Below are 144,179 nucleotides of genomic sequence, written 5' to 3'. Positions count from 1 at the left end.
GAGAAGAAAGTTTACATACTATTGGTACATCCTTGGTATTTGAAAAATACACCAATCATGGCAATATATAGTGAATTGGGAAAATTACCTCTTGACTCTTTTATTAAGAAACAAGTGATAAAACATGCCAATCGTATTGCAAATTCCACAAATACTCTACTTTGAGAAGCATACTATTTCAATAAAATTATTAAAAGTAAATGGTTTAAAAAACTTGATTCAATATTAAAATATATAAACCATTCTTATCCTTTAAATGAAACAAATATTATCTCATTATCAAAATAAAAAACAATTTATGAGAAATTGAAAGAAGAGTTACAACTGAGTGGAAAAATGAAATAAAGAAAAAATCAAATTCTAAAAATAAAACATAAAACAAGAAAACTACTTAAAGAATATGAAAAGCTGTGAACTTTGCAAATCCTTAACAAAATTTAGACTTTGCAACTACTGTCTGAAAATTGAAACAGGCCGGCATACAGGATTGGATTGGATTGGAGTCTGCAATATGTCAACTGATATGTGCGATAATGACCATGTTGAAGATGAACAACATTTTGTCTTAAATTTTTCTGTACTTTTCTTGAAATTAATGCAAGAATGTTGGTATGTCACATTTCCACATCAGTTGATAACCCTCCTTCTTACAAGAGGTGTTTTCGAATCTACCCAATCTAATGGATTAGTCTACATTAAACATTAATGGTGAGCACTCCTGGTTATGATATGGGTATCCATTATTATGTTTTCAAATTATGAATGAAAAATCATTCTCGAATTTGTTTCCATGGCAACTATGTGTAAATCTAAACCTGCTCAATCAATTGGTCCTTAGCAGTAAGAAACTCTTCCTGAGAATGAGAATAAGTGTTTGAGTTATAATTTTAAAAACATTCCCAAAAATGATGTTACCATGGCAACCAGATCTCTCTCTCAACACTCAGTTAAACCATAGATCTTAGAAAACAGGGACATGCTACTGTGGGTATCCCTTTCAACCACCCTTAGTTATAATCCTCTACCAAATTAACACCTTAGATAAACTGACAATAAAGCTATGTCAACACCACTGTTACATCCTCGCCTGTTCCATATAAGCCAAACATGGCTGCCAGGGAGTAGCTACACATAATGAGCCAACTTTGTGGTTAAAATATAATCATAAAAATTACATTTGATTAAAACTGAATAGCCAAGTCCATTCTATTGATACTAGTGAAAATAAAAACAGTTTTTATTCCACTATGAAAACAGGAAAGGGAAACAAAAATGGACAGTTTTCTCTACAAGAAAACAAAACTGCCCAAACGTGAACAATGACATGTCAACATTTGTGTAATTATAACAAATGGATTTTTCATCATAGTTATAACCGATATAGCATAGTGCACCCGTTATACACTGACAAATGTGAATATTGGCACAGCATAACATATAAAAAAAGCGTAGAAAGGTAACAACTAAAACTGTACACGTCCCTGTTTTTCTAAGGTCTATGGTTAAACAAACGTATGCAGCCAGAAAACATAATCCCTTTGGCAGAGGTAATTATGTTACATCCCTTAATTCTTCAACTTACTGACACATGAACCTTTGTAGTTTGCCATCAACCACTGAGCAAGGTCATTTCGGTCACATTTATCGAGTTGCTTTTGAAGATCTGCAACTTTCTGTCCCGGTGTCATATCAGCATTGTTTCGGTTCCAGAAGAGAAGTATTTGAAAAATTTGTTCCTCAGTATCGTTAGGATTATCCAGGATTATTTTTGCCATCTTTTCCTGTGTTATCATCAGAAAGCATGCAAGTTTCTTGAATTCCATTCCGATTTGAGCAGCCAACTTCCTTAAAGCTGGTTCTGAAAGGCATTCTATGTATAGAAGAAAAGACAAGAGCTTGTGGTTATTGATTGAAACAATCCAGATTCAAGGTTGTGATGATGAATGTGGTTGCAAGTCATCTCTGTCATGATATGTTGTTGCATGGTATCAAAATCATGTACAACAACTCGTGGTTTAATTGGTGTTGTATAACCTTCCCTGTCATACACCAGAACAGCTATGACAGGTAAATATAGTTATATCAAATGTCCGCACATGTAACACTATACTATAACTTCCAGTCATTGATGTCATTCAAAATTCTTACATGCATCATGGGAACATGGTGCGTTTCGTGTCCCGTAATGACTAATCAGCCGTGTTTCTGTCATGCTGGACCAATTAAATATATACTTTCTATATATATATTATGACGATAATCGTATATGAGGTATGAACAGAGAGACGTAACATTATAGATGAAACTATCTGGCATGGCGTGTAAACATACCTTCAACTATTCTGTCACCTTTGCTCATATTTGCTCTCCTTTTCACCTACAACCAGATTGAAATGTAATTACATTTAACATGTAGTTTATAAAAATATTCCCTAAATATACATATATTGTGGTGAAATTTGGTAGCAGGCAAAAATAACTATATACTTACAATGCATTACAGTTTATAGAACTTTGAAAAAAACTCAACGTGGTTTATTGACTTAATTATTACCGAAAGTGCAAACTATCTGAAAATGTATTCAATCCTGTCATTGATCTGATTTGCACAATTATTTCGAGATAACAATATAATAATAATATAACAAAATCCAAATTATTACGAAAGTGACACAAACGTATAACAGCCATGTATATATATATAGAGGATGGTGCAGTTAAAATACAAGAACATTTGAATTACCTCTTCTTTACGTAGCTCAGTTTCTAATTTATCCTCGTCATCAGATACAGGCGTTCGGACACAACTGTAATCAACTTGTCTGAAACAGGACAAAAACGGTTGATGAAAAATATAAATCTCGAAGGAAAACTAAAGAAATTTTTCAAAACTTTTGAAGCTGTATGGCCACAATTATGTACATAATCAATCCATACAATCAGCCAAATTTCAAACACCTGACATCAGTTCTTGGATGGTTTCCAGGAGGTATCTCTAAATTTAGACTGTGTTGTTTTTGTCCCTTTTTTATTTTTGGAAGCTGTAAATTTACTTCTGGATTCTGATATTGAGTATTTGTACATGAGTAATTACGGATGATACTAAAATCTTCGAAAGAAAATCTTCATGTTTCAGTTTATTTCTAACTATTACATACCTAAACAGGCTACACTGGTCAACCTTGAAATTAACTGGTTCTAACGAGTATGCATCTTCTTCACTAAGGGATGCTATCACTTTCCACATCGAGTTGTCCACCTTTTCCATTAGATGTAAAGTAGTTGCTTCTCCCTTGTTGAATTCTTTGGTTATGGGCGGCCTTGGTAATTTTAAATTGAATTTCAATTGTTTTTTTGGTCGTGGAGAAAATGTCATACGTAAGAAGATGGACATTGCTTTTTGCAGAAGCTCAGGTGTGTTGTTGGTATCAGGAAATATTGTCTGGTACAAAAAGAAAACATTTTATGTCAGTCTCTACTGTGGTGCACCCAGTTGCCCAAATGCGTCAGTGTGATGTCATCAGTCGCCACTGAGAGCGTCACAGTGATGTCATCAGTCTCTACTGAGTGCGTCACAGTGCTGTCACCAGTCTCTACTGAGTGCGTCACAGTGATGTCACCAGTCGTTACTGAGTGCGTCACAGTGATGTCACCAGTTTCTACTGAATGCGTCACAGTGATGTCACCAGTCAATACTGAGTGTGTCACAGTGATGTCATCAGATGCTACTGAGTGCGTCGCCAGTTTCATGTGAGTGCGTCACCATGATATCACCAGTCACCAGAATGTGTCACCAAGATGTCTATATTGTGTGTAATGTTATCAGTTTATACTGAGTGCATCACCATAATGTCATTAGTCTTCACTTTGTGGGGCACAGTAATATCACCAATTGCCACTGAGTGCATCACCGTGATGTCATCAGAGTTTACTTAGTACGTCACTGTGATGACATAAGTATTTACTGAGTGCGTCACCATGTCACAGACTCATGATGAGTGCGGCGAGAAAAAGTATTGACCCTCCTAAATTGCCTGGATTTGAAAATAATGACCAATTGAATTATATGTTTTGTATCATGTGATTTCACATGCAAAAAACAACGTATGTGTACACTGAATATTTAGTCAATAATTGGTGAGTATATCTACCTATGTGTGGCCACTTGGCCGGTGCCTGGCGATTTACCTTTGACATTAAAGTACTGATATTGTTTTGTATTGGTCGAGCATAGTGAAAACAAATGTATGTATCTTGAGGAATGTGATGTTTGGTGTAGACTCCTCTATAGAAAATTGAGGCCATTTTTGCATAGGTTTGAAATTTCATATATACTTACAGATGCATGAACTTTTGTTCTCTCAGACAATGTGTCTACTGGAAAGCTGACTTTAATTGTACCTATTCCTGGTAGATTAATAATTCCTCCTTCTTCATCAACTGTCAATGATGCTTCCCTGTTTCTGTGAACCACTGCATACACAGACATCGGGTTTATCTGCCCAAGACGAATTTCTGCAAACATTTTGCCCTGTGTGAATAATAAATAAAGTCACTACAAGCAAGGAATACATTCAATTAAACGTGCAGCAAACAATGTAAATAAAGACAGGCATGGTTGTTTGATTGAAATAAAGAGTTTAAACAACCTTACATGGGATGGATAACTGATGCATATTTCATGTTTTTTCTCCACCATTATTTCTGAAACAATTTTTGAATTTATGCTACTACAACAAAAGTGACAGGAGTATACAAGTGGTGTAAAATGCGATAGAGATTTCACGCGAGGTCTTCACAAAATCAGATGATAACAATACATTTCTAAGAATACTAATGCAAATTAGTAATTCTGTGGCAGAAGTGGTTAGTGTTCATCTACCCAATCAAACCTGTGATGCTACTGATTAAAACCCATTTGATTGATGCACTCACGTAGCTTATACCATCTCACTCTATTTCAAAGTTATATATCTGTCATGAATTTGTTTTCGCGTATCTGTTGGTCGACTTGATTAACTGATTATTAGCGAATTGCTGTGTTATGTCTGTCATCGTGTAGGCCTATTTGAAGTTTTGGACGGAACTTGGCTCAGTGATTTGGAACTAATTACCAGATAACCACCGCTTTTTAGACTACCCATTCTGACAGTTTATATTCATAGTTATTAATGTAGTGAATGATTAATCAAAAGATATGACGTATTCAGTACTTAGTGTGATTGGCTTTATGATTGAAGGTTACGCCCTAGAGTCTTTTTACTGCTTTGTAATTGGTTAGAGTTGTGAAAATGAATAAAGAGAGTTTGAGTTGGTCTTGAAGAGCACAGCACGATAGACGCAGTAGAGAGAGAGTGCAGACGCAGTCGAGAGTCCAGTCCAGGGGCGAGCCTTGAGGCAGTCCAGTCTTGGGCGAGTTTTGGTTCAGCCTTGTGAGAGTCTTGGGGACTTTTCCCCAGGGCGCTGTGTCTTATAGAGTGCTCCAAAAGATCGACTAAGACGAGAGCTGAAACGTATTTCGTTGTGTGTGCCTTATTTGACTGTAAAGTTAAAGTGACTTTCCCGATCCCGTACCTCAAGGGGACGAGATAGAGAGACGAGACGAGTTTCCCCCCTGGCAAGTGTGGATAACCCCGAGAGAAAGAGAATTTTACCCCTGATATATCTTATAAATTCTTGTTGGTACAAATGTATGTGAACATATATATATATTTAAAACACTAACCTGTATAAACGTTTGCTAATTGTAATTTTAAGAACCACAATGAATTGTAATTACAATGAATTGAACTTACGGGAAGAATATCATACTGCCTTGATGAAGAACAAATTGGTAAAATACTCCATCTTTTTGTTAACTCGTTGAACTCCTTTACTATAATTTCGCCAAGGTCATTGTTCCAATTACAAACATATCTGATACCAAGTAAACCAAATAAAGTTAATTGTTCCACACTAGAACCACTAGAACATCTTATTCCCACCAGTTTACTGACCAAGCGTTCATTTTCTGTATGTAGTGTGTGATATAGCTCATCCCTTTTTGGTTCATGATCTTCTATACAGTTCTGAAACCTCTCTGCATCTTTGCCAGGAATTCGCAGTACACAGCGTGGGTATTCTTTATTGGGAAGGCTGAACAATAAAAAAAAGTAATCAGAAGAATATTTAGCGTGATTGTTAAAAAGATTATAATATTTAGTGACAGCATTGAGTATTGTGGATGTCAGCCACGGTAGCATACTGCTTTATAATAAGTGACCATACATATAACTGAGACAGTATTTACACAGACCATCCAGATTCTATATATTGTAAACATGATCACAATTTTACAATAAGTATACCAAAGTTGAAATAATAACACAGAATAGGATATCCAAACTCACCGAATAATATTTCATTATTATTTCTGCCAAAAATGTTTTTTTTTTAGTCCTAAAGACTAGTCATTCTCTACAACACACTTTTTCAATACTAGTAGTTTGGACAAGATATGCATGTGTACGTTAAGGCCTGGCATACCGAATATGCTGGATTCTATTATATAACAATAACTTACCAAATGTATTGCCATTTCCTGCAATCTACATCATACATTTTATTCTTTGCTTCTTCGCACTGCCTCACCAACTGGATTGCCTCACTGTTTGCTTGTTTCATAGATTGTATTACCGTATTCGCTACAATCTGCTTCATGCCACATTTAATTGACTTTATGCCATTAAGTTGTATCGATGCTTTCTTTACAACACATAAAGCTGCTTCTGCAGATTCTTCTAGTTCTTTGCTTTTCCAATCACCACTTGATTTTAGAATACTGCTTGCCTCAGTGTCGATACTGTCAGATATTCTCAATAGTTCTGATTTAATTTCTGAAAAGTTCAATGATATCTCATTAAATATAGCTCTGTTGGGATCGGCGATGACAGTCTTCTCCAGATAGGTATCAATGTCTCCTGCTTGTGCCTTCAGTGTTTCTGCATGTTCCTGGCAATTTCGTGTAAGTTGTGATAAGTTATCACAATGTGCCACAGTTTTTTTATTTTGTTCAAATGTTTTTTGAGCCAATCGTATGGATTTCACTAATACTTCATCAGATGAATTCAGTACGCTGATACATTGCTCGACACGTTCGGATTTACTTTGCAAAGTCTCTACCATTGGTGTTATGTCTTGGTGGTGTCTGCGTGTTTCCTGTGTTGCTAAATCAACATCGTTCATAATAGCTTTGGCCATCTCAAGAATTTCAACGTTAGAATTATGTGACGCATTTGCACTGCTCAAGGCGTGCTGGACATTTGATCTATCACATTCCAATGTTGCCTGTCCTAATTTAGTAAGACTGTTTTTCAATCCCCCCAAGTTCTGTACCATAGTGTTCAATGCGAGATTAGTATTGTCGACCGATACACTGAGATCCCGAGATTTTTTTCTCAAGACTATCTTTTGGCAATGTGCTTCATCATGTTCGAGTAAATGATTTACTTGCTTTATCTTTGCAGATAGTTCCTCTGAAAGTGTTTGTATCTTCTTCACATTTTTTCCTAATTTTACGGAAGATGTAGTAACTGTGGTCCTCAATGGTGCAATATGCTCCTGTTCATACATGCTGTACTTTTTAATTTGATCATTTGCCAATTGTTGGCCATCTTTCGCTTCTGTTAATCCTAAGTTTACATTTGCAATAAGAGCTTTCGCTTCTGCAACAAGTGATGTAGTCGTTTCATATAGTCTATCGGTTTTGTTTACAGCTGCACCAACATTAGATGATATGTCATTAGTTATATTTGTCATAGCATCTGCTGATATCTTAACATTTGCTGCAACTGCAAATGCTGATTGGATCAATTCAGCGAGTTTCTTTGAACTTTCATGTAACTTTTCAAGCGGTGATTGCTTCTCACTCGGCTTATATAACATGAAGCGATGTTTCCGGACCACTTTTTTCTTAGCCTTATCTGCAAATGAAATATACTAGAGTTTTATAACATAAACCAGAAACCATGGTTTCATGGTCGACTTGATAATATTGTTTTTTACTAATAGTTGCCTAATAATAAATAATGTATTAACAATACTCGGTACAATATATACATTGTGGAAACTATTTTACTGAAATATTGTAATGTATCATCAATACTTCTATTCTGTTGAAAATTATTTTCTAGTGAAGTAATACTAGTACTTTGTAGGTCATCACAACTATACAACTCACCATCAACGTTTTCTTCTCTCTCTAGTCTCACTGCGGTACTATCAATAGCTTCACTCATTTCCTCTGCCAAGTGTTCAAGTGCCCCTGCCATTACACTACATATTGCCCGGGTAGTCTGGATGAGAGGCATTGAATTATTCACGATGGCCTGTAATTTATTGAGGGCTTCTGAAGCATCAGTGTCATTTTTAATATCTCGAAAACGATCCACCAGTCTGTTTATCTCAATTCGACATCTGATGTTGTTTGGTTGATCCAGGTTTTCATAATATTCACACACTTCTGCCATTTTCACTGAGCTGAAGTGAAATGAAAAATAAATAAAAATTACAGTACGACGACATGAGTAATCTTTAAATGACGGGTAAATTTTCATAGGTATGTATGATATGATGATATGCCAGTTACCAACTTTCGCGCACAGTTTCTGCTCCATCATCACTCATTATATGTTGAAGATGCTCGACCCTTTGCTTCATCGGTGCTATTTTTTTTTTAAATTGACGATCCATATTTGTTGACCACGTCTGTCAATCAATATTAGCAAATGGGCAACACCTTATTCACTCTCACCGTAAGAGTAGCAGACTATCCTAGAATGTGTGCCACGTGACCGAGGCGGCAACTTAAAACACTGATTTGTGACATTCTCAATTTATAACGTGTATTTCAGTCTATACCTACACAAAGCACAATTGTGCATGACAGGTAATTGATGTTTAAATACTAAACTTATAACATGCAATACGAGACACACTCTACTCACCTGAAAGTTAGACAGAACTGACTTATAAAACTAAACTTATAACATGCAATACGAGACACACTCTACTCACCTGAAAGTTAGACAGAACTGACTTATAAAACTAAACTTATAACATGCAATACGAGACACACTCTACTCACCTGAAAGTTAGACAGATATCACGGGGGAATTCTTCTCTTCTGGCCTTGGGGTTGGGGTTCTCCAACACATGTCAGGGAGGAATATCGTCTGGTCTCTATATCTCGTCTGCTTGAGGTACGGGACCGGGAAAGTCACTTAATCTCTACAGTCAAATAGACACACACAACGAAATATGTATCAACTCTCGTCTTTGGTCAGTCGAGTACTCTATAGACACAGTGCCCTGGGGAAAAGTTCCCAAGACTATCTCAAGGCTGACCCAAGACTGTGTCTCTCGTGGTGTCTCGCCAAGACCAACTAAAACTCCTTTATTCACTTTCAAAACCTTAACCAATTACAAAGAAGTTTAAAGTCTATAAGGCGCGGACCGTCAATCATACGGCCAATCACACTAAGTACTGGACACGTCATATCTACTGATCAATCGTTCACTATATTACTAACTGCGAATACCAACTGTCAGAAATAGTAGTCCGGATAGTGACGGTTACATCGTAATTAGTTCCAAATCACTGAGTCAAGTTCCGTCCAGGACCTCGCATGAGCCTAAATGATGACAGATATAACACAGACATTCACTAATAATCAGCTAAATAGGTCGACCAACAGATACGCGAAAACAAATTCATGACACAGAACTGACTTATAAAACTAAACTTATAACATGCAATACGAGACACACTCTACTCACTTGGAAGTTAGACAGCACTGATTTATAAAACTAAACTTATAGCATGCAATACGAGACACACTCTACTCACCTGAAAGTTAGACAGCACTGATTTATAAAACTAAATTTATAACATGCAATACGAGACACACTCTACTCACTTGAAAGTTAGACAGCACTGATTTATAAAACTAAACTTATAACATGCAATACGAGACACACTCTACTCACTTGAAAGTTAGACAGAACTGATTTATAAAACTAAATTTATAACATACAATACGAGACACACTCTACTCACCTGAAAGTCAGACAGAATTGATGTTTAAACTTTCGTTGAAACGTTAACAGCAGCCCAAAGGCACCGATTGTTATAGTATCTATACAAACAATAGCAACATTGTTGGCAACGAACACAGAAGTACGCGGAACAAAAAGGGAATTCCCCTACACAGTCCGCTTTTACTATTCATTATACTATATATGAATATTCACCGAGTAACGAAATTTTATTAGGTAATTATAAACCTCATTATTAATTTGTCAATTGTCAACCAATTTAATTCAAGGGTTAACTTTGTATTAGCTTTGTGTTGTCAAGCGGGCGACTTCTTACTCTCAGTGCCATATCGTTTCTGACACAAAAACGAAAAATATTGCCAGCTATATGGATGACTGATTTGCTTCCAGTTAAACGGCACACTCTCGTAAAAATGGTTTGATCCATCCCGATGTAATGACGCGATGATTTTGAGACGTGCATAGCATGATACTGAAGGGTACTTTAAAAACACGTTTAGGGGGATTTACATGTTTTATTTTACAATCCAAACATGTTTATCTCTTACTATATGTTCATCAGCATTTCGAGGATATCGTGGCAACTTCAGGTACACCCATTTCGCTGTACCACTTTTTCAGAAATCATAGTAGCATGCCTGCTATGTATGTCCATGTGTAAACACTAAACATCATATCCACAGTCCGTGTAAACACTAAACATCATATCCACAGTCCGTGTAAACATTAAACATCATATCCACAGTCAGTGTAAACACTAAACATCATATCCACAGTCCGTGTAAATACTAAACATCATATCCACAGTCCGTGTAAATACTAAACATCGTATCCACAGTCCATGTAAACACTAAACATCATATCCACAGTCCGTTTAAACACTAAACATATCCACAGTCTGTGTAAACACTAAACATATCCACAGTCAGTGTAAATACTAAACATCATATCCACAGTCCGTTTAAACACTAAACATATCCACAGTCAGTGTAAATACTAAACATCATATTTACAGTCCGTTTAAAAACTAAACATCATATCCATAGTCCGTGTAAATACTAAACATCATATCCACAGTCAGTGTAAACACTAAACATCATATCCACAGTCCGTGTAAATACTAAACATCATATCCACAGTCAGTGTAAACATTAAACATCATATCTACAGTCTGTGTAAATACTAAACATCATATCCACAGTCCGTGTAAATACTAAACATCATATCCACAGTCCGTGTAAATACTAAACATCATATCCACAGTCCGTGTAAACACTACACATCATATCCACAGTCCGTGTAAATACTAAACATCATATCCACAGTCCGTGTAAATACTAAACATCATATCTACAGTCTGTGTAAATACTAAACATCATATCCACAGTCCGTTTAAACACTAAACATATCCACACTCTGTGTAAACACTAAACATCATATCCACAGTCCGTGTAAATACTAAACATCATATCCACAGTCCGTGTAAACACTAAACATATCCACGGTCTGTGTAACACTAAACATATCCACAGTCCGTGTAAACACTAAACATATCCACGGTCTGTGTACACACTAAAGATATCCACGGTCTGTGTAAACACTAAACATCATATCCACAGTCAGTGTAAATACTAAACATCATATCCACAGTCCGTGTAAATACTAAACATCATATCCACAGTCTGTGTAAACACTAAACATCATATCCACAGTCTGTGTAAACACTAAACATCATATCCACAGTCCGTTTAAACACTAAACATATCCACAGTCTGTGTAAACACTAAACATCATATCCACAGTCTGTGTAAACACTAAACATCATATCCACAGTCCGTTAAACACTAAACATATCCACGGTCTGTGTAAACACTAAACATATCCACAGTCTGTGTAAACACTAAACATATCCACAGTCCGTGTAAACATTAAACATATCCACGGTCTGTGTAAACACTAAACATATCCACGGTCTGTGTAAACACTAAACATCATATCCACAGTCAGTGTAAACACTAAACATCATATCCACAGTCTGTGTAAACACTAAACATCATATCCACAGTCCGTTTAAACACTAAACATTATATCCACAGTCCGTGTAAACACTAAACATCATATCCACAGTCCGTGTAAACACTAAACATCATATCCACAGTCAGTGTAAACACTAAACATCATATCCACAGTCCGTGTAAATACTAAACATCATATCCACAGTCCGTGTAAATACTAAACATCATATCCACAGTCCGTGTAAATACTAAACATCATATCCACAGTCCGTGTAAACACTACACATCATATCCACAGTCCGTGTAAATACTAAACATCATATCCACAGTCCGTGTAAATACTAAACATCATATCTACAGTCTGTGTAAATACTAAACATCATATCCACAGTCCGTTTAAACACTAAACATATCCACAGTCTGTGTAAACACTAAACATCATATCCACAGTCCGTGTAAATACTAAACATCATATCCACAGTCCGTGTAAACACTAAACATATCCACGGTCTGTGTAACACTAAACATATCCACAGTCCGTGTAAACACTAAACATATCCACGGTCTGTGTACACACTAAAGATATCCACGGTCTGTGTAAACACTAAACATCATATCCACAGTCAGTGTAAATACTAAACATCATATCCACAGTCCGTGTAAATACTAAACATCATATCCACAGTCTGTGTAAACACTAAACATCATATCCACAGTCTGTGTAAACACTAAACATCATATCCACAGTCCGTTTAAACACTAAACATATCCACAGTCTGTGTAAACACTAAACATCATATCCACAGTCTGTGTAAACACTAAACATCATATCCACAGTCCGTTAAACACTAAACATATCCACGGTCTGTGTAAACACTAAACATATCCACAGTCTGTGTAAACACTAAACATATCCACAGTCCGTGTAAACATTAAACATATCCACGGTCTGTGTAAACACTAAACATATCCACGGTCTGTGTAAACACTAAACATCATATCCACAGTCAGTGTAAACACTAAACATCATATCCACAGTCTGTGTAAACACTAAACATCATATCCACAGTCCGTTTAAACACTAAACATTATATCCACAGTCCGTGTAAACACTAAACATCATATCCACAGTCCGTGTAAACACTAAACATCATATCCACAGTCAGTGTAAACACTAAACATCATATCCACAGTCCGTGTAAATACTAAACATCATATCCACAGTCCGTGTAAATACTAAACATCATATCCACAGTCCGTGTAAATATTAAACATCATATTCACAGTCCGTGTAAATACTAAACATCATATCCACAGTCCATGTAAACACTAAACATCATATTCACAGTCCGTGTAAATACTAAACATCATATTCACAGTCTGTGTAAATACTAAACATCATATCCACAGTCAGTGTAAATACTAAACATCATATTCACAGTCCGTGTAAATACTAAACATCATATCCGCAGTCAGTGTAAATACTAAACATCATATTCACAGTCCATGTAAACACTAAACATCATATCCACAGTCAGTGTAAATACTAAACATCGTATCCACAGTCCATGTAAACACTAAACATCATATCCACAGTCAGTGTAAATACTGAACATCATATCCACAGTCTGTGTAAACACTAAACATCATATCCACCCATTTCGCTGTACCACTTTTTCAGAAATCATAGTAGCATGCCTGCTATGTATGTCCACGTGTAAACACTAAACATCATATCCACAGTCCGTGTAAACACTAAACATCATATCCACAGTCCGTGTAAACACTAAACATCATATCCACAGTCTGTGTAAACACTAAACATCATATCCACAGTCCGTTTAAACACTAAACATTATATCCACAGTCCGTGTAAACACTAAACATCATATCCACAGTCCGTGTAAACACTAAACATCATATCCACAGTCAGTGTAAACACTAAACATCATATCCACAGTCAGTGTAAACACTAAACATCATATCCACAGTCTGTGTAAACACTAAACATCATATCCACAGTCCGTTTAAACACTAAACACATCCACGGTCTGTGTAAACACTAAACATCATATCCACAGTCCGTGTAAATATTAAACATCATATCCACAGTCCGTTTAAACACTAAACATATCCACAGTCTGTGTAAACACTAAACATCATATCCACAGTCTGTGTAAACACTAAACATCATATCCACAGTCCGTTTAAACACTAAACATATCCACAGTCTGTGTAAACACTAAACATATCCACAGTCAGTGTAAATACTAAACATCATATCCACAGTCCGTTTAAACACTAAACATATCCACAGTCAGTGTAAATACTAAACATCATATTTACAGTCCGTTTAAAAACTTTAAACTGTATTCTTTACGAATGAGTAGCCAATGCAAATCATAAAGTGTAGATGTAATGTGGTCAGATTTACAATTGACGAGTCTGGCTGCTGTATTTTGTACAGATAGGAGTTTGTCTAGCTAAAACTGAGGGCATCCATAAAGTATAATATTACAGTAGTCTAATCTCGATTTCACAAATGCATTGACTAATTTCATCGTAGCCGCTTTATCCAATCCAATCAGATGTTAAACATTTGGGAATAGGTTCGTTAAAAATAATGATAATAATGCGAAAATGAAAGTTAAGGAATTGTTTGGCCAGAGTATCAGAATATGAAAAAATGAAAAACTAGTTGATCGAATTGCATCCAATGTATGTATTCCTATGTCAAGGGGATTTCTAAGCTCCACTTTTATTGATACTGCTCGCATTCTCCGTGTTTTCAAATTGTCACTGTCACAACCCTCATAATCACTACTGCATGTAAATCCAATGTAGTTTGGCAACATAAATGACGACTATATTATTATAATTACTCCCCACTGGTATCTTCATTTATCCCTTTATAAGTTTATTTAAATTTCCTTCAATGTATCAAGTACAGAATTGGCAAATATAGCTGTGCCACATATATATTTACAGTTCTTTTGATTTCATAAAGACTGTGTGTACTGAATGCTAATCTCGCTGTATGTGGTATTATTGGAGGGGCGTCGCGATTCACGGTATTTTTTTCAACATCTTCCGTGTACAATGGCTAAAATTCTTACTGAGCTGGAACTCGCAAAACATTAAGTGGCGAACGTCGTTGCTTGCCGTGGCGACAAAATAAGGAGCATATCTGTGCTAGATACTTAATTATCCAGATTTCGTGTATCTTGTTCAAATATTGTATATTCAGACTTCGATCTCAGTCGCACTAAATACCATCCCAACAGTGTCTGCTATACGATACGTTGCTTATGGCAACTCATGACCTTGGGCTCTTGCAACAGTGTAACACTTCGTCTCATAAAACTCAGCTGTCATATAGATAATATGGTCTAAAAAGTCATAATGTACATGTAAATTATTTTACGACCGACTTATTTTTGTACGATTTCTAGGCTAAACCTCGGCTCTGGTTGAGATTTTTTTAACAGCCTGAGGGCTGCAATGCATTATGGGATGCAAGTCAAATTTTGATACAATAGCACAGTACAACATGAATAACTGATAATGTCTAGGTATTCAGAATATTATTATTGTTCAAGCGTTTGAATGAGTCAATGGTTTAGTCAGTAGGACATCTCTAATATCAGTAGGTCCATGATATCATTAGGTTGTCGTGATGTTGGCGCTAGATTCTGCACTTAAAACCTCTGCAATAAGTCACGTTCTCTAACAACGAAGCGGTGTCGTAGCAATGTCGTATGAACAAATAGACAATGTTTTCTTGATTATAGCAAATTACTAAAGAAAACAGTCATTTTTAGTGACATTGTCGGCACGTGAATGGCGTTCATTGCACCAGTTTGCATGAAAAACACGCTGGTACTAGAGGGCGCAAGGTTGTATTGTGAACTGTGATACGAATGCATATAGATAAAGAAATCGATATCACTCGTCAGATTATTAATCGAGTTCGACACCTTTAATTGTTCACGTAATTGGAGTAATAAAAACGTGTTTCCACCCACCACCCGCTTTTTTCTGCATATTCTAGATACGATAACATATAACTGCTAAGATACTTGGTTGATCAAATTGGAATTGAATTCAAAAATGGTCAGTTACTTGGACATCAGTAAAACGATTGTGATCGGCAACAGTGGTAGCACAGAAGATCAGATTTTCAAGATTTTAAAATCGTTGGCAAATTGTAAGCATGGAAATGACGCGGAGATGATAAAGTTGCCGAATTAAAAGTATCATTAATTAAATCTGGCAGGAGGAATCTCGCAGAATGGGTTTCCGGATCCGTTTTTAAGTAACCCAGACCTGAATTGAATCTAAAACATCCGACTGATTAGTAATATACTAGTATGTCTTATGTTCATGCGTAAGTAATGTTACGTGTACAGTTTTGAAATTTTACTACAAATCAAACTTAATTATGAAATTGTTTGGTTAATGTATATAAGATATAAATTATTACAGTGAAAAACACAAAGTAATCGAAAATAGGTCATTAGTGTGGAAGATTGATGAGTTGAATTAGTCGCCTTTTCTCACAAATATTACTGATGTTATTGGTATTCATATCGGATATATTTAGTTATATTTTGCTTGAACATTAAAATAAATAAATGAAATGTATTGTGTCTACAATAAATATTGTTTTGAGAATTGCGTCCTCTTATGAAGCAGATTAAATAAAGTGCTAAAAATAAATTTGTTTCTCGCAAGAAAACATAAAACTGTTTCTCGCAAGAAATAATAATAATAATAATAATAATAATATTAACTTTATTTAATTAAGCGCAACAATTCCAACATATGAAGATCAAAGGCGCTGAAACAATAAACAATCAGTCAAATATTAAAAGCACATTTAAATAAGTGCGTTTTCAGTCTGGATATAAAAATGTCTACTGGAGGACTAGAACGAGCAGACACAGGTAATTCATTAAAAAGTTTAAGACCTAAAGTTTCAAAAGCACGGTCTTTGTATAACACCTTGGACTTTTTACTACTCATTTGACGAGTTTTAATAAGAAACTTCTATTCAGATCTTAAACTACGACTCGGTACATAAAATTCGATTAATTCACATAGATAATTTGGGGCAAAACCATACAAAGATTTACACACTAGTAAAAGTAATTTGAAATTGATTCTTTGTACAACTGGTAACCAATGAAGTTTAATAAAAATGTAATGTGGTCATATTTTCGAGCACGAGTGACAAGGCGTGCTGCTGCATTTTGTACATGAATAAGAGGTTTTATCTTAGTTACAGGGAGACCAGACAATAATGTATTACAGCTGTCTAAGCGAGGAGATATGAAAGCATGTACCAACTTTTCAGTATCAGATTGGGATAATGATTTACGAATACGATTAATATTTCTTAGATGGGAATATCCAGATCTACAAATAGTAGAAATATAACATATTTCTGTACTGACCATATATAATCACTTTCGTTGTTTTTTACGACCAAATGTGCGTCCTGTCACCAGTATAAAATACTATTCCAATTTGAAAATATGGCAAACATCATACTTGTAAATTTGTAATATGAAAACAAAATATGCAATCCAACACCATTTGTCAATAAATAATCAATGAACACAATGTGAAAGATTCACTGGAAAATTAAATGTGGAAACAATAATCATTTATTCAGAGCTGCTTGTAGATTTTTACTCACACATTCAAACCGAACAATGTTTTGTGTCGATTCTGTTGTCATTTTGTGTGCGTTGTACTTTCACTATGTAAGTACAACCTTGCAAATCAAGCTGGGGTTTCAAAAGAGTTCGTTGTATCCAAAATCGTTTTGCTGTAAATATCCCACTTCTCAAGAACTGCATCTACTCTTCCATTGCAGTGTGAGGCAAATATACGTTACCAGTTAGTGAGATGACAACATTGGGATGTGACGTCAGCCAACATCAGTCATTATATTATATAAAAAAGTACATCTTGACTCTTATTTTTAAATTACTGTATTTTGAATTTTATCTTACAAGAAATGTACTCATGGACATTCTTATTCATAATAATATAATTCATATAATTCATGCCACAACTGTTTGTGTACGCACTAATTGATAGAAAAGGCATAGAATTGCAATTGTAGAATTTCCCATCTATTGCCATTCAATGTAGACACTTTTTTATGTGTTGAATTGTTGATCAATTCTGTGTCCAATGACGCAGCTTGCAACGAAACAAATATATGTATATATAGTGCACCTATCAAGAGGTGAGAGGTCAACTAATTACTATTCATACGAGTTAATTAGTTTATCTTCCGTTACGAAGGTTGTCGTTACTTAGCTGTTGTCGTACCCTCAGTCACATCAGATCGCTTATAACTTAATCTTCCCGACACCTCGTATATCCAAAGTACAGCTTCGACATGACTAGCACAGTAGTTGAAAGTTTTGTGGATGCAAAGATCGAAGAATACAAAGTGGTCGTGTTCTCCAAGTCGTACTGTCCTCGCAGCAGAATGACAAAAGCAATACTGAGTAAATACGAAATAACAATGGAAGTGATAGAAATTGATGTTCGAGTCGACGGTGAAGAAATTCAATTCTCCACACTATAACTGGTGCATGATCGGTAAGTACTGCACTTTACAAAAAAACGGTCTGTCTCGAATTTGAAGTCTTTTAATAGTAATCAATAGTTTTTAATAACTTTTCTTTATAATTTGTGAAGAAAATCAATTAAAACATTTTAAAACTCGAGATAATGAAGTAATACATCTAGAACTATATTTTGTGAATGGGGTTCGGACCTTTTTGTAAAGGTTCGGTACTAAGCTTACCATACGCTAATACATTTGCAATAGAACGTGTTCTCACATGAGAACTGCGCGTCCACATCGAGCCACATAAGTAGTATTCATTAACATTTTCCAATAATTCATGACAACCATGGAAACACATCTTTTATTTTAACTACACATTATATATGTTGACTTTTTTTTAGTTATGATGAGACCTTTTCTACTATATAATATTAAATGTCCCAATTTCATTAAATGTCTCTCCGTGTTTTATATGAATTGTGCTTTTCTTTAATATGGGTAGGAAGGAATTTGCAATATAAATGTGTCTGCTTGTCACTAATGAATATGGCCACCGATATTGAACATACAACATGGCGAATGGATGATTTTTTTATTTGGGTTTTGTGAATAACAGCAGCTGCATTACATTAATACAAATTGCAATAGTCAAGAAATCTGAAATCTGATTTTTTTATATTTAAATTGTAATACATTGTTTTACTGTGAAGATATAGTTCCCAAAACAATACTTATAACAGACATAACATTTGCTCCCGGCACAACCAACCCGTTTTCTTCATCTTCATGAATATTTATAAATTTCAAAATTCAAACTGAAATGAAAGGTTTCTATTGGTTGGTTGAGTAACATTTGAACGTTTTCAAAGACGACACTGCACACTGTGCTTGTCGATTCGCTGGTTGAATTCAACTGGCATTGTTAATAAATATTTATGAAGATAAAGGGAACGGGTTTGTTGTGTGTTAATATCACATATTTGTCGTGTCTGCTAGAATTGCACCATAATATAATGAGAACACATTTTATATCCTTTCTCACAGGTTTAACTCTGTAGATTAACGTTATGCCGTTTGTATTTTGTTTTTCCTCTAGTGTTTTATTTATAGACTTTTAACTTAGTCACATTTTGTCTGAATCGTTTGAATAACAAATCCAACATGATTCCTCAATGATAAGTTTGATCAATACAATTTTTCGAACGTGGGTGTCACTGTGTTTGAAGTGGAAACCCAAGAGTTTTCACGCGAGAACACGTTCCATCGCCCAAGTATTGGCATATGGCAAATTACTCTATTGTTATTTGTTGTATTTACATGCACATTAATGTATTATCTTGAGTTTTTTCTCATAATAACAAAGATTTTTCATATTGAATGGACCGTGCTTTACTTTTCCCCTTAGAGTCCTGCATTAACTTCATAATTCACACACATTGATTATGTTTATCTAAAAAAATAACTCCGCGATCTCATTTTCAACAAATGACCTTGTTCAGTAATAAGCAACCTATTCACAAAATGAAAAACAACATATTCTCAAAATATGTGCGTGTTTTCGCATTTTTCGTGACCATGAGTTAACTAGTATTCTCTAATTAAAAGAGAATTAATTAGCAATAGAATAAATACAATAATTATCTACAATGACCACTCGCATTCGAGTGTACTGTAGATCATTTAATATTTCATTCCTATTAAAAAATGTCACAATTGTTGTTTGCAGGTACCTCGTGTGTTCTTTAATGGTGAATGTATCGGAGGAGAATCTGAAGTAACTTATTACGAAAGACAAGGGACATTCGAACAAAAGCTGAAAGACGCAGGAGCTTTGTAGTTTACAATAGAATCTTGGAGTTATTTCAAACATGTCGATTTAAAGAAAACCATATTTGTTTTGGCGTGTTTTAAGTACTCCATATGATACTGTAATGTGTTAACATAAGTAACATAAGTATGCACATGCTTCTAATGTATTACCCTGTCTATTATAAACACCCTTCTTACACTGCATTGCATTGTTATGATTAAAGACTTATCTGAACTCGTGAGATACGCTAGTCATTCTTCATATATTAGACGAGTAGATCTTGCCTTCAAAGAAAAGTATTAGTAAATCTAGTCAAGATTTTCAATTCAATTGATATATCAATGTGATTATAATAAGATTGGAATATCGAACCTTATTCTCAAATTGCCAACAAGTTCGTTGAGAGCCAGGAGACTTATTTGTGTACTCAAATAGTGTTATATTCTGTACTGTCATCGCGTCCGTTGTTTCCCCTGGGTATAGTAATTTAAACAGTAAACGCAATGGTGGTAGTTTGCATGTTGTTTTGTTTTCAAATAAAATAGACATTGCACGCAACGTTACAGCATAAAATTCGAAGATCCGCCACTATCGGGAACAATATATGCCCACGTGTTTGTTTTAACAGAACCCTAATGAAAGTCACATACACCATTTGGACGCATATCAAGCAACAGAATGTATGACGGAAAATGTACCAAAACAGTCTCGCAGAGTGATACCAAATACACGTCTATTTGTGTATTGCATTTCCTATATGAGGGTGAACAGAGTGACCATGTAACTTTTTAGTTGAAATATATCATGATATTCAACTATTTGCTTGACACGTCTTTACTCTTTCTTACTTCTGCAGCTATCTCAACAAAAGTTTCAGTTCGACGAAGATCTAACTGAACTGAAACATCGCAAATCTGACGATGTGCACCCAAAGCAAAGTTTAGTTCATTATACAATAATGCTAACATTAGATGACAGAAAGCAAAAATGTGCGAGTACGTGAACGTTTGAATGTTATTTGTTGTTTATTAGAGAGATAAATGCTACACTTCATTTACTGAAAAGATTCTTTGTTTGAGTAGGTGATGATTTTTGTCATCGAGGTCTACTCACCAAATATCCACTTCCCACATTACAATCCAAATGAGGTCCACACTTTCAAAATAGGAAAATCGACGTAACAAATCATGTTGCAATACTACAATTCTTGGAAAATATCAAATTGAACTATGGAAAATTAGCCTAGCACCGAGATTCACGTATACATCATATATAACATGTATCATAGTTTTTGGAATGCTTTGAAGACTAATGTTTCCGTTTTGATGAATGCATTTTGCTTATACAGATAAACGCAGTTAATTAACTTTATTCAGAGGGTAGCCTGAGGTTTTATATTAAGCCTTGATCTTTCTGGATTTTTCGATTTGTGTTGTACTGTGTACATTAAGTGACATTTTCGCATGTGCTGTTACAATGTTAGTTGTGTCCAATAGTACGTTGTCGTCCATTAGGTAGTGTAAACGTTTTTAATACACATGGATCTCCAGGAAATCATACTGGTTAACTATAAATACATACAATTGCTGGGAATGAATCGACCAAAACTTGTGTTCGAACATCAGCGATCATTTGTTACATGGTGTCGCATACGACTTATTTACCACTTCCGTGTCACTGAGAATGTTCTAGAACCGTACTGTGTCTGGGTGGAATATTCTAGATTGTGTTTAGAAAATGGTTGAATAGGTAATAGAACACTGTAGGAGGCAATAGAAGGTAATGGAACATTCTAGAACTTGGTAGTAAGTTCCAGACTCATTATGTATGCTGATGTAATGGTCTATTTATAGACAGTGGGGGTATATATAGGGGAGTTGTTCAGCACTGAGTTCAGACTGGAGATCTTGTTGAATTGTATTGGAGTTTAAGTATCTAGTTATTGGAGTAGTGGAGTTTACCGCGTTATTGTACTTGATGTTTGCAGAGTATAATAATACCAGTACCAGTTGAAACCTCATCTGTTGGCTCAGTGTTCGTATTTTATCATCGCAGCCAGGGAAGTCTTTTTGTTAGTGTTGCCATCTTGGTATTTGAACCATCACACCTGTACTATACCAATTACGGTAATATTACGTAGCGTGTGACATCTGGGGGGCTCGTCCGGGAACAGTGAAGACATATAGAAGACAACATGGCCAGCGAGATAAAAGATATGTCGAAACAAGAGTTGATGGAATGGGCGGATGAACTGGGAATGACTGGAGAAGACAAAAGGAAATTTATTTTGGAGCAACTGAGTTCTCAGCGAGCTGACAGACAAGCGGCGAGGGAAGAGAGAAGGGCAAAAATGGAAATAGAAGTAGAGGTGAGGAAAATGGAGATTGGGGAAAGAAAGGAAAAATTACGGCTGGAAGCGGAAGCAGGTGAAAGAGAGAAATTGCGAATGGAAGCAGAACAGCGAGAAAAGGAAAGGGAAGCAGAGGTAAGGAAAATGGAGATTGAGGAAAGAAAGGAAAAGTTACGACTGGAAGCGGAAGAAAAGGAAAGAGAATTTGAGTTGAGGAAATTAGAGCTGCAAGCAGCAATGCCTGGGTTCCAACAGGCTGATTTTGGCGGTCAACGAAATGTGGTCAGTGATGCACAGTCACCAAAGTTGCCTGCATTTGTTGATGGTAAGGACGAACTTGATAGTTATTTATTGCGGTTTGAGAGGTTTGCAACAAATGCGAGTTGGCATAGAAATGGATGGGCCACAAAATTGAGTGCGCTGTTGACTGGTAGAGCACTGGAAGTATATTCCAGGATGTCCAACACTGATGCAGTTGACTATGATCGTGTGAAGGTGGCGCTGTTGACAAGATACGATTTCACAGAGGATAAGTACAGGAAGCGATTCTGTGAAATTAAACCTGAAAGTTCCGAGAGTCCTGACCAGTTAATTGTGCAGCTTAAGAATTATTTTGCTAAATGGGTTGAGTTGTCAGGCACTGCAGCAACATATGATGGTGTTACCGACTTGATGGTGAAGGAGCAGATTATTGGTGCCTGTACAAAAGATCTTGCAGTTTATCTTAAAGAAAGAGCACCCAAAGATTTAGATGAGTTGGCAGTAATAGCAAAGCAGTACCTAGTGGCACATGGTCGACAGTTATCCACAAAGGACCAGGTGAGGCATAACGATAATAAGACTGCCATTAGAAATACTGATGTGGGACAGGGTAGTAGTATCCGGTGTTATGTATGTCAGGGTGTTGGTCATCGAGCAGCACAATGTCCATCCCGCGTTACTGATGTCAACCATGACAAAGGTGAACAGTGTCTTCAGTGTGGTGCTATAGGACATGTGGCTAAGTTCTGCCGTAGTGGACAACACAGGGGTCAAGAAAGAAAGAGTGTCAAACCTAGCACTACTACTGGTGCAGCTGCAGTGGTTAAAGAGGAGTCTAATATCAGTGCTAGCTGTGCTGTTCAAATTAACGGTGATGTGCCTAAAATGGTTGAGAAGGACCATTTGTTGTTAGCATCGGGGGAGCAGTTAAAGGTTGTGAATGGTGCATGTATGGAACGGAGTGGCGTTGTGGAGGACAGGACTTTGCCTGTGGGGCAAGGGAAGGTTGGTGACACAGTTGTGACCATGTTGAGAGACACTGGGTGTAATGGCATTATAGTCAAGAAGAGCCTGGTACCAGATGACCAGTATACAAAAAAGATGGGTCATATATTGATGGTTGATCGTACTGTAAGAAGGGTTCCAGTCGCCATGGTGGAAATTGATACGCCATATTTGAGAGGCATGGTTGAAGCATTATGTGTGCAGGACCCAATCTATGAGTTAATTGTTGGGAATGTGCCCGGAGCAAGACCACCAGATGACCCGGATCCAGTGTGGAATGTGAGTGGAGCAGTAACAACCAGAGCGCAAGCGAAGAAATCTGGTAAGGTGAAGCCGCTCAAAGTGTGTGATGTAAAGACTGGAGCACATGTAACAAAAGACAAATTAATCGAGATGCAGCAAGCAGACACATCGTTGAAGAAATATTATAATAAGAGAGAACCAGAAGTGAGAGGGCACCATACAACTGAGTTCCAGGTATATGTAGGCTTGCTATATCGTGTGTATCGGGATCGTTCAGTTCCAGGAGGCAAGACGGTACGTCAAGTGGTTGTGCCGAAACTGTTGAGGACTCGTGTTATGGAGATTGCCCATGATTCAATATTTGGTGGACACATGGGGATAAAGAAGACAGAAGACCGGATTGTGACTAGCTTTTATTGGCCTGGGCTACATCAAGATGTTACCAGTTTTTGTAGGTCGTGTGATGTGTGCCAGAAGACTGTTTCAAAGGGATCAGTTGTGAAGGCCCCATTAGGTAAGATGCCTTTAATTGATATGCCATTCAAGCGTGTGGCTATAGATTTGGTTGGACCAATTACACCAGCCAGTGACGGGGGTCATCGATACATCTTAACTATGGTGGACTATGCTACACGGTATCCAGAGGCCGTTCCACTTAAAAATATAGATACGGAGACTGTAGCCGAGGCGTTGATTGACTTTTATAGCCGATTGGGGATTCCAGAAGAAGTACTAAGTGACATGGGAACTCAGTTTGTGTCAGAATGCATGCAAGAAGTATCAAGATTGCTCAGCATTAAGAGACTGACGTCTACGCCCTATCACCCCATCTGTAATGGACTGGTGGAAAAGTTTAATGGTACTTTGAAGAAGATGTTAAAGCGGTTGTGCCATGAACAACCAAGGCAATGGCATCGGTATATTAGTGCTTTACTCTTTGCGTATAGAGAGGTACCACAGGAGTCAACTGGTTTTTCCCCATTTGAGCTGTTATATGGTCGAATGGTTAGAGGCCCAATGAAGATCCTTAAAGAGTTATGGACCAAAGAGAGCGATACTTCTGAGATAGTTAATAGTTACCAGTATGTGTTTGAGTTGAGAGATTGGTTAGAACAGACTTTAGAGATTGCTCGAGAGGAATTACAAAAGGCACAGAACCGATACAAGTGTTACTATGATCGTAAAACGAAGTAACGAGTGCTTAAGGAAGGAGATAAGGTGTTAATTTTGCTGCCAACTGACAACAACAAGCTATTGATGCAGTGGAAGGGTCCTTATGTGGTGGAGCAGGTAATAGGCGTAAACGATTATCGAGTGAGGGTAGGTGTCAAAGTGAAGACGTATAATGTAAATATGTTAAAGTTGTATGTTGAGCGGGAGATGTCGCCTCAACCAGATGGAAGTGAGACAAGTCACTCACCAGCGGGGTGCAACGAGTCAGATGAAGAGAATGCTGTAGACGAAGATGATCTTCTAGAGTTAGGAACTTGTAAACCCAAGGAGTCAGGTAAAGATGTTCAAATTGGCACAGACCTGACAGAACATCAGAGAAAAGAACTGGTGGGTTTAGTCAATACTTATGATAAGGTGTTTACTGACTTGCCAGGAAGGACCAAGATAATCAGTCATAAGATTGACCTGACAAATGATACACCAATACGATCTAAACCATACTCACTACCATATGCAATAAGGGAGAACCTTAGGCAAGATATTGAAGATATGTTAAAAATGGGAGTAATCAGGAAGTCCACATCACCCTATGCGTCATCGGTGGTGATTGTAAAGAAGAAGGATGGATCGAATCGCATATGTGTAGATTATAGGAAATTAAATAAAGTCACTGTAACCGACCCTGAGCCAATGGTAACAACAGGGGACATATTTCAGAGGCTACATAATAGTAAGTTCCTGTCAAAAATTGATTTAAGTAAGGGTTATTGGCAGATACCAGTAGCTGAAGAAGATATACCAAAGACAGCATTTGTTACTCCTGATGGAACTTATGAATTTTTAAGGATGCCATTTGGAATGAAGAATTAGGGAGCTACTCTGGTGCGGGGAATCAGAAAATTATTGTCAGGTATGGAGGGGGTTGGAAGCTATATAGATGACCTGATAGTTTATTCAAGCTGCTGGGATGAGCATGTTCAAGTATTATCTGAGTTGTTACGAAGACTAAGGGCAGCGGACATAACAGCTAGACCATCCAAGTGTGTTCTGGGTGCAACAGTAGAATTCCTGGGTCATGAAATTGGACACAATTGGGTGAGTCCGAGTCACGACAACATGGAATAAATTCGAGAAGCGCAAAGACCAGCGACCAAGAAAGGTGTCCGATCATTCTTTGGGCTGGTCAATTACTACAGAGACCACATCCCCTTATTCGCAACTATTGCAGCACCCCTGAGTGATCTACTAAGGAAAGGACAACCCAACAAAGTTGTATGGGGAGAGGCCCAGGAGAAAGCATATAACACTTTACGGGAATACTTATTGGGCAAACCAATTTTGAAGTTGCCAGACCCACAGAAACCATTTGTGTTGCGGACGAACGCGTCTCAGGTAGGAATTGGAGCAGTACTTATGCAGAATCATGGTGAGAAGCTTCATCCAGTTGCGTATGCAAGTAAGAAGTTATCCGATGCAGAAAAGAAATATTTAACTGTAGAAAGAGAATGTTTAGCCATTGTATGGGGCGTGAATAAATTTCGCCTATATTTAGCCGGTGTGGAGTTCATTTTGCATAAAGCCAAGTTTGCAAATGACCGATTGATGAGATGGGCGATCACTCTGCAAGGATATAATTATCGTGTTGAGGATATTCCTGGACAGGACAATGTGGTAGCGGACTACCTGAGTAGATTGATGGACTGAGGAACTTTTGAACAGTATAGTAGAATGTTATTCGTTTATGATTATATTTCATATTTTATTATATTCTACTGTATGTGATTTTCGGATTTTTGTACTCAGAGCTTTATTCAGTTCGATTTGATATATTGTTTGATATATTTGATGTATTGTTGTTTTATTTGAAATTGTTATCATATTCGTATTATTGACGTTGTTGCTAGTCATGTAATATTATATGTTATAATATTCTTGAGAGGGGAGGCATGTCGCATACGACTTATTTACCACTTCCGTGTCACTGAGAATGTTCTAGAACCGTACTGTGTCTGGGTGGAATATTCTAGATTTTGTTTAGAAAATGGTTGAATAGGTAATAGAACACTGTAGGAGGCAATAGAAGGTAATGGAACATTCTAGAAATTGGTAGTAAGTTCCAGACTCATTATGTATGCTGATGTAATGGTCTATTTATAGACAGTGGGGGGTATATATAGGGGAGTTGTTCAGCACTGAGTTCAGATCGGAGATCTCGTTGAATTGTATTGGAGTTTAAGTATCTAGTTATTGGAGTAGTGGAGTTTACCGCGTTATTGTACTTGATGTTTGCAGAGTATAATAATACCAGTACCAGTTGAAACCTCATCTGTTGGCTCAGTGTTCGTATTTTATCATCGCAGCCAGGGAAGTCTTTTTGTTACTGTTGCCATTTTGGTATTTGAACCATCACACCTGTACTATACCAATTACGGTAATATTACGTAGCGTGTGACACATGGGAATAGAGTATATATCCCCAAGACCGTAGTATCTGCCATAACACGTTTTGAATAACTGTTTTAGTCGTTTAGCCATGAAACCCTGATGTAATAATTTACATAAACCAATACATTTACAGGTACGTATGAGTTGCATGCTCGACTTTAACGAACCAGCTTTATGTACACACCATAAGCTGGAAAAAAAGGAATATTGTGCCAAGGTGCGGGATGTTTTTGATGCCGAAATTAAAATCATCTCTTATCATAAGTCTCGTAGAAAGATAGTCAACAAATGCTGATTTAGTCGTTTCTTTACCTCCCAGTTTTGAAGGATATACACCATTGAACCAAGGTTCATGGAAACACATTCATCCATGAATTTATTTGTAAAAAAAATAGATTTAGATTCATGATGTTTTATTCTCGTTTTATTTATTTAACTCTGCTTCCTAGCAACGAAGAAATAAATCAGCTAGCAATGGTGTACAATTTGTACCCATTGGAATATATTTTATTTGTTGGAATATACATTATCCGAACTTCACAAATATGTTGCCAATACGCATACTGACAATATCACTGTCACTTTAGAATACCTTATTAGAATCGCACGCATTTATAAAAACGACAGCCATATCATAACATTAGGTATTGTGGAGTATAATTTGGTAAAATCAAATATTTCAATTGATGCACTGTCCAAAAATCAACACTTTAAGTAATCCAGAAGTTCTTTGGAACTATGCAAAATCCAATCCTGATTGATAAAATGACAAAAATGGTGTCATAATATTTAATAATATTATCCGCAGATATTATTGTTGTCAATGTTTAGACAATTACACTCTTACTATATAAGTAATAACCAGCAATACGGCAGGACTTGTGTGGTGTTTTTTTTATTGTAAATTTATATTATATAACATTATTGGTATATTAAGTGATGTCATAAATGTTTTGTGGTTGGCAATACATTCTTTCTAGGATTACCAGAAATTCACAATTCTTTAACCTAGGAACATACAGTAATATACTACATATAATGTATTGACACAACATGGACACCAACATGGACACAACTTAAATCACAACTTAAAGCGCGGTTGTCGTCGCGCTGCGCATGTGCGAGATATATGGGTCTCATATAAACAAAGATGGCGACTTTGACTGTTGCGCAGATGAACGAGTACGAACTGAGACGTTTCCAAGCTCGAACATGCGCGGCGCGACGACTATCACGCTTTAATCAACGAGTTAAACACTATTCTGTGATTCAGACGTACAGTGGGCCTCCCCTCACATAAACACACACACCAATATCGGAACTGTCCCTCTTGTATTTGTATAAGTGCGGAGTAGATTCCTGATGGTACCTGGCAATGTTGTTGGACATTCAGCAGGAAAACCTTCTCTTAATTGCTGAACACCTCTGGGCGTATCAGCAGAAGTCACAGAAGTGTAATTCAAGATCACCACTATCATTATGACGTTGTCCTACTTTTTCTAGTACTACGTGACTCAATGGGGATTGTGGAAACGCATACACGTCAAAGTTCGCCCATTACATCAGCATTGTGTCCCTCATATATGCTAGGGGTCTGGTTGATATTTCATGTATCATCACCAGAGCAACATCTCCACCCGCTAGCTTAGTACTGGGGGTCCATAAACTGAACTAGCACCCTCTTGATTATGAGGTGAGCCCAACCTACTTTCAAGGCGTCGCTCACCTCAACTTTTTTGTTGTGCCTGTAGTATTCGTGCATGAATATGGTGTACCCAAAGAGTCGCGTTAGAAACAATTCCCCACATGAAAGAAGTTATTCTCAAACGTTCTTTAATCTGGCCTCATCACACAATCTATTTAACAAAACAGTTTTATACATGTATACAAAAATTTTAGACAGAATATTTATATCAAGAAACATGAAATAAATTTTTAAAATTTTCGACCATTAGGCAACATCTATGGTATAATAAACTACCTGAAAGGTGGTATAGAAGCTTTCCGTTTTCCTCAAGTAGTATTCATCTTGTCAAAACAGGCTTTGAAGCAGTTTGAATGCAATTTCTAGATAGACTAAAATTGTGTGATGCCTTTAAAATAGTCAAAACATGTTTTGAACTAATCCTGGGGGGGGGGGCTTATTTCAACACCAGTTTCCAGAAAAAAAGAGATGTTCTATTTCCAAATTACGAACAAGATCAAACTATGGCTGAACGTAGTAAAATATAATTTGTAGTTTTACCATAGTGAAGTCATACTTACCTTACGAAAATCCAATGTAAAGCAATAGATATAACATGTGGGCAAACTGTCCGAAGATAACCCAAGGTCGCAAAATGAGTGCCCATCAGTGCCAATGAAATCGATCACCATTTACCATTTAATTTTTCACATCACTGATGAATCTACAGGGAATTGTAGTGATGGGAGAGGACGGCAGTAAGGTAAGTATGATTTCATTATGTAAAATTCCAAATTATCCGCTGGGGGAAATTTATCTATTTTACTATGTTCAGTTATATCTTTCCAATGTGAAGTATTGGGTATACATATATGCAGAGCAAAGCATATGCAAGAGATGTGTGATTGGCTGGAGGTTTGGGACATCAGAGACCTTCCATAACGTGATAATACTAAAAGGTAATATCTGAATGAAGACAACAAAAAAGACTTACAGGAATGTTGAGTTGGAGCAGTCTCTCTCAGAATCTATGTATATGATGCAGTGGAGCATAAACTAGTTAGTATCGAGTTGAACAAAACTAGAAAACGGATTTCTATAGGTGAGAGTGTCTCGAAAGCTGGGAAAATGGCTTTTTCACAACAGGCTGAGCCAAAATAAAACCCATGTTTTGGATCTGGTGATATTGTTAGACAATCAGCCAGAAAGTCCTCTCTTGGCTGCCAATTGCTGGAGAGCCTCCAAGCTTGCAATTAGAACAACACCAGACTCATGGGGAGAACCCCATGGTCTTACCCAAGAAGTGGTGGGTCATCTGGCAGGCGTACTGGCCTTGCTACTACCAATGACAGTTGGAGTGGAAACCATGATCTCGATGTCCATCTTCATTCAAAAGACATTCAATGTTGCTAGTACTTTTCCCAGTACAGCACGAATTAGTGGGAATGCATATATGTTCAAGATTCGAAAATGCTTGGTCCTGGGTGATCTGTCACTCAAGGTATGTGCATCTTCTGGATGTTGTTTTGACCACACTGCTCCCTGACAGGTGATGGATTATTAGCTCTATTCCTTTCTTGCTATATCAGAGCAACACCTCCTTTACCAGTTAGCTTAGTGTGGGAGAACCCCCCCCCCCATCCACCCCCTCTTTGTTACATATGTCACTACAGTTGTGTTGTGTTGTTGCAATGAACTAAAAATGTCTTGCCCTGTACCTCGGACAGAAATCAAGCTAATTCTCTCCTGATGGCTAATATCTCCAGTATATTTATGTGCACCTTAGTTTCCTATAAGGCCACCCCCACATTTTTTTTGTCCATGAGGTGGCTCCCCATCCTACTTTTGAGGTGACATGACCACTGTTATGGCAGCTGGCGAATGATCTATCTATGATCTCTGTCTGACCATTACTTGAGGACAACTAGAAGTTGCAGGGTTCATGAAAGATAGGTTTCCATTGGTGGCCCACACGATGGGGATTGGAGTGATAACAGTTGTACTGGTCATTTGCGATACCAGGCCTCTCACGAATGAAGTCATTCCCCCAAAGCTCATCAGTTGTCTGAGTTGCACTGTGAGACTGCTACAGCTCTGACTTCTGAGAAATATGAATTTCTAGGACGGGACAGAAAACAACTTATTTACATTTACAATGCAACACAAGAAATGGAGGACCTGTATTTAAAATACCTCATCCCATTGATCAACCAGTCATTGAGATACAGTTCCACCTTTATCAACCCATGATGCAGCCACATGACTGGCAGTGCCAATAGTTTTGTGAAAGCGTATGGTGCTACATTGAGCCTGAACAGCACATGCAAATACGAGTCTTTGAGTCATGTGATACTAGGTACTCCCGTGATGTATGGATCAGTGTACCTCTGTAGGAGTGGCAATCTTCAAGTGATTTGCTGGAATTTACTGATTCAGTCAACTAGTATCCAGCTAAACCTCTACATCACCCCTTCTGTGCCGTGTCTTTGACAGCAACTCTACCACCTGCTGCAGTATCACACCTACTTTGGTTGGGTTCAAGCCACTGAGCCTGATGAGGTAGCCAATAGGGGCTGTCTGGCAAACTTGCCTTTTTCACCATGTTCGACTACATTTGTAATAGTTAGCCAGGACGCTTGAAACAACACATATCAGGAAATTCATGCCACCTGAAAGCATGTGTATCTATCCTTCAAAATGTTTGGGGTGGTAAGTTGTCATCCAGTGCAGACCATGACCTTGACCACATACACTGCCACAATCATGTTCATGTTCAATGTTATTTCCTTAGCCATCGCCCCACGAGACGACAAACGGTTGCAGATTCTCTGATCCTGTGAATGAGATGGTGGTTGTTCATATTTAGCTGTTTTTGGTTTACAAGGTCATTGTAACAGCATTTCTGTGCCTGATATCCGTGATTCTGTAGAATGTTGCTGGAAACAGCTGCCCAAGATGAAGGCTTTGGCGGTCCAAATGAATTCTGCCCCATCCAGTCACAAGATCTGAGGTACACACACTCTTGTTTAATAAACACATTTTCTCCATAAAAACAATTCTTAATAACTGAATCACACTTTGCTAAAAGAACCTTAGCACTTTGGGCAACCAAATTCTGAGTAACATTGTCTTCAGCAGTGAAATTGACTTCTAATGTGGCAATCTCCAATGTATATGACAGTGGTCTCTAGAAGATGTGCACTATCATTAATTTGTTGAACTTGGACATCAGACAAATTGATGTACCACCATGTTACTACCTGAAGTCAAACAGTCTCTTTTGATGAAAAAAGGCACTGAATCAAATGGTTTGGTATTGCTCTTTCCATCTGAAGTAGCATCATAAAAATGGTAACGATGTTCCCACTTATATGAAGTATCCAGCAGTGAAACAAATTGGCAAGGATCTGAGGTCAAATGGTGCTGTGATGTGGATTCCATAAACCACTACTAATTACTCTCTCTTGGCCTTGACCTTGGGAGGTGGTGGCAGTGGTACCTGACTTCTCATCCAATTAATTGATGTATGCGCGCACTATATACCTCACGAATAGAACCTCACTGATATGACCTCACGAATAGGACTCAGGAAGTGACGTATTGTTCAATGACGTGTGGTATAAGTATACGATGCCGGGGCCATGAGTATCAATATATTTGGTATTTTGTAAATCTAAACTGAGCTCGCGACATGGACTCGGGCCGCAAGCGTTTGTTTATCGAATGACCCGTGGTTTGTGGTGCTACTATTCAATGACTCACGATGTAACGGTCGATACTGTGACTGATTCAACCGCCATATGCAATATGGGTAATATGTAAATTAGGTCGTATTCGTGAGGTCATATTTGAAAGCTCACAAGTACGACCCAATGTGGCGTACGCATAGCCAGTCTCCACCCAAGTGGTACGGTACTATGTCACTATCCTGTGTTCTCAGTGTTATACCCAAACAGCCTTTAATTCACACTGTTAAAATTTCAGAGCTCTACTCAAAAAATGATCCTTTAATGAATGCTTTGCATAATTTGTAAGGTTATACATAAATAATTAAAAAGTAAAATTTTAATTTAAAAAGAATCTCAATATCATTTAATAATATGAGGTTATTACGAGAATACCTCATAGTATGCACAAAGACAGTACAGAAGGAGTATGAAAATACCCTGTAAGAAACCACAAAATTACGGCATGCTGTAACTTATGGCGTTACAGTGACAAATGTATAATAATAGTACTAATTATTTGTAACTAAAATGTGAATTTTGCAGAAAACAAAAACGTGTGTGTTTCTTTGCAGAAAACAAAAACGTGTGTGTTCCTTTGCAGAAAACAAAAACGTGTGTGTTCCTTTGCAGAAAACAAAAACGTGTGTGTTCCTTTACAGAAAACAAAAACGTGTGTGTTCCTTTACAGAAAACAAAAACGTGTGTGTTCCTTCCTTGCTACTTGGTAATTATCTCCCAGAGAGGGAAATATGCTTTGCTGGCTGTTACTGTATCTAAATAATTAACATTAACAAATATAGTTATAGTTTCATGTATGTCAAAACCCAACTTCAGTCTTGATAATTTTCTGTTAAAGATACACTTTTAGAGCAAATAAGCTGTCTCTATTTGTGACTCACAGTTTGGAAGTAAGAAATATCTAGTCAGTGGGTTGGAAGACCCAGATAATATAAATATAGATAAATAAGACAATATCATGTTTCATGGAATGTTACAAGAATATCTCCTGGTTTTTCTTGCAAACTACAAAGCCCCTGCTTCTTTCAGCATTAATTCCAGTTTTCCCTGTCTGTCGAACTGAGTTGTCTCAGACCCTCCTCCGATGTATTTACCATTGATGAAAACACGAGGCACCTGGAAAACAATTAGGACATTGATTGTATATTGTTTAAATTGTATCAAAAAATTAAAGGGCGGTGGTAGTCGCTCGGCATGTGTTCTAATGTATTTCACATGCGTTGTGTATGTTGCTATGAGTCCCAGATCGAACAAGACTCAGCGTGACAACACCCTTTAAAAAGCAAACACTTTGTGGTAGTGGCTAGCTCTTACTCACGATGTCAACTGTGCTCATTATATTTTGTAGAAACTGTAGAAGACATACAAAATTACATATATTATCTATAAATATTGTTTTGAAAATTGTGATGATAGTTATTCTGGAAAATATTGCATATATACCGGTATGTAAAGATAACACTGAATATTATTGCACATTTTGCGACTTAATTACAAAGAGTGCCAAGTCATGCTGGGTCCAAAGGTCGTCAAACATACATGGAATCACATAGAAAACTTTGATATACACCATAATCTGATAGTTTACATCATGCAGAGATCGTTTAAATTTCATGTAAACAATGTTTACAACATATTGTATATACGTCGCCTGAAACCCATATCCCATGGGAGGTCACGTATACAGCTTGCTGCAAACTGCCATATACTTACGACTGGGTCGTTGACTTCTTATTTCTATTTTTAACAATGTAATTCCCATCACACTGTTTAATTCTCTGGAGTTTCAAAAGCGTTTTTTTTTTCTGTGTTTTTTCTTTAAACTTTAAAACAATAGTGAGTATTTATTTCTCAGTCAGGGTAAACCAAGAAAACATTTTTCTCGCGGATGACCCAAATTTCGTTTCGCATATGACCTTGTATAGCAATAGCCATCTTATTCACAAAGTAGCAGCAATTTGGTATAACCTCGTGGTTTAAACTTACCGATCTTCCGCCAGTTAAAGCGTTCAGGTGATCTTGAATCTCTTCAGCATCGGGCCTATCTTCTATTTCTATTACTTCCATGGATATTGGGTATTTGTCCAGTGTTGTTTTCGCCATTGTACAGTAAGGACAGTAAGACTTGGAAAACACGACAACTTTGTGTTCTTGTATCTTCGCATCCACAAATTTTTTGACTTCTGTCAAGTCGAGGGTGTAGTTTGAATAATGCCGGGGATAGGAACTCATAATCGGCTTACGGTAATGAAAAGCTGGAATTGCACTGCATCGTTGTGAGGACATGAAAGGTATTACACTTTGACTCGAGATTGCCTTCCATGGTAAGGCTAACCTTCGTAACGAAAGAGAAATTAATGAACACATTCTTAAAGACCGCACGATCCTGCACAACCACTGCTTTCCTCACGCTAACGCAAACAGAGCATCCACCTTCTTCTTCTTACTTCCTGTTCATGCAGTCCGTTTATTTGTGATATTCCAGCTGGTAATCAGGTAATCTAAATATGACCTCCATAACCTCTCGCGCCTTGATTGGGGGCGTTGTTTAGGTACTTTTGTTTTTACGAATAGTTTCGCCAGAAGCGGCGCTCTTCGTTGCAAGGCGGTTCCCAAAATTAGTCAACATTTATTTATTTATTTATTTATTTATTTATTTATTTATTTATTTATTTGAGATACCAAAAGCTTTCCCCAATTACAGGCACTCATAAAATACAAATAAAAAAAATATTTACAAAAATAAAAATAAAAAGAATGACCCAAAGCTCAACTTATGGCATTTAAAACAGATGTCTTAAAAGAGGATAGACTCGTAAAAATGTCTACTGGACCAGCAATATAATTACAATTTAAAAAGTCAAGACAACGAGGGATAAACGAATATTTTCTGAGATTACTGTGACAAAGAGGTAATTTCAAATAAATAGTGTAAGTAGAATCAACAATATTATTGAGGCATTTATACAAAAAGACGGAGTCAAAGAAATTTCTACGATTCTCAAGTGACAATAAATTAAAACGAAGGCATATATCATGATACTGTGATGATCCAAATGGGCGAGAAGTGAGATAACATAAGTGTTTGACAAACTTTTGTTGGACCCGCTCAACTTTACCAACCAGGTATTTTTGATGTGGTGACCAGATTTGAGTACAGTATTCAAACCGACTTCTAGTTAGCGAAATGTACAAACTGCGTAGACATGTAATACTGGTAAATTGTCTACATTATGCATTATATTCATCTTTTGGCGACGATAATGCCATTGGCGTTAAAAAGGGTAGTGAGAGCGATCAAATTATCACGTTTTTATTTAAAAAATGGCTGCTTTGCCATGCATGAAATATTTTTTGGAAAAAAAGGCTGTCTGAAAAATGCAAAATGGGCATTTTTTGCAACTACCTACCATCGCTTGAGTCAATGTTAAAAATTATTTCCTCAGAGTTTTCAAAAATTCGTGACAACCACAAATTCACATCTTATAGCTGCATATAATTGTTTCATTATTGTATTGTGTTACCAGCCGACATTCAGAGGTGTGACGACACCTTTTAACCATATGGCCACTGATAAGAAATGATTAACTGGCAAACATCGCAGTTTTAATGGAAGTTCATTTTGTCGGTGCAAGAAATAGTTCGGTGACCGTTATCTGTAGTTTGTGGGCAACAGCATACTAGTAAAATGAAACCATATTGAATGTTCTAAAACCTATTTATTTGTTATGTTATTCTTTCATGATTAAAGAAGTCGCACTAGATTTCGCTGTCATGCTTAAATAATGCAACATATCTCAACCCCATAGAATCACGGTTACTAAGTAACCGCAATGGAGCCCAGGAAACATTAGTGATAGCAGTAAAATGGACATACTATTGTCAACATTTACATATTCCACAGCAACTACAACAGATAGCCTATCCTCGGGGGCGGAGCTACGTCACGGACGTTCTACGTTGCTAAGACGCGCACCACTGTAATACGTATTTCTATGGGCTTTGTGCGCGCTGCTGTGGAACGCCGATGTTGAGGGACTGTGCTTGGGGGTAGTATTACGAGTATCATTTATCTTTCCTGGGCTTCCTGTGAGAATTTTTTGCTAGTTCATTTTTTTTTTTAAATCGTTAACGCCAAAATCATTACCAGTATATTGGTCAAAGGAACAAAATAGTTCCTTTTGCAGTACAACCGAAGCTAAGAAACAAATACAAACGAACAAAATAGTTTGATATTTACAATTTCAGTGTTTTTATTCGAATTCTGAGTCTACGAGCGCCGCTCGCGGCGAAGTAATCATACACGAAAACAAAAGTAGTATCTGCACAGCGCCCCAATCAAGAGGTGAGAGGTTACCCAGCAATTCGACACGAGTTCATTCGTCGTTCAGGCTCTCGGTTATAACAGGTCGACAACTTTCCGCTGCTTTTCCCGACGTTTATATATAAAGTAAAGCTTCAATATGCCCAGCGCAGAAGTCAAAAGCTTTGTTGATGCGAAGATTAAAGACAACAAGGTGGTCGTATTCTCCAAGTCGTACTGTCCTTACTGCAAAATGGCGAAAACCGCACTGAACAAATATAAAATAGCTTTGGAAGTGATAGAAATCGAAGATCGGCCCGATAGTGAAGAGATTCAAGACTATCTGAACACTTTAACCGGCGCTAGATCGGTGAGTGAACGCTTTCGTCTAATTGATTTGCATGTCTGTGCTGAAACCACGGTCTACTGGCGAAGACATTTGTAGGGTCATTACAGTTACTACCCCTACCCCCTACAAATGGCCACGCCGCGGAAATACAAATGTGTTGTGTTTAAGGCCCAAACACATTTTCACGGTTTCTTTACTTCCTGGATATATAGTGTTTGTGATTAACCCCATGAAATGTTTGGTTATGCCCCCCCCCACCCGGAAAAACCCTTCCATACATACAAGTATCGTGGGAAATTGACTGTAAAATCAAAACAGTGCCAAGATTACGATTTCGACAATTTGAAGTTACTTTGCTTGATACGTTTTCGTGAATTTCACGTTATTACGTGTAGCAGTGTTTTCCTTAGAGCACATGATAAGATTTTGGAGAAACAACAGAGCTCACTCGGCATAACAAGTGGGGATTGAACATTACAACAGTATTTCGAGTTCCACCATATGTGGGGGTGTGTGAACAGTAACCAGAATAATCATACCGAAGACTCCTACAAATCCTAAGTTTTCCGTCACGCTTGAGACGTGATCTTTAACCTTAGGATGACTTGGCACTATTTTGTATAGAGTCTTAACAATTTCACTACTTTCCTTTGAGGTTATTGAACATGAATACAATGGATATTCTGAAGCATGTAAAACCACTCCTCTCAGTGAAAGGTTGATATAATATAACTGGTCCATTAAAATTGGTCTGGTTTGATGAATAGTTTGATATTAATGGGTCCATTTTGAGATTAACCAACCATTTTACACCTTTTATTTACGTCATTATACATTTCTTAGTTCCTTTAGTGTACAGTAGACAAAATGTAAAAAATAGAACAGTGTTTAATGTAAAAAAAAACCTGTCTTTGTATGGCATGCATCAGACCAGCACGTGTGAAATTTCAAGATTTGTAGCAGTAACTCCAAGTAACACAAAGATATCATAACCTGGGCTCTCTCTGGAATTGGCTAGGTAATAGTAAATTTACTAATCAAGAAAAAAAAGTATTAGTAAACTTTGTCTGGAAACTGCAGAGCATTTTCCCGTGACCGAGCACAACGGGGAAGAGAGAAGGAGAGGGAGGTGTCCCCTCTGTCGTCCGCCGAAAACAAGAACAGCATGCTGAAAATGGTGCTTGCTGGTGCAACCTGAGCTCTAATTTTGTGTGTAATTTCATGACATCAAATTAGGCAGTCTGCTCCACAAAATGTACCATTTATGATGGTACAACAAAACATCACAACAAAATATGCAATGTAGACACCAGAACCTTTATTTGAATAACTCAGTATTAATTAAACATATTCATGATAAGCTCACATTGTTAACAGTGGGGAAAATAGTCATCATTCAAAAGTACACTAAGTTCACTGCCTAGAACACAAGTCATCCTGTGAATAAATTTTCACGGGAAATTTCTCAGAAAAAAACTCTATGCCAATCAATATTATTATGAAGTAATCTCCCGTGCTCATCATGCAAACCCGCATGTTGACGTTTATGACGACACAAAATGACTATTTATTTTCATCGAAATTTCTGATGGAATCATAGCCATATGTTGCCGACCGCATTATTTACGTGACAGACACTGGCCGGCCCATGTTCGACATACAACAACAAAAGTAAAAACAAGACGTTCGAATGAAATCGGTAGGGCAAAATTAGATTGTATGTCGCACCAAAGAGCTACTGAACCGCAGCTAACCTTCCATTATTTCTGAAATCGTGCTGCAGTACGATCAACTTTCCGTTTCTTGGTACTGTCCGGGTTAGGACACCCATGGGTTTCTGGTTCTGAACACGATTTAGCGGTTTCTCCATCTCGTCGTGAAAAATACTCGTCGAGCAGTTGTCTGCTTCTTTTTGACGTACTTGTAGTCTCCATTTTCAATAAATAAACAAATCGCGTGTTTGAGGGCGACATGAAACCGTCCCATACTGAGAGTAAAGTCGCGGGGTATCTTGAAACACATGTCGACTATACTACGCATGTGCGATGACACCAAAATAAATTTAGAGTGGGAAAAATACGTTCAGTGGCAGTTCCGTGTTGATCGCGATCACTATGTAACAATTGTTGCAATCTTAGAAGTAACGGGACATTGTTTAACTTTAAAATGGCAATCACTCAAACCGTAACACGCGTGATGATCACAGTCGAGTCTTGACAATTAAATGAGGGCGATTTGCGAGGGTATTTTGTACAAAATGTGTTCGTAAATCCTACTAATAGATATTTATTTTGTTCGTAAATCTTGTCCAAATTTCGTAATTTACGACATTTGCGAGCGACAGCGAGAGCACAGATAACTCTTATCAAATGCACAAATTTTTATTTTTAATAATCAGAAAATCTAATAACAGGTTATTCATTACCCAGATTAAGTGAAAAGCTTTTTTACATTTGTTTTGATAAACATTGAATTTCCCACAATCCAATGCATTGTTCTAACAAAAATCATGGGTACAAGGGAATTTATAACTGGGTGCGAAGTGCACTAATTACCGGTACCTCCAGTTATCAACTCCTTCGATACTTTTTAATCACAAAAGAAAATACCTAATTCAAGCTTGGTAATGTCTCAGTTTGTACTCATCTGTCTGTGCAACAGTCAAAGTCGCCATCTTTGTTCATATGATACGCATATCTCGCGCATGAGTAGCACGACGGCCACCGTTCTTTGAACAAAACATGTCAGCTGCCTTGCAAATCTTGCATGTTACACCGTTTATGTCAAATTATTTACAGCATTGTTACCATGGAAACTCACTTAATAAAAATAGTTAACTCATAGCTTGTGTATTATGAATTACAAAACGATTATGTGCAAATTAAATTAAAATTATTCAAATTATATTTAAATAAATATTTATCAACCATTGAAGACTTTGTGTGAGTCATAGTTTGATATCTGTGTAGATGTTGATAAACTAGCAGCTGAGTTATAATAAATTACATTCTTGATTGCTTATATTTGACTTCCAGAGTTCTGTTACTTTGAAAATTGAACAAGCAGCTTCACAAGTTTTAATCAGACATATTATAAATACTAAAATTCAATTCTATCATTCATGACATGAAAAGGTAATATAAAAACGTGCAGCAGTTAACAAAAAGTAAATATAATGTACTCCACATGAAATTTCTTCATCAACATTATGCAAATTAATCAAACATATGCAAATAAGGAAAAAACTGCACAACTATTATGATATTGATTACATGTGCTTTACTTTTTAGTGTTGAGAGTTTTCACTTTGCCCGATCATTATTAGATAAAGGAAAAGGTATACAAGGGGTGTCGTCGTCATCATTGTTGACTTTGGCATCATCCTGTGGTTACTATTACTCAAACATTTTTTATCTGATCTTTTTCAAAAAAATATTTTATTAACAAGTTTGTGCTCTTCGCCAAATTCAATTTTAGCATGTATATTGGTGAAATTTCTCTTAAAATTGTCGCTTGTTTGCAAACATGAACATTAAATATTGTTATTATGTATCCTCCTCGTTCTTCATTTTTGGTAATTCCTACATTCCTACCTAAATTTCCGTGCAAATTTTTGTTCAAATTTATTGTTTCAAAACTTTTATTTTAACTTTTGCCGTGCAAGAAAAAAATTGTACCAGGTAGAGGAAGTACATCTTCAGTTTGTATCCATTCTGGAATTCATTTCTTATTTGTTAATTATTCTGAAAGGGCATGGTTGTGATAGTTATCCCGCAAACCCCCACACTGTACTGACTTGTTTGTTATACAAAGTACACAATTAAATTAAAATGTACAAATAATTTAATATTAAAATTATGTTATAAAATGCTACACAAATAAAAAATGTATTACCCCTCTCTCCTCCTCTATGCATTTCCCTCTCTCAGATTTATTTAACCTTTTCAGCACCAGTTACCTCTTTTCATCACAAATTCACAAATTAGTCCTGTTTATAGTCTGCACTTTCCTTCAGAAGATTGGGACAAAAATAACCAAATTTTTGTAGTAAAAACTGAAAATTGACTCAAATTTCTTCTGTTGGTTCCAAAATTAGAGAAATTCTGGTGGTGAAAAGGTTAACATAGTGATTGTCTAAATATATTTATCCTAATTGTCAGCATTTACTAGAGTAAAAACCGTGTGTGTGTGTGTGTATGTTTTATGGTCAATAAAACTTTCCATTAGTTTTGTTATTGATGAAATCCAGGTAATTAAGATATCCCATTAGTACACGATATATACTAGGTTTACACAATAGCATATCATCAGAGCTTAAATATGGCTCATCTTTTGTGCATTTATACAATTGTGGCTGAACGTGGTTCGATGTTCGGCCTGGTTAGTCAATCTGGAACAGCGCCTTTGACTGGGGATCCTTGTTTAGGTGGTGAAGTCATATCAGGGCTCAGTCGTGAGGGTTTATTAGAGCTGAACTCAATTCTGTCAATTTTGTTTGCTTGAACTGTTTGGCTTTGATAAAATACTGTTATGTAAACTAGATAATAGTTTTATTGTTCCAGATTAAGTGCAATTGTATCAGGTACATGGGTGTGGTGAAAGATCTTTGATCAAATGCAAAGCATACCATGGTACAAGGATTGGCATCAAACATGTAATTTGCCTTTAATTTCAACAATCGTGTTATTTTCTTTCCACTTTATCAGAGCTAATTAGACTGAATATGTAGAGAAATTTAGCGTCATATGAGGAATAGATTCTGGCAACTTTATTTGTGATGGGAACCAGTGAATCCTCGGGGGCGGAGCTACATCACGGACGTTCCACGTTGCTACGACGCGTACCACTGTACATGCATTTCTATGGGCTCTGTGCGCGCTGCTGTGGAACACTGGTCGAGCCGGTGAAAACTCGAGAAAACAACACAAACTCAACTTTGAAGTAACCCTGAACAAGCAAATTCATATATGTTACACACGTAGGGCTAATCTTGTCACACTGTTCAGGGGACTCTCAACAACCATCGCAAAGTACCGTTTTCTGCGAGTTTTTGGTCTTTGTTTTCACCGCGAGGGTTGCCAGGCAGTAGAAAATGCCCGGATGTCCGCCCCCGAGGATACAAACAAATTTCATTTGAGTTATTGCCATGAACCTATCCACAAACCATTTGTTTCATCGTAATTTACCATCAACTCAGACAGGTTGTTTTTTATACACAACTGGCTAATATGTTATGCCATGTGACTGCCTAAAAGTAACAACTATGGGCAGGTGGTTTTTATAGAGGTGGTCACTAACAGGTTTGAATGTAATGCCGGGTTCCAACATGTTTCTGCATATGAAATACTGATATACTTTTTCAAAGCCATTTTTTTTTTAATTTAAAGACTATTTTGAAATGACATCTACACTCAGTTTTACTTCTGCTGTAGTCTGCAGATAGCATATCTCTATTGTAAAAATTTGAAATTTCTCACATTTTTTGGACACCTGCAAAAATAAAGGATTAGTAGAAAAACTGAATAAAGGATTAGTAGAAAAACTGAATTTACATTATGTCAGTTTCGTTCAGCATTGAAAGTAACATTGTTGGATATGTTATAATACATACATGTAACCAAAAAGTAATCATCTAATTTATGTTTATACAAGTGTTTACGTCATTTTATTTATTGTTTCATTTACCATCCTGTATTCCCAGATGATTCAGTTATTAGTTCCTGTTTTGGACGAAGTCAGAAATCAGGAATTATTAGTCCGAAAACAGGAACTTATGTTTTGACCCTTGTGCGTCCGTGTGTCCGTGCCTGCATCCGGACCTGTATCTTAGAAATTCCTGGACCAATCACAATCAAACTTCACACATACATCATACATAATATTATACATATGCACATCCATTTGTTTCACGATCTCATTCAAGATGGCCGAATGGCTGCCGTTTTTTTGTTCTAAACATCATCAAAATAAAGTATTTCGCGGCTGTTTACAGATGGATTTTGTTCGAACTTGGTATATATGTCATTTTGTATATGTCATATTAATGCACATAATTTCGTTTTCAGATACTGTGGAATACTTTATTTTCGCTGGAATTAATTTTTGGTGAAAAGGCTTTTTGGGCGTTTTGTATGGAATTTATTTTCACTGATTTTTGATGAGTTTAATGTGAAATATAGGAAAACAATATATTCGCTGGACTTTATTTTCACGGAATCTTTCCTTCAGCGAAAATAGCGAAAATAAATTCCAAGCGAAAATAAAGTATTCTACAGTAAGATTAAAAATTCCGACTGGCGGCCATTTTGTTTTAATAAATGTGGTTCTAGTGCCATATCTCTGACTTGCTATGACTGATTATGTTAAAATTTTAAATATTCATTATACATCATGTCATAGATATACAGATATATTGGTTTGACGACCCTATTAAAAATGGCCGAATGGTGGCCATTTTTGTGCTAAAAAATCATAAAAATCAAGCATTTCTCGGCTGTTTACAGATGGATTTTGTTCAAACTTGGTATATATACGTTGGACATTATAGGACCTTGGTGCACATCATTTTGTTTTTCAGATAAGATAAGATTCAAAATTCCGACTGGTGGCTATTTTGTTTTAATGAATGTGGTTCTAGTGCCATATCCCTGACTTGCTGTGACTGATTATGTTAAAATTTTGAATATTCATTATACATCATGTCATAGATATACAGATATATTGGTTTGACGATCCTATTAAAAATGGCCGAATGGTGGCCATTTTTGTGCTAAAAAATCATCAAATATCAAGCATTTCTCGCATTTATGGATGGATTTTGTTCAAACTTGGTACATACATTAGACATTACGGGTTTCTGATGCATGTTATTTTATTTTTTAGATCAGATTCAGAATGGCTGACTAGTGGCCATTTTGTTTTAATGAACTATGTTCAAATTTGATATATTCATTATACAACTGTACATGTATTCAAAATGGCTGATTTTGTTTTGATTAATGTTGTTCCAGAGCAATAACTCTAAATACTCGTTTGCCGATCATATACAAATGTCAATCATTTAAATGTTAACAATCATCATAATTATATTCCTGACATGTTTATATTCCAGCAATAATACTATAGTATAAACAAAACTATAAATCTTAAATTCGATAACTAACGGGGACTGTGCCATACATGGCTTGTTAATTTCGGTTTCGTTCGTCTGCAGGTCGTGCATCCAAGCCATTACTCAGACATGCTTTGCCCGATCATATTTACATTCTCAGAGATAAACAGGATGAATTCATTCAAACTTTGTATAATGCATAAATGGCTGGTTGGTGGTCATTTTGTTTTTATTCATATTCATGCAAATTCTCCACTAATATATTGGTTGATTCAGTTGAAATTTTGCATATAAGTACTATACTCGTAGCCTAGGTAATGTTATTTTGTTGCCCAGTAACGACTGACTGCTTCACAGCACTATTCACCAACACTGTTAGTGATGGAAATTGGCATTAAATATAAAACCTATAAATACAATAATCTTGTAATAAAATGCATTATTATACATCTGTCACCGTAACGCCAAAAGCGGTATTTTATGAGGTATTTTCATCCTACCATATTAGGAAATGTGAATTCCAAATATGGAATGAATACATGCGTAAGCGTCCTTTAATAATGAAAACAAACATGGCTGCCACCAGGGTTTGACTGGACCCAAAGTTCGCTGATTCTGTTCTGAACTGTTTGGATTTCGGCATTCCCATGATGTATTCTTGGAAGGAAAAGATGTATATTAATAAGGTTATTTTGAGGATACCTCAAATTATGCACTCTGACACTACGCAGTCGCATCAACCTCTGCTGCGCTTCTGTTGATACATATTCAACAATTTCTTGTTTTTCATCCACAGGTGCCTCGTGTGTTCATCAATGGTAAATGTATAGGAGGAGGGTCTGAGACAACTCAGTTCGACAGACAGGGAAAACTGGAACCAATGTTAAAGGAAGCAGGAGCTTTGTAGTTTACAAGCGAAACCAGATGTTATGCCGAGAAACGTGATAATGTCCCGAGATGAAGCATAACATATTAAAATTAGTTTGCAGTACCCGCTAAGTTACGACAAGTTTAGTTTTGGTTGGATTTTGAGTACACTGATACATGTTAACTTTCTAAAAGAACAAATAAACTTGTAATATTATTAACTACCATATATTAAAGTTGCATTCTTTTTGCAAATATGTGAAATATCACCTTCATAAGAACAAGGTAAAACATTCAATGTGTTAATTGATGCAAATTAAGCCCTGAAAAATTGATTATATAAAAAGCAAACACCTGTCCTCACTTTCCCACTATTTCATTTCAATAGTCCTGGAAGGTCTTGACCCCTTGGACAAATGTACCTACAATGTATGACTTTCAGAAAAAAGCTGCCTAACTTTAGGTTTATTGTTTACAAATCTTAAATTCATAATCTGTAGTTAATTTCTATAATCTCAAAATTTGACGCTGTATACCGTATATTGGTTGAGGGAGGGTATCTTACAGATTTGCAAAGTGGGAATGCTGTGTCTTTAGTTCTACCTACAGAATCAACCTTTTTGTGTGCACTCTGTATTTGTCTGTTGTCCAATGAAATCAAAGAAAGTACCAGGTACATTTGCTCTATGTTTAAAGCATCTTGCAGTACGTGTATTAATTTTATAAATACAATGTATCGTACATGCGTATGTGACAGCTTGACTGTCACTTTAATGCATCACCTGCCGTGGAGGTTTTCAAAAGGTAATGTTACTGCACAATGTGGAAGTGGTGATGATCAAGTTGACCTACAAACTTTTCAACTATGTTCTCATCAAAATTAAAATGCATATTCACAAAGTTTTCAAATTTCTAACTTCATTACGTATTTGCCGTCGTAAATCGCAGGACTCAATTACAAATAATCCATTGTTCTGAATAAAAAATCATCACGATACCCTAGTTTATAAATTATGCAATCTACTTTGGGTACTTTTTTTTTTTATAATTGACAGACTTTGCATTGTGCATATTTTCCATGCATTTCCTTTGTTAAAATCCGTTTAACACAACCACCTAAAACCTCCACAAATGAATGGAAAAAATAAAGCTTCAGCAAGCAATGCATTTATGTAAGGTTACACTGAGCAAATGGTTCACAAATTCAACATGGCTGTTGAGATGCCTATCACACACTTGTAGTTTACATTTTATCATCAATACTTGTAACTTGTTCTGTTTAACATTGTATTAAAAGTGGAATCAATAAACAAACTTGTTTTCTGTGATTGTTAGTTTGCTGCTCTCTACCCAACTAAACACAAGGTGAAAGATACTCTCTACATTGCTCTATCAGAATCTGGCACTGTAAAACTCAACCATGTTGAAAATTCCTGTACTAGTCTGGTTCCTGTAGAAGATAATATGACAAAGAGATGCCCTAGTTACACTGATTAAGGGAAACTAGCTAGAATAATGGGTTTACAGCAATGCAAAAACGGAAGTAAACGCGCTGTCGGGTCATTGTTGTCTGCTGCATGAGGCCTGTATCAGTGTATGGTCAAAGGGAGACAACCGATGGTGTCTCCAATGTGGAATGATCGCGACACTTTTCATCGGTGCAATCGTAAAATCATCGGTTTGCTCTGACGGGCCAATCAGTAAAGAGCTTTCATTTTTCTTTTCACCAACAGCGGCATTTTATTGTTTCAATTGTTAGCTGCGTTTGATCGTTGTTTACAAGTTTCATGCAGCGATAATGGTAAAATTGGTTACAAAAGACGAGTCAGCTGTGCGAGAGATCGATAAAGACACGAGGAACAAATTTTGTTGGGCATGGCTTGAGGAAGTGACTTTGACCGTGCTAATCGGGAAGAAAGATGAAGTGGTAACTGAAAAATTGAGTGATTTCATTGGCAAGTGCGAGGTCCCGGGAAAGGCGCAATGTATGTAATGATTTGATCAACTATGGTTCTCGGACCCCGGCTACTTTACTTTCAGCTGAAAATTCTCATTCTCATCCATGGTTACTGGAATATGTGTCTCTAAGAGAATAAAAACGAAATAACCCCCAATTAGATTAAACAATATTCATTTATTCAAAGATATAAATTTTGTGTGAACAGTTGATGCGATATATATATGATAATATAACCTCTATAAAGTTGTGAAAAAAAAAGAAGTCAAATTTGATTGGTAAAAAGTATGTGTTCACATCCTTTATGTATGAATGACTTGTTAAGTTATAAAATACCTTGCAAGGCAATACAAAAATGTAGTTTGTGGCCTGGGGCAGAACATCCATCAAGGTAATATTGTGTGTAGAAAGCTCCAAACCTTATCTGTACAAAATAATGCTTTAATTCAGGAGAACTGTCAAGGACTTGATTATTCATTGGGTTTAATTTCAATGGTACATAAATTTAATTATTTTGTTTTCTTCATAAAACCATTGAAATTAAAACATCAAATGTGCTCAAATTTATGTGAATATTTCTCCTAAAAAATACTGGTACCCAATATTTCAGTTTTGTCAGTTCTTAAAATTGTGAGCGTTTGCTAGAATGAATACTGGAGAGAACACTGTCGCCATCGATGATCACTTGGGTATTGCAGAGTGTATACATTAATGCATTATCAATTATGCAACTAAGTCAATGGGGAAATTAGCTGTGATGTTCAGTAAATGTTGAAATACAGGAGTAAATGAACAAATAAACGAATAAATTCTAACTATTTTTTAAAAAGCATTCAGATATTTTTACTGTATTTTGATTAAATAACAAGACATAAATATTACATGTACTTGGAAATTAAAAAAAAACATAACAATTGCACTAGTTACCCAAGATGCACGACGGGCATACTGACTGGCTGGGGTGTGGCCAAACCTATCTATACAACACTACATGGATTTGTTTACATGTGCCATTGTTACAGTAACAGACTGTAGATAGGGTTGAATTGATCACTGTCAAACTATGGTGTACAGTATTAAGATATTATTACCAAATTAACTACATTGTATAAATCAAATAGGTAAAATGAGGCTCTGTTCAATTTTAGCTGGTTGTGTGCACTGATTTCTTTGATAAGACAAGCGATGGCAAAGCTGTGTGTTAAATTTTAGCTGGTTGTGTGCACTGATTTCTTTGATAAGACAAGCGATGACAAAGCTGTGTGTTAAATTTTAGGTGGTTGTGTGCACTGATTTCTTTGATAAGACAAGCAATGACAAAGCTGTGTGTTCAATTTTAGCTGGTTGTGTGCACTGATTTCTTTGATAAGACAAGCGATGACAAAGCTGTGTGTTAAATTTTAGCTGGTTGTGTGCACTGATTTCTTTGATAAGACAAGCGATGACAAAGCTGTGTGTTAAATTTTAGCTGGTTGTGTGCACTGATTTCTTTGATAAGACAAGCGATGGCAAAGCTGTGTATTCAATTTTAGCTGGTTGTGTGCACTGATTTCTTTGATAAGACAAGCAATGACAAAGCTGTGTGTTCAATTTTAGCTGGTTGTGTGCACTGATTTCTTTGATAAGACAAGCGATGACAAAGCTGTGTGTTCAATTTTAGCTGGTTGTGTGCACTGATTTCTTTGATAAGACAAGCGATGACAAAGCTGTGTGTTCAATTTTAGCTGGTTGTGTGCACTGATTTTTTTGATAAGACAAGCAATGACAAAGCTGTGTGTTCAATTTTAGCTGGTTGTGTGCACTGATTTCTTTGATAAGACAAGCGATGGCAAAGCTGTGTGTTAAATTTTAGCTGGTTGTGTGCACTGATTTCTTTGATAAGACAAGCGATGACAAAGCTGTGTGTTCAATTTTAGCTGGTTGTGTGCACTGATTTTTTTGATAAGACAAGCAATGACAAAGCTGTGTGTTCAATTTTAGCTGGTTGTGTGCACTGATTTCTTTGATAAGACAAGCGATGGCAAAGCTGTGTGTTAAATTTTAGCTGGTTGTGTGCACTGATTTCATTGATAAGACAAGCGATGGCAAAGCTGTGTGTTAAATTTTAGCTGGTTGTGTGCACTGATTTCTTTGATAAGACAAGCAATGACAAAGCTGTGTGTTAAATTTTAGCTGGTTGTGTGCACTGATTTCTTTGATAAGACAAGCGATGGCAAAGCTGTGTGTTAAATTTTAGCTGGTTGTGTGCACTGATTTCTTTGATAAGACAAGCGATGACAAAGCTGTGTGTTAAATTTTAGCTGGTTGTGTGCACTGATTTCATTGATAAGACAAGCAATGACAAAGCTGTGTGTTAAATTTTAGCTGGTTGTGTGCACTGATTTCTTTGATAAGACAAGCGATGGCAAAGCTGTGTGTTAAATTTTAGCTGGTTGTGTGCACTGATTTCATTGATAAGACAAGCAATGACAAAGCTGTGTGTTAAATTTTAGCTGGTTGTGTGCACTGATTTCTTTGATAAGACAAGCGATGGCAAAGCTGTGTGTTCAATTTTAGCTGGTTATGAGTCGACGCCGTCTTCGACAGAAAGCTCTGATATCCCATTTGGTGTGTGGCATCATCCAGTGACCATTATAGACACACAGAACTGTCATTTTAGGTCCATAGCTTAGATTTGGCAATAACTGTCAACAGAAAAAAATACAAGGTTAGTAGTAAATAAAATAAACAAGCAGCCTGTCGGCTGAGATAGCTCCGCTGTTAGCAATGCACATTTCAATTAAAGAACAAAAGATATCATTAGAAAATGAACAATATGTACATTGTATCAAAGCAACGGACCTTGCTGTTTTCAACAAGAATTCAAAAATATCACTTATCACCAAAAATGACAAAAATAATCATCAAAATTAAGTAATTGAAGATATCACCATGAAATTAACAAGGTCCACATGTAATACCTATATATGTAATATAAAAGCAATCAGACTTGCGGTTTTTAACAAGAAGTCGAAAATATCACTTTTCACCAAAAATGACAAAAATATTCACCAAAATTAAAGATATCATTACAAAATGAACAAATCTGAGACAGGTCCACTTGTAGTACCTATGTATGTAATATCAAAGCAATTGGACTTGCGGTTTTTAACAAGAAGTTGAAAATATCACTTTTTACCAAAAATGACAAAAATATTCACCAAAATTAAAGATATCATTACAAAATGAACAAATCTGAGACAGGTCCACTTGTAGTACCTATGTATGTAATATCAAAGCAATTGGACTTGCGGTTTTTAACAAGAAGTCGAAAATATCACTTTTTACCAAAAATGACAAAAATATTCACCAAAATTAAAGATATCATTACAAAATGAACAAATCTGAGACAGGTCCACTTGTAGTACCTATGTATGTAATATCAAAGCAATTGGACTTGCGGTTTTTAACAAGAAGTTGAAAATATCACTTTTTATCAAAAATGACAAAAATATTCACCAAAATTAGAGAATTAAAGATATCATTACAAAATGAACAAATCTGAGACAGGTCCACTTGTAGTACCTATGTAAGTAATATCAAAGCAATTGAACTTGCGGTTTTTAACAAGAAGTTGAAAATATCACTTTTTATCAAAAATGACAAAAATATTCACCAAAATTAGAGAATTAAAGACATCATTACAAAATGAACAAATCTGAGACAGGTCCACTTGTAGTACCTATGTATGTAATATCAAAGCAATTGAACTTGTGGTTTTTAACAAGAAGTTGAAAATATCACTTTTTACCAAAAATGACAAAAATATTCACCAAAATTAGAGAATTGAAGATATGATCATGAAATGAACAAATCTGGGAGAGGTCTACCCAAGGTACATGTACACCAAGTATCAAAGCATTCAGGCTTGTAGTCTTCAAGAAGAAGTCGAAAAAGTAAAACATTGACACGGACGACGACGGACAATCACTCATATGATAAGCTCCGCTCGACAAAGTTTTTAGCAAGAAACTCAATCCAAAACATTTATATTTATTTCCCTTGACTGTGACCTGGTTTCCCAGTTCATGGGCAGGATTGTTTGTTATATATATAATACGCCTAAGGCAGAAATTTTAGCCACACTGCAATTAAAGGCATCATTTAATATATATCACAACAATTGTATAAGAGCTGAAAAGTTTGATTACTATGCAAATTAGCTGATTGATATGCACAAATTACAATCCCAAATTTTACAGGTTGTGGACAATTTCAAAACATCCATACGTATCATCTTCAAATATTACGTCTTTTTGGGGTAACTAAAATTGCGAATATAGTTGTGTCATCATTGATTACAACAACACTTTTACAATGAGACACAAATGGTCACACAAATTTGCACATTTTATTACAATATTAATCACGTACCACCTGAATTTACAAGGTTAAAATTATTAGTCTGTTGGAACACAATCAAAGTCAAAGTTTGCTTCCTTATCTTCATTGTCAAGGCAACAACGTCCTTTGACCTGATAGGTTGTCTGTTATTAACCAATCAGAATCCAGGAATTCCTGAAGGCATTCTAGTAATGCAATGCAATGGAGAAGTGCATTTTTGTTGTTGAAGTATGATTTGTTAGAATTGATTTTGGCAAAAAAACGGCTTGATTTCTTTTTTGAAAAACTGGTAATTAGCAATTTTTTTAATTTGGAATGAAGTATTTACCACCTTTCACTTTTGTTAACAGGTCATTGTCGAAGCGTAGTTTATGTACGGTTACCATGGTTTATGTATTCACAACATAGTCACGGCAGTCGATATCCAGGCTTCGTCATATAAATTTGATTACTGGCATTCGGAAATATCAAACAATGATCAAAAATGAGGTATTACAATTAGACAGTCAAATTTGGGGCTTTTGGGACGCTGGGCGCTAAGGCAAATGTGAACCCAAAAATAGAAATGTTCCTAAAGTGGGGGTGGGTGGACAAGTATGGTATATACAAAGTTTTAAACCAATGAGATATCAGTGGAAGACAAAATCATGTGCATACAGGCAGGCAGGCATGCATGCATGCATGCATACAGACAGACAAACATACAGACATACAGACAGACAGACAGACAGACAGACAGACAGACAGAGTATCCGCAAAAACTCTTCACAGGTGTGTAAATAAATGAATGAAGTGCAACAGTTACCTTAGGGGTGACAAGAAAGTATTGGGATGTGCTATCTCTACAAGCAGTCTGTACGACCAATTCAAACACTTTACGTTCATTATTATGATCCATACCCTAGAATGAAATTAAAATCAAATGTTAAATTTCAAAATATATACCGTAACTCCAACTACTATTGTGATTCAGTTGTCGCTTTGAGGGCTACATCAATCACTATAGGATAGTACCGATCAGATTAACTTTTTAGTATATGACAAGTTAAATGTCAGAATTTATATGTTCCTATCACACAAGTACATGTTGCAGTTCTGAGCTGTGAATTAAATGTCTTGGACTGCAAGACAATTTAACATGTGAGTCTATGTTCGCAAAATTTAAAACAAAATGTCAAAAAGTTGACTACTTTGGATTGGATCATTACACAGATCTGCTACAACAAAGTTGTCTGTTTATCAATTTTGAACCTAACAATGTAAATTATAAGCACAATCTCATAAAAAAAAAAAGGCCGAACAAATTTGCCAGTCAACCATCTTGAATTTAATTGCAACACGGGCCAACTCTCATTGATGAGCTGAAACACAATTATCTGTGTTCAGACCATATTGGACAGCAGCAATTCAAAACGTAAGCAAATTCTGTAAAAAAACAAAACTAGTAGATTTTCGTCAGCCATATTGCATAGAAGATCCTGAGTTGTGTCGAACCGGAGACTAATTAACCACACCACCAGTTAGATTGTAAATGTAATTACCTGATTTATCTCATCCACAACACGAAATGGACATCTATTGAGTTCTTGTAAGGCCATCATGTATAGTATAGTAGAAACGCTTCTCTCTCCACCGCTCTGATAATATGACGTCAGTTCTCTCAGACTCTCATTCTTACGAAACTTTACACGAATACGAATACCATATTTATCAAAGTCGTCCTACAAGAATAGATCAAGTGAATTCAAAAACGTAGAAAACATGTGACATACAGATAAGCTAGTGGAAGTACACAGATGTAATAGGAAATACTAACTGTATTTGCTCTATTAGAAGCACATGTGGTAATGTAAATTGACCAATATAACCAAGCAGTGTACGAAAAATCTGTACTGGACTAGCTGGCCAGTACGTTGAAAAAATCACAGGCACTGAAAGAAATTCACTGGCCTGGGAATCATACAACGAATTCTTTGTTTTGCAAATTTACCCATGACAACTACACTGTGTTGCGGAAAATTTAATTCAAGTTCAATGATACAATTAGCATCAATCCATTTCAAAATCTAAGATCTGTACAAGCTACATCAAGAGCAATAACAATGTCTTTCTTCTTTTCTCTGTATTTGAGTCAGTGCCCAGTGTAACCATACACATGAATGCATATAATCCCCCGATTACAGGAAACACTAATATTCACATCCACACTTGTTGCAAACACTGGCTTTGATTTGGTCATATTCGATAAATAAATACACGTCTGAAAAATAGATTATCAACTGCAAACTATTTTGTTCGTGTAAATGTCAAATATAACCAATTTACTTGCCAGTCTTAACAGCACTATGTCTCTGTGTATGGATTGAACTGTGATGTAAGCATCGCAAGAGAAACAAACTCTCTTGATGTTTTGGTCTCAGACATTGTTATGCTAATGATATAGCTACATTACATAAAGTGTTGCCATAATAAGCAATGGTTACATTGTAACTAATATAGCTATATCATTAGCATAACAGTGTCTCATACTGCAATATTGCCATTCTATTCTTTTTTGAATCACAGTAAATGCACACGGAATTCAATTAAAATTGGTATGATCCCAGTACATATTGGGTTTAGTTGAAAAAGATGTACATATTATGATTCTATACAAGGTGGCTATACGATTGATATACTGTAAAATCTGTCTTTTTCGCGAGAAAACTGATTCGCTAATTCAAGATGTCGCTAATGACTTTATTATTAATTCAAAATGGCCAAGGCTTGAAAATTTGTATACAGTAATCTGGAACATAAAAATCTGGGACGCTTCCTAATTACACTTGACAGTTTTTCTTTGATTTTATGGAGGTGATAACTGCGCATATGTTTTGGTAAGCGACAGAAAAGTATTGTGAAAACAGGAAATCAACAAAGACAAGAGAGATTCACTAAATCAACATTTCGCTATTAGGTCATTTCACCACAATTCGCTAAAAATTCATGTCGCTTTTTCAACATGTTTTACAATAATTATCAATACAGTAATACTAACCTCATTTTCTCCTTTATAAAGATCCACTTCACCAGCACAACCCATACATTTGAAGAAATAAGCAAATCTATCACTGATACGAGATATCAACTCCTGCAATGGAGTCAGCCATTTTACTTTTATGTCTGCTATCTCTTGCTGATGTTTTTCCAACATAACTTTCTTTTTCTCAACCTACATACAAAAACAGTTTGCTTTTAATTAATTAATTAAACATTTTCTCACCATTCATTTTGTCTATCCATAGAGGCCTTTCAACAGCTGGTGTGTTAAAACTTACTCAAATTCAGTGCTAAATATGGATACTAACTGTAAATTTACAAAACTGTTTGCTTAAAGGAGGAGAGACAGTCATTGAGACTGTGAGCGTTCAATAGGGGTCCTGATATGAATGTACAATAACTTTTGTATTTACATGTACAACAAGATTTGGGTGTGTGTGTGTGAAAGGTGGGACATTGTTATATTATATACCAACTTCCGAGGACATACACACCTTCTAAGGACCTTTTTTATAGTCCTCGGAACACTTTATTTATATTAATAGTTAATTTGATTATTAATACGTTTTTGCGTAGCTTAGGTTTAGTAGAAAGGGGAGGTATGGTTCAATTTATATTAATATTAATATGATTGTACCATACCTTCCCTCGTTACTAAACCTAAGCTTCGCAAACATTTCTATGTTCAGTCATGGGATATTCAACTTTTACTTAATTAAACTTAATTAAAATGCAATTGTACGTTGTATTGCATTGTAATTGAGTTTAATTAAACTCCAATTGAAACGCAACCTTGTATAGGAACGTGTTTTAATCAAGTTCATATCGCAACTATATTAAAAGTTAATCCAATGTGTGGCGTTACAACCATGCTAACACCTGTATGGGTGTTGTAGGCATATGTAGAAATTGGTTATCTATGTATACAATTTAAAGTTAATCACACTGTAAATATGCATGGAATTCGTACTATGACCTAACAGCTAAATCATATCTGAAGACAGGCTCTTGAGATATCAGTGGAACAAGGATTGAATTCAGAAATATCACAGGTACAATGTAAAGTTTTATTTTGTACTCTATACACTGCAAACTAGAAGATACATCAGGCCAACCAGATAAAAAACAATGAATATCAGAATTAATGAAACAAGCAGTTTTAGAGAAGTAAACCACTGCATGATCTGATTGATACATAGATACAATTTATACGAGGTGATTCATTTTCCAGAAACCCAAATGTGCTGTCAGATTGGTAATTTCCTGTTTTCTCTGTCTGTACGCCTCCAGCCTGACTAGAGTCAATAACTCAACTGTGCTGCCAGATTGGTTATTTCCTCCTTTCTCTGTCTGTACTCCTCCAGCCTGACTAGAGACAATAACTCATCTGTGCTGTCAGATAGGCAATTTCCTCCTTTCTCTGTCTGTACGCCTCCAGCCTGACTAGAGACAATAACTCATCTGTGCTGTCAAATTGGCAATTTCCTCCTTTCTCTGTCTGTACGCCTCCAGCCTGACTAGTCAATAACTCACCTGTGCTGCCAGATTGGTGATTTCTTGTTTTTTCTGTCTCTATGCCTTCAGTTTGACTAGAGTTAATAACTCTTGTTTTCTGTCTGTACTTCTCCAGCCTGACTAGAGTCAATAACTCACCTGTGCTGCCAGATTGGTGATTTGTTGTTTTCTCTGTCTGTACGCCTCCAGCCTGATTAGTCAATAACTTAACTGTGCTGTCAGATCGGTGATTTGTTTTTTCTGTCTGTATGCCTCCGGCCTGACTAGTCAATAACTCACCTGTGCTGCCAGATTGGTGATTTCTTGTTTTCTCTGTCTGTATTCCTCCACAATCCTAGGATCCGTTTCATACATACTTGCTGCTGTAGTTCTCTCATGGTGTATCATGTTATCTATTTCTTGTAATGTACTAGGAAACTGACTGAATGCCTGCAAAGACAAAAAAACAAAGTTTTCTTCACCATTACTTAATGTATATGAAGATGCATAGTCAACAACTTAATCATTACCTCGTCATGTCTGCAGAATAGTTATTTCATTCAGCAGTTAGGGAATAAAATGGCTGCTAGTCGGCCATAACTGAAATTACTATACAATCAGGTATCATACAATCATCAGGTGTTCTCCTTGTATACGACTGAGAAATAAACAGACTTGACTGTGGCTGATTGGGGATCTAAATTAAAACACAATCTGACTAATGAATCATTATATATACCTCTCGAAGCGCAGGAGACAATTCCTCATCATGAGCAGTACCTGTTGCCCGCTTAGCAACATCCATTAACCGTTTAGCCTCTTGCACTGTTGCTTTTCTTTGTTCCGAGACTCGATTATATTCCATCTGTAAATATGTAAAGTCATGAAAAAATAAGTTAAATGATAGAAAGTCTGGTTGACTGACTAGTATGTTTACATAAAGCGTCCCAATTGTAGCACTGTGTCATGTTTGATGCGAATGTCATTAGGGTTATGTAAACTGAATAATTACAAAATAACTTTTTGTAAACTCATAATCATCTCTATAATTTACACTACTAATACAGTTTATCTGGTAAATGCAATTTTTGGCTTATGTACGTGCACTGGAGATTGGAGTTGTCTTCTATTAGGGTAAATACGATATCTATATTAAACATTATTATAAATCTGTCACCGTAACGCCATAAGTTACAGCGTACCGTAATTTTGCGGTATTTTACAGGGTATTTTCATCCTACCATATAAGGAAATGCGAATTCCAAATATGGAATGATTACGCGCGTAAGCGTCCTCTAATAATAAAAACAAACATGGCTGCCACACAAAGAAGTTCGCTGATTCTGTTCTAAACTTTTCAGATTTCGACATTCCCATGATGTATCCTTGGAAGGAAAAGATGTATAATAATGATGTTATTACGAGAATACCTCAAAGTATGCACTCAGACAGTATGCAGTCACATTGACCTCCACTGCGTGTCAGTTGATACTTCTGCTGTACTGTCTTCGTGCATACTTTAAGGTATCCTTGTAATATCCTCATATTATCATTATTGCAGCACAATTATGATGCTACTACAACAGTCCAATGATGTCAACAAACAAGCAAGTGAGTCGTATCCTACCTCAATAGTTTGTAAGTGTTGTGAACTTTCTCGTATTTGTTCTTCAAACGTTGTTCTTCCACTGATGGCCAATGACAATGACATTGACATCTTAACTTTGTCTTTGTTACTTGACATGCATTTCTAAAATTGTAAGAATGTGTGAGAAATATGTACCAGAATTTTAAGTCCATCATATACAAAGCACAGGCTAATATCCATACCATGATGAAACACGTTGAAATAATTTAGCCATTTTAGGAAATTAGTTTCATCTTTGATTTAGCGCAATAGCTCAATATTCAATGTCAACAAACAATATTCAAAAGCAGAAAAATTAATTCTGTAAATTAGGAAGCTAAATTGGACAAGTCATTGAAAATGACACAGTCCCCGTTAAGTTCTCTTTGTGCTCGTCATATTAAAGCGGAGGGGTTGTCGCGAGCGTGTCCTTGAAACTTGAGTTCCAAGTGGCGTATACAACAGATTGTTTATTTACATCAAAACACGTGTTTCATGTCATAGTAATATGGCCAAAATAAAAACAGCCGTTATTCAGCCATCTTTGATCTGATTATGAAACACACTGATATGTATGATGTATGTGCCAAATACGAATGAAAATGGTACATAAATTGTGGAAATATAGTAGTAAGGCCAAAAAGTCAGATGGCTGTTAATCGGCCATCCTTGACCAGATTTTGAAACAAATTGTCATGGATATGCATCCTAACATGTATAAAGTACATGTATGTGCCAAATTTGAATGAAAACTGACAGAGCACGTCCAAGATACCGCATAAAAAAACAAAAACAAGATGCCTGCCAGTCGACCATCTTTGATCCATCATGGACATGTATCCTAACATGTATAATCTATGTACCAAGTTTGAATGACAACTGACAAAGCATGTCCAAAATACAACATTTTCAAAAAACAAGATGGCTGCCAGTCGGCCATTTTGAATCGAATCACTAAACCACTGCATGTGCATATGTCCCACATAAGGTACTAGGCACATGCAAAGAATGAACGGAATCGGTCCACAGGATTCTGAAATATGACGTTGGATAGACTGACGCGAGGACAGACGGACACACGGACGGACGGTCGGACGGACAGACTCAGGAACTCATGGACGGTCGGGGACATGTATCCTAACATGTATGATCTATGTAGTAAATTTGAATGAAAACTGACAAAGCATGTCCAAAATACGACATTTTCAAAAAACAAGATGGCTGCCAGTCAGCCATCTTTGATCCAATTGTGAAATAAATCATCATGGACATGTATCCTAACATGTATAATCTATGTACCAAGTTTGAATGAAAACTGACAAAGCATGTCCAAAATACAACATTTTCAAAAAACAAGATGGCTGTCAGTCGGCCATTTTGAATCGAATCGCTAAAGCACTGCATGTGCATATGTCCCACATAAGGTACTAGGCACATGCAAAGAATGAACGGAATCGGTCCACAGGATTCTGAAATATGACGTTGGATAGACTGACGCACGGACAGACGGACACACGGACGGTCGGACGGACAGACTCAGGAACTCACGGACGGTCGGGGACATGTATCCTAACATGTATGATCTATGTACTAAATTTGAATGAAAACTGACAAAGCATGTCCAAAATACAACATTTTCAAAAAACAAGATGGCTGCCAGTCGGCCATCTTTGATCCAATTGTGAAATAAATCATCATGGACATGTATCCTAACATGTATAATCTATGTACCAAGTTTGAATGAAAACTGACAAAGCATGTCCAAAATACAACATTTTCAAAAAACAAGATGGCTGTCAGTTGGCCATTTTGAATCGAATCGCTAAACCACTGCATGTGCATATGTCCCACATAAGGTACTAGGCACATGCAAAGAATGAACGGAATCGGTCCACAGGATTCTGAAATATGACGTTGGATAGACTGACGCACGGACAGACGGACACACGGACGGTCGGACGGACAGACTCAGGAACTCACGGACGGTCGGGGACATGTATCCTAACATGTATGATCTATGTACTAAATTTGAATGAAAACTGACAAAGCATGTCCAAAATACAACATTTTCAAAAAACAAGATGGCTGCCAGTCGGCCATCTTTGATCCAATTGTGAAATAAATCATCATGGACATGTATCCTAACATGTATAATCTATGTACCAAGTTTGAATGAAAACTGACAAAGCATGTCCAAAATACAACATTTTCAAACAAGTCATTGTCAATGACACGTCCCCGTTCCGTTCATATTTGAGTGACATATACATTCAAAGCAGATCATGACCGAAATGCACCTGCATATGTACAACACATTGTGCTAAATCTGAACAAAATCCATCCATGCATGACTGAGATCCGGTTCTGGAATTGTGAAAATATGTGATTTTGATGCATTTTCGGCCTTAAAATGGCCATCATTCCGCTATTGTTAAGCAGATCATGAAACAAATGCACATATCTATTTGTGACATGATGTACCATGTGTGTGTGAAGTTTGAACTTGATCAATCCAGACATGTCTTGGATACGGATCCAGAACTGAATTCTTTAACAAAATGGCCGCCAGTCGGCCATTTCGAACTTGATCCGAAAAAAAAAAAGACGTGCATCAAGGTCCTATTATGTTTAATGTATGTACCAAATTTGAACAAAATCCATCCATGCATAACTGAGATACGGGTCCGGAATGGTGAAAATGTGCCATTTCAATGCATTTTCGGCCTTAAAGCGGCCCCCATTTGGCTATCGTTAATGAGATCATGAAACAAATGCACATACATATTTGTGACATGATGTACCTTGTGTGTGTGAAGTTTGAACTTGATCAATCCAGACATGTCTCGGATACGGATCCAGAACTGAATTCTTTAAAACAAAATGGCCGCAAGTCGGCTATTTCGAACTTGATCCGAAAAAAAAATGACGTGCATCAAGGTCCTATTATGTTTAATGTATGTACCAAATTTGAAGGAAATCCGTCCATGCATAACTGAGATCCGGGTCCGGAATGGTGAAAATGTGCGATTTCAATGCATTTTCGGCCTTAAAGCGGCCGCCATTTGGCTATCGTTAATGAGATCATGAAACAAATGCACATACATATTTGTGACATGATGTACCTTGTGTGTGTGAAGTTTGAACTCGATCAATCCAAGCATGTCTCAGATACGGATCCAGAACTGAATTCTTTAAAACAAAATGGCCGCCAGTCGGCCATTTCGAACCCAATCCCCCCAAAAAAATGACGTGCATCAAGGTCCTATTATGTTTAATGTATGTACCAAATTTGAATGAAATCCGTCCATGCATAACTGAGATCCGGGTCCGGAATGGTGAAAATGTGCGATTTCAATGCATTTTCGGCCTTAAAGCGGCCGCCATTTGGCTATCGTTAATGAGATCATGAAACAAATGCACATACATATTTGTGACATGATGTACCTTGTGTGTGTGAAGTTTGAACTCGATCAATCCAAGCATGTCTCAGATACGGATCCAGAACTGAATTCTTTAAAACAAAATGGCCGCCAGTCGGCCATTTCGAACCCGATCCAAAAAAAAAATGACGTGCATCAAGGTCCTATTATGTTTAATGTATGTACCAAATTTGAACAAAATCCATCCATGCATAACTGAGATCCGGGTCCGGAATGGTGAAAATGTGCGATTTTGATGCATTTTCGGCCTTAAAATGGCCGCTATTCGGCTATCGTTAATCGGATCATGAAAAAAATGCATGTGCATATGTCCCATATAAGGTGTGATGTATGAGTGAAGTTTGAACTTAATCGGTCCATGCATGTTCGAGATACAGGTGATCACGGACGCACGGACGCACACAGGGCAAAACATAAGTCCCCGTTTTCGGACTGCGTCCGAACGGGGACTAAAAACAAGATGGCTGCCAGTCGGCCATTTTGAATCGAATCGCTAAACCACTGCATGTGCATATGTCCCACATAAAGTACTAGGCACATGCAAAGAATGAACGGAATCGGTCCAAGGGACTCTGAGATATGACTCCGGACGGAAGCACGGACACACGGACGGACGGAGACCGAATTATAAGTCCCCGTTTTCGGACTTCGTCCGAACAGGGACTAATAAATAGTACGCCACAAAAAGGGGGAAAAAAAGGGTTTTGCTTCTTGTCATTGTGTGCATCAATTTGAAACTTGTGTCTCAGATTTGTTTTTCAATTTTGCGTAACGGCAAAGTGTGTCACTTACACTACAATGGTAAACTGTTTTCTGTTTCAGAGGATGCACTGTTGATCCAAATCAACCTTCAATGCACATATACGAAAGCATAATTTAATAAATGTTACATGTGAACATATATATAAACTTTCAGCTGAGATAGCTCCACTGTTAGCAATGCACATTTCAATTAGAGAATTGAAGGATATCAATAGAAAATGAACAAATCTGAGAGAGGTTCACCTGAGGTACCTACAAGTGTAATATCAAAGCAATCAGACTTGTGGTTTTCAACAAGAAGTTGAAAAAATAATTTTTTTACCAAAAATATTCACCAAAATTAGAGAATTAAAGATATCAACATGAAATAAACTAATTAAGTGAGGTACATATGCACCAAGTATGAAGGCAATCAGATTTGTAGTTTTCAAGAAGTCAAAAAAGTAAAAAGTTGACACAGACGACACTGGACAATCACTCATATGATAAGCCTGCTCGACAAAGTTGCTCATACGATACACAATCAACAACATAGCTAAAAATTTAAATCATTTCACCAAATCATTTTTTTACATTTTCCCCAGTACGAAAAGCAAAATCTTTTTTTGGGGCCTAAAAATCTATATCTCAGCATTAAGACTCAAGCACTAGAGTTGTATTATCTCACCTGTATAAGGTCTTTGAGATCAATCACCAGAACTACTTTCCTTTCATTTATTTTCTGAATCTTTTGATTTGTTTTCATCTCTTCATGTTCAATATTGAGCGCCTCGCGTTCATTCCTGGCTATGCTGTAAAAAGAAAAAGCATTGATGTCAACACTGAGTGTCACCGCTGTCTATCTTTTCTGTTTTTCGAAGTGAATTTCAAATGCACAATATACATACAGTGTATTTTAACCATATTTTACGTACATGACAGAGCTGTATGATCAAAATGTCATAAAACAATTTAATGCAATAATTTGCCATCAAAAGAACCTGATCTAACATAATCTCCTGCATACCAACCAGAGTTCCTGAAAAAAAGATGTTTGTGAATAAACCACACTGAACCTGTGACATACTCACCAAGGGGAGGGGCATTCGATCATGAGCCCAGAGAAACAACCACTATGCTTGCACTACTGGTCAAGTTTTACAAATTTTGGATCAAATCCATACAGGAATATGTATTCAATCCTGTTGCATAAATGCCAAGAGTTGATGAAACCTTTTGTAGTTTCCGCTTTTAAAGCTTACCTGTCTTTTTTTGCCTGTATATTTTGAAGCACAGTCTGCCTTCTATTTCTCCTGTTTTGCAACTGCTTCTTTTTCTCTCGCAGTGAGTTATCTTGCTCAGCAAGTTCTTGTCTCATCTTGGCTAACTCTTTGTATCTCTCTTCTCCATCATGAAGCCTGGTTTCAGCTTCCTGGTAAAAACAAAAGAATGTATATGTTAGATGTCAGAGGGCAGTATACTGATATCAACCAAATACTGAAAACAATTCCAGAGGAAAAAAGATTAACTTACTCTCAGTTGTTGTTCTAGTTCTCTTTTCTGGGTTGGATCAATGCTAACATATAACAGTTGGGCGTTATTGATACGACTACTACTACTAGACGTGGCTTTATTTCCATATCGGCTTTGACGAATAATGTACATATAATCAGCTGTGTAGAAACGTCTCAGGCCAGACGATGCAATAACCTAACAAGCAATAAAGGACAATGCAATGCGTTATCTCGTTCAGCAGTTAATATAGTTACATACACGTATTAGAAAAACAAACCAGCTTTGACCTGACACTGATAATGTAGCAAAATAAATTTTGAGCCAAAAAATAACACAAAATTGCAAATTCTTGCAAATCAGAGGGTAGAATTCATCTGGCGAACAAATAATACACTTGTTTTTGTCAATTAACTAGAAAACTTCAGTGTGTAAAACAATCTTTTCTATCATTGCAAAAAAGATGGTCACATTAAACTTTTACATACAGGTATCTTCACATGTAAATTACAGTAAGACTGCCCAAAAGAATATAAAATTGATCACTACCACAAATTTGTATTAATTGATATTGAATTTCCTTACATCAGCTATATGCTCTTGTGTGTAAGGAGTGCCTATCGGTACTTCATGTACTCTATGCTGTTTACACAGGTAAGCCATCACAGCCTCAGGTGCTTCAAACAAATCTTTCAAGTAAGTAGTGAAACCCCATCGCCTTTAAGACAAGAAAAAAAATTATCAGTATGAATTTGTAATTATATTGTGAAAGCTCAGTTCAATCAAGGATCTGAATATCTATAGGAAATAAGGAACCCTCCCTCATCTGCCCAAAATAACAGTCCTAGTTATTCTTAAATTCATTTACAGTAACAACATTCACCATCCAATTAGGCAACTTGTTCCACGTGTTCACCGTGTGTGATTTAAATGAATATTTTCATACATTGAGATGACAAGCAAATTAAGCGTATAAGCTTTTATCAATTGCAGAGTAAGAATGTTATGTAAGCAATGACATATCACTATAAAACCTAAAGTTTATTGTCCTACAATCATACACAAAAGAAACTTAGTACATTACTGCCATCGAGAGCAATTTAATCAGCAGAGCTGAACATTGTGGATTAAGTACGATGATCAGTAAATGTTTGTATACATACTGTCTTAAGGTAGCGGAATAGTTTTTTGGGCACTTTTCACATTTTTTTTTGAAAATCACAAGCATAGCTCCATAAGGCATGCCACATACATTAGTGTATTTATTTTATTGAAAAAAATAATATCTTGTACAAATAAACTGGTTTTTTCCTTGTGTGCAAACAAATACCCAAGTTTTTTGTTTATCCAGTGTACACCCCATGAGTGCTTCTCATTAATATTCATGGTTAACAAACATAACTGAACTGGGGCTAAGCTATTTACAAACAACTGATAAGATATCTGTTTGTAGTTTACACACAGCTGATAAGATGTGTGCACTGCTTCGTTTCAAGAGGAGGAAGCTGTACAGCAAAAACAAAAACAAAAAACACTTTCGAAACACAACAAATTTTGTATAAACAAAATAGTACATGAGTGTATCACATGTTACCGAATTTTGCCATAAATTCGCCCGGGCCGTTTAACGGCAGTTTGGTATTTTTTAAGATTTTTTTAAAAATATTTTGGGAAGACAAATTTATGTTCTAAATGTTATTTTAATAAATCTGTTGTCAAAATAAAAGTACAATGTCACAGTTGGAGATTTTTTATTTTTTTTTATTTCTGTTTGATACATTATATGCTTTTTAGGATCAGATCGGGGGGCCTTGACCCTTACCGAGTTCCGTGTTGATTGACATTCAACGAGATCCGAATTTTTAATTTGATGGCTGGTTTGAATATATCCACTTTTACAGTGATCAATATAAGCGTTTGGAAATAGCATAATTATATTGCGTGAGTGAAAGAAGCCAGTGAAACAGCGTGTTCTATTTATTTCTAACGCGCGTGGTCGGCGTCTTTGATTGCGATTGTTTTGTATTTTTGTCTTCGAAATGTATCACTCGCTGCGTTTTTTTTTGGGTCACGTCTCGCAACTGAAAGTCCAAGCTGACTTTGTTTTGGCTGTAAAACTAAAAGCCCCCAACGTCGGATTCGTCAGCGTCATTCACAAATACTTGAAGGGCATCTGTGATATCTTCACCTTCAAACTGTCTTCGTCTAAAAAGTCAAATTCGTCATCTTCTTCTCCACAGTTAGCTTCCCCAGCTAACACCTCTTGAAGTTTGCTGTTCGGTAATTTACTTTCATTGACTCCACCGTTATTCACAGCAGTTTTCGTTTCCTCAACGGCGGTACTCACAATGGTAATGGATGTTTCCCAAGATAGTACACGTATTCAATGCGTAAGCGTGAATTATAAACAGACCAGAAAAGTCCGGTTAAAGCAACAAAAAGACGACAAAAAGACACTTTGAAGCCCCGTCATAGCCATAACAAGAAACCACGTGGGGTTGTTTAGTGTCTGTCAATATTTTAGAACACTGCATTTTCATTGGTCGAATTACGTTGAAAGAGTCGTCAATTGAAACAAATATTACAGTCTGTTGACAGTGATTGATCACTGTTATCATCATGAGAAAAAAGAGTTATCCGCAATATACTTGCTGTTGGGGAGCCACACTACGGTAGCTTCCTTTGCCGAGATCGCCAGAATCTTCACGATAAAGTGGCAAGTTTAAAACTTGATGCAGCACAATTATTTGCGAACATAATGGACTTGAATTTAGCTGATGGTGGTTGTTACTATCTTAAAATAAAATAAAACCAAAGTCCGACGTACCTGCAAAAAGAGTGCATGTAAATGTGCTGTAAGACGAACACTTTGGTAAGGAGGGGCAGTGTTTCCTTCGAATTTGTCTGAAAATCGCTTTAGGCTTATTCAGGTAAAATGAAAACTCAACTTGTACGAACACTACAAAAGGTCCCTCCCGAAAATAACAAGTCCAACAAAAACGGTCTCGTCGGATGATGATTTACAATATTTTCGTGTTGAAAATTCACTCTGCATTTCTTCCAATTCCACACATAAAAAAACTTACCCCACAGCCGTCATTTCATTTTCTTATTCTACCGTAATCTGCGCAAGTTTGCTCGCGGGAGTCTGATAATTATTGTCGGAAAGTGTTCTTGTGTCTCTAAAAGACTTTGAAACTTGTGGAATACTCAAGAAAATAAGTTTGCAAATAAAACGACCCAAACATAAATACGCTATGTTGACAAACACTTCAACTGCCCAGTGTAGTATTTGTGTTGTTTGCTACCTGCAAACAGAACCGCCCACTTTGCATAATCCCAGCTGTAATGAATGACGTCACCGTTCGTTATCAGCACAGACAGTGTCAAAACTCCATAGCGTGAAAGAAAACGGTAAAAATACAGTTTTTTCACAGACATAAATGTCGAATCATGATTTTTTCTGAAAACAACCTTCAAGGTAATTTATTTACTGCCAATCTATATAATTGTTGCTGCTAAAACAGGAGTTAACCTTGATTGAAGTTTAAAATCATAAAAGTGCCGATTTCTCGGTGTTCGATTTCTGGCAATTGCCGTTGACCTAATTTTAAATGGCGTTTCAATGAGTAGCGCTACGATGTCGCCGTTTGGCTTTCCGTACTCTCGAATATGTTGGCTTTGTATCCGTATTTACATTTTTGCGAAATTCTATCGCGTATTTTCACAAACCTCGCGCAAACCACCGGTATACACTAACTTCAACACCAAAAAACGTGCTTGAAATTTTCCATTTTCGGAGAGGAAAAAAAACCTTAATTTAAAAAATAGAAATACGGATTTAAACTTCATGACCTTTGCTTCAAAACAGTGTAAAGTTTTTGGCCGCATGCATGACCGTAGAGCTGACATTTAAAAATGTATTCACGTTAGTTAATTATCAGCCGCGCCGATTTTCAGAATCACGTGACGCTAAAACAAACACAGTGTTCACAAAATATTAATAATAGAAAAGTACAAGTCAAGGGCTTTCCAAACATATATAGATTGTATAGGTTCTTGTAAAATTTACTCCGATTATAGATGTTTACATTTTCCATGCCAAAAAACTATCTCGCTACCTTAAGCATTGTTCTCAAATTAAATCAGATAATGTCACAACAATTGCATGGTACCAGGGTTTGTAACACTGTCATTTAGGGTGTGGACCAGATTCCAAACACTGCTTTCATATTTTAATTTCTTGTATGTAGTTTTACTGGTATCAACTCATTAATAATGCTAATAATATCAAAGATTTGTAATTACTAACAAATAGTCTGCTCTTGCTGTGTCACTGTTCATCTTACTGCATTAAAAATCAGCATATTTGCAACAGCAAATGACAATCTACTTTTCGCAGAGTGAGAACAAGGCTATAATATACTGACCTCAGCTGTTCTATCGGTTGCTGTGGTCTAAATGATTCCAGATCTTGCATTGGGGATTTCACAGCATTAACCCTCAGGTGTTGAGTGTCGCGTATCTAAGATTAATAATAAATGAACATTAGCAAATACACTCAATTAAAAGTACTATGCAAATATATTTGCTACATCACAGATAAACTGAGCAGGGAATAAATAAGAATACCATTCACATCCACTAACTGGCTAGTTTAGTTGAAGGAATGTACATCACCATTCAACTTTTACCATCCCAATCCAATAAGGCACTGACTACTCTCCCAAACTTATAAAAGATGTTTGATGACATTTATAATGCTGATCAGTAAAAACACTGCGGGGAAGCACACTCCCCAAGAGCAGTAATACCTCTCTCATAAAAGCATCCTGATCTTCTGCATTTTCACATACAAATGCCCTTAAGTCGTTATCAGGTACATGCGTCTCAACATACTTGGCATACTCTCTATTATGCATGTCGATCTGAAATGAGAAGAATATTGTATTAACTTAAACCTTTTGAACACCAACATTTTGACAAACATTTCAATCTATTTTTAAGTATTGTTATACTGTAAAATACTTTATTTTAGCTGGAATAAATTTTCGCTGAAAAGACTTTTTGGGTGTTTTGTATGGAATTTATTTTCATTGATTTTTCATGAGTTGAATGTAAAATATAGGAAAAATGGTATATTTGCTGGATTTTCTTTTCACTGAATCTTTCCTTCAGCAAAAAGTATTTTACAGTACTCAGTGCAACAAAACCATCTCTTCATCCTTATAAATATTTATAATTTCAGTGGCGGTTGAATTCAATCATTGAGCACAGTAAACAACGATGTCATTTTAAAATGTTATGTTATTCAACCAGCCAAAAGAAAACTCTCGTTTCAGTTTGAATTGAAGGAAATGCCTTTGTGGAGTTAATTTCTTAAGATGCGAGACAATTTCCGATTGGCTACAGCTCTTGATCAAAATTTGTAAACAAATATTGAAATAATTATGTAGGTTTATTTTTTGTGAATGGCGACAAAACTCTAATTTAGTGCTTGAGGGGTTTCAAATATTCATTACGAGAAAAGTTTTGTCTTCAATGTATAGATCTATTAGTAATTAATATTGCCACCTTGAAGAGATATTCCAATTAATGGAATGATAAAATAAAACCTGTATTATATGTGATCAAAAGAATGTACAGTATTCAGCACTGTATACCGCTCAGAAAAGAATTTCTGCGTATTATATTTTTTTTTCAAAAACAGTCATTGAAACACTGTCAGTTTAATACAAAGCCAACAACAACATTGTCTGGTAATGGCTGCCATGCTATTCCTGAATGTTTCAGTGTCAGAATGCCGACACGGTAAACTAGGTTTTGCTGTAGGTTGATGATTTATACGGTTCACACTTACAGTGAGAATCATAGGTTCATGAATTGTCGCCTTAAATCTGTCTTTATTGGCTCGTAACCACTGAACAGCATTGTACGTATCGCGATGTCTCTTCTGTAACGCCCTCATTCGCTGATCTTTCAAGTCGTTCAACTTCTGGATTTCATCTTTGTGGGCTATATTCAATAGGGTAATTAAAATATCATACATTAAAATATCTTTGACATGAGAGGTAAAATTGATTAAATTTAAAATGTGACAATTTTGCAACACAGTTTTGCTTTGCATTCAAGTCAGGAAATTTTCAGTATTTTCTTTTAATCAGTTCAATGCCGGGGTTCTTCCAGACAGGGGGAATAGGGATGCAGCGCCCTCATGCAGAACCTGGAACAGTCAGTAGATTATGATCAGTTATAACAAATATGATTGTTACCAATGGTAACAAAGGTGTACTCCCTCTTAAAAAATTTTCCTATAAAAACCCCTGCAATGAATACACAAAATCGATGGCAGAAATTTGCCATGGTCACATTTTTTTAACTATGAACATAAAACTAAGAATGAGATACGTCATCAGAAATTAGCACAAGGGCACACAGTGCGAGAACACTCATTGTTTTTGAAGAAGTGACAACAATATTTTTCACCAAAAATAATAGATGAGCAGTGATTGAAACAAACGATACAAGTTGAGATTACAAAAATTGCTAACAATAACAACACAGAGGACAAACGACTATACTATCGGTACATTGTATTTCATCACACAGAATGTAATAAATCATTTAACATTATTGCATGTCAAAATATATACAAACCACTTCATACATTTAATAGCTTTTTTGAAATCTGATCTGTCTTTGGCAAGAATATTCATTTCAGTGTCAATTCTACGCATCTTCATATTGATGTCACGATGTTGAGCATTAATGTTTTCCAATTCAGGCTACAAGGTATAACAAAAACAAAATATGAAAAGTTTTCTTTCCCAGTCAGTTGAAAAGTTAAACTTTAACTCATGGTATTGCTAATCATAAACCACACTGATATCAAGATATTATCCATCCATCATGAAATTATCCATGTTTTCATTTCAATGAAGTATTAAATACAATGTCACATCGTCATTGTTTAGATACTGTAAAGCCATCAATTTTTGACTGAATTTTTAAGTGACATCTGGTAATCCATCTGAATATGCAAAATCATCATTATTTTACTGGCAAATCTGAGAATTTTAACCTCAGGGAAAATTAAATACTAGTGAAAGTTAATGCACCTCATTATACTTCAAGTTAAAATGATAGAAATTATTTCCATTCATTGGTCTTCTAAGCCTTAACCACAAGACACTCATGTGCTATAATGTTTACAGCTGAAATAAACTGATCAGAAAAATCACTTTCTCACTAATAATTTCACTTACAACATTGCAATATTCCTACGTTTGTAAGACATTGCCAGCACTGCTTGTTAAAGCGAGAGGGTCGTCACCTGCGCACATGCAGGAATTGAGTCCCAAACGATGATAATAACACAAAAAAACGCTAAAAACACAAAGGCTAATGGGTAGACGATTTTTTGTAAACAATGACATGCTATGGCCATCTGACGCATGCGCAGATGATGGCACCCCTGCTTTAATAACTGCTTGTTTAAATGTTGGAAACACTTATTTTGAAAGTCCCACTATGTTTGGGGGCAATATTCAAATTGGAAATGATATGATGGAGAACGCTTGTAGGATTCAATAATTCATCATTTTCATATTTCACCCAATTATTTTTTTTTTTTAAATCTTATTTCAAATCCATAAATCCCATTTGAAAATGTATCTAGGACAAACAGATGAATATTGCAAAGTTGCAGGGATGATTGATAGGAAAATAAAAATACCAGGACTTTAACCTTTTCACCACTAGACCTTCTTGTCCAAATTTTTCTTTCTTTTTTTTCTTATATTCTGGGAATGAACCCTAAATTTGAGTCAATTTTCAGTTTTTACTAAAGAAATTTGGCTATTTTTGTCCCAATCTTATGAAGAAATTTGTGATGAAAAGAGGGAACTGGTGATGAAAAGGTTAAATGAAAACAAGTAAATAACAATTGTGGTGTTCTTACTCTAACATTGTCATCATCACCAATCTCAGTAAGTTCCCTTTGCCAAGCTTCAAGCTGTTTTTTCCAATCATTGATCCTGGAGATACAAAGTTGGGTTAGTTAAAAAAGCAGTTTCACAACAAAATTTTTAAAAACTAACAAGTCATTGAAAATGACACAGTTCCCGTCAAAACTTTTGAAAGTTTTCTTTGTGCTTGTCATATTAAAGCGAAGGGGTTGTTGCAAGCGTGTCCTTGAAACTTGAGTTCCAAGTGGCGTATACAACAGATTGTTTATTTACATCAAAACACGTGTTCCATGTAGTAGTAATATGGCCGAAAATGAAAACAGCCGTTATTCAGCCATCTTTGATCTGATTATGAAACACATTGATATGTATGATGTATGTTCCAAATACGAATGAAAATGATACATAAATTGTGGAAATATAGTAGTAAGGCCAAAAAGTCAGATGGCTGTCAATCGGCCATCCTTGACCAGATTTTGAAACAAATTATCATGGAGATGCATCCTAACATGTATAAAGTCCATGTATGTGCCAAATTTGAATGAAAACTGACAGAGCACGTCCAAGATACCGCATAAAAAACAAAAAAACAAAATGCCTGCCAGTTGACCATCTTTGATTCAATTGCGAAATATTGGACATGTATCCTGACATGTGTAATCTATGTACCAAGTTTGAATGACAACCGACAATGCATGTCCAAAATACAACATTTTCAAAAAACAAGATGGCTGCCAGTCGGCCATCTTTGATCCAATTGTGAAATAAATTGTCATGGACATGTATCCTAACATGTATAATCTATGTAACAAGTTTGAATGAAAACTGACAAAGCATGTCCAAAATACAACATTTTCAAAAAGCAAGATGGCTGCCAATCGGCCATCTTTGATCCAATTGTGAAATAAATTGTCATGGACATGTATCCTAACATGTATAATCTATGTACCAAGTTTGAATGACAACCGACAATGCATGTCCAAAATACAACATGGCTGCCAGTCGACCATTTTGAATCGAATCGCTAAACCACTGCATGTGCATATGTCCCACATAAGGTACTAGGCACGTGCGAAGAATGAATGGAATCGGTCCACAGGATTCTGAAATATGACTCTGGACAGACTGACGCACGGACGGACGGACACACGGATGGACGGACGGACTAAGGAACTCATGGACGATCGGGGGGGGGGGGATGTATCCTAACATGTATGATATATGTACTAAATTTGAATGAAAACACACAAAGCATGTCCGAAACACGACATTTTCAAAAAACAAGATGGCTGCCAGTCGGCCATCTTTGATCCAATTGTGAAATAAATTTTCATGGACATGTATCTCAACATGTATAATCTATGTACCAAGTTTGAATGAAAACTGACAAAGCATGTCCAAAATACAACATTTTCAAAAAGCAAGATGGCTGCCACTCGGCCATTTTTAATCGAATCGCTAAACCACTGCATGCGCATATGTCCCATATAAATTACTAGGCATATGCAAAGAATGAACTGAATCGGTCCAAGGGATTATGAGATATGACTCCGGACGAACGCACTGAGACCGAATTATAAGTCCCCGTTTTCGGACTTCGGGGACTGAGAATTGAACCTTTCAGAAAACTAACTTTTTTATTTTCTTAGCTTCTTCTTCTTTCTTTTCATTCAAGTCTTCCTGTACTTGTAGCAGGTCATCTGTTAGTTTTTTAAGGGCATCATGCTTGTGGTTTGCTTGCTTTGCCAACCCTGCTATTTCCTGTGACTATAAAAAAATCAATCCATTTCTCTCATAAACTACAATAATTATTTGTCATGCTAGGATGCAAAACGCAAATTTATAAAAGACATTTTAAAAGTGACAAGATAATAATGGCTAGCAAACTTAACTCTTCCAAATATCATACATACATTACTGTAATTATTAAATTTATGTCATAACTATTGAACAAAATGATTACAGGCACTGACCAAACGCTTTCCCCGGAAACCTAATTATGTTTACTGTGATTTGAAAATACGTAATTTATGATTTATTTTATTTTCAGGTTTTCTTTGTAGATGACTTCATTTCCTGAGGTATCTACATAGTATTGAAAAGTTTAACCACCACCATCCATATATTGTTCCCTTGGTTACATATGAAAACAAAATAATTTAAACGTAATATGATATTTATTTCTCAATTAAATTTATTTTCTAAACTAAGAGTTTCTTCTAAAATGTTCAGCAAAAGGTTTGATTGCAAAAAGAGTCGAAAAGTATGGTAAAGCACCCATATTCCATGTCATCTGAAAAGCAGGCTAAATTACCTGACTGTCTTTAGTGAAAACACAGATTCTAAATCAAAGGAACAAATGCTTTACATTTGTATTTTACTTTTTGCTGTGAGTGAATACTACAACCACCTCTAATGATTCAACAACTGTCTGTGTTATTTGTTGATTTCAAAGATGAATTGCTTACATCAATTACCTCATAATATGACCTTTAGGTCACAGTTGCCATTTTTAGCATTTAGTAGTTTTCTAACAGGCTATTACTTCTGTTAATACAGGTAATCAACTGCCAAGGCAGGTTTCAATACTTTACCTTCTCTTTGAGTTGTTTATCCAGAGTTGCAATCTTAGTATTAATTGCGAGTAGCTTTTTCTGCATCGGAGCATTCTTTTTCTTAGCTTCATTGAATTCTTTACCCAATTCCTCCTTCTTTTTCTTTAAATCTATGTATCTCTGGCGAGAAAGGTCATATTCCTGAATTCAAGAAATAAATTAATACAAGTCATTGACATGACAATGTTCCTGTTCCTCTCTTGCAATGATAAACAAAACTGAAATAAGAATTTTGAATCAGAAATAAATGCATGTTTGTGATATGTTGACTCAAGAACACACGAAACATTAAAGAAACCAGAGGATAGACCATTTTCCGTTCACTGCGAGAATTACGCGTTATGCGTGAAATCGAACGTAAAAACAGGACAAACAAAAGTCATAGCATCGTAGTCGCGTCAAACATCGCGTGGGATTCGACAAACGCGAAAGTATTTTGGGGACATTTCCATGCTTAATAATGTGCTGTCCACATTTGATGATAGGCAATTTCGATTAAGTAAGGGTATTCGGAAGCAATATTCCTCTGTCGAAGATCGGCCGGTCAATGTAAGCTACGAAATAAAGAAATTCTAGTTCAAAATCAAATCGTTCGATTTTTGCGGCAGACGTTCGATGCGCGTCTTTCATGCATCTCGCGAGATCTCGCAATTGTACGGAAAACCACCTATTCTTGTTTATTATGCTATTTTCAGTTACACCAACAGCACTTTTTATATATCAATACACTTGAGTGACTAGGTAACATAACACCAATACAAAAATATGTATTCTGATGCATGCAATCAAGTAGTCCCAAAACGTCATAATGATTTTATGTGACATGACATATACTGATATGTGATTGCAATCAGTTGTATGGCTTTGGAACAGCAATTTCTAAAACCAAATTGTCTAACAGACAGTCTTATTCAATCCATTTTAAATTTGTAAACAAATGTGCAATGTATGTACCAAGTTTGAACAAAATCTTTCCAAGTACGATCAAGAACCAGTTCCAGAATGGCAGAAATGTTTATTTGCAAGCTATTTTGTAAGAGATACTAGGAACTAGCCAACAAGCAAGCAAGCAGCACATGGCAGAGAATATTCCTAGACTTCGAAAGTCAAAATATCCAATTTTCCATTGTACATACATGTATCATTCACATTCATGAAGTTTAGTGTTAATTATATCACTACCAGATATGGTATGGTAAATGCCATAATATTTACACTATCATTTTCTGCACCTTTTAAAAATACAGAGAGAAAAATAAATCATGTATCAGTATCATTTTTATGGCAGCAATGTGTGAATTTCTCACTACATAACTACTTAAATGGTGCAATGACACTGACTTGTTACAATATGGACTGAAAGTTTATTTTAAAATAATATTGACAATTCTGACAATTAATAAAAACCATCGGCGGCTGTAACTGCAAAGGCGCATCCACAGACACGTCTTATTAGCAGATAATTCATGAGCATAATTCCGTAAATTATAATTTCTTCATCGTTTTGTGATGTGGGACTGTTGGTTTCTCATGAATATTAATGAGCTATATGAATATTAATGAGCTTGGTCACAGTGCAAATATTTTTTTCTTATTGGAGTCAATACATTATTATGTTACACAATTTAAAAATGAAACATTCTCAAAATGCGAATGCTGCAGACTAAAAACAGAAACAAATAAATTATTGTTGTAATATTAATATCTATTGTAAAAGGTTAAATGAAATGCATTTGAAATGTTCAGCCAGGAATATGTTCACGAATTTTATGATCTTATTTACTCCAAAAACATTCTCTTCAAAAAATCGACTACGTAATTATTTGGCGTATTGTTGTAATTTTAAATAAGGGAACAGAGGCGCAGCACCCTCATGCCATGGCCATGCGCCCCCTTACCTGGGGAGCAGATCCTCTGGCAACCATAAAATTCTGATTGACCAGGGATCACATATGGCCAGTCTTCAACTGTGACCTGTCTGATAGTAATTTTGGCCCTAAGGAAGCCATAGAATGCTCCATTTTAACTTAGAATTATCAAAAACTCCACACCCTAGTAGGGAAAACCCTATCTCCCCCACTTGGTACTTGCGCCGCTGAATTGCAGTGCTTCCTTTTGCAGTTTTTTTCTAGAAAAACCCCCGAGAGTTATGACGTGACATAACTTACTTACGATGTTATAAACCGGTTATACCAATAACTCCTCTTACTCAGTCATGATGCCATGCAAAAAATGTTACTTCTTTTTTTTTGACTTAGTTTTATTGGTTTTTTTATAAAAAAAACACAGACCCACCATGATGTTTGTGACGCATTAGTTTATGGGTCAAGAATGCCATTAATCAATCAGAATGCCACATGGTAATGCCGGTAGAACCCAAAGATTTCGGAATGATAATGATCATAAAAATTACATAAACTGTGTAAACTGACCATGAACTCCGCTTCGACCATTTTATATCGGGTTTGAATTTTTTTTGAAAGAATTTTAGCTTTCAATTTAAAGACTTTGTATATCGTCAGAAAGTATTCACTTACAAACAAAAAAGTGCTAATTTTACAAAATAATGAGTATTGTTTATAAGCCACATCGTGCGACTAGGTCTATGTTTACAAATCATGTGACTAGGTCTATTGTTTACAAATCATGTGACTAGGTCTATTGTTTACAAATTATAATCCACAACTGGCAGGATGCGTGTAGGTCGGTACATAATTATAATAACAATCGGACAATAGTCCTGGTCGGAAACATTTCCGTGGTGGCCAATAATTTTGAGTGCCGGTCAGGTCAATCACTGTATAACACTCACCACCCATGGCCTCTTTTTCTCTAATGATTCAATTCTTTCCTCATGTCTCTGTCGATCTTCAAATCTCTGCACATCGGCTTCGAGTCGAATGTTTTTCTGACGTAGTTTCTCCAATATCTCTGATTCTTCTTTGTGACCTAGTATCAATTCTTTTTCTTTCCTCCGACAATCCTTCAGGGTCTGATGGTAGTCATGCAGTTCTGGTTGTCCAACCTATAGATACACAAAAAATAGAGTTGATTTCAAGACATCAAAAGCATTATATAATATAATGATGAATTACCAAACTCAAACGAGTATTAGTGACATGTATTCATAACAGTTCTGTAATTAAAATAAATTGCAAGGGCTAAAGTCTGTGTTACAATATAGTGATGTAGTTTGAGTTTACTAGATAGAGGCATAAGTCGCAAGCAAAACAAATAGCTGAACACTATGCGTAACCCAATGCATTTTGAATGGCACAAGAGCATCATGTACTACCGGTATGTATGATCGCGTATTTTTGTATCAAATGTGAGTTTCCTTTATATCTTTAAAGTATTTTTCTTATTCTTTTATTGTCTCTATAGGATTTGTTGTTTCTTATCTGTTTCTATTTCTGTCAATTCTTCTGATGTTCAGGCAGTGTAACTTGTCGCACTTACAGATTTTTCAGTACTTTCCAATAATTCTTGTTTACTCATCTTGGCAAACTCCACCACTTTGTCCTACAGGAGGATATGTAAAAGCACATCTGACTGATATTATGGAAACAAGTTTTCTAACTCTTTGCATAAATTGAACAAAATTTGGTTATTAATATAATGAGGTTATTACGAAGATACCTTAAAAGACAGTACAGCGGGAGTATCGACCGATGTGCAATGGAGGTTGATGAGACGGCGTACTGTCTGAGTGCATACTTTGAGGTATCATCGTAATAACCTTATTATTATACATCTTTTCCTTCCAAGGATAGGTCATGGGAATGTCGAAATCAAAAAAGTTTAGAACAGAATCAGCGAACCTCTTTGTGTGGAGTACGGTCAAACCCTGGTGGCAGCCATGTTTGTTACGCGCTTAATCATTCCATATTTGGAATTTGCATTTCTTTATATGGTAGGATGATAATACCCTGTAAAATACCACAAAATTACGGCATGCTGTATGGTGCGTTATGGTGACAGATGTATAATAACGACATTTATAGAGCGTTCGCAGGATAACATGACTTTTGAGTATTTTACTGCCAAATGTTGCAAAGATATCCACATTTTTTTTGTTAATTTTAGCCAAACAGACATAATTTCCACTGCTTCCAAGTCCTAATTGAAATTATTGAAAAAAAAAAAAAAAACTTTTGAGAAAGATGAAAAATGTTGAATTTGTCGTAAAATTAAACAAATCTAGGGTTCTGTTTTCATGGATCTTTTTACAGTATTTCTAGACTTTATTAGGTGACTTACCTGTGGAAGGAACTGACAAAGATTGGCTAGCTGTATGTTGTGATTGGCAACTGTCTCTTCTACCTCCCTGTATGTTGTTCTAACTTTGTTCACATACCATGTAGATGCATTACCTTGTCTGACTATCTCCCTTCTGATCACTGTATTACCTGCTGGGTTGCTCAGTTCTACTTCTAGTAAAGCTTGACTGCGACCATACTTTACAAATTCACCAACCTTCAAGGACAGAAAAATGTAAGAGTTGTACCCTGAGAAGAAACTATTAGATTTACTGATGTTTTGGGGCAAACGTGAGATAAATTTGAAACATTTGGGAAAATATTTAACGATTTGTACTTACTCCCAATTAATTTGGAATTAGTAAATCGTTTAATCCATATGTGCTGGTATATGATGTAAAAATGTTAAACCTAAGAAGACTGACTATAATATTGGAAACCAGCTGACGTCAATGACTGAGAAATGTAAAAGACTGGCCTAGAAACAAGTACAGTCACCTGCATTGACAACATTTCTAATCACTAGATTGTGGAAGAACTTCATCAAGTATGTATATCACATTACAGTCCCAAAATATTGATAAACTTTAATAAATTCTATCAGTGCTATTAAATCAGCTTTACCGTGAAGTCAGGTTTAAGAAACCTTCTCAGCACTTAATACTCTGATAGTATTCATACCATTCAGGTTAGGTGGAATACCGAGTATACAGTTGAAGATCAGATCAAAGAAGACAATTTGGGGGTTGAGGCATAATCTTTGTAATAATAATAATCTTAATTGTAATTGTTTACTTATTGGGATCATGATAAATTTGTACTAGTAGGAAAAAAAACAATACATGTTAATATTTAGATTTGCATTATAATATTGAATTCCCCCCCTCCTTAATACATCCTATTGCATTTATTGTTTGTATTGGTTTTACCTGCAACATCAAAGTAATATAATTAAATGGAATACAAAATTACCTCTTTGGATCTTCCAAGCAGACCAGTTTTTCCACCTAATCCCAAACAAATTGCACATACTATGGTGGATTTTCCAGTTCCATTCGGTCCAATTAAGACATTTAAGTAAGGTCCCGGTTTGAATACACAATCATCATAAATCCTACACAAATTAAATTTTCACATATTAAAATTATTTCAACAAGTAATATCCATGCAGTTACACTTTTATACAGGTGAATGGTTTCTACCTGGGGTAAAATAGTTTAGCCATGTTATTATAATTTGATTGTCGTCACCAATTATTGATTTGTCTAGCTAATTGACAAATTTGTAGGAGATAACCGGGTGAGGATATGGTGAAAAGCACTGACATCTGACGTTTACTATATATTTCACATAATTTACATAATTTCAAACAATCAAATAGTTCACATAATAATCCTAAGACTCCAATAAAAGTTACTTGGGAGTTAAGAAATTTGATAAAATTGCCTTAGTGAATAAAAATAGTGTATGAACAGTCTTTATTTTTTGAAGGGCATCAAGGCAATTGATGCCTTCATGGAGGTATGTAAGGGGGTCTAAAAACTAACTCTGCGACACGATTGTGCGACTTGCCGAATGACGATTATTGCACTCTGCGAAGGGGTTGCAGTGTCACTCTGCAAAGAGCGCAATTTCCATATTGTTTTTCACACAAAACATTGCACATATTTATGTAATAATGTAGTTTTCTTTTATTAAATTTCTTTGGAACAAATAGTTGTAATTTCGCACCATGACAACAGTATGCCATATATGTATATGATTTTACGCAAAACTATGAATTTGTTTGTAATTTTTTCTGACATCAGAAAAATACCATTTCATGCAGTGTCACCTTTATTCAAAGTCTTGTTATTTTTTTTCAAATATTTATCTAATTATTTTTATAATAATAGTGATGTCAACGTATACATCCTTCACGATATGGCGCAAATCTCTAGATATAATATGATATAATAAATATATGGATTATAATTATCACTAATTATTTATTTTGGTTTCACTTTTCGATGATTAGGACCACCATGATAACATTATTAACATGAAATCTACGAACGATGCGTCATCATTTGCACGCATCAGCGATCAAACCACGATCAGTACAAACACTTACATGAAATTTTGCATTTTCACTCTCACGATTGCGCCTGTGACATGATCTTCCGACTTTGCAACTGCCAATGACTTCGTCATTTTCGTACCCGCCGAAACTTTTCTTCTCTTCGTAGCTGTCGCCATTTTAGCTTGTTGAATGTGGCGGGATACCGGATAGAGCTATGACATCCGGGACTTTAAATTTTACTTCCTGTTTACATCACATGAGTAGAGAACTGAGGTCACCACGAACGCACAAACTAATATGGTGTACGTCTGAGTCTCGGGTATTAATATTTCGGAAATTTAATCAAATTTCACTGTAAATCAAAGATTTTGAAATCAAAAATAGACTTTACAATGAATGTGATACTGGCAGTAAAACAGTATGTTTCGAAGATGATCGAAGAGGCCGGTCAAGGCATGAAAGTGCTTCTGATGGATAAAGATACGGTGAGTTCAGTTTTTAACCCATTGAGGTCAAAACAATTGTCATGTCTTTCCATTGATATAAAAAACAACGCCCATGTTCTAAGGTATGAACAATCACAGTACATGATTGTTACTGCCCAAATATTACAAAAATATTTGTTTTTTTCCTTTTTATTTTTCATTATTCATTATTCATTTAACAATAACATGATGAACTCTATACCTCTATGTGGAATGTGTGTCGTAGGGGGGGGGGGGTATCATAGATAGAAGATAGAATAGAAGATAGAATTTTTTTTATTTGGAACGTACCAATGAAATCTTGAGTAAAGTCCAAAAATAACAATAACAAAACAAAACATTCAGAACAACAAAAACTTACAGTACTAAAACATATTGTGACATAAATTGTAAGTTAAAAGTACAGAGCCCTGGCTGTGTGAAATAAAAGCGCACATGTTTGGATACGTTGCAACAACCCATTGCACATGTTTATTTTTAAGACCGCTGATACAGTCACTGGATTGTGTTGTCAGCAGAATTTGAGATACATACATCCTGTCTCTCCCTGTGGCATAATGGTATGTCTCAGACAGTGACATGGTGATTGTGAAATACCTTGGAATGTGCTGAGCCCAGTGTTGTTGGCAATGAAAATAGATATGACATCATTGACCCGAGTCTCCTACTTTAAATTGGTAGAGCTTGGATTAAGAGTGGTTTATTCCACTACCAAAATTGGCATCCTCTGTACACTGATTTGTCGACTATTTCGAGATAACCAATCATTTCGTTATATACATTTTATTATTTGCATGGCCATAAATTAACTAAGGTATTTAAGTTGAGACATAAGGGAAAATCTTTGGTCAGGAAGGTGACCTGACTTGATCCTGTAACATCTTGTGATGCTGATTCCTGACTCCAGTGAGCTGTACCCTATACAGGGGTACATATGCAGACGTGCTGTGCAGTGATCCCTGCTGATCAACAGGAACCACCGAAGCTCACTGCCTGAACTACTCCCGTTGTACCAGTGCTACCAGTAGCAGCAGATAGCAGTGCAGTTGCCGATACTCCCTGGACACAGAGCACGAGTTTAAATTGTAGTGCAGCTGCTGAGACAGTGTGCCAGATACGAAGGAACGCAACATTGCACATTGCTGTCCAATGGAGAGTGGAGTGTTCCCTGCAGCATCGATCAAGTCTCTAATTTATTTTATTTTACAGTGTATCCCTCTCCTTGCTGGTTCCAGTGACCAGCATCCCTGTTATTTGTATATTAAAGTACAGGAAACCATATATATTGTGTTGTGTTAATTTGTTATAATCGTTACTGGTATATTTCTTTCTCTGCACAGTCTCAGTTGTGGTGATATACATTCACCAAACGATCCCCACCCTGTGACAGCGGACGAGCTGAGAAGGAGGAGACTTATAAGATAAGCACGCTACCAAAGACAAAGACTATTAGACCGGTATTAAAGACAAGCTCCCCGATCCTGAATACGGTGTAGCCCCATAAAGGCCCCCCCGCATTTAACGTCACAATATCATATAATTCGGACAAGCGATTTCCACAGCAAGGGCACTGTCCATTGGTTCACCCCGATCAGCACATCCCTATACATAGAACTAGATAAATTTAGGTAAATAATGTTTCAAACCTCAAAACATGCGAAAAACAATTCAAAAATAAATTATACCTATCTCTCATCTACTCCCAACCCTAACCCTAATTTTTCCCTCTAAAAGAAAAAGTGGTTCAAACAAAATGGCAACAAATATCACGCAAAAACATCATAAAAAAAATATCACCCATGCACGCCACATAACGTTTGTTATTATTTGAATAATAATAATAATAATCTCTACAATGTATTTGAATATGTTGCTACTTGTAAGTTACAACTCCATTTGTCGACTAGAGTGAATAGTGGAATTAGACATGGAAATTCACCACACCCTGGAATGTCAAGCTCTCAACGTATGTGACACTCCTGCCAACTCCAGGAGCATGGGCCACAGGCACATTATCGATCTTTGATCTTACTGATTCACCGGGTACTGGAGAAACTTTGACAAGGGCACGCCTTCACCTTGACGCTTGTGGCACCCAAGTGGCCAACCAAGGCCTGGTTTCCACTAATGTTGGAAATAATAGTCGAGACATCGGTAGTGCTTCCAGACATCCCAGGCCTGCTGTCCCAACCGGATGGCACACCACCAGTGAGAATCTCCATCCTTGGGCAATGTTGACCTTGTCACCCTATCAGCAGTTTTATCATCCATACATTTTGTAAGCTGTCTCACTTTGCATAATTTGTGACAGAATAGAAGTACACCATCATCAAACTATACATGTACATATCATATAGTAATATATAGTGTAACTGTATATAGTGTATAGTAATATACTTATGATACACATCTTTAGTGAAAGCTAGTAGTCTAGCATCAATACCACAAACCCTTTCTTTCATATTTATATTATAAATTTCACAATTCAAACTGAAATGAAAGGGTTTCTACACTGGTAGAAACTTACCTGAAAAAATTGGAGGTTTGTGCCGCCAAATATCGTAGTTTCCCTTTTTTGAGCTAGAGTGATTGGAAATATAAATATAAAGCAGCTCAAAAATTATTTACAAGCATTATTCAAGCCATAAAAATTAATAACTATTAATTATACACAGGCTCCCATGCTTTGAATTCTCCCAAACCTACATTGTCAGGACATGTACAGTTATGAGTGTACAGTTTTTTATGAGATGTGTACAGACCTTGGTTTGAATTTCTTTGTAAATTAGTACATGTTAACCAAACATTTCTGTCTTTTTTTCTTCTCGAAATTTAGACAAGTTACGTCAGTATGGTTTACGCTCAGTCAGAGATTCTACAGAAAGAAGTCTACCTGTTTGAAAGAATTGACTCGCCAAACAGAGAAAATATGAAACATTTGAAGTGTATATGTCTTATAAGACCTACCAGAGTAAGTTATTGAAGATGAAGGCTTTTTATGTTTTGATTTCTATAAATTCTTGCATGTTCATGATTATTGAAGACCAAACAATACATCACTAATGTTGCAGATTTTCATTTACCGTGCTGAAATCTCCATAGACATTTAATTTTAAAATTGCTCATACTGAAACGAGAGGTGTCTAATAAATTCTCAACAACCAAGGTATTGTTATATATTAGTTTTGAGCGTAACTTTCATTGACATCAACTGTAATTCTGTGCTAGTTATATCACATTCATCTCTACCACTGTTGTATAGATGCGATGTGTGAAATCTTTTTCTGAATAATTTAATACCCTCGTACACATTTAAATAAATGCGTCTTGGTCTCTACCTTTATTGATATCTCGTTATTTGATAAATAACATTGATTTAGTGTAACTGTTTTGTTGATACTTTATATTTATAGGAGAATATTGAGCTACTGTGTCATGAATTGAAAAATCCAAAATATTCGCTCTATTTTATTTGTAAGTACATAACTTCTGTATACCATTCTATATCTATTTGTTTCATAGTGAGTGCCACATGTTATCATATTATTAAAGAGAGATCTGTAAAGTGTATGTTACATGATGTTTCAGATTCCGTATTCTAATTAAAACTACTTTAAAGTATTAAGACAATTAATACTGTGATACACTGATTTTTCTCTGCCAGTTAGCAATATAATAATAAGCATTCACAAGGACTGTAATTTATGGTTAAGTTTGTGTGACTGTCTAAAATAATGTACCCTTTCCCTGTGTGGAAATGGTAAAGCCAAATTACTTATCTGGTGATATAGTAATCATTGTCTTAGGTTTCGGACAACTCATTGAATACAGCTGTCTACAAATCATTTCAGGGAGGAGACAGTCACTAAATGGAAGAAATTTCTTTTTATATGACCATCCATGTTATAGATAATTTTATTATTTATTTCATATTTTGGGAAGATTTTAGCAATGTTGTGAGTAAAAGTGATGTGAAGCTGCTAGCTGAAGCTGATGACCAAGAACTTGTCCGTGAAGTCCAGGTATGTGAAAACAGAAGACTTTTAAATGTATGTACTTTATTGCCGTAGATATATCAAGAAATTTATTGGCTTGACATGGCAAGGTACTAGTTGTCTAAATATGTACAGTCAAACCTGTGTATAGCAACTTCATTCATTCAAGGACTTCATTAAAATGGTCTTTATAGACAGGTGGTCTTTATATAAAATAAAGGTTGGATTATTTTTGTATGGACTGCCAACTTATACAATTTGTTCAGTAAATAATGAGAAACACATTTATTTGAGTTGACCAAAAATCAAAATCAAAATAAATTAAAACTGTTTTATATTGCTCTGTGGGTGGTCACTATAGGCAGGTAATCCTTATACACAGGTTGCTCATGTGTTATGCCTTGGAAGTGCTTAAAAGTGGTCACTATAGTCAGGTGGTCCTTATACACAGGTTGCTCATGTGTTATGCCTTGGAAGTGCTTAAAAGTGGTCACTATAGACAGGTGGTCCTTATACACAGGTTGCTCATGTGTTATGCCTTGGAAGTGCTTAAAAGTGGTCACTATAGACAGGTGTCTTTACATAAAGGTGGTCACTATTATAAAACACAGGTTTGACTGTATTGTGTGCAGTAATGTCTTTTGTGTATTACAGGAATTCTATGGTGATTATATTGCTATTAGTCCACACATGTTTTCATTCAACCTTGTTGGTTGCTGTCAGGTAGGTCTTGGTGTAAGTATCCTAATTAGCATGCTACCTGTATGCATGTACGTTGTTTTAGAATTGAGTCTTTTCAACATGTTAATTGAGCTGTGAAGCATCATGGTGACCCATCTTTTGTTTCTTTTTGTTGATACTTTAAAAGTGTGTAGTTTATTGTAAAATTTAATTTGGAGTGTAAACATATATTTTGCATATCAATTAATTAATAAAAGTTAATATCTGTAGTGGTGTCAGAAAGTATATAGACTAGAATCACTGTAGTCATTCCACTAACGCCTAGGTATAATGCTATTAAGATCTCGTTACCTATTCAGATTTATGCAAATACAGAATTTCATAAATGGTCGATTTTGAATTGAACTTATTCATTGGGCAGTTTAAATTCTGCACACCATCACTGGATGATTCTCAGGTTGATGTCATTGTCAGCCAATCAATCATTTAAAAATTACTAGCATCATGCCTAGGCATTCTTGGAGTAAAATGAGTAGAATGATGCATAGATTCTATGCCATAAAGTATAGGAAGCTAGTAACTACAGTATGCATGGTACAAACGTAGGACAAAGTTAGTTTTCGTTCATAGTTCATAGTGAGGTGTGCAGCATGAGGCAGAAGTCATGTAGGATTTCATTCCTGTGTTTTCATGTACATGTAGCTCTAATTAGTAATTCTGATGTGTTTTGATTCCAAATAATCTTGAGAAGTGACAAAATGAATATTTAAAGATTGTAATACTATAAAGGGGTTAATTATTCACTGGGTTTTAATTTTGTTTATTTCGCTGACTGGAAAATGCGCTAAATTAAAACCTAGTGAATATGTAAAATAGAGCATAGAACACATTATTTAAATGATAAAACCGTGAATTTAAAACCCACTGAATATGCCTGAAATGGTAAATCAGCGAAATTTAAATCCAGTGAAAATTTATCATTTTACAGTGTGGTGATATGCATGTACATATAAAGGTTAACCAATCATGATGGAGTTTCATCAAGATTTGTTTATTTACTTCTCATCTGTTCTTTTTCAGGGTATCACTTGGAATCCAGCAGCACTCAATAGAGTTTGCGCCGGATTGACTGCAGTCTTGTTATCGTTAAAGAAATGTCCAATGATAAGGTATCAGAATTCATCAGAAATGGCAAAACGATTGGCTGAGAATGTTAGGGTATGGATTAACACCAATATAGAACACTTGTTTCTCTTTTACCATGTCACATGTCCAAGTATCCTTGCCTTGTAGATGTATTCATACAGAATTTGCATATCACACTGCTTATCAAATTATAGTTAAAAATGTTAAAAATTATATGATATTACAATTATTTTCTTTCTTGATTTTTAGCAAGTCATATCGAAAGACGCTGGTTTATTTGATTTCAGAAGAACTGATGTTCCGCCGTTAGTGTTGATTTTGGACAGAAAGGATGACTGTGTTACACCATTGTTAAACCAGGTAAATATGTATTCTAATGAGGGATGACGGGTGTGGGTGTGGGTGGGGGGTGCTCTGTGTAGTTTATGGGTAAATAAAAAGTTTTAAGATCTATGTTTGCCACATTCCTTGGTGTGTACCAATAGAAGATTTTAAGGTCAGTCATGTCTAAGACCGTCTGTTCTGTTTTTTTTTATAGCACAGAGTCTTGCTTTATATTCACACTGTAGATGTTTTTATAGCACAGATTCTTGTTGTATATTTACATTGTAGATGTTTGTGTTTAATTACAGTGGACATATCAAGCAATGGTGCATGAATTATTAGGTATCAACAACAACAGAATTGATTTGTCATCAGTTCCGGGAATAACCAGAGACTTACAAGAAGTAGTACTTTCATCTGAGCATGATGAATTTTATACAAATGTGAGTTGTTGTGTGTCACCTTAAAAAAACTCAAAAAGCACCATTTTGTTTGTAAACAGGTCTTTATTTTAAAGGGTGACAGTCGTCGTTCCGCGTCCTGTTCGATATGGGACTCATAATGACGTATACAACGCGTGTAAAATACATTGTTTATTTACATGAAATTCGAACACGCGACGACCACCGCGCTTTAAGATATTAATAATTTTGATACACCTATAGGTGTTACTGCCCAAATATGGGTATTTGTCCCTGGGATCATTTTCGTGATGTTAGTTTTCGTTCGAAAAACACTAAACAGAGCTGGTTAATTATGCCCCTGTTTATCAGTCTGTTAATTATTTCTTGCATGATTACATCAAGAATGTGACCAAATTCATTCCTGTTTTTGATTTTTTTTATCAGAATATGTATATGAATTTTGGTGAAATTGGAACTAATATAAAAGAATTGATGGATGACTTTCAGAGAAAATCGCAGAGTCAAAAAAAGATAGAATCTATTTCAGACATGAAGGTACATGTATTGCATGGTCTATATTGCTTCATACACCATTACAGCAACATTGCCAGCTAAGTTGCTGACTGTTTTGTTGAATGCATCTCAAGACAGACAGGGTAGAAAATAACATGCTAGATATAGTCACATTATTTTATAGAGTTGATTTATAACACTTTTCCAAAATATGAATGCTTTTAGCAAGATTTGCTATATAATGAATGATGCATATCACAAAAAAACAATGTCCCCACTGTCAATGATATCATACCCAATAATCTCCGTTCTATGTCCCAGTACGGCTTCATGGTCTTCATGGAAAACCTCTAGTACACTGTAAACCGTTTTATTCTCACTGCTAGAAATTTTTTCACTGGCTTGCAAAATAAAAAAAAAAAATTGTCACTTGCGATATTATTAAAGCATTTAGAGTATTTTTGACTCCCATGTGCGAAGCACAAAATGGGAGTCTTTGCAGTTAGTGTGTCTGTATGTGTGTATGTGTGTATGTGTGTATGTGTGTATGTGTGTGTGTATGTGTGTATGTGTGTCAGACTGTTCCACTGCTATCTCAAGAACCATACATCAGTTTTTGATGAAACTTGGTGCATAGATGCTCTGGGCCAATGCGCAGATTTGATTAGGTTTTGGTAAAAATCCATGCTCGTTAATTACCTAATTTGCATGATAATTAGCTAATTTTTAGCTGTTCTATGACTGTTCCACTGATATCTAAAGAACCACTCATTGGATTTTGATGAAACTTGGTACATAGATGCTCTGAACATATGCGCAGATTTGATTAATTTTTGGTAAAAATCCGTGCATATTAATTACCTAATTTGCATGATAATTAGCTATTTTTTAGTGGTTCCATGACTGTTCCACTGATATCTAAACAACCACTCATTGGATTTTGATGAAACTTGGTACATAGATGCTCTGAACTAATGCTAGGTTTTGATTAGTTTTTGGTAATAATCCGTGGATACTAATTACCTAAATTGCATAATGATTAGTCAATTTTCGGTTTTTCCACTGATATCTCAAGTACTAATCATCACATTTCAATGGAACTTGGTACATAGATGTCATTCGACACTGCACAGACCTGATAGTTTTTATGGTAATATCAGTACATATTAATTACCTAATTTGCATAATTAATTAATTTTCAGCATTTGATATAAGTAGTTAGCATTACATTTCAATGAAACTTGGTACTTACATACTCAAGGACTATGCAGAGATTGATTGTTTTCGATAAATATTTGTGCATATTAATCACCTAATTTGCATAATTAGTTAATTTTCAGCTTTTCCACGGTATCTCAAGTACTAATCATCGCATTTCAATGAAACTTGGTACATAGATCCTTTAGGACTATGCAGAGACCTGATTAGTTTTAGGGTAAATAATTGTGCATATTAATTACCTAATTTGCATAATTAATTTTCAGCTTTTCTACTGATATCTAAAGTACTAATCATCACATTTCAATGAATCTAGAATTATGCAGACCCAATTAGTTTCCGGTAAATATTTGTGCATATTAATCACCTAATTTGCATAATTAACCAACTTTCACACTGATATCTCAGGTACTATACATCACATATCAATGAATGTACATGGATGCTGTAGGACAATAGACAGACCTGAATAATTGTGGGTTAAAATCTGTACATATTAATTACTTAATTTGCATAATTAACCAATTTTAAGCTTTCACACTGATATCTAAAGTACCGTAAAAACTCCAAAATTTCGACCGGTTTTAAATAATTGATGTTAGAAATGTGACGTGTTTTTAGAGTCAAAATTAAGGTGCATTTTCGGACGGTCGAATTTTTCAGAATAGAAATCAGCAAATGAAAAAATGGGGATGATAGACAGTGTGCTTCATTAGTTTAAAAAAAATGCAATGTCCGTCAATTGACGTAAACTTCCTCATGTTTCACGGTAAAAGCAAAGGTCGTGGCTGAGTTGTAACTCAAAATCTAAACAAAGTCATCAATCAGTGAGTATTATGACAAGCAAAACAAAACATCAAGACGCAGAGAAGAGGTCAGCACAAAACTAATAGGTCAAAAGACAAAGCTGTCTCGCACTACCTAGGAAAACTTGCGAATGTTCGAAGTACAGGTACCCATTGGACAAAAGATACATGGAAGTTTAGCAAACTATCTCCCCGACCCAGTGCAATGTATCCGGTTAGAATCAAAGCTCACGTGTCCCTTATTTGAGGGACCAAATTCTGCCGTAAATTCGCCCTTGGATTAAAAAATAAAATGGGATTTAAGAAAATAAAATGGGACTTTTAAGGTGTATTTTGGCGTCATTTTTCAGACATTTCAATCAATCCTGCCGGCTAAAATAGAGTAAGTTTTACCGTAGTCATTGACGTCTGTCTATTCAAGAGTACACGTGTATGATTTTTATCGTGACTAGCGTGAGCGGGTAAGCTTCCTTTCGAGAATGAGCTGTTATCACTGTGAACAATGTTAAATTATTCTTCAGATGACCAGTTTATTTTTTAAAAACAACTAATTTTTTTATTTAAAAAAAATCATGCCGTTTTCGCATCAAAATCCAAGCCAAAATATCGTACTACAACATCAATCTCTTCCGCATTGCGTTCAATAACATTAACATATTTAAATAAGCTATGGTAATTTGAACACGTTGGCATCATCCAGCTTTTTGATTGGTTAATTAGCGATTTGACCTATTTGACCTAAGAGAACATGGCGGATATCCTACAGCATCAAACGTTTATACGAGACCGGAATCATTCGCTTACGATGAAACTAAGTTGACTTTTATTTTTATTTCATAACCATTCAACAAATTTATTTTGTGTACATTATTATAATCACTACTGAGTACAGTAATAATCAACAATTCAGAAACGCAGCATGCCGAGATTTTTGTGTTCGTTTTTATTTGAAACTTTGTTTATTTAGAATATATTTTCGTTACCAATAAAATAAAAATCTCTCAGTCAATCAGAAACCCGGATTCATGCCTTCGAGGAAGGTCCCGTTTGAACGCTCACATCGGTGTTTTTTTCGTTTGGGGGAAAACTAAAACTGGTCGCAATTTTCGAATAAGAATGAGTCAGCAATTTTTAGTGGAGTCGAAAATTTGGAGGTAAATAAAACACCGAAACCCGGCAAATAAATAGGCGGACGAATTTTTAGAGGAGTCGAAGTTTTGGAGTTTTCACGGTACTAATTATTCCATTTCAATGAAACTTAGTACAAAGATGCTCTAGGACAATGTACAAACCTAATTAGTTTGGGGTAAAAATCTGTTCATATTAATTCCCTAATAAGCATAATAATTCATAATTTTTGGGTTCTAATCACATTTCAATTAAACTTGGAGACATAGATTTTCTGTTACATTGCGCAGACCTCATTAGTTTTACACTCAAATCTGGTCATATTAATTTTCTGATTTGCATAATTAGTTTTCAGCTAAGTAATTTCGAATTATATTTAATGTGTTTCTAATACTCTCAGCACATGGGAGTTCTTTCTAAGCTTTCTTTGATTCATTTTGGCTTTACTTTTTTCCAGGCATTCGTTGAAAACTACCCCCAATTCAAGAAGATGTCTGGAACAGTAGCAAAGCATGTGACTGTGGTTGGAGAGTTATCACGACTTATCGGTGCCAGAAATCTATTAGAAGTGTCAGAATGTGAACAAGAGTTAGCTTGCCAGTCTGATCACTCAGAGGCTTTAAGGGTATAACTACTGTAAAATATTTTTGGAATTTGGTAATAGGTGATTTTCCGTACAACTGCGAGATCTCGCGAGATGCATGAAAGACGCGCGTCGAACGTCTGCTGTAAAAATCGAACAATTTGATTTTCAACTCGAATTTCTTTATTTCGTAGCTCACATCGACCGGCCGATCTTCGACAGAGGAATATTGCTTCCGAATACCTTCACCTAATCGAAATTGTCTATCATCAAATGTGGACAGCACATTATTAAGCATGGAAATGTCCTCCAAAATACTTTCGCGTTTGAAGTTCACTGCTACAAAATGTCATGCTTTTTCCTGAATCACAAAAAATTATATTTGCATCTTTTTTGTGAATAAGTTTTTGATCTTACAGCTGTGTTGAAATAAACTGATCAGAATAACCACAATCTCCCTTACAATATTTTACATTTGACGTAATGCATCGCCATACTTAGAGACGATTTGCACACTTGCATGTAGCTAAAGGAATAGAATTTGTAATTCATATTTCCAGTCAAGTTGACAATCTGTGGTATTTGTTTCATGATGGTGAACTTATGCAGCGCTCAGCAGAGGCCATCTTTGAAACACTAACAATATTGGTCGTTGAGGTGATGGTATTTCTAAAACTAATATACAAATCATTATATAGTGCAAGTTTTCAGAACAATTTTCACACATGTTCTTGGCTTCTCATTTATCATTCTATACTCTTATGTTTTGTTTTTCTTAGAAAATTCGTAATGTACTAGCCAATGAAAAGGTGTCTGAGTTGGATACATTTCGTTTAGTTGCCTTGTATGCTCTGAGATATGAGAGACACAGTAATAACGACCTATCAGCATTAATGGAGGCTATGGCTAGGAAGGGTATGAGTGAAAAATATAGGCGGGTAAGTAAAAGTACAAGTAAGTGTGTTCTGATAGTGATCTCGCTCGTAAATATCATGATAAAAATGACCATTCAGTGGGTGGGGAAGATTATGAATTTAATACTTTTCACCAAATAAACCTGCAATTTATTTTTAAATATTTGATTTAAGACCTTGTAGCCAATAATGAAAAGTTATGTCTAAAATTAAGATATTATAGAAATATACCTAAAAATGAGATAAAATGCTGGCAGGAATACTTGTGTTTAAAAAGTTATTAACGTCAGATGTATTCGTAGTGAGGTATACCAAAAAATTAACTTAATAAACTGACCACAGGTAATGTCGTGGTTGCTGGTCGACCCCCGATCCTGAGTAAGTGTGTTTCAGACATAATGGTAAGGCTAAATCCACTGACTGAGACTGACTGACTGATTAACTAATGGATGTGACTTTTAAATGTTAAGAAATGTCGCCTGGCACAAAAATATTTAAAAAAATCAAACAATTTAGGTATCTTCATTTTATCTGTTGGTGTGATGTATTAAGCACAAAACTGATATTCATTGACAAACAGAGTGAATACATACACAAATGGGCGATGCGTTTAATTATTTTACCTACAATTTAATACTGCAAGTATTAAACATAGAACATAATTTAGCAGTGCTTCAGATTTTGGTGAATACATTTTTGTGTATTTAAAATTAAAATATAATAGTAATAGTGTCAAAAATAAAACTGTCGTTGTATTTGTACATTCTAATTTGGATGTGTTAATCCTCTTGTTGCCTCTTAGATGATAAAATCCTTGTTAGATTATGGGGGAAATCGAGCCAGAGGTAGTGATTTATTTGGAACTAAAAATCCGATCTCACAAGCCAGGAGATTCTTTAAAGGTTTGAAGGTAAGGACATGTCATATAATTTATGAATAATCAGGAAAGTATTTTATGGTTGTATCTTGGAATGTATGTCAAGTAGGACATTTACATGTGTTGTTGTCAAGCAAATATGTCAAATAGATGCATATTAGATTTCTTTAAAAAGGTATGAGCAATAAAATAATTACCATATAAACAACTGAACTCCTACTTTTGCTGCTTAATACAATTAGTGAATACATGTATATAGAAAATATCCTTAAAGATTGGATATGACTTTTGTGATCTGATTTGTAACATTGAAGCAATAGCTGTATATCTAAGGGACGACGTCAAAAGATCGATGTCGGATAAAAAACTTAATTCCTTTAGTTTTTTTCCAAACCCCCCTACCCCCCACTGAAACTTAATCGATAAATATTGGTCATGGCGTCAGACTACATTCCCCATTAAATACAAATTGATAATCGGACAGTAGTATTGCATAGCAGTTGGTTGTCGGTTGGGTGTAAAAAGATTTTACAAATGCACCTCATTTGACGCACAGATTTACATTCGAACCAAACCATTTTTCTGTTTTTTTCCCTTTTCGGTTATTTCTGTCCATGATTGAATAGAAAAAAAAAACGAACTACAAATACTTCAAGATTTTTTGAACTTCATTAAAAAATAAAATCGTTTTTGTAGGATGGAAACTTTTTGAGCTCAAAACCCCCCACCCCCAAACTAAAGGAAATAAGTTTTTTATCCGACATCGATCTTTTAACGTCGTCCCTAAGGACAACAAAATCTATATCCACCCAATAAATGTGTTTTGTTAAATTTTTAATTTTCGTTCGCTCCCCGATGAAGAAGTGACATGGCATTTTTTGCATGCATATTCAAATTAGTGAAATGCATCACCTGTCAGCGGACAATTTGCTAAACGGTGAAATTGAGAAAAATTACATGACATATGACCATCTGTGATATGATTGTCACTCATTGATCTGTGGATTCATCTGAAGTGTCAGTCCTATGTGCCACAACCTGAATTAGAAACTTTGAATTTAATACCAATACTTCTTGATTGGGTCTTGATTGAACAAAGTCATTTTACTTGATGGGATGAATTTGATCAAATAAATATTTTTTTATTTTTTGACAGGGTGTTGAAAACATTTATACTCAGCACACTCCGCTGTTACAAGAGACATTGGATCAACTTATCAAAGGAAAATTAAAAGAATCTAGTTTTCCATATCTCGGACCAAGCCAACTCAGAGACAGGTAGGGGTATACGCTAGTATTGTGTTCATCAGGAATTACATTCTCATGTATTTTTCTCAGTGTTAGATTTCTATTGTCTACATGGTTTGATCAACATTTTTGAAATAATATAGAAAAGATTTATGTGGGTTATACAATTTTGTGAACTGATTCACCAATTATTATTCCAGACAATTCGTAAAATTTAATGATAGTGATTTTTCATACATAAACTACCGGTACTCTATTGCAAACATATGTATGCAGTATGTTTTCAAAAACTGCTGTAAAAAAGTTTGATTGCACCAGGATGCTCTCTTAATATAACGCGGCTCATAGAGCAAAGACGACAATAGAGTCATGCCCACTATTCGTTAGGTGAACATTTAATTTCAAATACCACCCCTTTGTAACTATCTTTTATGTGTTTTTATTTTTGTATTAGACCTCAAGACATCATTGTGTTTATGATTGGTGGTTCAACTTACGAGGAGGCGTTTTCTGTATATAATTTAAATAAAACCACTACAGGGGTGAGGATTGTCCTTGGTGGCACCACAGTGCACAACTGCAAAAGGTACGTTTTAAATACCACTACTGAAATAGGAGAGTGCTTATTTATTTACTACTTTATTTCTTTTACTTTAATCAAGTATTTTTTTGTAAAATTAAGCTTTTGCTGATCTTTCTTATCACTTTCAGTTTTCTGGAGGAGGTTTCCTTAGCAACACAGTCATCAATCGGAGGTATGCCTAGGAGAACTCCTAGCACGAGCTCAAGAACATCAAATAATCGACGGTTTTGAATTGATCTGCAGAAAAAGTTAGAACTAGTGTTGCTGTAAATGTATATATTTGGAATGGAATTGCATGAAGAAAAGTTTTAAAATAATGTATGACTTGTAATATCTGAAGAATTGATGATTTTGATTACCAAAAATCAGATTTTTAGGTGTGCAACAACGTCAGTGTGTCGTCAAATGTGTTCAGCTTACCTTACAGTCTCTAATTAGCCAGTAAAAAAACTGCTTACATCTTTCAGTGATGTGGCTGATTACAATGCAAAAGCCCATTGGTTATTGCCTGTTACCCATCCATATCTGTCAGGACTGTATATGCAAATTACCTATGGGTCAAAGGTTATTGATGGAATAATAGCAATTGGTTCTGTAAGGTCATAGGTCTTACAACAAAATGCATAGAAAATGAGGTTTATGGCTATTGTGGTGAAACAGAAGGAACAGACGAAACATAGCAAGCCTTCATCATACGGTAGATTCTCAGTGCACTTCAAATGTAATCGCAGTCTGTTTTTCACCACCTAGAAACAGGTGGCCAGATTTGCATGCAATTACCGTAAAAAAGTGGTATAATATTTGCATATCTGATGATACTGCATGAAGCACCCACTCACCCCCCCCCCCCAACTTTCGAATTGTGTCTTTAAAACAAGTGGGGTCATGCATGTAAAGTACTAATGTACAAAATTTACTGGTTTCCCCAATATTTATAGTAGATATTTCGACACTATGTAAACATTAGTGTCTGTAATTGTACTTAGCCCTACAGCATGTTATTGAATCTCAACTAGATTTGTAAAATATTTACATTATATGCAAGAAATAATTAAAGTCAGACTCAAAAGGTCACTTGTCATTTTAGTAAATATTTTGGTTCCTTTCATCAAATGGACTTGTGCCACTGGTGAATCCATCCATCCAACCAAATTACAGATCCAGAGTGGCAGAAATGATTGATATTGTTGAGATTTAGGATATATACGAGTGATGTTTGAGTATGGTCAGCCAAGGCACGTCTGAAATGTAGGTGTTAATGGACAGACAAACGCACATCAATGCATAGCGGGTCAAACTTTCACATAAATTGGATTACGTGATTTAGAATAGAAACTTGGGTTCTTCTGCAAATGTATGATCATATTAACAATAGTTTTTTAGAAAATATTAATCATAGAATAATATACATTATTATATATCTGTCACCGTAACACCCTAAGTTATAGTATGCCGTAATTAAATGAATGATTACGCATGTAAGTGTTCTTTAATAATAAACAAAACATGGCTGCCACCCGAGTTTGACCGGACTCCACAAAGAAGTTCGCTGATTCTGTTCTAAACATTTTGGATTTCAGCATTCCCAATGGTGTATCCTTGGAAGGAAAAGATGTGTAATAATAAGGTTATTAGGAGGATACCTCAAAAGACAGTACAGCTGGAGTATCGACGTGCAGCGGAGGTCGATGCGCGGCGTACTGTCTGAGTGCATACTTTGAGGTATCCTCGTAATAACCTCATAGTATACATGAGCTAGTTTAGTGGTCCGAGATTAATCAGAAGTCATGTTTTGGGATCACAAAGGTTTAAAAATGTACGTGAATATTCCAACAAGCAGTCTCTCAGCTGAGATAGCTTTGTTGTTGACAATGCACATTTCAATTGAAGACATTAGAAAATGAACAATATGTATAGTATCAAAGCAATCGGACTTGTTTTCAACAAGAATTCGAAAATATCACTTTTTTCCAAAAATATTCATCAAAATTAAAGAATTGAAGATATCATGAAATGAACAAATCTGACAGGACTACCCCAAGAATCTATGTTGCAAATAGAAAAGCATTTGGTTTAACTGTTTTGAAGAAGACAAAAACCTAAAATGTTGACGACATGCTACAGACACCGACCAAATGATATGAATATGAAGAGCTCTGAGTCGTCGACTTTGTCAACAGCGGAGCTAAAAAAACACAAATAACAAGCCATTAAAAGATCACACATTGATTCAGTTTTAATTATAATAGTTATCCATTTTATTAGACAAAATATTTTTCAATGCCCTAAGAAATACAGTACTGTCAAGAACAGCAATTGTTTTTTATGATTATTTACATACAAGAGGAATACTAGTAATCTGACGTATTATATAATCTATTGACAATATTGACCATACAATGTACTAAAAACATAAAATTATACCTACAATGAAAACATGACACTAAGCCAAAAATATATATTTATTGCAAAAAAATCAACCCAGATCAAAAAATATTCAAGTTTGTGATAAAAATAAATCTTGAGTTGCTTCATAGTAATGGGAAAAACAAGCTGGTCATGGGTCAAAGGTCTGTTAAACTAGATTAAGCCAGTTCAAAATTCTAATCTAGCAAAGACAAGTTTAGACCTGACTGATGACAGATTCTCTGTTTTTTTTTATGATTTAATCAAATGTCGTAATGCATTGAGAAGATGAAGTTAAGAGTGACTGTTGTAGGCCACTATGCCATCACTCACCAAGGTACCGGTAATTCACATGTAACGTATTAACGTGACTGACAAAAAGAATGACGTCATTGCAGTGAAAGGTCAACAAGAAGCCCCAGACAGTCAAAGCAACTTTGTTCAGTGCATGAGTGAAACAGAAAACGATGAGACAGTACGATCAAATTGATAAGCACATGTGTGCGTGCCATTTAAAACCCATGATTCAATCTTTACATTAAGACAAGCTCCGCCTATATGCAAATTTTACTATGTCATCCAGATGCAGGCATAACTAATTGCAAGGCTGGGTCTTCAGTTTGTAACACTCCCTCAGGCCTTATAGCCATCGCTTGAAACGCCATTGGCATTTTGCAAACACATGACTGCATTTCTTAAATCATAGGGACTGTCAACAGTCTAAACCAAACCTGACTTCTGACATAAAGATATTTACATGTAAACACAAAACTAGTATGAGCATTACTAAGTTTGGCCACAGTCCCTCCACTGTGGTGGGAGACTATGGTTTGGCACGAAAAATAAAAAAAAAAATTTTTTTCCATATATACAGAACGAGTGCATTTAGAAAAACATTATAGAAGAAAAGATTGCCATATATGCGTAAAAGTATGACCCTGGTGTATACACTGTTTTCCATTGAATTACAACTGAAACATAATTACCAGTATACATCCTAATGTGTGATTGCAAGATACCAATGTAAATATCAGATACAAATAAGACATATATTTTGAGTTCAAACTATGTGGTACCATTAATCTTCAATTGACAATTCACCTTTATCAATTCACCACCTGAGATTCGCATTTTTACTTTAAAAAAAAACACTGGTTAAAACCCACTATCAATTCAGCCATTTCCAACAATAATAGAATTAATGGAAGGTTACAGTAAAAAATTTTGGTGCTATTTTTAAATTGATTTGCATATATTAAAATTACTAGTAAAATGCAAATTAGGTAAATCAGAGACCGGGTTATTCATTAACTGTGTTTGAATTCCGAATAGTATAAACCCATTGCTGAAATTGAATCTCCCAAACCGACAGTTATTCTAGGTATCCTGCAGACCAGCACAGGACTGAAATAAAATTCTAAATTTTCCCTGTGCCACAGCACAACGGGATTCATTGGGTCATAAATAACTATTTGTTTGCGAAGTGGTGCATAGTTCACAGACAGTGCAAATGCATCAGGTATTTTCATATCGTAATTCTCCGCGTGAAGATCAGCCGTCTCCCCACATGCTTGTTGAGATGCAGTCCTTGTTCCCATAGCAACAGATGATGGACTGTTACTCCATAAATCTTTGATAGTTACCAAAATGTGAAAGGAGAGTGAATGAAAATGAACACGGGTCAATTTCGAAGGTTTGCCAAATTTGTTTCCTTTTCCGTAACTTTGTAAGATCCAGTGCATGATATCTCCCACGATGCCAATTTCCGGAAATCCTTCCTCCGATTCGATAACCTGTTGATGCGGCCCATTCCCAGCCAATGACACAAAAGATAGTTCTTGCTCATTCAAGCCAAGCGAGTTAACAATCGGAAATATCTGTAAAATAGTAAAATGTTTGTTCAGGTGATTTCACTTTCGCCTTTTCTCTCTGTGCATACATGTATATACAATCTCATAACATTACGGTACAAGTATTTGCAAATTCCTTGGCCCCAGTCAAAAATTCAGCGTCTTTGACATTTGTCGAGTATTTGAATTCTTCACAACTTGGCCATATATATTCTATGAGATCACAAAACTAAAATTAGTAAGAGTATGCATTGTCAGAGTGAAAATCTTGAACAAAAATGAAAAACAAGACAATAAAATGCAATCACGTACAAAACAAAATTGGGTGCTCATTTCACCTATTTCATTTCATGAGATGTGTGTGTATCAGCTTGGAAAATATTTGAACACTGCATGTCAGATTTAGTGGCTATTACATGACAATCTATGTGATACAACATCTTTGAGTGATCTAGTAATTTGACAAGTCAGGAAGGGACAAAATCATGAGTAAACCAGCACGATATCACAGGGTGCATGATCCACCATGTATATAATGTAGAATAAATAAAGATGATTTTGCAAAGCAAGTGTACTGTAAATAACGTATAAACATGCGCTCTTGGTCAAAGTTTGGCAAACACTGACATGAGATAATATTTTACTTTAGAGACACGTGTTTCATGTAAGATAATAATAATTAAAAGACAAAACAAACTGCATCGGCAATATCTACGAACTGTTATCCATGTTTGATTGAAACATGAATTGGTTGTGAATGCATTACTTTGTGGATATATATGTATCACATCATGAATCATGTGTGCAGTTTACACACATCACATGAATCATATGTGCAGTTTACACACATATCACATCATGAATCATGTGTGCAGTTTACACACATATCACATTATGAATCATGTGTGCAGTTTACACACATATCACTATATCACATCATGAATCATGTGTGCAGTTTACACACATATCACTGTATCACATCATGAATCATGTGTGCAGTTTACACACATATCACATCATGAATCATGTGTGCAGTTTACACACATATCACTGTATCACATCAAGAATCATGTGTGCAGTTTACACACATATCACTGTATCACATCATGAATCATGTGTGCAGTTTACACACATATCACTGTATCACATCATGAATCATGTGTGCAGTTTACACACATATCACATATCACATCATGAATCATGTGTGCAGTTTACACACATCACTGTATCACATGAATCATGTGTGCAGTTTACACATATTACATCATGAATCATGTGTGCAGTTTACACACATATCACTGTATCACATCATGAATCATGTGTGCAGTTTACACACATATCACATCATGAATCATGTGTGCAGTTTACACATATCACTGTATCACATCATGAATCATGTGTGCAGTTTACACACATCACTGTATCACATCATGAATCATGTGTGCAGTTTACACACATATCACATCATGAATCATGTGTGCAGTTTACACACATATCACTGTATCACATGAATCATGTGTGCAGTTTACACACATATCACATCACGAATCATGTGTGCAGTTTACACACATATCACTGTATCACATCACATGAATTATGTGTGCAGTTTACACACATATCACTGTATCACATCATGAATCATGTGTGCAGTTTACACACATATCACTGTATCATCCAATTATAAAACACCATGGTTACCTTTTTAATAACCTCTTGCATAAACAGAGTGTCAGCTAAACTAGCTAACTCTAGATGCACTGGGATGTGATGAGGAATCTTGCTGATTTCTTTGACAATATCATCCAGTCGTTGCATCCAGAATGATTCACTTTGTCCGGGTAATAGATGAAGGCCAGATAACACAACCATGTCAGCTCCAAATTCTACAATTCAAAACAGGTCACAATTGAAATATATTTTTTAACTGATTAATTATTATTCACTGGGTTTTAATTTCCCCATTTTTGCTGTTAAATGAAATTTCCTATGTAAAACTAAAATAAAACATATTGTTTTCACTGGAAAATACCGGTACATAAATCTATGCTCCAGCTAATACGATCAAATATCAAAATAGTAAAATTAAATACCAGTAAAAATTAATTATTAATAGTATTATGTAATCCAATGAAACAAACCTTTAATGCTCTCTGCAAATATCTCCAGTTTGTCCATTCTTCCATTAGCTTGGTCATTGGAAGTAATAAACCTAGAAGCAATGGGTGTGGCTCGGCCTGCCCATAATTCATCTCTGGGGAATTCCATGATGAGATGGACTTCATCTTGTGGCGTGATGCTGCTCTCTAGCACTGTGATTCCTTTGTGGAATAATTTCTTGAGTTTTGGACCCACTGGACCAACAAATAACACCTGTACAAGTACAATTGAGACTTTTACGAGGATATTAACAAATGTACGCTCATGCAATGTTTCACTTGCAGGATATTTTATATAGATTTTTAATAATAAATCAGGAAGTGAAATGGTGGTGCCAATGATATTTACCACAAGAGTCCAGTCATCAGTCACTTGGGGCACTGTACACATCAAGGATTTTTTTAAACAAGGGAACAGGGCCGCAGCACCCTTATGCCCTGGCCATGCGCCCCCTTACCCTGGGGAGCAGATCCTCTGGCAACCATAAAATTCTGAATGACCAGGGATCACATGTGGCCACAGTCTTCAACTGTGACCTGTCTGATAGTAATTTCGGCCCCAATGAAGCCATAAAATGCTCCAACCTACCCTTATCTCCCCCCCCCCCTTGGTGGCGCCGCTGAATTGCAGTGCTCCCTCTTGCAGTTTTTTTCTAGGAAAAACCCCTGCACGTTATCCCCCTTTTTCAAGCCACATGTGATTACCAATATGTATTAGTAGAGTTATATACTGCCCTCAACTTCATTGAATTTTTGTAGATTTATTTTACCTGCGAATCTGGTATAATTGATGATATTTTCTGTCCAGCTAGAGCAGCATTACCACCAACATAGTACTATCAAGAAGACAAAAATTTATATTATTATTGGATACATGTATCATCTATGGTATTTGTAATGAATGGAAAATTTAATTTTGCGAAGAATTCAATCGATATTCGTGTTTGCATATCAAATACTGCAAAATCGTAGATTTGGAATTATTTAGGGAACAAGTCATTGACATGACACAGTCCTCATTGTGCAATTTGGAAATAAAACTAGAATGAGTCAGAAAATAATGAATGTCAATATGCTACATGTGACTCGATACATATCACATTGGTGTAGGGTTTGACTGCAGTCAGTCAAGGCATGTCAGACATTTCGTTTCAAAATGGCCATCATTTTGAAATATATATGAAAAATAAAGTGACAGGTATCAAGGTAGCATTACGTTCAATGTTCATGAATGTATCATGTTTCAATGAAATCAGTACATGCAATCTCCAGTTCTGAAATGACAGAAATGCCTTAATTGGATGCATTAGCTTTAAAATAGAAATTGTGAAATATATGCCTGTGTATAGACCTGAAATATAGTAGCATGCACACACATGGATTGACACAGAGATGAATTATCTACAAGTACCTGCCTTTGGACTTTGTCCGAATAAGGAATCAAAAAGCGCTGAATAGTATATAAAAATTAAAATACAAATCTTGAGATGGCTATCAGTTTGTAAATTAGTACTTGGTATTAAACATCATACCTTTAACAGCCTAACACATCCACAGTGCCCATTTTATACATACTTGTTTACTAGGTAGTGTGTCAGCAACTTTAATTACTTCTTTATACACTTCTCCATTTGCAAAGTATCTTTCAGCAGCGGCTCCTTTCTCAAAAAAATGTGAAAAAGTCTCTTGAAGATGGTGGATAGAATTAAGAATGTTGTGGTCCTCTCCCTGGCTGGCAGTAGCATTTAATGCTTTCAATAGCGCTGTTCCAGATACAATTAAATCTGTGTTACCATTCACACTGCAAGAATAACATTTACACACATGATGAGAAGATGTTAAGTCATAATAGAAGAGAGTAGAAGTCATGACATGATAAGATTATCACAATGTGAGATTTATTGGAATGCATGTCCACATATGTATCAAATGGGATTGTTCAACCAGTCTTCTGAGATGTGTTATGCGGAGTTGGCCCACCATCTTCTGAGATGTCGTCTGCAGGGGTTGGCCCACCAGCATTCTGAGATGCGTTATGCAGGGTTGGCCCACCAGCATTCTTACTTTCCCCAGTAAAATATTTTATCATTTTCCCCTCGACTGACAAAAATGCTTACAGAGTTAACTGAGATAATATATATTTATACTATTTGCTGGAATTTAGTGTAAGTTATATCAGTATTAAAGGGCAGAATAGTCACGCTGCACATGTGCGACATTTGTGTTGGTGAACATTGATTTTCCTACAACCCAATGTGCTCTTCTAATCACAAGTATGAGGTTTGACCTGGATAGGACTAATTACCGATAGTGACTCCTTCGATACCTTCCAATCACCTAAAAATATCTAATTGAAGCTTGGTAACGTCTCAGTGTGTACTTGTTGATCTGCGCAACAGTCAAAGTCGCAATCTTTGTTTATATGAGATGCAATGACTATCAATATTTAGTGTTGGGACATACTATGCAGGTTTTAAAAGTAGAATACATTCAAGTTTTATATTGCAATTTGCTCACTCATTTTGAACTCACTAGATCACGAGTACCAGCTCATGTCAGAATATGCAAGTTATTATAGTAAGCGGCTTACATTTTCATGAGAGTCAGTGAAAAATGTGTGCTGGTAATTTTTATCCATGACACTGAATTATTTTGCTCTGTTAACGTAAAACTATTGTTTTTGCATGTTTCTTTGAAATGTGAAAATAAACAACATTCCCTCAACCAGTCTTCATGTACGAAAAAAAAATATTCTATTCTATGTGTATACTAGCACGGAGGTAAGGAAGGTATCTTCCCAATATGTATACAGGGGTAACATATGGATGAGAGACAACTTAGATCAGGCAAGGAGGTATCACCACGCAGATAATCAGTACTTTGAAAGGGGTACGGCAAATCTTGTGTACATGGTCATTTTTCGGACATTACATCTAAGGCCTTATCAGCTGACTGGCACTCAGCTGACCCACTTACCCAACAGCAACTTTGCTGGCCCGTTTAGATGGCAGAGATATTCGTGATTCCCATCCTTGTAGCGTTGCCTCCTCAACCGATCTCACTCCATGCCAGTTTCCTGGAGCGTGTCTGCTGTAGAAATACGCTACTAACAACACTGTAATGCCAAAGGTGAAACTATTAACATATGCCATGAACCACGATGTCTCTCGAACTCCGGACCAAACCGATTCGATTACGACCCCCTGATCTGTCCTGCAACACCTGAAGAAAATATAGACACCTTACGCGTAAACAAGATAGTTCCTATCATACATTCTCCACTGTTCACACTTTTACAAGTTATTCACAGTTTTGCAAATATTATACAACGATATTTTATTAACAAATCGAAAACATAACGTGTAAAATGATTACTTATGTTTTACTTAAAAAACGCTCGTTTGCGGAATAGTTTCAACTTCCAGTAATGCGCCCACCTAATTAATATTCAAAATGGCGGTCATGGAGATGGATTGCTGGAAAGGAGATTGGGGCTTGCCCTCGGTTGATACACGATGCCTTACAGTCATGGTAAGTATTCGCTCGTAAGACGTTGGGTAACAACCTTATTGGTATGCGGCAAAATAGTGACATGATCATATTTTCTTCGTTGTCGAACAATTCAATCCCGCACCGAAGATGTGCACGTGTGGATCAACACTCGTTCTATGTTGACGTCGTCTGCTGTATCATCGAGTGGTGACATCATACTCGTTCAGTCAGTTCGTGCCAAATTATCCTTTCGTCCGCACTTTACATTACAGTCTTGGTCATGGCCAATCAAAACACGAGGATCTATCCAACGTCCACATTATAGAGTTTAAAGTGGAAGCTATTGACATAATATTACACTTGCAGACAGTGGCAGCGGTCACGGTCATTACCACCACCCCCTTCCAGTTTAGTAAGGTTGTGCGACCGGGAAGTAAACCTCAACCCGATTAAATACCATTTTCGTCTCAAAAACCACAGCCTATTACAGACCATTTTACCATATGATAACTTCCGGAACTTATAAAATGTTTTTTAAGATCGACTTCTGCTGGGTTGCGTCACAGCAAATCTCTGTTTTTCAACAGCACATTGATCTACATTCAAACTTTACATAAAAAACAAAATCTGGCTCATGTATTATATAGTGTACAAACTGACATATCATATGTTTCTGTCTGAATTGCCAGACAACATATTACATATTTACTATTTAGGTCAATGTTCAACACCTTTTCGAAATGATATTCATCCCCATGAAGAGAGAGGTCACAATCATTCTGATTCGTCAGCAGGTTCTTAACAATTGTTTCAGTTTCAGAAACCCTTCAAAAACTCATCAAATGTTTAATAATGTTGTCCCAAAATACGCTGGAGTCAGCAAAGCCATGTACTTATATAAATTATTTATAAATAATCTATTTATAAATCTGAATGTTTATAAACTGTGGTTACATTGTATAAGCTGAAGCAGGGATGTCACAGGTTTTATTGGGATGCCAGATTATTAGATCATGGTTTTCTGGGAAAATGTTGACCAATAAAAAATCGTCATAGGCTGTGTGATTGATGCACAAAAGCATACCGGAATAGAAAGATACACTGTCCAGCCAATCTAATAGTATTTTTCAAATGACAAAACAAACATTCAAGTTTGTTGGCTCCAGTGAAAAAATTGATTTTGTTATTACATAATGCGTCTGGGAACATTCTTCTTCTGAATTACTCAGTGAAAGAGCAATTAATAAGGTAGTATGCTACTCACAAATTTTTGACATAGGAGCATACAGCATATGCAACACTATATGCTTCATATGTCCCTGTCTTGCACACAACAGACAACACATGTTACATAATCCTAATCTGATGTACAACATTATATCATTTGCAGGCATATGCTAAGTTTGCTGGTGCTCCTATTAAAATAAAACAAACCAACAACCCATGGTGGTCAAAAACAGGTGAGAACAATAAATTTGGCATTTATTTTTAAAATGATAAACAAATAAGTTGATTAATTGATTGATATTAATTAAACAATTATGCAGTCAGTGAGGTAGTTTGCATGCTAATGTATGAACCAGAATAGTTTTGACATTGACGACACTGGTTTATGTGGTAGTATGGGTTAACTATTTCATATTTTCTGTCTTGTAGGTGAATTACCAGTATTCAGGTCCAACAATACAGTACTTCATAGTCCAAAAGATGTGCTAGAATATTTGAAAAAAAATAATTTCAATGCAGATCAAGAGATACCAGAAAAAGAATACATGAACACGATAGCATATTCATCACTTTTAGAAGAAAAACTAATGCCAGCTTTGGTAAGGTTTTCACTCACATATATGTCTAATCTTATGTTATTATAATGTTCTGTTTTTACGTGTTACCTTTACTGTCAGCCAAAAATGAATTTGCAATTTCATCACGATGTAATAAAACATTATTATTATTATAATAAGAATGTATGATATATTCAGTCATAATTTTTGTAATTATTGATTGATTTTATATAATTGGAAATTATTTAGGCATGTAAATCTACAAGCCAGGTATGATGAATGACACTACATCATATATTAAATATGTACTGTAAAATACTTTATTTTAGCTGGAATTAATTTTCGCTGAAAAGACCTTCTAGGTGTTTTGTGTGGAATTTATTTTCATTGATTTTTGACAAGTTTAATGTAAAATATAGGAAAAAATGTATATTCACTGGATTTTATTTTTACTGAATCATTCCTTCAGCGAAAATAGCGAAAATAAATTCCAGTACTTTAATTTTGAATAAGCAAAATAGAAGTAAACTGTTGTGGTTGCTATAAATCGATGATTGCCCTGGGACTAAAGCCATACAATATTTGCTTTGTTAATGCAATTAATATGTAAAATACAGAGGTGTTTATATACTCAAAATATGTAATATTTCAATAATTCATTCTACAATAAATGTTTATATGCACTTCTATTGAAGATGCACTTCCAATATGGTGATGACATTAGAGGACACTGAACACAGAGAAGAGTTCAACACAATTGGCACTCAATTCTAGCAAATAAAATCAAATATGTCTGCATGACCAACAGTACTTGATCTGCATACAGGGTTTTAAAATTCCATATTAGAAGTAATTTGCATATGATGCTTTGATCTGCATACATGGTTTTAAAATTCCAAATTAGGAAGTAATTTGCATATGATACTTTCAACAACTACTAGTACTTGCCTGTATAACTACATGGAGCTTTTACTTCTTTTACTTCAATTCAATGTCTTTGACTTTTCTAATTTAGTTGCTTATAAGTAATATCCAACTTAAATGCTGCATAGCTGTGAGAAAAATGCTTGAAATTTGAAGGCTTTCAGATATGTGGGTATAACTTGTATGTCAAAGGTTATATTTTAGGAATAATCCAAGTGTGCATGTTAACTGGCAGTATATTGGGCAAGGGATGGGACCTTATAGATTTGCGAAGTGTGAATGCTACTTTAAAGCAGTGTAGGGGACTACATCGGGTTTCAGAATACTGTACCTACTTATTACTTTCATCTCTAACAGTTGTACGCATGGTGGATAGATGCCAAGAACTATGTAGAGTTTACACGTACTTGGTATGCCAACGCACTGCCATTTCCATTTCGTTACTTTATTCCTGGCAAGCTCCATAAACTAGCCAATCAGAGACTAGAAACATCAAGGGGAGGACCGCACATGATGGAGGAGGAGATAGAGAGTGTTGTAAGTTGATGTTTTGAATTGATATTTCATGTTTATTGCTCTGACTCTAAATTTTATGTTATCTTCTGACTTCACATAGTGCCTGGTTACACCTAGTTGTGTTATTTTGCCCTCATTATCTGATTATTAGTCCCCGTTCGGACGAAGTCCAAAAACAGGGACTTATAGTTCGGTCTCTGTCCGTCCGTCCGTCCGTCCGTCCGGAGTCATATTTCAGAATCCTTTGAACCGATTCCGTTCATTCTTTGCATGTGCCTAGTACTTTATGTAGGACATATGCACATGCAGTGGTTTAGCGATTCGATTCAAAATGGCCGACTGGCAGCCACCTTGTTTTTTTTTTAAATATCGTATTTTGGACATGCTTTGTCAGTTTTCATTCAAATTTGATACATAGATTATACATGTTAGTATACATGTCTTCCGACCGTCCGTGCACCCGTCTATCCGTCTGTGCATCCATCCGTCCGTGCATCCATCCGTCCGTGCGTCCATCCGGAGTCATATTTCAGAATCCTTTGGACCGATTCTGTTCATTCTTTGCATGTGCCTAGTACTTTATGTGGGACATATGCACATGCAGTGGTTTAGCGATTCGATTCAAAATGACCGACTGGCAGCCATCTTGTTTTTTGAAAATGTTGTATTTTGGACATGCTTTGTTAGGTTTCATTCAAACTTGGCACATAGATTATACATGTTAGGATACATGATCATGACAATTTCTTTCGCAATTGGATCAAAGATGGCCGACTGGCAGGCATCTTGTTGTTTTTTTTAAATGTGGTATCTGGACCGTGTGCGAAGCACAAAAGGGAGTCTTCGCAGTTACCCTGTCTGTATGTCTGTATGTATGTATGTATGTATGTATGTATGTATGTATGTCACTTTTTTTGTTCCACCGTTATCTCAAGAACCACTAATCAAATTTTGGTGAAACTTGGTAAATAGATACTCTGGGATAATGCGCAGAGTTGATTAGGTTTTGGTAAAAATTTATGAATATTAATTACCTAATTTGCATGATAATTAGCTGATTTTTAGCTGTTTCAAGACTGTTCCACTGATATCTGTAGAACCATTAATTGGATTTTGATGAAATTTGGCACATGGATGCTCTGAACTAGTGCGCAGATTTGATTAGTTTTGGGTAAAAATCTATGAATATTAATTACCTAATTTGCATGATAATTAACTGATTTTAAGCTGTTCCACTGATTTTTGAAGAACCACTCATTGGATTTCAATGAAACTTGGCACATGGATGCTCTGAACTAATGCGCAGATTTGATTAGTTTTGGGTAAAAATCTGTTAATATTATTAATTACCTAATTTACATAATGTTTAATCAATTTTCGTTTTTTCCACTGATATCTCAAGTACTAATCATAACATTTCAATAAAACTTGGTACATAGGTGTCATATGACACTGCACAGACCTGATAGTTTTTAGGGTAATATCAGTACATATTAAGTACCTAATTTGCATAATTAATTAATTTTCAGCTTTTGATATTTCGAGTAGTAATGATCACGTTTCAATGAAACTTGGTACATAGTTACTTGAGGACTGTGCAGAGACCTAATTAGTTTTTGGGTAAAATATTTGTGCATATTAATTACCTTATTAGCATAATTAGTTAATTTTCAGCTTTTCACCTGATATCTCAAGTACTAATCATCACATTTCAATGAGACTTGCGACATTTTTTCTAGGACTATGCAGAGACCTGATTAATTTTGGGATAAATAATTGTGCCTATTAATTACCTAATTTGCATAATTAGTTAATTTTTTGCTGTTCTATGACTGTTGCACTGATGTCTAAAAACCACTCATTGGATTTCAATGAAACTTTTAAAGAGTACCCATCACATTTCAATGAACCTCAGACCATGCACCATATTAGTTTTTGGTAAATATTTATGCTTCTTAATCACCTAATTAACATAATTAATTAATACTGATATCTCAAGTATTGATCATCGCATTTGAATAAAACTTGGTACATAAATGCTCTAGGACAATAGACAGCCTGATTAATTTTAGGTTAAAATCTGTTCATATTAATTCTCTAATTAGCATAATAATTAATAATTATTATATAAATATAATTATTTTTTTGGTTCTAATCACATTTCAATGAAACTTGGTACATTGTGCAGACCTTTAGTTTTACACTTAAATCTGTTCATATTAGTTACCTTATTTGCATAATTAGTTTTCAGCTATTCCATCAATATCTCAAGTATAAGTAATTTTGAATTAATTTTTAATGTGTCTCCAAAACTCTCAGCACACGGGAGTTCTTTCTAAGCTTTCTTTGATTTAGTTTTTATTCAAATTTGGCACATACTTTATACATGTTAGGATACATGTCCATGACAATTTGTTTAAAAATTGGATCAAGGATGGCTGATTGACAGCCATCTGAATTTTTGGCCTTACTACTATATTTCCAAGATTTATGTACCATTTTCATTTGTATCTTACATGTCACTTTGTTTCATAATCAAAGATGTCCGAATAACAGCTGTTTTTTTATTTTTGGCCATATTACTATATCTTTGTCACCCATGTATCATTTTCATTGATATTTAGTATGTCATAAATGGATACATGTATATGTCAATTCAATTTGCAATTTGATCAAATATGGCTGACTGGCGGCCATCTTGTTTGTTTAAAATGTGATAACTTGGACATGCTTTCACTTGTGATCAATGTTTTTCTTTCCTATGTCTTAAACCAGAGGGGTCGTCACGCAACACGTGTTTGAAGTTGATGTAAATAAACAATCTGTTGTATACGCCACTTGGGATTCAAGTTTCAAAGACACACTCGCGACAACCCCTCCACTTTAATATGACAAGCACAAAGAGAACTTTAAAAAATTTAACAGGGACTGTGTCATTTTCAATGACTTGTTATTTATGTTAATTTCTTGTGCTATTTTCCTCAATAGGTTTATAAAGATGCCAAAGAATGTTTGAACTTACTCTCTGCTCGCTTGAGTGACAAGGAGTTTTTCTTCGGTGACACGTGAGTTGAACTTTTTTGTCATTAGTGTGACTTTAATCTAGCTTAGTCTACTATACGAAAACAAGAACAAGATAAAAAAACTGCAAACCATATATGAAACAATGACAGATTTTAAAGGGATTCAACTGAAATTTAAGGCAAGGTCCTACACACATGGTTTGGAATATGGAAAAATGAAATGGTAAAATAATACTTCTTAAAGCACGGCTCCGCAATCCCAGGAATTGCACCAGTGCATCATGGGAAATGTAATTTACATGGTCCGCCCAGTTGTTCACTTGGTACACAGCTGTTATCATTTCAACTGAAGGTGTTAATTCCGTAAGCTAACATCATGCATTACGCTATTATCTGATTTGAAAGGACTTGCTGAATCCCGTTGTTCGACATTCACGGGGCCTACGCACTCTTTTGAAAGCCGTTTTCTGTGTTTGTTTCGCTCGTGGTCGACTGTAAAGCACAATTTCTGTAAATGGCGTTACGGCATTGTAAGGTTCTCAATGATATCTCTGAATCGAGCTCATGCCCTTGCTCTCTTGCTATTGTACCAATATGTTACAAGTGCGAACTTTTTATGCAATGTATTTATTTATTCATTCACAACCCGTACGTTACGAGCGCGATGTATTTATACTACGTACTGTGCTATGTTGCCGTGGATTTATTTATAAATATAATGAGTACGTACTTGCAACAAGCCAGTTATTATTAAAAATCTAAATAGGCAAAGTTATGAGTAAATCAATATAGATACATCGAACATGCAACGTGCGGATCATGAATAAAAAGGGCTAAATATATCACTGCGGGGATATGTTTCAGGGAACATTACATTTTTTGTGAGACCTTTAAATTTATTTCGAGACACATTTGTACTTTTTAAATTGTCGGGAACGAAGAGAAATTTGAGAAGCATACTCGACATATTGTCGAGGACGTATTTGGGGCACCCTCGACTCTTTTCATCGACATCAGAGTGAAAACCATTTTTTTTTATTTTCCTTCTCGAAACTGACCTATTTCAGCTCTGTTGCCACTGAAAAATAGGAATTGAGCAAATTTCCTAGCCCTGTAACCGCGAATGTCTTTCTCTGCACACACAACTACGGAGGTTATTGGTATGTTTACGCAAAGTCCCTCCCCTCTCGCGCACACCCCCAGCTCGTGCAATTCACACGTGCTCGAGTCGGACCGCTTCGTGGAGCGCCGACGACGTCCCCTGAGATGGACGGACGGACGGACAATCAGCTCACAGCATATCATTTCTTATTAGCTCCACGATATTACTTACATGATCAACTCCGTAATTACATAAACATACCTAGAGATTGAACAAATAACTCGGGATTAACACCTTACATTTACATAAACCTATGACTGACAGCCAGTTTGAGCAGTCAAAACGACTGTTTGAATCATGCTTTTCCGTCGTTTATATGCGGAAATCACACTGTCATCGCACTGAACTGGTAAATTAACATCGCGATTGTATCGCGAATATATTCATGTTTGTGTACGACATGAAAATAAAGCACCACAGGCGTTAAGATTGCCGAAAAGCTTCATTTTGCGGAGCATCCCGAAGAGATGTTTCACACTTGAGTGTCATTTGCATACTGAAAAGTGGCGGCCATCTTTCCTTTTATACATCCGGACCCGCGGTTTAAGGCTGCACTTGTCCTGGAACATTCTGTCTTTCATTGTAAGTGTTTTGCAGTGCAGAAAGATATTTGACTGAATAGGGGAGAAAACATTCTTTACGCAGATTTTGAACAAAATAAAGAAATAATATGCCTATTGCTGGGAGACGGACGATACACAATCCTATAATGATGACATTTGTACAACCATTGAAAAATTAGTCAAATAATTCCATATCAGTGCCATGGAGTCCATTTGTTTGTTTTTTTAATACTTTTATTTTATGTTTGACTCAATTTTTTTTTTGTATTTTTTTTTCTAATTCTAACATTTGATTTATTTTTTGTTGTTTAATTTGTTATGTAATGACAAATTCATGCAGCTCCTTTAATTATTCATATAATGAGTCCCTGATTCTAAGGGATTGCAACAAATAAATAAAAATATCTAAATAAAATCTTTGAAGGGTGAGTCATCTCAAATCATTGAAATTGTTTGCTGTGACCTTAGGTACAATAAAGGTTTCGGGGTAAGGGACGAAGTCAGATAACAAACTTATTTGCTTTAGTTTGGGGATGGGGGGGGTTGACCTCAAGAAGTTTCAATCCTACAAACATTTTTAATGAAGTCAAAAAAATCTTGAAGTATTTGTAGTTTTTTTCTATCCAATTATAGACAAAAATAACAGAAAATGAAAAAAAAAACAAGACGAGAAAATGGTTTGGTCCGAGGGTAAATATGTGCGTCAAATGAGGTCAATTTCAGGGCATGGATCTAGAGCATGCGCAGAACCCAGAGAAGTAGTGCGCATGCGAATATTCCCTTCATTATTACAACCAACTGCTATGCCATACTACTGTCCGATTATCAATTTGTATTTAATGGTGAATGTAGTCTGATGCCATGATCAATATTTATCAATCAAGTTTCAGTTAGGGGGGGGGGGGCATCCGACATCGATCTTTTGACGTTGTCCCTAACCGGTTCCAAAATTGTAAACTCAATTTCATCAGCTGTGGTACACCAGTGGTACTCTTACTGTAAATCAAACTTGCATTAATTTTGAGGTGTTTGTGATAAACAGGGTTCCCGTAGAGATCTTGTGTTCTGAAAAAAAGGGGCTTAAAACTTTGAAATCTGTATCTACAATGATTGTAAACTTTCTGAAGACATTTCTTGTTTGCTTCAGATAATGGTGTATCTTAGTATTTCCTAGACACCTATGTATACAGCCTCATTGCACAATTACTTAAAGCGTCATTTCTATTTTTTTTTTGCAGGCCTTCTTCCTTAGATGCCTATGTGTTCGGCCACATTGCACCACTACTAAAAGCACCATTTCCAAGCAGTCAATTGCAGAATCATCTAAAGGGATGTCAAAATTTATGTGACTTTTGTGGAAGGATATTACACAGATTTTTTCCTCCAGATCCTGAAGGTAAAGCATCTTCTTTCTAATTTGAATCCATTGTATTTTTTGCCTGTAATATTTTACTAAAAATTTGTATATATTATTCATGAATAAGTAAGAATCAGGGAATTTTGAAGGGGTGAATGTTAAACCCTGGGATTACCTCATTGAATTGTGGGACACCATTGTTTATATTATTTAAGCTATGACTTTCTCTTTTGTTTATCATTGTAATCCAGTGAGTAAATTTGATGTGAGATTAAAGCTAAGTTTGCCTTTTCATGACATGGCCTTATCATATGATTTTCCCAAGACTCATGCTCTTGCGAAATCCATCAATTATCAAATTACAACCATTTCTTGCAGGGAGTGAATTAAAATTAATAACTGAATTAAAATTGTTCTATTTCCCGTTCCTTGTAGCAGATAAAACAGAGTCCAAATTCAGTGCAGATAAAGATCCGTTTGAAGATCCCCATAAGCTACGAAACCAGATATTATCCGTGGGATTTGCCATCATCGCAATGGTCACGTATGCACTACTAAGTGGACTTGTACAAATAGAAACTGTTAACGATGATAACATGGAAGAATCAGATCCACCAGAGTTAGAAACATATGAATTTGATGAGGAAGACGAGGAAAACCCAGAAAATTAAAGACTCTGCTTAAATTTGTTTTATTTAAGTACAATGTAGATGCTTTCCTATACTTATAAGTATTTGTAGCTGCTGTCATATCTTACAGTGAAGAGCACAAACCCGTGTATGTTTTAAATTATTTATAAATACAAAGCGACAGTGTTGCAGCCTGTGTTGTGAATTACTGGTAATTACAAGGTATAGAATATACCATGATTGTTTCACTGAGTATTAGTCTTATTTGCATTTGAATATTGTTTATAAATATAAACATGGGTCTGTGCTCTCCATTGCCCAAGACTGAAATAAAAATTATGCGAATTTATTATAAACAATGGACACAATTTTGCTGGGAGATACAAGTATGAATTTGATCATTGACTTAAATGCGTTTCTTATGATGCATGTAGCAGTTGTTGGCACCACACACATTGTAATGTTGTGTAAATAGACAATACATGTTGTCCCCTAACAAACACCAAAATTTGAATCAATAACAAAAGTGGTGTGGCTGACAATTTTGAACACATTGGGATACAGCATACAAATCGAGATATAGTGCCTAGTGTGTTTTTTCTCCATAAACCCATTTTTTTTATTGCTTATTTATGAAGAACACATCCAAATACGCCTGGTTTTGTTCAAGCTTAGTAGAATCAAGGTTGGCTTGAATTTGAAACCAATAACGTATGTTAGAGACCCTTATCATGTCTTGGTTTGAAATGAAAACTTGAAAATTATTTTCAGTAAAATTGTACAAAAGTCTTTCATAAACATATTGATAACAGATCACAAGTTAGTTTGGTAACCTGGAACCACAGTTTTGTAAATTAGGATTTGTTTTTCTCAACAGATAATGGCATTATTGCAAAATGATGTTGATACAAAGTACAAAATGTTAGACAATCACAGCCAAATAAAAAAAAAAGTCAAAATCATTACATTGTTCAGTAGTTTTGTTCGTACTGATGATAAATCAGTTTATTCAGTGATTTCAGTGGAAATTAACAGCTCATACATCAGTGGCCTAAGGAAATGTTGAGATCTCGTAGTTACAGACAACATGCGTTTTTGTTTAACGCTCACTTTTAGTAACTCAAACTTGAATTAACAGGCAACATACTAGTAGATTTTTTGTTTTGTTTAACATTATATGTTGCCCGTAACTCAAAGTTGGTTTCTAAAATATGGGCATGATCATTTCGTAATTCCATGATCGTAATTTGAACAATTTAGCATCCATGACCTAAGATGGATATAATCATAACTCGCTTTTGCCACAGAGGGCACACTTTATTGAATTAACCGTGCCAAAGCACACAATCAGAAGAAATTTGTTTACCAGAAACCTGGCAAGTGGGCAGAAAGTCCTTTTTTTTCCCCCCGCATAGTTGAATGTAAAGCTGACCACACACATCAGCAATCTCTGATGCAGGGGTAGTGACAGCTACCATTATGCCACACAAACTTTCGCATATACACTTAATATCTGCTTAATGTTATTTATTGATACTCTCACAGTTGCAACATTTCAGACAATTTATTTTACAAATACAATATCACAATTTTAAGCACAAAAATATACTGGTACAGTTCATAATATCTTTTACTCTATACAGCATAGAAATCTTAAATTCTTTAGTTATTCTAACAACAAAAATAAACATGTCAAGTTGAAGTACTATACTTCCAAGGTGAGATATATTACTGGCTAAATTGTGAATGAAAAGACTAAATTCTGGTCACCTCATCTCTATTAATAGTATTAATGAGATACTTTTTATTGCAAAATGATACATGTAGATTTCTTCTCTTCCACACTTTTATTACCATATGTTCATGCCATTATGATAACTAAAAATGAAAAAAAAAAAAAAACACTGGACAAGTTTTCGAGATACAAGAATCTAGCATGTCATAGAAAATGGTCAAAATTAGCATTTTTATTACTGGCTTCTATGGCAAGATTTTTTTACAAATCCTAATGTTGTTGAAACATTTCCAGAGGCAGTTAGTTTCCACAATATTAATAGTTTACCATCATGTACAGTGGGAAGTTTTGTCCCATAATGCATTGCATATAGAATTTCTTAACACAGAACTACTAGTATATAGACAAATTCACAATTATTTTAAACGCAGCAGAACCATCTCTACTTTATATGTTTCGTTATTGGATACACAATTTGTAAATTTTTTTTATTATTATATATGTGCTCAGACGTGCAAAATTTTAATTCAGCTCAAATTGCCTAATTCTCGGTACCTTGAATACAAACAGCTCATACTAGTAAGGGACGACGTCAAAAGATCGATGTCGGATAACAAACTTAATTCCTTTAGTTTTTTTCAAAACGCTCCTACCCCCAACTGAAACTTAATTGATAACTATTGATCATGGCGTCAGACTACATTCACCATTAAATACAAATTGATAATCGGACAGTAGTATTGCATAGCAGTTGGTTGTCGGGTGGGTGTAAACAATTTTTACAAATGCACCTCATTTGACGCACAAATTTACACTCGAAGCAAACCATTTTTCTGTTTTTTTTCCCCTTTTCGGTTATTTCTGTCCATGATTGGATAGAAAAAAAACGAACTACAAATACTCCGAGATTTTTTTGACTTCATTAAAAAATAAAATCGTTTTTGTAGAATGGAAACTTTTTGAGGTCAACCCCCCCACCCCCAAACTAAAGGAAATAAGTTTTTTATCCGACATCGATCTTTTGACGTCGTCCCTAATGATATGTGAAAGTTGTGCATAGTTTGGATAAAAAAAAAAAATATTAATCTTCATGTACATTTTGTAATGTAAAACATACACCAAATAGACAAGCTAAATTAAAGACCAATGCGAGTTACCGTAGACAGATAGGGGATCATAAAACTAACAAACTGATAATAGTGCAAAATATGAGGTTATATACATATTGTATGGAATACAAAAACAAATTTTTTTTTTTCGGAGCATAGAATTTGTTCATTCACAGATTTATTTACTGTAAAATACTTTATAATATTTTAGCTGGAATTAATTTTCACTGATAAGACATTTTGGATGTTTTGTATGAAAATTATTTTCACTGATTTTTGATGAGTTGAATGTAAAATACAGGAAAAAAGGTATATTCGCTAGATTCTATTTTTACTGAATCATTCAGTCAGCAAAAATAGCAAAAATCAATTCCAAGTAAAAATAAAGTATTTTACAGTATTTAGAAATACACACATTCCTGGAGGAACAGTGATAACAAAGAAAACAAAAAATAAAAATATTGCACTTGATAATAATCCACAGTATCAAGACACCACTCTGATGACATAGTTAAGGAGGGTTACTAGATACTGATTTGTGAGTATTAAATGATACTGATAAAACATACACACACAGTTATTGTCAATAACAAAATATGGTATTGTACAAGTCACAAGTAAATCTTTGTATGTTTGGTCCAAAACAGAAAAATAAAAAAAAATGTACATGGAATGTGACGAGCCAAATAATAGAATATATGAAGTATGGTTGATGAACAGTGTGTAATGGTAATGGTCTAATCTATTGTGCTGTGCAATTACTGTGGAATACTTTATTTTCGCTGGAATTAATTTTCGCTGAAAAGGCATTTTGGGCGTTTTGTATGCAATTTATTTTCACTGATTTTTGATGAGTTTAATATAGGAAAAAAAGTATATTTGCTGGATTTTATTTTCACGGAATCATCCCTTCAGCGAAACCAGCGAAAATAAATTCCAAGCGAAAATAAAGTATTTTACAGTAGTTGCTGCGTTTCAAATACACACTATATACATGGGGGTAGCGGTTCTACAATTGAAAACCTTGCACACATTATACATGTATATTACATGTATTTTACAGTGGAGTTGCCATTTAACATTCAAACAGATTGCTTTATCTGACGGACTATCACCTGTCATTATTTGTGTATGTTATTGGATCATCTATGATCGTGTACCATAATTAGTGACTAGGATTTCTACTTAATATACATTTAAATCTATACTTCACAGAAAGATGTCTCGGATACAGTACTGTAAAATGACTAATTTTCACTGATTTACCATTTCAGGCATATTCAGTGGGTTTTAAATTCACGGTTTCGTCATTTAGATGTGTTCTATGCTAAATTTACATATTCACTGTGTTTTAATTTAGCGCATTTTTCCAGTCAACGAAATAAGCTAAATTAAAACACAGTGAATAATTACCCCCTTTACAGTAAATACACATGACAATATTGAGGTGATGCCTTTAGATTAAAGATTAATCGCATTAGCAATTACATTTCATTATCAAGTACCACATTTAACTGAGGTTGCCTCATCATTATGAAATTAAAATTTCTAATTTCTTTTTCACTTTTGCCGTCTGCGTTCATAAACATAATGCCATGATTACTACTTGGTGATTTGAGCCATTCTCTAACAAGTCCAGTGACTTCGATTTTCCAGACAGACGGGTTTTCTTCTGGAAGTTTCACCGGCCAGCCTTCTTGATCACCTTTCACCAAATTCTCTGCAGACTTCCAGGTAAGTGCAGCCACTTCCCACTGCGACTTGATTGGCCAAATAGTCACCAAACCTGGAGTATCCTGAAAACCATGGGTATGCTTCTCTATGTCCATCACAAGTGTTGCAGATTTCAGTTTTTGTGGATCAGTTACCATAGAGACATCAAACTTCATCAGAGCTCTATGGAGATGAGAGCCCCTAGGTGAATTAGGAATGAATCCATCAAGCCTCCTTAGGTCATCAATTCCTCCAACGAATAACTCCTTAGGATTACCACTTTTACAGCTGTCTGTTTCTCCCACCCAGGTTGACTTGGATGGTGGAATGGTAGTCATACTAAAACTAAAATTACACAGTCAGTCAGGTCTAGTGCAAATTAAAAAATGAAAAATAGTATATGTATCAGAAAACAATGTGTCGCTTATTCAACTTCATATATTAGTAGGATACTTTTAGATTACATCATTATTAATGTCAAAGGTCACTTGATGTAACCCACAATGCTTTACGTGCACTTGTAATAAACATGGTGTTCTCTCAGTAACACTGTCTGAGTCTGAGTCATTTAATTAGTCATAACATCATACATGGATTTTGCAAACACCAAATTCAGGTGGGGTACAGTTATACTAACATACTTGTCCATACAAGTGACTGAACAAGCTAGTAAATGGCTAAGAAAAACAATGAAAGACAATAGATGAAAATGGACGAGAATCACAACTTAGTTTCACACCCATTCTTTCCCATCACGTCCACTGTTTCATAACAAAGAAAATTAGAAATTGAATTTAAAATTCAACAGCGAAAGCGCCTTTCCTATTACGTCATGCAAACTCTTCGTCGCTAGAGGGCGCAACTTTTAGGAAAGGTCAATTAGTGATCGTCTTGATCTATAATGCACTATTTTATCACAGTCACTTGGGGGCTGAAAATCAATAAATACTAATTTTCAAAAAAAATCATCCGCTATACGTATATAAATAAACAAGTTGTGAAACACGGCACCTAGTAAATCGACACCGTGTCGGTTTCAAATGTCGATTTCTTACCTTAAAATATATACGTATATACGTATTATATACGTATAGCGGATGATTTTTTTTGAAAATTAGTATTTATTGATTTTCAGCCCCCAAGTGACTGTGTATTATATGTATAACCACGATTACTAAAAAAAATGTGGTGTATCTCAAGAATCTACTTGGAAATGAGAGTAAGCAAGTGTTGTTTGCAAATTTATAAACTATTACAAAAAATACATACCTAAAATACTCTGACAATGAACAGTAAATTGGAAAGGAATTTTCGTCTTATGTTGGGACCTGGGCCGTGTAGGTTGTTGATTCTCTGCACGTGTGAATGAACGAGACTGACCTGGGAAAGCCCTCTATGAATGTAAATAAAAGTAAAAGCCATTGTATTAATGTTTTATTCAAAAGAAAAGCCATATTTCTGGAAATTTTATGAATACAAATGATTCAGAAGAATAAAACGTGTACAGATATACATCTTTATATTGTTGTCCATTTGAGTTTGATTTCAGGTAAACTTCAGGTTTTAATTATTTCACCATACTTAGGGAATCAATTTACATGACCTCATTTGACCCTGCGTATAAGTTACAAAATTGTCAAGACAAGCTGCAAACTTGAATTGTGAGATATGGCTTTCTTTCTGCGTACTGCGTGTAGAACCTTCATTAGGAGTTCGGTGAGTACATGTGTAGTATATGCTGTACATATTACAGAGTGTTAACCGCTACAGAATCGCTACAAGCCGTCAGTTCACGACTATTTCTTTATCTGTAATTGGCAGACTACGTGAAATTAGGCCTTTGTGTCAATGACCTGTTTTTTAATACTGTCATCGCGAAAATAATCCGCTAGGCAAAGTTGAGTTTGCATTGGTGTTTTGCTAACAATATCGCTATACATCTATCAGTAAAACAAAATATTGCAACAATGTTTTATTATCCTAGGCTAAGCGGTGTATCGTATTACACTAAACATGCCCAAATCGCCCCGAGTGAATCACTGCTGGACTCGTCTGCTTGAACTGCAGAAACACTACACAGATTATACATTCGAGTGAAAGCAAGAAGTTGTTCGCCGGAAACATGTAAATGGTAAAAGTAATAAATGCACATAGGGTGAAATCAATAGTTTTCTGCTCGGAAAAACTAGACACCATGCATAATGTCAAATTGCTTTGAATTTTTCCCATTCCGTTCTCCATGAAGTGAACACAACTTGATAATTTTGGGTGATGTAACATACAATCAATTTAATGTCAATTTGTGTTTCAGTAAGATAAAAGTAATTATTACTACAAATATATTACTATACTATAGTAAAACTATTACAATTAAATTCTGGTATGGATTATACCTTGCTGCAATATTTTTTTTGTTTTAGCTTGATTAATTGATAAGCAATACTGCTCAATTTATAGCAATGTTAGCAAAACAGCGAATATGTAAATTGTAACATTACAAATCGGAATATATTCTCGTGATGACAGTAATAGTATCAGTGTTCATATTTTCCTGCATCAAATCATGAACAATTATATATATTTTTATTTATTATGTTGATTCATATTGATATTTATGTAAAAATGTGGAAATCATTCAAATTAATAAATAAAATGACATGAGCTAAGATTACACCAGGTTATATGAATGTGAATTTGTTTTAAGAGCATTTATAAATATTTATAAAACATTTATTGTGAAAGATCTTTGTGCTTCAATCAAATCAATCAAAGATGCTTTCATTGGCGATAGAACTATTCAGTAAGGCGCATTACAAATGAGGCTTTGATAGGTTTATTCAATTAATTTACTGCCATGAATGCAAATTTGTTTAAAATTATAGCTTTTGGTCACTGAAATAAATTTGAAATAATTCAAGTACATTAATACCATTAACTTTTGGCACAGAACGTTAAATTGCGAAAACAAGCGAGTAACAAGAGAGAGGTTAAAAGTTAACTGACTGCAGTGGAGTTGGTATTCTTCCACTAAAGCTTTGTGATTGGCCAAGTGGGTTTCATCGCCATTTGAAATTTATAAACATTTTATATAAAACAAATTCTTGCCTTCATGAAATCCGGTGTAGTAGTTGGTGAATATTTATAAAAAAAGTAACTTAATGCAGCGGGGTTGAGTCAAGACCTCATGGATTAATATTACCCTGTTTTAGTTCAGTGGCTGACTGTGTGATTATGAGTGACATGCAATATTTGCCATACAAAAATTTCTTTAAAAAATGTAAAACTCCAGTCTGTCCTTAAGGCTGGAGGATTTGTGTGTTTTTGCCTTCTTTAAAAGAATTACATGACTACTTTTTTTGTTTCCACAACTAAATATTTTTATAATTACTGATCATTGATCCAGAGTCTTCGACAAGTAAAACTGACACGCATGAAATTCTGCCTTGAAATATAAAACCATACCGACAAAGTACACTTGCTTTAATTAATAGTTAATGGCAATTTTCTTGACTTTGAGTGCCAATTCTAAAGGCGATATTTATTACCCTGGTAAATCTGATAAGTAAACTATCCCCGTTGTTCACATATTCGCTGTTGTTTTTAAGGTATTTATTGAATTAGTGTTTTGAGCATTACAATTCTGACACCAAGTTGGTGACTGTGCAAAAAAAGTTCTTCTTTTCTTGTGCCTTTGCTGCATCCCTGTACCATTCACATAGCAAGTTTACTGAAGTACTAATCATCACATTTTAATAAAACTTGGTACATAGATGCTCTAGGCAAATGCACAGACCAGATCAGTTTTGGGTTAAAATTCTTGCCGATAATTACTTACTGGTAATTTGCATAATAATTAGTCAGTTTTCACTTTTCTGCCAAAATCTCAATCACTAATTATCACATTTCAATGAAACTTGGTACATATACATGTATGCTCTAAAATACTGTACAGACCTGATAAGTTTTGAGTTGAAATTCATGCATATTAATTATCTATTGTGCATAATAGTTAGTTTAATTTTGGACTTTTCCACTGATATCTCAAATACTAATCACATTTCAATGAAACTTCACATGCTCTGTGACATTTGCAGACATACTAATCTAAGCATATTAATTATCTAATTTGCATAATAATTATTTTGTATCTTTTCCATTGATATCTCAAATACTAACCTTATTTCAATAAATCTAGATACATAAATGCTCTAAGACAATGCGACAACCTTGGATAAACATCAGTACTAATTAATTAATTTGTAAAATAATTTAGTTTTCAGCTTTACAACTGATTTTTTTAAGAATTAATCATTACATTCTAATTCAAACAGCAGACCAATATTAGTCGCCAAGCTTCTTGTTTGTAAGGCTAATCTTGAATTTTAAATTAATTTCAACTATGCCTCCAATAATCACACTTGAGAGTTGATTTTAAGCCGTTTTTGATTCACAATTAATGATGATCTAATGCTTGATTTTGTCTACAGGCTGTCTATGTCAACCAATCTTCTATTTGTACAAGTGCTGGCATCAAAGCCGCTTGGAATCTTGGAAAATTGAACCATGTAGCTATTGCTGTACCAGACCTAGGTAAAGTGATTGTTATGTAGTTTTTGACTCCCGTGTGCGAAGCACACAATGGGAGTCTTTGCAGTTAGTGTGTCTGTATGTGTGTGTGTGTATGTGTGTGTGTGTATATGTGTGTCTGTTCCACTGATATCTCAAGAACCATACATTGATTTTTGATGAAATTTGGTGCATAGATGCTCTGGGCCAATGCGCAGATTTGATTAGGTTTTGGTAAAAATCGATGCATATTAATTACCTAATTTGCATGATAATTAGCTATTTTTTAGTGGTTCCATGACTGTTCCACTGATATCTAAACAACCACTCATTGGATTTTGATGAAACTTTGTGCATAGATGCTTTGAACTAATGCGCAGATTTGTTTAGTTTTGGGTAAAAATCTGTGCAATATTAATTACCTAATTTGCATAATGATTGATCAATTTTTGGCTTTTCCACTGATATCTCAAGAACTAATCAACACATTTCAATAAAACTTGGTATAAAGACGTCATAGGACACTGCACAGACCTGATAGTTTTTAGGGTAATATCAGTACATATTAATTACGCCTATTCAAGAGTACAACGTTTATTGTGGTTAGTGTGAATGGGTAAAGCTTTGATTCGAAAATGAGCTGTTATCATCGTAAAAATAGTCTTCAAATGGTCAGTTTATCATTGAAAACAACTAATGTTTTGATTTCAAAAAACAAAAACGTGCCATCTTCCTATCAAAACCAGAGGTAAAAGATCGAGCTGGAACATCAGCAAATCTCCTCCGTTTTGGTAATTTGAACACGTTGGCATCACCGAGTATTTTGACTGGCTGATTAGCGATTTGACCTATAAGGTGTTGAGCATTTGCATGCGACTGGAATCGATGAAACTAAATTGAAATTTACGAGTTTACTTTTTGTACTGTATTAATAATCACTACCAAGTAATAATAATAATTGTGAAACGTAGCATGGTCGGATTGCGCTACCGTGATTATTTACTACTAAGCAATGCAGTGTTTTTTTTAGGAACGCCAGAACGATGTTGGTTACTACTATGTGGACATTTTTCTTTTGATCGTACGGCAAAGACTTGTTTTCTAAGGGATGAAACTTTTTGCATAACTTTCTAGGCAGTCTGGAAAAAGGAAGGGGTACAGTGAATAAGTGTCAGACTGCAATGAGCTGCAAATGGTAGCTGTGTAATACTGGTAGGCGTGCAGAAAATAACCGTTCTGTTAGAGGTTCCAAGTTTCGGATATCAACAAGACATTGGCCTGACTGCTTCATATGGTGTTACCCTTTGTTTCCACAGCACACACCACAGAATACAAGAAGTAAATACGCCATGCTTAAAATGCATGAACAACCAGGTCGTAGCATAAGAAAATAAATCAGTTTTTGTTTCTGTATTTGACTGTAGGACGAAACGGCGCCCAGACAACACCTCACAGGCAGTTCCAATTCATATCTTTACAATAGATCGTTTTCGTTCATGCGTCACATATATGTCCAGAAAATTTAATCAAGTGTATGTGTGTATTTATATTCTATTTTTGGATTCTTATTTATAATAAATACAACGCTGCAGATTGGTCGTTAAAATTGAGTCTAAGGTAAAATTGTTTTGACAGAACGCTCTTCTCCCCCTCACCGCTCATTTGATTTTGACTGTAAAGTCAAAGTTCACCCACCAGATCACAAGAACTCAAATCTCACACGAGATACAAGCCGGTACCACCCGTGTACATTTTGATTTTCCACACGAGTGTCGTAAACAGGTTACAAGATAAGCCCGTGATGTCGCGGCAACTTTTCTTTACTAATGATTTTGATATTTTATCACGGGAATTTCCGTGTAATAACCTGTACTTATAATATACAGTAAACTTTTTCATTGTCGTCTCTACCAATTAGTCAATATTATATGGAAATTTGAGGGCAATAGTAAATACATGTTCTGTTTACCGATTTATGACGGAAATATGAAAACCGAAGTCATTGACTTCGTGTTTTCACACTTGTTATATTAGCAGTCTGGAGGAGTAGTATGTATACAGAATGTGCATAGGAAGTTTCGTTCTCAGGTTTACTTTACTGTATACGAGATCAGTACTGTCAATAGACCGACCCAACGGAAACAGGCAAATTTTCTTCGCGACCGTTTAGCAACACTCTGGCCGTGTGTATCCGGTGGACTGCCGCCTTTTCTTGTTGGCCATCATCAACTTGAATTAGTTCCGCATCATATTTTTTCGACGATGTCTAAATTGCCGAGCGCACGATGTTTCAAATCATGGCACATGAAGACTGCTCTGTATTTGTCTGAAATTCAATTGCTATGTTATATTTAAACAAGCAAATTGTAATCCGTTCTTAGGGTGTTTATATCAGTTGTTGTTTTGTGGGATTAGCGATACAGGGGAAAAATAAGCATTCATTTACTCGGTTGACAGAGGCGGGGTTAAATACCCATAAGCACTTGGTGCAATCCAAGGGATTGAGCGGTTCCCCTTTAAGGACTATTCAGAGACCTGATTAGTTTTGGGGTAAATATTTGTGCATATTAATTGCCTTATTAGCATAATTAGTTGATTTTCAGCTTTTCGCCTGATATCTCAATGATATTTCAATGAGACTTGCGACATAGATCTCTAGGACTATGCAGAGACCTGATTAGTTTTAGGGTAAATAATTGTGGATATTAATTATCTAATTTGCATAATTAGTTAATTTTTCCATGAATGTTCCACTGATATATAAACAACCACTAATTGGATTTTTAATGAAACTTTTAAAGAGTACTCATCATCACATTTCAATGAACCTACGACTATGCAGAGATCCAATTAGTTTTTACCTTGCCCGTACCATCAAAGATGAAAGGGAAAGGTATATTAAGGGGAAAATTTTGTCCGGCGTTGTCGTCGTCGTCGTCGTCGTCGTCGTCGTCGTCGTCGTCGTCGTCGTCGTCGTCGTTGTTGTTGTTGTCGTCGTTAATAATTGTTATTGTGTGCATAATAACTTTACTAATTCTATTCCAAACTTTATCAAACTTGGTCACCTTATTCATCAGTATAAAGTCTTCCCTGAGTTTGAACAACAGATGTCCTGTATGAAAATATCATGCAAAAATTGAGAAAATCTGATAAAATATTTTAACTGTTTCTACTTGACTGATCACTGGTGATACACATCAAAGGTCACTGATCTCAGTGGAAATATGCATTGTTGTACGTGTTCAATGAAGCAAATGATTTATCTTGTATTAATATCCTTGGTAATGTATCTCAGAATCCCATACTGGGTTTCAAAACCAACTCATGGAGAGATTGCACAGTCTGATACACATTTGCAAACCTACCAATAAAATCTTTACAGAAAACAAGATGTCAGAAAATCAATATAAGCACTCCTATGAACTGGGTGCCTAACTTTGATCAAGATCTGAAGTTAATAGAAAATCTGTTTAGTTCAAAGTTATCAAATCAAAAACAATACATAAAAAATACATTAAAAGCAAAACATTTCATCCACATTTTAAAAAGAAAATTATTCTAAAATATATGTATTCTGTATTTGACAAACAGTTCATTCGACAAATGAAAACTCACAGGAATATGTTTCAGCTATTAGAACAGAATGATAGAGTTTTTATAATACTAGATTAAAAACGCACTTCAAAGATTGCAGTGTTTGAAGATGTAGATTCTCTGGAGGCAACAGTACTGTTGACTTCTCCCTCCACTGAACACCAACTAACTATTTAAGTTGATTTGCATACAAAGCAGAGCTTGCAACATGATAGCTATTCATAAAGGGTGTTTTTTTTTACTTTTCATAAAATACAGTAGTCACACAATGAGGCAGTTCATATTTGTCTCAGTGAATCATTCATTTTTGACAGACACCTGTACAAAATACTTGAACTAAAGCCAGCTAAAATTTTCTGTTATCTTGCATGTTTTATGAATCTATTCGCATCTAAATGCAGCACTTTTTTTTTCAATGAGACATTTGTTTTTATACTAAAATATCTGAATTACTTTGAAGAAAGCTGGAAATTATGTCCCTTAAAATAATTAAACAAATAAGGCACCAATGTTTTTGTAAGATATTTACATCTTTTAAGGACATTCGGTAGACTGATTCCCCACTGTTGGTTCAACCCCAAAACTTGTTTGTATTCAAAATTAATTATGACAATGCATATTTATATTGAAACAAACTATGATAAAGGGAATTATATTATATAACAAAGGGCAAGGTCACCAGAGTTCAACTATGTTTGGTAAATACTTGTGCTTATTAATCACCTAATTAACATAATTAATTAACACTGATATCTCACTTACTGGTCATCACATTTGAATAAAATTTGGCACATAAATGCTCTAGTACAATAGACAGGCCCGATTAATTTTGGGTTGAAATTTGTTCATATTAATTCTCTAATAATATTCATATTTTTTTTGTTCTAATCACATTTCAATGAAAATTGGTACATAGATATTACATTACCCTGACCTTATTAGTTTTACACTCAAATCTGTTCATATTAGTTACCTGATTTACATAATTAGTTTTCAGCTTTTCCATCAATATCTCAAATACAAGTAATTTTGAATTAATTTTTAATGTGTCGTCAATACTCTCAGCACACGGGAGTTCTTTCTAAGCTTTCTTTGATTTTACTTGGGATAGAATGCACGCAAATTATCATTACAATTTGAACCGTGTTATGTTGTTTTGGGTTCAAGTCTGATGAATTTCTGAATATCATTTATACAATATTTGGCTGGAAGTACATATGATATACACTTATTTGGAAATTCAACCTCTTAGTATTGTAGAATACACATACTAATAGAGATGAATTGTGCACACATTCCTTAATTGGAAATTCTGCCTCCTAATATGGTAAGATACATGCACTATAGAGACACATTGTGTACTCACTCCTTAATTGGAAATGCTACTTCCTAATATGGTAGGATACATGTAGCAAGAGACACATTGTGCACACACTCCTTAATTGGAAATGCTACTTCCTAATATGGTAAGATACATGTACTATAGAGACGCATTGTGTACTCACTCCTTAATTGGAAATGCTACTTCCTAATATGGTAAGATACATGTACTATAGAAATACATTGTGTACACATTCATTAATTGGAAATGCTACTTCCTAATATGGTAAGATGCATGTAATATAGAGATACATTATGTACTCACTCCTTAATTGGAAATGCTACTTCCTAATATGGTAAGATACATGTAATATAGAGATACATTGTGTACTCACTCCTTAATTGGAAATGCTACTTCCTAATATGGTAAGATGCATGTAATATAGAGATACATTGTGTACTCAATCCTTAATTGGAAATGCTACTTCCTAATATGGTAAGATACATGTAATATAGAGATACATTGTGTACACACTCATTAATTGGAAATGCTACTTCCTAATATGGTAAGATGCATGTAATATAGAGATACATTGTGTACTCACTCCTTAATTGGAAATGCTACTTCCTAATATGGTAAGATACATGTAATATAGAGATACAGTGTGTACACACTCATTAATTGGAAATGCTACCTTCTAATATGGTAGAAAAATGTAACAATAAAGGTCCATTGTGCGCATACTCCTTATTTAGAAGCTCTACCTTCACCTTTTTTGTCCTCTTTGATTCAGATAGAATAATTAGTAGTATCATTTGAAACACTTTCTTAATAAATACTCGTAAATAAACAAAATAATCAATTTGATGTTTACTTTATTAGCACCCTCTAGCTAAAAACAAATGAATAATAAATTTAAGCTGTAGAGGGCAGATAACAACAAAACAGTGACAACATTCAGATATGCATTTATAGTTCTTTTTTTTCAAAGTTCAATTATTACAAATAAGTTAAAGTTTATTACATTGCCTCAATGTCACAAAGATATGAATATCATTAGTGCTGTCTATAATTAGAAGAAAAGAAATGCATACGTGAGTGTTATCACTGTTTTGTTATCTACTCTCTTGCTATACCTGTTAATAATTTGACTTCTGACAAATGCACTTAAAGAAATCTGATAATAAATAATAATTTTCCATTTTCCACATCATCATTATGTGTATGTTTTGTTTTTCATTCTTAGAGAAGGCTTCGAAAATGTATCGAGATGTCCTAGGAGCTAAAGTCAGCGAACCAGTGGTGAGTGTTTTCATCGCTGCTTTCATAGGTAGTAGATTTTATATTTGACCCATATTTTACATAATTTGTATTGCGTGCTCTATAGTATTTGTTTTTTGTTGTTCATAGAATGTTAACTTCTGAAAGTTTATTTGTTACATATTTGTTGAACTCTAAGGTAATTTTTTTTGTCCTTTGACGCTTTTTAAAGTAAACTCGCAATTTTTTTTTCAAAAATGTTGAATATTTCCTTTAGCTAATTCACCTTTCCATGTTTTCTCATTACTGCACACTGGTTTCCAAATTGTAGTCACACAGTGTTTTTGACTTGAAAGATGATATAAACAACAACCAGTTCTTTCTTGCAGTTTATTTCATCTTAGGCACACTTTTTCTGTCTGAATATTTAATTACTATTAATGGCGAGCACAGCAAAATGTAGCTTGTCACAGTTTTGGGATGAGCTTCTTCTGCCTTGCTATTGGCTAGAGGAGTGTTCCAATTAAGCACATAGAACTCATCAGGAAAGTGAATTGGTGATTTTGTCCACTTGGTGCAAAATTAACAAGAAAATTTTAAAAATGGGCAAAATGTTGAAATAAAATTTTGCAGGAAAACAGATCTTCCATGATGCATTGCCAATGGAAACTTTCGAAAAAGGCCATTTGCCAAGCAGTTAAATGATGTTGGATTTGATAAAAAGGGGCACCCACTATGAATTGAGGGGGTATGTTGCGTCATGGAGAGAGTTCCCACTTACACGAGATAGGACATAAATTTGTAAAACTAATTGAATATTCATGGTGAATGAGATATTTATGAGCACTATAAGAGGGGTTCCTATATATGAGATAGGACATACTTTATTTTAATTAATTGGAATGTTGAATGGTTAATGAGATAATGATAAGTGCAAGACTTGTTCACATTTCAGTCTATACAGCGCCCTCTATCACTATTTAATACACATCAAGATTTTTCAAGTGGCTGATCAAAAGAACACGAGTTGTTCTGTTTTGTTGCCAGGTTTCTTTTTATTTCCCATCACACCTGGAATCTGGTTAATATGGTACTTAATTCACAGGTTACTACACATTACTACGTGGTGCATGCAATCAGACATCTGTAAGAATTTGCGCTATTGTATAATTTGAAATTAAATTACTTCTCGCTGGTCTGAACATATTCAGACTTCAAAGACAGTCGATGAGATTTAATGTTTTTATTTCTTATAGTCTAGTCTGTTGATATGTTTGACAAGCTATGACAACAATCTAATACATCTAAGGACAAGTCTTTCTTATTTTAGAATTTTAGAACAAAATAAAATGTTAAGCAAGTATTTAAGGAGATTTGTGTCAAATTAAAGATTATACATCATTTTCTTCATACTTTTATATTATTTATTAATATTTTTAAGATACCGAAAATAAAAAAAAGCAAATTGCTGTTACTTGATAATTTTTCAAAAAACTATGAATGTCATGGAAAATGTTAAAATTGACATTTTTGTGTTGGTCTTTATAATATTTCTTTCTTGCTTGAAATTTTGGTTCATGACAGAGATGTAAATGTCATGTTTTAATATTGATACGAGTTCAAATATATTTTAAAAAATGAGTTAATAGTATGTTAATAGTTTTCCATTGTTATATAGTGAGAAGTTCTCTCCCATAATGCATTTCATATATACACAGTAACATGCTCAGTAATGGCTAATTTCAATTTTTTGAATTATTTTGTCTCTGAACGACCAAGTGTCAACGATAGCACTTCAGTACTGTAAGATGATACTTCTTCATAGAATCATGTAAATTACCAGAATATATTATTGTATTTGACATTAGAAATGGTGAATTTAGTGACCTCATCAGTGTTTGAAGCAAATTTTATGTCCAACATAAAATGTTTAGTATCTCGTATGCCACGCCCCCTCATTGTGAAGAGACATCAAATTTTCTCATCGTCACCACCATTTGTTGTTGTTTTGGCAGTTAGAGTCTGAATTGCCACCTTCATTTTGACAGACAATTTTTTTCTGAGCATTAGTTGTGTTTTCATCAGTTAAGTAGTTATTTGTGTAGTCGGCCACTGGCAGTAAAAAGTGTGCAATCCTTACCAGAATTGATTTTATTCCGAATCAAGTAGTGTAATAATAATAGGTGATGTATTTATGAATATAACCGAACAAAATGTGTAATTATATATTTGCGATTGGGAATGCAGCCCTCAGAGATTAGAGGTTTGTACAATGAAAATAATGCCCTTGGTGTGTGGAGTATGCTGAGGGTTTTTATTTAACTTTATTAAGCTCCCGCTGCCTTGAGAATTGAAAGTTTTCAATCGACCACTCCTTTACATTTAGTACACCAAGGGATGGTCATTGCACTTGTAGATCTTCGATAACCACAAACAAATAACAGGAGAGATTAATTAATGTGTGACCCTACTGACTTGGTAAAGTTAGACGTTGCATCGATGCATTTCAATTCATTCTTCTTGTTCCATGCTGGTACCTGTAGTGTCAGTTGACTGGCATTTTTCAGCATAGTATTTATTGTACTTTGGCTTGAAATCAATTCATTTGTTAAATTTAAGACCAGCTCAATACTCAGTGATGGAGATTAACCTAATACTTTTTAGTGAGGCATTGTGTGTGTCTGTGGTGGACGTGATTCGTCCTTGAAATAAGTAGGCTTTTTTTATTGTTACTGTTAGATGCCACCGAACTCTAAATAGAAAAACCTTTAGAAAAGTCAGGATTCTTCCACGCAGTGATGCTACCCACGTTGTGGTTAAAATTTAATCGTTTTCGCTTGAAAAATTCTCAGTCCCGAGAGATAGTACTACACTAGGTCAACCTGTCTGTCTGATTGTGATTTTTATCGTCACACTCGGATGTTTCTGTTGTGGTCATTAGGATCATTTTATTTCCCTAAAATATATATCCAATAAAACCCCAAATTTCCATGTTTATTTCCATCTTTACATGTGTCTGTGATGTTGTTTATTACTTGTTTTTGCCAACTTTCTCTAACTTTTTCATATCTTGAGTTGATATCTTGAAACGAATGTTTAGTAATGCTTGTTCTTTCGTAGTTTCATGACCCGCCTTAAGGCCTATCCACTGGCTACTTTTAACAGAATAAAAGACTTTTCTTTTCTTTCTATTCATCCACAGTTTGAATCACCTCCATAAATCCCCAAGTGAAAATGAGACATTCCATTCAATTTCAGAGGGGGAGCAGGGTGGGAGTAGCGGTGCATCTCGTTTCTAACTATTTTCAGTAAATTAAATATAAATTTCGTCACTAACTTTAAATTGGATTTGAAATCAGTAACACTTTAACTGGATACATTTCTTATAGTTTGAGAAGAGAATGATGCGTTTACCCTTATGGCTTGAAATCACTAATAGATTTGTAACAGACATGCTTCTACAGTCCCTACTGTCTTAATAAATCATTAAATTGCTGTGCATGGGCTATTCTAATGGAAGTAGGCTAGTTTTCACGTCAGTCAACGCTTGACAACATTGTTACACTTGTCATAATATATAAAAACGATCTCATCAATCTTTTTACCTGATGCTTCCTTTTTTTTTCAAAATCACTTATTGATCACAGGACATGAACTTTGAAATCTAGAGGTCACACGGTTCCATGGTAAAAACAGATACCTTGCTGTTATATGAATAATATAAAGACGTTGAAGGAATGTTTTGAATTTGAAGGTCGCTTTAACCTTAGAAAACCAGGTTGTCACATTTCTCAAAATGAACCTGCATAATTTCTTCTATACCATAATTGCTGTTAATAGCAAAGTACTTAATGACAGAATTGTGTTTCTGGTCATAGTAAATCATATTTTAATGATCCAGTATAAAATAGATGCAGTTTTTGGTTTATGTGCACTTCTTTTGGAGATGTGCTGCTAATAGAGTAATTATGGTGTTCTTTTGGTAAGTTTAAATAAGACCTTTCGGCAACAGACAATCAGATGCATTTGATTCCAAATTAACAAAGAAATTATATTAAACATATAAAACAAATAATCTAAGGTATAAATGCTTCATATTTGTTAATTTCGTTAAATTTGTTAAGTTTTGGTTACCATGGTCACACTCTGAGATGATATTTTTATGTTCATTGGTGATATTGTAGTTGCTTATCAGAAATACATATAAATTTGCACTTGTAAAACTGAATCATCAATTTAAAATATTCCTTATTTAGACCATATTAATTAATAAAGCATACTTCTACAGTGTTACATTTTTGTGATATATTTGATGGACTGTCTAGGGGGGACAGTGTCTGGATTTGTTAAAATTTTTAAGTTACCCAATACTATATGCTAACTGGGGGGGCTATCACACGTTATGCAGTTTGACACAATAGAGCACCAGCACTGATCAGTGCACAACTGTTTTTCCACTGTAATTTTCAAGACTTGTATAAAGATGTGAAAGATTTCAGCTGAATATGGTATGGTTTTATTTTTACTCCTCAAGTTAATATCCTTCTTTGATTGTTCTTTTTTTTTCAGCCCTTACCTGAGCATGGCGTGTCTACAGTGTTCATTGAGCTTGGCAATACCAAACTAGAACTACTTCATCCACTCGGAGAAAAAAGTCCAATTCAGAGTTTTCTAGACAAGAAACCAGGCGGTGGGCTCCATCACTTATGCATTGAGGTGAGATAATGTCGGGACAGGGCAAAGGTTGCCCTGGTGATGGCCTTTGACCCTTTTAATACTTCAATCTCTATTACCATAACACAATGTAAAGTGTGTTTTTTTTCATGCAATACTAAACTTGTTAGATTTTTCACATTATAAATTTGAGACCTTGCAACATTAGATTCATCACTACCGGTATCATTATAAAAACATGATTTCACGTTCATTGAATATTGAGTTCATGTTGTAATTTATATGTACTGGGAAGTATCAATCAAATGTATACACAAACAAACACCTGAAATTTTCAACTGTGCTCCAATTACTGGCTGATAAATTATGTGAAATGTGTGACCTCACACATTCTGAGTCAGTCAACGAATATGGAATTGGAAAAACAGTTTATAGAAGTTTACATCTATATATTTTAAAAGGATAATTATTCACTGGGTTTTAATTTTGCTTATTTCGCTGACTGGAAAATGCGCTTAATTGTGAATATGTAAAATTTAGCATAGAACACATTATCTAAATGATAAAACCGTGAATTTAAAACCCACTGAATATTTTGTTATCACAAAAGTCATAAAATCATCAAAACACAAAAATTTCTAGCAATGCAAATTTTATGATTTTCATTTTTTTTTGTATACATCATGTGGGACTCATTTTTACCCACTGAGTTCCTCAAAATGTAAATTTAAATAAAATTAGTGAAAACTAGGACTAGTTTTTTATGGAGACAAATCTGTTAAAACAAAAGCAGGTTAAATTGTAGTGGTGGAAAACTTTCATAGTTTAGAGAGCTGCGTTTTGTGAATGTATTTGTTGATACATGTAGCACTGTCAATTGTTTGTATTGCAGCATATAGCAGGTTATTTTGTCTGTCTGACCTGTCGCTGTATCATATGGTGTAGCTCATCATGCATCAACCTTATGACAGATCAAATCGTTTTCTTACCCAAGTGCTTAATACAATTTTTATTTTTGAGGTTAGTTTTTGTCATATACATATGTGAATAAATTTCAGTTTTCCACATACCCAAAGACTCTTTTCACATAGTTTATTTATAGTAACCAATCAAAGGGGAACAATAAAAAGAAACTTTTTGAATAGGAGTGGACATGGTGTCATGATTTTGGCATGTTGACATGATGAATCTATTTCATTGAAAAAAAAAGTTGCTAGTATCTTGGCCTGTGGCCCATTCAGCTATGGTGGGTTGTTTTCACATCAGCTAGTCGCATCAGATGGGCAAATTAAACACAAGTCTGTAGGGATATAAACACAATGTGCCTCTGAGATGGGGACTCATTCACTTTAACCTTTTCACCACCAGTTCCCTCTTTTCATCACAAATTTCCAAAATTTGCACTTTCATTTAAAAGATTGGAACAAAACTAGCCACATTTTTTGAGTGCAAACTGAACATTTACTCAAATTCTGTCTTTTGGCTCCAAAATTTGGCTAGAAAGTCTGGTGATGAAAAGGTAAATTTCCAATAATATTTGTTTAATTGTTGTCTCTCCTGACTATTTTAGGGACGACGTCAAAAGATCGATGTCGAATAAAAAACTTAATTTCTTCAGTTTTTTTCCAAACGCCCCTACCCCCAACTGAAACTTAATTGATAACTATTGATCATGGCGTCAGACTACATTCACCATTAAATACAAATTGATAATCGGAGAGTAGTATTGCAATAGCAGTTGGCTGTCGGGTGGGTGTAAAAAGATTTTACAAATGCACCTCTTTTGACGCACAGATTTACACTCGAACCAAACCATTTTTCTGTTTTTTTTCCTTTTCGGTTATTTCTGTCCATGATTGGATAGAAAAAAAAAACGAACTACAAATACTCCAAAATTGTTTTGACTTCATTAAAAAATAAAATCATTTTTGTCGGATGGAAACTTTTTGAGGTCAAAACCTCCCACCCCCAAACTAAAGGAAATAAGTTTTTTATCCGACATCGATCTTTTGACGTCGTCCCTTAAGTGAAATGTTTTTTTTTAAGTGCATCCAAGCATGCAGTTCATTAAATGTTTTCTTGCCATATTGCTTCAGACAACCAAACAGCAACACTAACACCAAAGTTGCTGACTGGTGCTCTATCCATATCTCAAGATCATTGTGTCATTGGGACAGCTTAAGTCAAGTCAACATAAACAGAAGATGTGAAACTTTGAGGGTGACATTGAATATCAATAGAAGATGCGATTCTATTTCCCTTTCAATTTATTTCATCCAATTGTATAAATTGACAAAATATCCCCAAAAATTAAACAAAATGTATATATATACTGCCGCGGTGTCACATGTTGTCTTGTGTGGGAGTCTGCTAGAAAACATACTTGATGTTTGAAACAACATACATGTAACAGTGACAATTTAATTTAATATTGTGTGAAACCTTTCTCGGTAATTTCTATGATTTCCAATGTCAAAAACATTGACATAGACTATTTCATTTACAATGACTCATTAAAAGATGCTTTTCCACTTGGTATAATGTGCAAAACATTACAGTGATCATTATGATGAATCAGTTGTTATAGCAACAAATCCTCAAATATTGAATCCTGCTTGCACTCAAGTGTACAACTTCTAAAATCATTAAATGAAATATACTGTTAATTTGTGTGTTCATTCACTGCCACTTCACTGTATTTAAAAAAAAAATTCTCATGAACCATCCAAAATGCAAAGCTTATATGAAACATATAGTGGGCTTTGAGAGGTGTTCTACAGATCATACGAAAAGTTGACTTTGGTCCTCAGAGGATTAATACATTCTTTTGGAGGTGAAATTGAAATAGTTTAGATGCAATTAACACCCCCTCTCTGTACATAACAAGAAATGGTCACTGACCGTACATCCTACAGTTTTACTGAGCCAAGACTATTCATTTTATTCCAGGTTGACAACATAAATGAAGCGGTCAAAGATCTTAAAGAGCATAACATTAGAACATTAAGCCCGGAGCCAAGGATTGGAGCACATAATAAACCAATCATGTTTCTACATCCTAAAGACTGTGGTGGGGTGTTAGTAGAATTGGAAGAAGCATAAACCTGTGTAAATTCTTATATGCATCACTTATTAGATATAGCAAATTATAGATTTGTTGTCAAGTCTTCTCCCACAACAGATGATATTGTATCGTATATATCCCATGCTAGAAGCACACTTGTACACAATGAAAATTGGATGATTTGAAAAGGGAGGAAGGCTGTTTTATCTACAGTACTGCACCTATTCTTGAAAACAAATTTGTATTGAAGTGTCAAAATAGCTTATTATTTATTGTTATCCAGTAAACATTTGCAGAAACAATTAAACCTGTTATCCACAGTCAGTAGTAGTGATTTGAAAAAATTGATTCAATGGATAGAGGCACTAGGAAATGTAGGTATGTTTGATTCACATTTTGAGTATCTTTATCATAGTTGGTAAAAGTAAAGGCATTGTCGGGTGTTATTCCAAATTATTGATATTGTATAGTCTGAATTATCATATACCTTGTATTGTCCTTCCTCAGAATATCTTATGCGCTGACTGTGTTTTTCCATGAACTGAACATTCATGAAATTATTTGTTTATACGCTCAGGTTCTGATTCAGAAACGACATGAGTAGCAAAATGATATTAGCAGAAAAGTAATATTTTAAACACCAATTGCTCAAAACAATTAATTTTATTTTGCTAATAAGGTATATATGGATTTTGCTGGTCTCTATCATATAACTAACATCCTTACAAACTTATGTAGATCAAGATCAGAGGTGTATAATACATTGTAATGCAATCAACAAACTTTGTTTCTTCTACATTTGAATAAGTGCACAGTGTGAAATTTTGATTTGCTTCAGTTCAAGTTAGTGTTTTTAGTTTCAGCAAATAATGTAAATTATATTTTTCAGTTATAATGTAAAACATTTATTGTATAATGTTGTAGCTTAATCATTAAACTGAATCGGCTTCATACAAAATTTAATGCAAGACTACAATCAAAATTGATCCTAAAATAACCGTTTTTAATGTGAAAACTAAAAAAGCATTAGAAACATTACTCCAGCAATATTCAAATTTATATTTTACAAATTTATAGATTTACAAGAACAAGACTGAATAATGGATATTGTCCCATGCACAAGATTATTGGCTTTTATGCCATGGTTGTTTACATCCAATTTCTGGGAATGCACGTGTTCAGGTGGCGATGTACGACACGGTAGATGCATTACAAACCTGGGGAGGCAGCTAACAATTTTTCAGTTATTCTGAAATCGTACAGAAAAACAGAAGAGTGCAAATGGTATAATTGTATAAACAGTGCCTATGGTTTTGATCATAATATAAATTGTCCTTTTTGTACAATTTTGTGTTTTCCCAGAGTGTGAATAATCATTGTTCTGTGGTTTAGTTCTGAGATCAAATGTAGGTGAGGTCTGCCACTCTGTCTTTGTCTCTGCCTGTGTCAGCTAGTGTGTTGCGAGTCCCATTAATGTGTCTGCAATTGAGTGAAAAGTTGTGTTGAATGCACCAGAAGAGAATTTTGTTTATGTTAATGATGGTCCTGATGCTAGTGTCTCACCACACTAGAACCATTCTGTTTTTGACTTGTGTCAGAAGGTCCCATAGACTAGTTGAACTACTTTCAACTTCTTCCAGTCGATATGCATGATCATCTGACTGGAGTTCCAGAGCCTTTGTGTCTGTAGGTCCATTATTTGGGTCTCCATCATTTATCCTACAAGAATGACAGTAGTAGGATGTAAGGGCATCCTGACAACCAGGACATTGGGCACCAGACTAGAACTTCTCTGTGCTTGACTGGCAAGTACCGGGATGCCCAGATAGCTCCCTCTGGCAACCTAACACGATGCTTTATTAACGAATCTGATGTGGAGTGTTAGTAGTACCAGAGATTTTACAAATAAGATCATGCCCACCATGCTCATGATTTTTCACAGGTTGTTAGATGTCTGTGTCATCATTTGAGATGTGCAACTACCTGATTCTATCACAGCATTTGTCTTGGGTCAGTCGACTCTATTCCACATGCCCCTTCGTTGTCTACAAATCCTTGTTACCTCAGGAGTGAAAGTGTGTATTAAGGGTGTTCCAAGCTTCTGCTTGGTAGCACTGTGCCAATGTCAGGTTCCTGATGGAGCTTGATACAGTAGGTGGATACCCACAAAGCAATGCATTGTGATTTGTTAGAAGAAGATGGAGAGAATTGATTGACTATACAGGGACTGGGCTAATGAATTTAAGATGAAAAGCATGATTTGACAGGTTATCTTTCTTTTTTGGGGCGAAAAATTAATTGGCAAAGAGTCTAGAAAGGCTACACCAGCCAGGATGCGTTTTGCACATCTCGGTACTAGAGTAGGGTGTGAACACTGGGATGGTCACTTTGTAGACATGTGCGGGATTCGAGCTGGATGTACACACTGGCACAGTTCCTGTACAACAAGTAATACATGTAACACAGAATTTATTGAGGTCGCTATCAACATGTCAGGGACCCTTTTAGTATCAGCCACTCATTCACAGCTTCTTTCAGGTACCAAAGCTACTAGTATATGGGAACCAGACTGAGTTCGAGAACAAAGATGCCACATTCTGTTAGACATTTAACGAGGACAAAGTGTGGGAACGTTTTAGAAAGTATTATTGAAAGAGATTATAAAAATGATGGAATGTAATGTGAACTAACACAATGAACTCGTAATAGTATATTGCATGATTATATAGAGCATGTATTCTATTTGTTCGTTATGAATGTTGTACTATGATCAAAATAATCTACACAAATAGGACCTGTTGAACTAGGGTTTCTTACTTGGCAACTCATGTCTTCAAAATCAAAATAAAACTAAAATATCTAAATGGCAGAAATTTCTATATGAAAACTTGGATACTGTTCCTTCTGCATAGATCTTTATTATGAATTTGATTCAAATTATTTGTATCATCCATGTTTGCATCTTTACAGAAATAATCGTAGCTATTTTTTATGCAGTACATACGATGACGTCTCATTTACAAACAAAAATTATGGTTTTTGTAGAGAACTGCCTGCCTTACCATTCGAAAGATGTGTTTCAAAGAGTTCCGAATGTAACGTTACTAAAATAAACCATGTATTTATAATAGGACTTTTGACTAAGATTGAATACATGGATTGTATGAGATGCTGTGATTTAAATAATCAACTCTTAATATATGCAAAGGAAACTAATATTCAGCCAACTCTACAATTCGGGAACTATAAAATTATCCCCGACCTTGTATTATCTGTATTCACTAGTTAATTGGTCATATAGAATTTGGAGAAATATGTAAATTGTTTATATACATGCAAGTTAACAAAACGTACAATAAAATTTCAGTATTTATAAATTGAGTTGATCTTGTATATTGCAGACCATGCATCAAAATGGAGAAAAGTGTTAGTTATAGACTTAAATCATGCTACAACAGATTACCCAATTTTGCGTTTATCATCGTTGTCTGTTCTCCATGATAGATATGTTGTTGCCCCGTCAACAAAGTTTTTAACAATATAAAGTTTGGTTGAAAGTCCTGTTATTACGAATGCTTGACTAACTTTCTGTGTAATAGCTGGAGCTACTTACTATCAGCAGTCATGAATAACCTGCGTTAATGTTCCTATCGCAAAGGTCATGGACGACTTGCCTTGTCATTTTCTACCATCAAAGGAGGACTGTACTGTACTGCATTTTGGTGTGCTATAAATCGAATGTGGATATTGTATAATTTCTATTTGAATGTTTTTAAGTATAAAGTACACCTTTTTGTGTACTTATTTTCAAAAATTGGTTTTGAAACAAAATATTCCCATATATATTGTTGGATTGCTTCTGAAAGTTCTTCGTTCAAATATTTATAAAAATGATTACTGCTACACATTAATAACAAAAGTGATCACTGTGTAAACACAGAAATGATATTCAACCTCTTGAAAAATTGTGTGATAACGAAAACTTTTCAGATAGTCCAATTTATATGATATTCAAAAGGTAAAACTATGAATAGAATCAAGATCAATGGTTGATTTAAAGAGATGAATGTTTGTATCGCAAGCCAATCGGAAAGACGTTCATTAGATCAATTCATTTAATAATCGCCTTTGAGAACATAATCAGAACAGATATAGACAAATTTGCTTACATTAGCTAATTTATATATTTCTTTTAGTCCCAATTCAAATGGTTATACAATCCACTATGATCAAAATATCACTGTTTAATAGAATACCTATTTGTATGGAGGCAATCCCGCAAATTTATGTAAAATATTATCCAATATGCAAATGGTCGTTTTAAAACATTTAAAAAAGATGTACAACATACTCAACGCAGGATTCTTTCTAGTGTAACATAACTTATCACATTTAATATCAAATTATCTATTACAAAATATATTTCCATCGGGGTGGGGGTAAATAAAAAGACCAGGATGACACAAACTATTTCTGCACATATAATGATTTCTTATTGACAGCATATATTTTTTTTATATCTGGGATTTGGCTTGTGACGAGGTGATTGCCCTGATCGTGAGTTCGAGTCTCTCATTTCATATTGTAGTATATATGTGTTCATCTGCATGTACAATAATTAATTACTTTGAAAGTGGCGTTTTTAACAACGTATTGACATTCCAATGGGAAAAAGTGTCTGTATGAATCTGAGTTACGGAAATTAGGTAAAAAACAAAAACGGTTCAAAAAAGCGACATTTGACATTCATTTAGACAGATATGATTTTCAATATGAATTGTATGATAATTTTCTTCTAATTTATAAATTACTCTGTCCATGTGGATTCACATAAAGTCACTTTATATAAACTATATTTTCAAAATTATAAATTCAAAAGGAATATGTAAGATACGTTTTTGTATACTATTTTTTGTACAGTATATGTATTGGCTTTCTTATATTCTTATATACACTCGATTTCGCTGCACTGTTAATACACCCATGACATTTTTTTTAAAAAGAAGAAAGGTAACCACTCTAACCCAGGGGCATGTCGATCAAAGACAGGCTTGTATGACAGTTCTGTTAATGAATGAAAAAACAGACAATGATATATTTACAATAGACTGCTTTGAGAGCCACTCGAGTGGTTGAAATTGGAGACTTACTAACAATGATCAACAGAAACCCTTAAATCCATAGAGGCCACTCTCTACCCAAAGAAGGTTATCCGTCTTCATATTGGATCT

At 35.3% G+C, this 144,179-nt stretch overlaps 9 protein-coding genes and 1 long non-coding RNA gene across 12 annotated transcripts; 5 read left to right on the top strand and 5 right to left on the bottom strand.

Annotated features, from left to right (window-relative positions):
- Nucleotides 1–1,457: 1,457 nt before the first annotated feature.
- On the bottom strand, nucleotides 1,458–8,507 carry LOC144352344 (uncharacterized). Its single transcript, XM_085507362.1, has 8 exons — nucleotides 8,219–8,507; nucleotides 6,563–7,961; nucleotides 5,796–6,135; nucleotides 4,340–4,531; nucleotides 3,159–3,442; nucleotides 2,744–2,822; nucleotides 2,332–2,377; nucleotides 1,458–1,870 (listed from the first exon to the last, which is right to left on the bottom strand). Exons 1-8 carry the CDS (start codon nucleotides 8,505–8,507, stop codon nucleotides 1,566–1,568), a joined length of 2,934 nt encoding a protein of 977 aa, XP_085363488.1. The 3' UTR covers nucleotides 1,458–1,565.
- Nucleotides 8,508–18,443: 9,936 nt separating this feature from the next.
- On the top strand, nucleotides 18,444–20,753 carry LOC102810073 (uncharacterized). The gene is made up of 2 exons (XR_013419747.1): nucleotides 18,444–18,731; nucleotides 20,429–20,753. It is a non-coding gene; the product is annotated as an uncharacterized LOC102810073 (long non-coding RNA).
- Nucleotides 20,754–34,154: 13,401 nt separating this feature from the next.
- Nucleotides 34,155–35,922, bottom strand: LOC100377777 (uncharacterized). The gene is made up of 2 exons (XM_002734911.2): nucleotides 35,406–35,922; nucleotides 34,155–34,535 (listed from the first exon to the last, which is right to left on the bottom strand). The coding sequence occupies exons 1-2, from the start codon at nucleotides 35,784–35,786 to the stop codon at nucleotides 34,425–34,427; spliced, it is 492 nt and encodes a 163-aa protein (XP_002734957.1). The 5' UTR covers nucleotides 35,787–35,922; the 3' UTR covers nucleotides 34,155–34,424.
- A 1,837-nt stretch (nucleotides 35,923–37,759) lies between these two features.
- LOC100377922 (glutaredoxin-like) lies at nucleotides 37,760–46,285 on the top strand. Its single transcript, XM_002734912.4, has 2 exons — nucleotides 37,760–38,092; nucleotides 45,979–46,285. The coding sequence occupies exons 1-2, from the start codon at nucleotides 37,883–37,885 to the stop codon at nucleotides 46,087–46,089; spliced, it is 321 nt and encodes a 106-aa protein (XP_002734958.1). The 5' UTR covers nucleotides 37,760–37,882; the 3' UTR covers nucleotides 46,090–46,285.
- Nucleotides 46,286–48,163: 1,878 nt separating this feature from the next.
- Nucleotides 48,164–81,373, bottom strand: LOC100378370 (structural maintenance of chromosomes protein 5-like). Its single transcript, XM_006816689.3, has 23 exons — nucleotides 81,197–81,373; nucleotides 80,056–80,197; nucleotides 79,085–79,300; nucleotides 78,284–78,346; nucleotides 77,637–77,849; nucleotides 74,804–74,965; nucleotides 73,843–73,976; nucleotides 72,203–72,278; nucleotides 70,910–71,027; nucleotides 70,103–70,257; nucleotides 69,057–69,170; nucleotides 68,673–68,767; nucleotides 64,828–64,960; nucleotides 64,264–64,440; nucleotides 63,993–64,162; nucleotides 63,419–63,542; nucleotides 58,550–58,672; nucleotides 57,662–57,787; nucleotides 57,223–57,372; nucleotides 55,427–55,600; nucleotides 53,931–54,110; nucleotides 53,195–53,290; nucleotides 48,164–50,690 (listed from the first exon to the last, which is right to left on the bottom strand). Exons 1-23 carry the CDS (start codon nucleotides 81,319–81,321, stop codon nucleotides 50,559–50,561), a joined length of 3,198 nt encoding a protein of 1,065 aa, XP_006816752.2. The 5' UTR covers nucleotides 81,322–81,373; the 3' UTR covers nucleotides 48,164–50,558.
- A 48-nt stretch (nucleotides 81,374–81,421) lies between these two features.
- On the top strand, nucleotides 81,422–97,124 carry LOC100378519 (vacuolar protein sorting-associated protein 45-like). Of its 2 annotated transcripts, none has more exons than XM_002734916.4 (15): nucleotides 81,422–81,630; nucleotides 84,467–84,601; nucleotides 85,044–85,104; nucleotides 85,573–85,652; nucleotides 86,280–86,348; nucleotides 87,387–87,524; nucleotides 87,702–87,812; nucleotides 88,085–88,219; nucleotides 88,625–88,735; nucleotides 92,303–92,470; nucleotides 93,208–93,366; nucleotides 94,145–94,252; nucleotides 95,376–95,497; nucleotides 95,922–96,053; nucleotides 96,179–97,124. In XM_002734916.4, exons 1-15 carry the CDS (start codon nucleotides 81,538–81,540, stop codon nucleotides 96,279–96,281), a joined length of 1,725 nt encoding a protein of 574 aa, XP_002734962.1. In that variant the 5' UTR covers nucleotides 81,422–81,537; the 3' UTR covers nucleotides 96,282–97,124. The 2 variants fall into 2 exon arrangements, with proteins under 2 accessions (XP_002734962.1, XP_085363211.1); XM_085507085.1 differs by having other exon boundaries at nucleotides 86,280–86,360.
- A 2,434-nt stretch (nucleotides 97,125–99,558) lies between these two features.
- Nucleotides 99,559–105,667, bottom strand: LOC100378667 (ADP-dependent glucokinase-like). The gene is made up of 6 exons (XM_002734917.4): nucleotides 105,439–105,667; nucleotides 104,038–104,263; nucleotides 103,233–103,298; nucleotides 102,445–102,676; nucleotides 102,005–102,189; nucleotides 99,559–100,333 (listed from the first exon to the last, which is right to left on the bottom strand). Exons 1-6 carry the CDS (start codon nucleotides 105,612–105,614, stop codon nucleotides 99,764–99,766), a joined length of 1,455 nt encoding a protein of 484 aa, XP_002734963.1. The 5' UTR covers nucleotides 105,615–105,667; the 3' UTR covers nucleotides 99,559–99,763.
- A 244-nt stretch (nucleotides 105,668–105,911) lies between these two features.
- LOC102805972 (metaxin-1-like) lies at nucleotides 105,912–116,165 on the top strand. 2 transcript variants are annotated; one of them, XM_085507083.1, is made up of 7 exons: nucleotides 105,912–105,993; nucleotides 107,345–107,414; nucleotides 107,611–107,780; nucleotides 109,020–109,199; nucleotides 112,167–112,243; nucleotides 115,165–115,322; nucleotides 115,722–116,165. In XM_085507083.1, exons 1-7 carry the CDS (start codon nucleotides 105,916–105,918, stop codon nucleotides 115,952–115,954), a joined length of 966 nt encoding a protein of 321 aa, XP_085363209.1. In that variant the 5' UTR covers nucleotides 105,912–105,915; the 3' UTR covers nucleotides 115,955–116,165. The 2 variants fall into 2 exon arrangements, with proteins under 2 accessions (XP_085363209.1, XP_085363208.1); XM_085507082.1 differs by having other exon boundaries at nucleotides 115,719–116,165.
- A 1,259-nt stretch (nucleotides 116,166–117,424) lies between these two features.
- LOC146735086 (uncharacterized) lies at nucleotides 117,425–121,821 on the bottom strand. The gene is made up of 2 exons (XM_085507084.1): nucleotides 121,739–121,821; nucleotides 117,425–120,814 (listed from the first exon to the last, which is right to left on the bottom strand). The coding sequence occupies exon 2, from the start codon at nucleotides 120,805–120,807 to the stop codon at nucleotides 120,241–120,243; it is 567 nt and encodes a 188-aa protein (XP_085363210.1). The 5' UTR covers nucleotides 120,808–120,814; nucleotides 121,739–121,821; the 3' UTR covers nucleotides 117,425–120,240.
- A 250-nt stretch (nucleotides 121,822–122,071) lies between these two features.
- LOC100378069 (methylmalonyl-CoA epimerase, mitochondrial-like) lies at nucleotides 122,072–139,401 on the top strand. The gene is made up of 5 exons (XM_002734913.4): nucleotides 122,072–122,185; nucleotides 124,957–125,059; nucleotides 131,197–131,252; nucleotides 135,780–135,926; nucleotides 138,834–139,401. Exons 1-5 carry the CDS (start codon nucleotides 122,138–122,140, stop codon nucleotides 138,984–138,986), a joined length of 507 nt encoding a protein of 168 aa, XP_002734959.2. The 5' UTR covers nucleotides 122,072–122,137; the 3' UTR covers nucleotides 138,987–139,401.
- Nucleotides 139,402–144,179: the final 4,778 nt, after the last annotated feature.

The sequence above is a fragment of the Saccoglossus kowalevskii genome, chromosome 13 (genome assembly GCF_978046115.1).
Source record: "Saccoglossus kowalevskii chromosome 13, keSacKowa6.1, whole genome shotgun sequence".
NCBI classification, from domain to species: domain Eukaryota; kingdom Metazoa; phylum Hemichordata; class Enteropneusta; family Harrimaniidae; genus Saccoglossus; species Saccoglossus kowalevskii.
Note: the sequence above shows the minus strand (reverse complement) of the source record. Positions and strands in the feature narration are given on the sequence as shown.

Coding starts and splice junctions, on each gene's coding strand:
- LOC100378519 (XM_085507085.1), top strand. CDS start 81,538: ATGAATGTGATACTGGCAGTAAAACAGTATGTTTCGAAGATGATCGAA. Junction 85,653..86,279: donor AACTTGTCCGTGAAGTCCAG/GTATGTGAAAAC, acceptor TGTGTATTACAG/GAATTCTATGGTGATTATAT. Junction 87,813..88,084: donor TTACACCATTGTTAAACCAG/GTAAATATGTAT, acceptor GTTTAATTACAG/TGGACATATCAAGCAATGGT.
- LOC100378069 (XM_002734913.4), top strand. CDS start 122,138: ATGGCTTTCTTTCTGCGTACTGCGTGTAGAACCTTCATTAGGAGTTCG. Junction 122,186..124,956: donor GAACCTTCATTAGGAGTTCG/GTGAGTACATGT, acceptor TTTTGTCTACAG/GCTGTCTATGTCAACCAATC. Junction 131,253..135,779: donor CTAAAGTCAGCGAACCAGTG/GTGAGTGTTTTC, acceptor TTTTTTTTTCAG/CCCTTACCTGAGCATGGCGT.
- LOC100377922 (XM_002734912.4), top strand. CDS start 37,883: ATGCCCAGCGCAGAAGTCAAAAGCTTTGTTGATGCGAAGATTAAAGAC. Junction 38,093..45,978: donor CTTTAACCGGCGCTAGATCG/GTGAGTGAACGC, acceptor TTTCATCCACAG/GTGCCTCGTGTGTTCATCAA.
- LOC102805972 (XM_085507082.1), top strand. CDS start 105,916: ATGGCGGTCATGGAGATGGATTGCTGGAAAGGAGATTGGGGCTTGCCC. Junction 107,415..107,610: donor CCCATGGTGGTCAAAAACAG/GTGAGAACAATA, acceptor TCTGTCTTGTAG/GTGAATTACCAGTATTCAGG. Junction 107,781..109,019: donor AAAAACTAATGCCAGCTTTG/GTAAGGTTTTCA, acceptor CATCTCTAACAG/TTGTACGCATGGTGGATAGA.
- LOC100377777 (XM_002734911.2), bottom strand. CDS start 35,786: ATGTGTTCATTAATTTCTCTTTCGTTACGAAGGTTAGCCTTACCATGG. Junction 34,536..35,405: donor CTTTAACTGGCGGAAGATCG/GTAAGTTTAAAC, acceptor ATTGTTTTCCAG/GTGCCTCGTGTTTTCATCAA.
- LOC100378370 (XM_006816689.3), bottom strand. CDS start 81,321: ATGGCGACAGCTACGAAGAGAAGAAAAGTTTCGGCGGGTACGAAAATG. Junction 64,441..64,827: donor CACAAGAGCATATAGCTGAT/GTAAGGAAATTC, acceptor ATTGCTTGTTAG/GTTATTGCATCGTCTGGCCT. Junction 64,163..64,263: donor AACTAGAACAACAACTGAGA/GTAAGTTAATCT, acceptor TGTTTTTACCAG/GAAGCTGAAACCAGGCTTCA.
- LOC146735086 (XM_085507084.1), bottom strand. CDS start 120,807: ATGACTACCATTCCACCATCCAAGTCAACCTGGGTGGGAGAAACAGAC.
- LOC100378667 (XM_002734917.4), bottom strand. CDS start 105,614: ATGGCATATGTTAATAGTTTCACCTTTGGCATTACAGTGTTGTTAGTA. Junction 102,677..103,232: donor CAATTATACCAGATTCGCAG/GTAAAATAAATC, acceptor GTACTTGTACAG/GTGTTATTTGTTGGTCCAGT. Junction 100,334..102,004: donor TGCAAGAGGTTATTAAAAAG/GTAACCATGGTG, acceptor ACTATTTTACAG/ATATTTCCGATTGTTAACTC.
- LOC144352344 (XM_085507362.1), bottom strand. CDS start 8,507: ATGGCAGAAGTGTGTGAATATTATGAAAACCTGGATCAACCAAACAAC. Junction 3,443..4,339: donor GAACAAAAGTTCATGCATCT/GTAAGTATATAT, acceptor TTTTTGTACCAG/ACAATATTTCCTGATACCAA. Junction 2,378..2,743: donor CTGAGCTACGTAAAGAAGAG/GTAATTCAAATG, acceptor ATCTGGTTGTAG/GTGAAAAGGAGAGCAAATAT.